This window comes from Xyrauchen texanus, chromosome 45 (assembly GCF_025860055.1).
Source record: "Xyrauchen texanus isolate HMW12.3.18 chromosome 45, RBS_HiC_50CHRs, whole genome shotgun sequence".
Classification (NCBI taxonomy): domain Eukaryota; kingdom Metazoa; phylum Chordata; class Actinopteri; order Cypriniformes; family Catostomidae; genus Xyrauchen; species Xyrauchen texanus.
The window spans coordinates 12,588,228-12,732,406 of record NC_068320.1 but is presented as its reverse complement, the minus strand read 5'-3'; the positions used below and the strand labels follow the sequence as shown (position 1 = coordinate 12,732,406).

The 144,179-nt window shown below is 38.5% G+C and overlaps 2 protein-coding genes and 1 long non-coding RNA gene across 12 annotated transcripts; all 3 read right to left on the bottom strand.

Moving 5' to 3' along the window:
- Positions 1–62,094: 62,094 nt before the first annotated feature.
- Positions 62,095–65,367, bottom strand: LOC127637614 (cyclin-dependent kinase inhibitor 1B-like). Of its 2 annotated transcripts, none has more exons than XM_052118766.1 (3): positions 64,630–65,366; positions 64,233–64,365; positions 62,095–63,595 (listed from the first exon to the last, which is right to left on the bottom strand). In XM_052118766.1, exons 1-2 carry the CDS (start codon positions 65,078–65,080, stop codon positions 64,253–64,255), a joined length of 564 nt encoding a protein of 187 aa, XP_051974726.1. In that variant the 5' UTR covers positions 65,081–65,366; the 3' UTR covers positions 62,095–63,595; positions 64,233–64,252. The 2 variants fall into 2 exon arrangements, 1 of the variants encoding a protein (XP_051974726.1); XR_007969766.1 differs by having other exon boundaries at positions 63,585–63,595; positions 64,587–65,367.
- A 1,974-nt stretch (positions 65,368–67,341) lies between these two features.
- Positions 67,342–69,477, bottom strand: LOC127637616 (uncharacterized). The gene is made up of 3 exons (XR_007969767.1): positions 69,262–69,477; positions 68,589–68,699; positions 67,342–68,405 (listed from the first exon to the last, which is right to left on the bottom strand). It is a non-coding gene; the product is annotated as an uncharacterized LOC127637616 (long non-coding RNA).
- Positions 69,478–70,453: 976 nt separating this feature from the next.
- LOC127637612 (peroxisome proliferator-activated receptor alpha-like) lies at positions 70,454–130,631 on the bottom strand. Of its 9 annotated transcripts, XM_052118756.1 has the most exons (14): positions 130,535–130,631; positions 130,068–130,128; positions 123,963–124,027; positions 122,639–122,798; positions 106,708–106,847; positions 105,142–105,220; positions 96,518–96,607; positions 87,853–87,998; positions 82,483–82,722; positions 81,780–81,937; positions 78,562–78,700; positions 77,728–77,927; positions 76,120–76,588; positions 70,454–71,581 (listed from the first exon to the last, which is right to left on the bottom strand). In XM_052118756.1, the coding sequence occupies exons 9-14, from the start codon at positions 82,682–82,684 to the stop codon at positions 71,337–71,339; spliced, it is 1,413 nt and encodes a 470-aa protein (XP_051974716.1). In that variant the 5' UTR covers positions 82,685–82,722; positions 87,853–87,998; positions 96,518–96,607; positions 105,142–105,220; positions 106,708–106,847; positions 122,639–122,798; positions 123,963–124,027; positions 130,068–130,128; positions 130,535–130,631; the 3' UTR covers positions 70,454–71,336. The 9 variants fall into 9 exon arrangements, with proteins under 9 accessions (XP_051974716.1, XP_051974715.1, XP_051974724.1 ...); XM_052118755.1 differs by lacking the exons at positions 122,639–122,798; positions 123,963–124,027; positions 130,068–130,128; positions 130,535–130,631 and adding an exon at positions 108,468–109,051; XM_052118764.1 differs by lacking the exons at positions 122,639–122,798; positions 123,963–124,027; positions 130,068–130,128; positions 130,535–130,631 and adding an exon at positions 108,468–109,051 and having other exon boundaries at positions 82,561–82,722.
- Positions 130,632–144,179: the final 13,548 nt, after the last annotated feature.

Below are 144,179 nucleotides of genomic sequence, written 5' to 3'. Positions count from 1 at the left end.
GTACCCTGATTAGATACAGTGTATTTTTATTCCCTTTTCAAATGTTTTAATACATCCTGAGAAGTGCATGTTGTGGATTAACTGTTTAAGATCTAATTCCCAAATGAACATGTAAAACATCAGTAAGGGCACCCACATTTGCTCCTAGGTAAATTAATGTTGATAAAGCAAATTCATTTAAATATTTATTCATTTGACTGATTTCAAAGAGAGATTTGCTCAGCTGATGCAATTAGTAACAATTTCAGTCATGTTCCCTCCTATATCTGTCCCTCCCCTTTCCTCTGTTCACAAGTAACTTTCATTCAGTTCATTTATATATTGCTTCAGGCTGTATTGATTCACTGTGATAAGCATGTACCTCGATTGTGATTCAAAATCTCTGCAGATTTTAAACACGTTACTGTATAATTTAACTTTTAACTAAAAAAATTTTAAAAGCCAGATAAAAAGGGTCAATTAGAAAGCTGTACTTTTCTGCCCCCCTCTCTCCCCTGTCTCTCTCTCTCTCTCTCAGTGTGTGTGTGTGTTTCACTTTCTCTCTTTTTTGCCAGTTGTTATTCTCCCTGCAATACTGTATGTGTGTGTGTATCTCTGTATCTAGCTGCAGGCTACAGTGGAGTGTTCCCGCAAACATTTCTGCCCACATATGTGGTGAATATCTTGTAATATAGAACTCAGTGGTCTCCCAACTGACTGATTACCCCTATCCAGATAAATGCTAGGTCTTAAAACCACACAATCATTTTATAAGTATAGTTGACATTCAATAATTTTGGAAAGTTGACATGTCATGCGATGTGACATGCTATACTTTATTCAGCATTTTGTTAATTCTTTTATAATTATTATGCATGCAGCTTTTATTTGCACTTTTAATTTATCACACCACAGGACCATTTAAAATGAACTTGTCAAGACAAAAAAGTGATACAAAATTGTGATTATTACACTTTCCCTTAATGCAGTCATATAAAGCTATATAACCATACTACCCATAAGCTTCCATTGTCATATTGTATTTATATGTCACATGTATTTATATGTATGATTTGGTGTGGTGTCAGGAATATGTTTTGGATGGACGTGTGTGTTGGGCAGTTGTTGGTTGAGTGCTGTTTTTTGTGTGGAGTGGCATGAGTCCCATTGGAGCGTGAATCACTCAGACTGAGTCAGCAACAGGCCTGTCCGTTGAGGAAAATAAGCAGCTCAAATTTCTGTTTAGCTTTTTCTCTCTCTTACTGTATCTCTCTCGCACACATACAAAGCTTTCCATCCTAAAAGGACATGTTGCTTTGTGAAGTCAGATTATGAATGGAAAGGGTTTAAGGCATTAAGTAAATATGAATCGTTGTGTCTTAGTGTACGAATGAGAAAATATGTCATAGTTTTTCCAGCATATTCTTTTGTTCAATTCTCGCATCTGAGTATTTGTTGGCACATCCGGAAATGGTTGTGGACACAAATGCTTTAAATATTTGGCTTTCTTTCCCTCCCTAATATTTCTAAGATTTTTCTGTCTCTCTTTTTCTCCCTCGCTCATTCCTCCACTACTGTTGAGTATCTTAACCATCAGATCCCAATACATGGAAAGATGACATACTTCCCTTTGCTGTTAGTCATTAATGTCCTTCTTTGAAGTCATCTCTGGGATGGTTCAAACGAGCATAGCACTGTCTCTAGTGTACAAGGATCAAGGCAGTTGGATCAGAGCAGCTTTTGACCATGTCCCCCGACATAAAAAACAAATGTGGCAGAGGGTGAATGAAATAAGTGGAGAGCTTAAGTGCAAACACACGCTCATGCCTCTCTGTGATGCACTGGGTGTCTGAGAGAAGGGCACATGCCAGAGCTCAGGAGGTCACTGACATGCCACTTTTTAGATCTGTTTACTACATACCTCACAGGTATGTGCTGCAGTTCCAGCTGCTCTTGAAGTCATATTATCTCTCCTCTTAAGTACAGAAACAGTCTAGTCTAGATGAAAGCATGATGGTGGAGAGCTCAGTTGGCCTTAGTCATCAAAATTTGAAAGTCTTTATTTTTCATATCATAAATCCACTTTTTTTGAGCCATCACAGTCATAATTTAGATTTTCAGTAGCATTTTTCTCCCTCACTTTGACCCTTAGTATCAAACTGGCATTTTTTTGAATCACTGTACCTTTAAGACTTTCTTATAAATGCACTCTTTGCATGTAAAATGAGTAACACAGCTGAAATGTACTGTTCAAACTGTTGTGGACAGATTGTAATGATCAGGGACATTGTTAGAAATAAACTTCTGCTGCTTGTTTCTAAAGCCAGAAACATACTTTATGCAAATACAAGATCTTGGCCAACGCATTGTCAACAGGCAGTCTGATTGGAACATGCTTAACTTGCGTTCTGGCATTAATGTGACGGTAGCAAACCTCAGTACTCAAGGGGGCGATAGAGTTACCTTCAAAAGCCTGTGCCATTAACCTGTTTATGTTGTTATTCGTGTAAGTTGCTATAAATATCTTAACTTTAACATACTTGCCAGATGAGGATTTTTATAGATATTGCTAGGGGGATTCCCATTCACAGGTATGAATCCTTGCAATCAGTTTATTAAAAATAACTATCCAGTGTTAAGTCTCCAAAGTGTTATAAAACATTCTGAGATGGAGGATTTTGTTTTCAGAGGGTCAAGCACCCCCTGCATGAATACAACTTTGTATCTTGCAAGACACAGTCAGTGGCTGACAACATGTATAATTTTGGTCTGTAGGTCTGTTTCCCACAGAAAACTTATGAATTTAGAAAATATGAAATTTATCACATGAGTCACATGTGGAGTCAATGAAGATGTCAAAGGCATCCATAGAAATGATCAGTTGTTTTTTTCATGTTGAGGAAAGCAGACTAAGTTAAAAATTGTCATTTTTCTGAAAGGGTTAATGTTTTTCTGAAACATTGACCCTAATGCTTTTTCTGAATGTTTTATATATATATATATAATATTTTTATTTTTTTTTATTTATTTTTTTTATCCCCTTTTCTCCCAATTTGGAATGTCCAATTCCCACTACTTAGTAGATCCTCGTGGTGGGGCAGTTACTCAAATCCCAAGTCTCAGGCTTATGCTACACCAACCCCAAATACTTGAATAAGGAACCTAAAGACAATATGTATGTTTATTAGTTTGTTAATAAACAGTTAATAAAAATCGGAGGCCCACGAATATCTCATTGTTGCATAATTGTTACTTTCAAGCAATAGTAGTGTAAATATTAGAAAAGATCTCATAAAAGCCTCTTGGACTTAAGGGGTGGTTTATATTTAATGCAGAGTTGGCTCAGAATATAGCGCAAACATTGTTTTATGGATGTGTTTTGAGAGAATAAATTTAGCCTTAAACATCTCAGTGAGTGAGTGAGCCAGAAGGCTCATAAGCAGAGTCACTTACTGCTTGCGAAGAATTAAAGTTAAACATTTCAAATAAATAAACATTGCACTCAGTTATGTTTGTTTAAAAGCCAAATGTTTCTATACATTTCATGAACATCTGACATATGAAGTGGATCCATTTACTTATTAAGTCATTACGTTTTTGGATCATTAAAAGCAGCCTGAGGTAATAGTGTGACTGTAGTTGATCCTGATTGGTCATTGATCTAAGCTTCTAATTGGCTCAGATACCTTTCATGCAGCTCAAGTTGAGTGAAACAGTGAAGCCAAGTGGACCACAACAGTGTCCTTCAGGTAATGAACTGACCAGAAACATTTGATTATTATATCTGGCCAGTATCGCAGCTGGCAGCACACGCGCAGTACAACAAGTCCAGCTCATACCTCCCTGCGGCACGCATTTCCACCCCAACATCAGTACTGACACAAACATAGCCTCACTTTCTCAGTACAGACTATTTAATTTGATTAAAATATTTAAACCATCTGCTGCTCTATTTTCTTCACAATTGAGAAGGACGTGCAGTCAAAACATTCCATTTCGTCTCCTGCAATGCCAAGAATCAGATCAGTCACTTTTTTCAAAAGTGGGGGACACTTCAGCTAGAATATCTCGCAAACTAATGTATCTCAAACCCTTTTCACCTCTGATCATTTTAATGCATTTAAATTTCAGGGGGTTTCGACAATTTCGGTCAAGCCTGTTCAGATCTGATTTTATCTTGATTTTCTAACTTTTTGGCTGGTTTTCCTGCCCTCGTAACCTTACTGTTTCCATGCATGTTCTACTGTCTCGTTACAATAAACACTCTCTCTAGTTTGTTTCTATTTGGAATTTGTCTTGCTATTTGTCATGCTTGTCCTCTGACACCAAACATTTTTGTCTCTGAAGGCCCAAAGAATGCGCAATAGAATTTTTATCAAATGCTTTGGTGACATCATGCCGCTTTTATCCGATGACCTCAGAAGGACACTTTTAACTCATAGTTTAGGCTAATTTATCCTTGTGAAGTCAAAGATAGACTCACAGGGCCAAATTCTTAACATGTTCAATGAGGATAACAGATTTGCGGCATATTTGAGGAATGAAAATAAGCAACTAAAAGCATTCATTCTGTGTGACAAAAGGCATATTTTAGATGACAGTAGTTCAAAGACTATTGTAGCCATTCACACCAAATACATCTGTCTGTGCTGTTTTGCAGCTTTACTGAAAATCACGTCTTAAAGTCTTATATGTCTTGAAGCCCCCAGTAAACAGTTTTTTTCAATGTAAACATGTTACATTATGGACATTTTTTTTTACCTTTGCGCAGTATTTCCTTGAGTTTTAAAGGTGCAGTCAGTAACTTTTGTCTTTTGTGTCATGTTGGACTTACACTGACACCTAGTAGCTTGGATGCAGCATATTTTTAAATCAATAGTTTTCAGTTTCAGATGCTATTGAAGAAATGTAGTATTCCATTTCAGCCATGATTTCTTTAATCAATGAGTAAATGTGTCAAATAACAGGACGGTTACTGAGATTAAGCGAGTAGTATTCGGCTGGTCATGTGATTCTAACATGTGTGGACCCTCTCCATGTAGAATAAAACAGCTTTTATATTACTTATATGACTGGAGTCTAAATTTTAATATGAGTGCGAATTATTTCCTACATATGTTGCAAAATTACAATTCATGTCTTTAAACTTTTTTAATGAGGAAACAATTACTTTATGCACCTTAAGTTAAAAGAATATAATTTTTAAAAGCATCTCAAGACACCTGCATACTGTTCCATTTGTTTTGCTGTATCTTTTTTTTAATCACAGTTAGAACAACCCCTTAGACGTTCTTTATGCAAAACTTTAATATCTGTGTGTTTTTTTGTAGGATTACAAAAGCATTAATTATTTTTAGAGGGGTGGCAGATAATTAATTACTGTGATTGTTACTTAATCCTGATTGGTCACTTATCTCAGCTACTCTTCACATTGCTAATTCTTAGTCCTGGGGTTAGATTGCAAAAACTTTAATTTGGTTATATATTACTCCCTTCAGCTATTTTATCAGAATATTAAGTCTTTGTCAGCTTTGTTGTGTTTACTGGGCATATATCTTTGCCCACATCAGACATACACTGACATTTAGCAATGTTTTTTCAGTTTCTAACCACCCCCAAAGGCCCCTTTGCTCCCCCGCATTGCCGCCTACAAATGATTCAGTGTCTGCTTGTTTTTTTTAGTGTTTAGTCACTTCAGCATGTTACACATCCACTCATTCTTTATAGTAGAATAGTAGCAGCACAAACTAATTATATAGATTGAAGAGTTGAATTTAAAACATGCTGTCCTTGGAGATGGGCACGGCAGACAGGCAGGGAGAAGCAGTGGGCCGCTAGCTGGACAGAGTCCTTCAGGAAGCGTATTGTAGTCTAGAGTGGCAGCAAACTATCATCTACATGCAATTTGATTACATCCTTCCTGGCTCAACATGGGAATGACTGAAATAAGGAGATGAAGGGAGAGAGAAAAGGAGAGAGATGTACAAACACCTCTCTTTTTAGGTCTGTCTCTCTGTGAAAGGTGGGGTGGGTGCGAGATGGGCCCTGAGGTCATTTTGTGGCTTCAAAATTCCCTTCACATGAAATTGATGTCTGCGTGCCTGTCTCGTCTCATCCGCTGGAATCCAATTTTTTCAAACAGACAATTTCTATTTTACCCAGGATTACTTTTTGGTTTGGTTTGCTTTGGTTTTGTTTGGCTTTTTGTTTGGTTTTGTTTGTTTGGGTTTGGTATGGTTTTGTTTGGTTATTGGATCTGAACCAGTGGCAGAAATTAATTTTGTTTTATTTATTTTGGAGTTTATTTATTTTATTTTTAGGGTAATTTTTAGGGTTTGTTTTTTTCTAGCATACAAATATTACATAATACATTGTCATACTTTGTCATTCAAAAAAAAACTTCAATTCATTAAAATGCATGTTCATTCTGAATAATCTGATAAGCTTTTACCTATAAATTTTAATAAAAATAATTAAATATAAAATTGTATAATATGATAATTAGTATACAAAGAATTATATCTGATGTTACAAATAAGAAATAGAGAAATTCATTCATTCATCACATTTTCATTTTCAGGGGCATTTTTGTCCATTTAAGTGCAATTTTTGTCCTGAGCCCTTGTTAATTTCTGACCCTGATCTGCTTTATACAGAGATGGATAGAATACAGAGGTGAGTCTCTTGAAGACGTGTCTCATTGAACAAAGATGCACAAAATAATGTAAATCCATATTTTTATTCTTCCAATTCATTGCATACAGTCAGTTACACTACCTACTTCTTATGCATGTGCTGTCTTTGTTTATATCGCTGGTGCTTGACTGGGAATGGACTGTATAACAGGATGAAGACTGTGCCTGAGATTAACCTCCATTGACCCTATTAGTGCCTTGCATGCAATTTCACCAAATCCAATTGCGCCTAGACTTAGCGCATGTTTACACGAAGATACCAACACTTCATGTCCATGCCCATTGACTTTGCGCTTATGAGTTAAGGTATTACGCTGTGCTTAAAATAGGGCCCTGAACCTGCAGAGGAAGAGCCTCAGTCTGTGCACAGGAAATGAGCCAATTAATCTCCAGCCAACACAAGTCTCATCTCTTAATTACTGTAGCCATACTCACACAGCACTGAAGCTCAGATGAGTAAGGTGTTGAACACAGACAAACAAAACAGCAGCCAGTTGAGCAATAGAACTGGGAAAAAGTTTACAATGTAAGCAATAGTTCTGTCTGTCTGTGTGTGTGTGTGTGTGTGTGTGTGTGTGTGTGTGTGTGTGTGTGTGTGTGTGTGTGTGTGTGTGTGTGTGTGTGTGTGTGTGTGTGTGTGTGTGTGAGCGTGTATTTATCACTTTGTGGGTACCAAATGTCCCCATAAGGATAGTAAAACCCGAAATGTTTGACCTTGTGGGGATATTTTGTCGGTCCCCATGAGGAAAACAGCTTATAAATCATACTAAATTATGTTTTTTGAAAATGTAAAAATGCAGAAAGTTTTCTGTGAGGGTTAGGTTTAGGGGTAGGGTTAGGTTTAGGGGATAGAATATAAAGTTTGTACAGTATAAAAACCATTATGTCTATGGAAAGTCCCCATAAAACATGGAAACACAACGTGTGTGTGTGTGTGTGTGTGTGTGTGTGTGTGTGTGTGTGTGTGTGTGTGTGTGTGTGTGTGTGTTTGAAGAGGAATGCACACATGAAGAGCTTATGTGTTCTTTAGCAGCATCTGTTTGTGTCTAAATGTGTGTGAGACAGACAAATAGAGACCTAGTGTTAATTTATGAGTGTGTGTGTGTGTGTGTGTGCATTAGAGAGAACATGCACTGGTTTTCTGTGACCTCATGAGTACTCCCCCTCTGTGCCTATACAGGTTCTTTTCTGGCCAAACATATTAGTTAACAATGTCGAGAAATTGCATGATTTGATAGCATATTTGATTACGCGCCAGTCGTATCTCCCTCCCACTCCTTGCTAGTGTTTGCTGGACTTGGCAAGCACTGCAAGCCACGAGAGTTACACATTAACTCCTGCGGGATCCGTGACCTAATCAGAAGACAAACTTGGCACCTGAGTAGCCACATAGCAAGTCACACTCACAGCCCAGCAGTACCGAGATGTCTGACTCAGACCCTGCATCCCCGACAATGTGTCTTTATGGGCATCATAAATAAAACCCATTGGTTTAGGCCCATGTGTTTTTTTCAAAGTCTAAATCAACTGCTCCAAGGCAAATGCATAGAGGGATTTTTGGCAGACAGAAGGCCCCATGCTTCAGCAGCTTTTATTCCAGTTCAAACCTGAATGAAAAGGTTATGATGAGTGTGAAAGCAAGGCTGGATGAGAACAGTACAGTTTTATCAAAGTTTATGTGCATTTTTCAAATGTGTTGTCACTTTACCCAAGGGGACAAAGACAAGGAGTGTGAAAATAGAGAAGAGAGGAGACTTTGTCACTGAGCCAATGGAAGCATTGAGCAAATTTACATTTGAGGCTACATAAATGATTATAATCGAGAAGGATAGTAAACCAAACAATGTACATTCTGTAATCATTTACTCACCCTCATGCAGAGGTGGGTAATAACACACTACATTTACTCCTTTACATTTACTTGAGTAACTTTTTTAAAAAAAAAATTACTTTTAGAGTAGGTTTAAAGTGGGTACTTTTTACTGAAGTAAATTTCTAATGAATTATTTTTACTTTTACTTCTTTACAAAGTGTGGCATTCCTGTCGTTACATTACTGGGTTTAATTTTAATTAATGTGTAATTTATTGAGAGATTATTGAATGGGACTTTTACGAGAGCGGCAGGTCAAACAGATGCATGTGCTGCTGACACAGACTGTAAAGTTATCAATGCAGCAGCATCAAACTCTTCAAAGTGAAACACTTTCTTCGCTCCACACAGTGAAAAAAACAATAGTTTCCTTATGCAATGCCTTCTTTTAACACCAAAACAAGCTGATATTTCAAGATTGAAATCTCAGCTACAATTTAAGGCAGCACGTCGAGGTAAATTTTGGCTCTAATCCAAATATGGGCTTTTCTGTGTAATATGATGGTCATTTTTAGGGTGAATCTGTAACTGGGCTCTTATGACATAATTTTTTAAGTGTACATTTTTAATCAGTGCAGCAATATATCAGTGTGCTTTGCCCCACGTCCCGCATGTCATGAGCAGTATTTACACATTAACTGGAAACTATTGCAGCTACTTTGGGCAGATAAACTGTATAAATCCATGTAAACATCCAAGTTAAGTGTATATGCCTTTTGCTCTGCTGTTCATGCGATTGACAACTGGAGCGCGACCAGACAGCATTTCTGCGCATTCACAATGAGGCGCATGCATGAGAGATGTGCGGGCGTGAAGCAATCGTATGGCGAAGAGAGTGGCTGTGTCTGAAATTGTTCACTCATTCACCCATTTCATATATAGTGAATGCAGTGAGTGCACTTTATCTCAGCAGTGAGTGAACGAAATGAGTGAGTGAATTCAAATGCTGATACACAGAGTGTCAAGTGTTCTGGGGCTATCACAGAAACAACATCACATCTGCACTTTTAAAATACTTGGGCCTTACTTGTTATTCTAATTAAATAATATATTTAATTAGGGGCAGTGGTAGCTTGGTGGTCAAGGCTGTGGGTTGCTGACCTGAAGGTTAGGGGTTCAAGCCCCAACACTGCTAAGATGCCACTGTTGGGCCCTTGAGCAAGGCCCTTTACCCCACCTGCTCCAGGGGCGCCGTACCATGGCTGACCCTGCGCTCTGACCCCAGCTTAGTTGGGATATGCGAAATTTGGGGCAGTGGTGGCTCAGTGGTTGCGGCTCAGGGTTACTGACCAGAAGGTCGGGGGTTCAAGCCCCAGCACCACCAATATGCCACTGTTGGGCCCTTGAGCAAGGCTCTTAACCCTATCTGCTCCAGGGGCGCAGTATCATGGCTGACCCTGCACTCTGACCCCAGCTTAGCTGGGATATGTGAAAACTAATATATTTCACTGTATATATGCAAAGAACTGTGTGTATAATGTGTGACCAAAATAAAGGATTCTATTCTATTCTATATTAATACAATAAATATTCATTCTGTTTGTCATTTTTTTATATACAATGTGTCTTAATATAAAGAGTAAACACATTTGTTGAAATACATTTTAAAATGTATCTGTATGTTTTGCCTCTCTATGTGTTATTTTGTTATTTGAATCCAGTAATGATTTGTCAAAAAGTAATTTAATACATTCAGCATGAAATAAAACATTGCAGGAGTGAAGGAAGCCGTAAACTCCCAGCTGGTATGTCTTCCCTGTGGTGGATTGTGGGCAATTAACTGTTGTCGAGTGTACATCAAATGCACTCTCGAAATTAGAGTAGATTGTGGGTAGGAATGAGTGAACCAAAGTAGGGAACGGGTAGCTCACTCAGAATTCAGTGGATAAGGAGTGGTTTCAGACACAGTGAGTGTTCCATGACCGGGGTTGGTGCCCTACGCACTAGGCTGCGTACTTTGCATTTAGAGAGTACCGGTACTGCTGTACAGAATGATCTAAATTCTTACAACACTGAAAACTGTAACTACACTGAAATAAGAATCCACACAGGACTTTAAAAGCTATGAAATAGCAAAAGTATGCATTAATAAAGAATAATCTTGCTTTGGTTTATATTTCAGCATTTTATATAATGTCCTTGTGGGACATTTTCACCATAATAATTACTAGAAATGTTTTCAAACCTCTCTTCTTATTGACAAATTCAACAAGGTCTGACAAGAGCCCTTAGTTCAGCCAAAAAATTTAATTCTCATTATTTACTCACCCTCATGCCATCCCAGATGTGTATGACTTTCTTTCATCTACTGAACTCAAATTAAGATTTTTAGAAGAATTGCTCAGCTCTTTAGAGAAAAAATGTAGACATTCTTCCCTGTAGGGAGAAGAATGTCTAGCAAAATTGAAACGCAATTCAAAATGCATTTTAACAGACTGCACAGTGCAGAAATATATGCAGGACAGAGAAAACTCTGTGACCTAATACTGTAACAAAAACACCAGAAACAGTTTGTATTTATAAATGAAACTATTCTTTCAAAAAGTTATTTTCAACTTAAGGCATAAAGTAGCCCAAAAAGTCAGTGCACTGACCTAAGTTTTGACAAATGTCCCCAGCTCATTTTCAAGGACAATCAATACATCCAGTGGGATGAAATGCAACTTTAGCTCTTCCTGCTGCAAAGCATTGATGGCATCTGCTCCTTTCTGTGCTTGGTCAAGCTCCTCTTCCTAAATGCATATACCGTAATTTCCGGACTATAAGCCGCAACTTTTTTCCCACGCTTTGAACCTCGCGGCTTATACAATGACGCGGCTAATATATGGATTTTTCCCGCTTTCAAATTTTATAAAAAAATTTAAAAAAACATTCTGTGACGTGCTCAGTTTTTTGGCGGCGTGAAGCTTTCATTAGACCAATGAAATTGCCGAACGGGTTAAGGTCAAAATAACTTTTTGTTTACTGTTCAGATTAAATCGAGCGCGCTCAAACTTCCCATCATTCTGATTACAGTAGTAATTTTGTCACCCTCACCATGGCAAAGACATGGAGAAACGCATATGATGCTGCTTTCAAATTGAAGGCGATTGATCTGGCTGTTGAAAAGGAAATAGAGCTGCTGCACGGGAGCTTGGTCTTAATGAGTCGATGATAAGACGTAAGACGAAACAGCAGCGTGAGGAATTGACTCGGTGCAAAAAGACAACTAAGCTGAGGCTATTCAATTCCGACACCGAAGGAGATGACTTCAGTGGTTTCAGTGCACAGGACGAGGAAGATAGTGACCAATGACTTTCTTGGTAGGCTACTATTTACTGCAAATGTTTTACTACAAGCCGTGTGTGGCAGCGGGGGCGTGGTCAAGCGCCCGTCCGGGAGAGAAAAGCTGTAAGGGCGCTTACACCTGCGCTAAATTATGTCTAACACCGGTGTCTAATTTCAAGTGCCCTGCTTCACGTGTCCTTCTTGGGAAAACGGTCACACGGGCACCAGTTTTCAGCAGGGCACTTGACGTTCCAGGTAAGGCTTTTAATGGCCACAGCAATGTTTAATCAATTTTATAAAGTTTCTCAATTCTTCTATGCGCCAACACTAGACTGACGTGTGTGACTCTCTCAGCTCTGTGGCTGCTGCCTTTTTATGCCGCTCTCCCCATGCTTACTGAAATTAGACACCGGTGTTAGACATAATTTAGCTCAGGTATAAGCGCCCTTACCGCTTTTCTCTCCCGGACGGGCGCTTGACCACGCCCCCGCTGCCACACCATGTTTCGTTAAAGCCTGAGTAAAGTTCATTTGTTTCAATGTACCGGTAGGCACCTGCGGCTTATAGACAGGTGCGGCTTATTTATGTTCAAAATAATATTTTATTTAAAAATCAGTGGGTGCGGCTTATATTCAGGTGCGCTCAATAGTCCGGAAATTACGGTAAATAATCTTTGTCAAAATGTATATTAACAGTTTCCATTGTATTCAATCAATAATTACAAAGTAAAAAGAAAAGTGATGCTTAAAGGGATAGTTCACCCAAAAAAATACAAAATATCTAATTTACTCACCACTCATGCCATCCCAGATGTGTATTACTTTCTTCTGTCGAAACAAAGATTTTTAGAAGAATATCTTAGCTCTGTTGGTACATTCAATGTAAGTGAATGGTGGTCAAAAAACACAATAAGGTGGCATAAAGTAATCCATATTACTCCAGTGGTTGAATCCATGTCTTTAGAAGTAATATGATAAATGTGGTTGAGAAACCGATAAATATTTAAGAACTTTTTACAATCAATCTCCACTTTCACTTTCACATTGTCTTCTCTTGTTTTTGGGATTCACATTCTTTGTGCATTTCACCACCTACTGGCCAGGGAGGAAAATTCATACTTAAAATGACATAAATATTGATCTGTTTCTCAGCCACATTTATAATTTCGCTTCTGAAGACATGGATTAAACCACTTATTCATATCTTTAATGCTACCTTTATGTGCTTTTTGTACTTTCAAAGTTCTGGTCACCATTCACTTGAATTGTAAGGACCTACAGGGCTGAAACATTCTTCTAAAAATCTTTGTTTATGTTCAGCAGAAGAAAGAAAGTCACACACATCTGTTATTGCATGAGGGTGAGTAAATGATGAGAGAATTTTCATTTGAAGCACACAGCTATTCAACCACTGTACCAAATTCATACATTTATATGAATATTAGCAAATGTGTTAAAATGGTGCTATATAAATATGAATAATGTCATCCAAATATGTTTCCTACCTTGTTCTTTTCTTTTTTTGTTTTTGCCTTGAAAGCCTCTGATGACACTTTCAGTTATAGATGTAGACCTGCCAGGACTATAATATAAATGACGCTATCCTGTTAGACAATATAAATAAATAAATAATAGTATAATTGTAACTGTTACATTAAGATTCATGATTTTCAACCGCTGTAAACCTTTAGATGTCTTGTTCTGACCTTGAAGACTACTGTAGATTTGAAAAGGAAGGTGATTTAATAGCCTAATCTGCTTCTTCAGATGACTGTGAGATGGTTGCCAATAATGTCAAAATTTTTGTTTCATTTTACTTTTTAAATCAGCAGAAAAAACATTTGCATGTGAGAGGATATTGCATTACTGTCATCGCATTGAATGAGATTCTAGTCAGTAAAACTTTGCATGTGCTGCACCTTGCCTAATAGTTTTTTATTAGCTGTTGTTGCAAAGACTCATTGAGCCCCAGCCCTTTGAAATACATGAATGACGTGAATGCATTGGGAAAAGGGGAACTCCGCAATGAGTGAGAACTTTAAAATACCAGTCATGAGTAGGAGATGGTAAAGGTGACAGACAAGGTGGTCAGTGTGTCATTGCCTGTCACACATTACATTCTGATACTGATGGGCTGAAGTGTCTTAATTGGTTATCTTCCCTTTGGCTTCTTTTCTTTTCTCACTTCTTTTTTTCACTAAAAGCAAATAATGGGCTGATTTTGAGTACATTAGAGACCCCATGAATTTAAAAGTTTAGAGTTTTTTGGTGGGCAATGTTCAAAGCTTCCATTGCCGTAGCCGCAGTGGAGAGCTGCAGCCTCAAGGTTTTAGGTGCCGCAAGGGGTGGTAACCCTTGAACGCCATGGTGAACACTGGTGATCAGGGAAGCCGTCCGACTGAAGAAAGAGGCCTTCCGGGATCTGTTGTCCCGGAGGTCTCCGGAGGCAGTTGCAAGGTACCGACAGGCCCGAAGGGCTGCGGCCTCTGCCGTTAGGGATGCAAAGCAGTGGGTGTGGGAAAAGTTCAGAGAAACCATGGAGAAGGACTTTCGGTCCACACCAAAGTGCTTCTGGAAAACCGTCCACCACTTTAGGAGGGGGAAACGCGGTGGAAGGAAAACTTTGAAGAACTCCTAAATCCCAACACGCCCTCTATGCTAGAGGCAGAGCCAGAGGCTGATGGGGGATCAGATTCAATTTCCCTGGGGGAGGTCACTGAGGTAGTCAAACAACTCTGCAGTGGCAAAGCCCCGGGGATTGATGAGATCCGACCAGAAATGCTGAAAGCTTTGGATGTGGAGGGGGTGTCATGGATGACACGCATCTTCAACATTGCGTGGAAGTCTGGGACAGTGCCTAAGGAGTGGAAGAACGGGGTGGTGGTTCCCCTCTTCAAAAAGGGGGATCAGAGAGTGTGTGCCAACTACATCAGGGTATCACACTTCTCAGCCTCCCAGGTAAAGTTTACTCCAAGGTGTTGGAGAGGAGGGTTCGGCCAATTGTCGAACCTCAGATTGAAGAGGAACAATGCGGGTTCCGTCCTGGCTGTGGAACGACGGACCAGATCTTTACTCTCGCAAGGATCCTGGAGGGGGCCTGGGAGTATACCCATCAGGTCTACATGTTTTTTGTGGATCTGGAGAAGGCGTATGACAGGGTTCCCCGGGAGAGACTGTGGGAGGTGCTGCAGGAGTACAGGGTGGGGGGGGTCCCTTCTTAGGGCGATCCAATCCCTGTACGTCCAAAGCGAGAGCTGTGTTTGGGTCCTTGGCACAAAGTCGAGTTTGTTCCATGTGGGGGTTGGTCTCCGCCAGGGCTGCGCTTTGTCACCAATCCTATTTGTTATATCCATGGACAGGATATCGAGGCGTAGTCGGGGTGGGGATGGTGTGTGGTTTGGTGGGCTGGGGATCTCATCGCTGCTTTTTGCAGATAATGTAGTCTTCATGTCATCATCTGTCCATGACCTTCAGCTCTCACTGGATTGCTTGGCAGTCGAGTGTAAAGCGGTTGGGATGAGGATTAGCACATATAAATCTCAGCAGGAAACCAATGAAGAGCGTACTCCGGGTAGGGAAGGAGGTATTTTCCCAAGTGAAGGAGTTCAAGTACCTCGGGTCTTGTTCATGAGTGAGGGGACAATGGAGTGGGAGGTTGGCAGCGGGGGCGGTATTGCACTCGCTGTATCGCACCGTTGTCATGAAAAGAGAGCTGAGCCGGAAGGCAAAACTGTCGATCTACCGTCAATTTTCGCTCCTACCTTCACCTATGGTCATGAAGGCTAGGTCATGACTAAAAGAACTCGGTTGTGAGTACAAGCGGCCGAAATGGGTTTCCTCAGAAAGGTGGCGGGCTTCTCCCTTAGAGACAGGGTGAGGAGCTCGGTCATCCGTGAGGAACTCAGAGTATAGCTGCTGCTCCTTTGCATCGAAAGGAGCCAGTTGAGGTGGTTTGGGCATCTGGTAAGGAAGCCCCCTGGGCGCCTCCCTAGGGAGGTGTTTCAGGCATGTCCAGCTGGGAGGAGGCCTCGGGGAAGACCCAGGACTAGGTGGAGAGATTACATCTCCACACTGGCCTTGGAACACCTCGGGGTCCCCCAGTCAGAGCTGGTTAATGTGGCTCGGGATAGGGAAGTTTGGGGCCCCCTGCTGCAGCTGCTGCCCCCGTGACCCGACTTCGGATAAACGGTTGAAGATGGATGGATGGATGGAGTTTTTGGCTTCTAGTCCATTTTTAGTAGATTTAAAGCATCTATATTCTAGTGTACTCATAAAAGTTGACACATTTTTAGCAGCTATATGCATTTAAAATGAAAGACTTTCTATTCTGGGAAAAGAGGCCAACAATATTGAAGACTCCTTTTGCACTGGACAGATAAAGATACTTTAAAGACACTCAATCTTTTATCTTAAAGGGAAATAAATATCCTTTAGTTTTAAACATTGCCTATTAAAACATATTTTCAGTTTACTGTATAAATACATGACACTGCACATAGCTGATGTTTACACAAATAATTATAAAGCATGATTTTCAATGACGTCTGTCAATGAAACTGTTCAATGGGGACATTAGATATTACAGCATGATTTTCAGTAAAGCTGCTTTTCGTTATACAAATAACAATGGCTTGACAGATTCTGTGCAATCAAATGTTTTCTAGAATAGGAATTTCCCTTCCCCTAATACCACCTGCAAATGACTAAGAAGTAGCAAATCATAGTTCATGCTGTGATGTAAATACAGTCTATTGACTATTTATAAAAAAGGAAAGGCCCTCAGAAATGATATGTGGCATCCAAACTTACTGTATTAATAGGAAATAAGGCAACATAGGAAGGAAAACTGATCAACAAACACTTTTGTGGGGTCTTTAAGCATATCAACTATTAAATATACTGTGTGTGTGTATATATATATATATATATATAATATACAAATTCTCAAAGGAAGCAATAACCTTCTTTTTAATGGTCCCGCAATGAGCAAAATGTTCATTTATTATTTCATTGTACTTTTAGGAACTAAAACATTAACTCACTTGGTCGTAGAAATACCGAACAAAAATTGAAAATGTAAGATTTCCTGCAGAATTCACATTGGATTTTCAGTGCTCATGGCTAGAGTGTTTCTAGATTAGGAATTAGCTTTCAGCTGGAATCATATTAATAATCTATTGCTAATGCATTAATGGACAAGAAGTTTTATATACTCCATGTAGTGCAGATATTATTTCACTCTACTCAGTGTAGAGGATCTCTTGTCAGGAAGTCATTCTGAAAGACATGCATAGGCTCATAATGTTTGAGAAATATGAAATATGAAAAATGTCAAAGAAATGCATACATGCACACACAAATGCACATTCTGTGTCATTCAAAAATCTTGAGTTCACATTGAGAATCTGAAATGGAAATGGAATATGAACCTGGAAATAAACAATGTTTTAGGATTCAAACATTTTTAAAACAAAGAAATGTTTCGAAATGAGTTAATAAGATCTTCTATTTTTGCACTATTGCTAGGCCACTAGTCAAATGTATTTTTTTGTTACATTTTTGTTACATCGGTCATGTTAACTTGTTTGAAGTGGCGTGGCAGGATCATTATTTCTAGTAGGACACAAACAACCAACTAACCCAACATGTCAGGGGTTGCGTGAACGAAAAATTCTTCATCATTTAATGATTTTTGAAACATTGACGGATAGTTCCAAATGCTGTCCGTCATTTTGACAGATTGAAAAGAAACAAGAAAATAGTTTTAACCTTCTACATAAGTTTTTACTTCACTATTTCTCTCTACAACACACTCCAGTTGTGTGTGTGTGTGTGTGTGTGTGTGTGCGCGTGTGTGTGTGTGTGTGCGCGTGTGTGTGTGTGTGTGTGTGTGTGTGTGTGTGTGCGTGCGTGCGTGCGTGCGTGCGCGTGCGTGCGTGCCCTGGTATTAAGATGCATATTAAGAGGTGCCATCGCCATTTACTCCTGGTAATATGCATCTCTTTTGACCAACTATGTTCACATTTTGAGGAGAGGGCCTCTGATTTCATTACTTCATACATCAATTATTACGTCAGTGTGTTAATGCATCATAATAAAGTGCAAAAAAGTATAATAACAAAAATAATAATTTCTGCCAATTATTCTTGCAATATAAGAGCAAACATTAAGTTTAGAGCAGAATTGTCAGTTATTTTACTGTAGAACCTCTAACTGGGTTTTAGAGATGTGTGTGCTTCTTATCTGTGGCACTTTATGTTGATATAAGGCATACTGAAAAAGTTCTGTGAACTTGTGCAAGTATGTGTGGGCTTTAACCAGCAAAGTTTAGAAAACTTGTTTTAGCGCAGCGGTTGAGTGACAGGAAGAAATTTCACCCTAGAACTCTTTCACCAGGCTCAAGCATGACGATTCAAAAATTCTATCAAATAGGCCTAGCCACTGTAATGTATATGCCATTATAATGGATGCTACACTCCTGAATGTAGCCCTATATAATGAAAAGAAGAGAAGGGTAAAAATACATAATGACGGAAATTTCTCAGCTCAAAACACCATTAAATGGCACATCCACTTAAAAAAGTGACTGTGAAAGCAAACCAGATATAGACAAATCGTCAAAGGATGTGCATATTATTATTTCACTAACTCACATGAGCAGCATTTTAAAACTAATCAAAACAAAAGACTCTCAATATTTCACTGTTAATGTAATCTAATACAAACCAATGCATCAACATCATCTCAAAGCAATGGCATATACTTCATTAAAATGATGAGCAGTGCACTTTAACTACTCCAACCAGCAACACATTAGAATAAAATTAGCTTTTAAAACTTATCAATGATGTTCACTACGCAGGTCTGCTCTCAAGAGCGGTAAATTCCAAGGACCATGCCAGCTTGACATACAGTACACATGATCCAAACATTTGATTGGCAAAGGGGCAATGGCAAATTATGCTCCTCAGGCTATCATTGAACGCTTGCTGTACATACATATTATGCTCTCCAGATTTCCATTGATTAATGGTGACATGCTGACAGGCTAGCTTCACACATTGCAAATGAGAATGATTAGATGACATTAACACAACAGACCTTAGTTATAGAATTTCTCAAAATAATTTCTACTTTTGTATAATGGATATAAAATAAGTTTTTAAAATGGAAAAAATAGTAAAATAAATATTGTATGATTATGCCACACATTTTGCTCATCTGCATCACATCTGCCCCTAATGTAGGCCCTGTTTCCACCTGGTATTATGATACTTCTCGGGTGATCCGATCACATGTGATCAGGTGAGACATTGCTGTTTACACTTGATCATTTTATGTGTCTCCTGTGACTGCTTGTGTTCTGATTTGATTATCTCGGTTTCATGACGACATGCATCAGTAATTATGTCAGTGTGTTACGTAAGGCAGTCAGCCAGTTGTTATCGTGTAATCACCCTAAAGGGGTTTATTTTGCCACAACAACCAGCTGAAGGTACATTATCCCGCTTATTACACGGCTACTAACCAAATAAGTAAGGCAGAGGCTATTTGCACTAAGTGTAAAAAGCAACAAAAAGCATCATTAAGTGCAAATAGCGTTAGATGCTCTTTAGACTCTAGTGCAAATAGTGGCAGATACTCTTACACCCCTGTTTAAATACTAGCATAGAAAATAGTGGCAACACTGCTGCATTTTTATTGTTTATTTGGAGTCCTATAGACACCCTACAGCAACCCCTAACCCTACCATACAAAAATGAACCATGGTTTACTACAATATCCATATGTGAAACAGACCAAGGAAGGGACGGAAACAGGCGTCAGCTTTATTTTTTCAAACTTAATTTATGTATATCTGTGACACACAAGTATTCTTGGCCTTGTTGTCGGGCTCTCTCTCTCGATGCTCTGTGGCTGCTGGCTTTTATCCGCTCTCCTCACGCAACTGCAATTAGACACAGGTGTTAGGCTTAATTTAGCTCAGGTGTAAGCGCCCTTACCGCTTTTCTCTCCCGGACAGGCGCTTGAGCACGCCCCCGCTGCCACATACCCCCACCGCCCGACTCAGGCCGGGGCATCATCCGGCCTGCCTACCACTCCCCCCCCATTTCTGGAGAGGAAGTCAGCGGCAGCCATCTGCACCCCCGGTCTGTGGACCACCTTGAACTTAAAAGGCTGGAGTGCCAGATACCAACGGGTGATCCGGGCGTTAGTATCTTTCATGCGGTGGAGCCACTGCAGTGGGGCATGATCCGAGCAGAGGGTGAAGGCCCGCCCCAGCAGGTAGTATCGGAGCGTGAGGACCGCCCACTTGATGGCCAGACACTCCTTCTCTACGGTGCTGTACTTGGTCTCCCTCAAGGAGAGCTTCCGGCTAATGTACAGCACTGGGCGCTCCTCTCCCTCCACCACCTGCGAAAGTACGGCCCCCAGCCCTCTGTCTGAAGCGTCCGTCTGTAATACAAAAGGGAGAGAGAAGTCAGGTGTATGCAAAAGCGGCCCCCCACAAAGTGCAGCTTTAATCTGTGTAAACGCCTGTTGGCACTGCTCCGACCATTGGACCGGATCTGGAGCCCCCTTTTTAGTGAGGTCAGTCAGCGGGCTGGTGACATCCGAATAATTAGGCACAAACCGTCTGTAATAGCCAGCCAGCCCCAGGAACTGCCTCACCCCCTTTTTGGTCTTGGGTCTAGGGCAAGTAGCAATCGCCGCGGTCTTGTCAATTTGGGGACGCACCTAGCCATGTCCCAAGTGGAACCCCAGATACGTACCTCCACACGCCCAACCACACACTTTTTCTCGGGTTTGCCGTGAGCCCCGCCTGCCGCAGCGACCTCAGGACGGCCCTCAGATTTTGCATGTGCCGCTGCCAATCATTGCTATAAATGATGATATCGTCTAGATAGGCAGCGGCGTAAGCAGTGTGCGGTCTGAGGATCCTATCCATGAGACGCTGAAACGTGGCTGGTGCCCCGAACAAACCGAAAGGAAGCGTCACGAATTGGTGTAATCCAAACGGCGTAGTGAAAGCCTTTTTTCACGGGATATTGGTGTCAAGGGGATCTGCCAATAACCCTTCGTTAGATCCAAGGTCGAATAAAATCAAGCAGTACCTAACCGATCGAGCAGTTCATCAACACGGGGCATTGGGTACGCGTCAAATTTAGACACCACGTTGACTTTTCTATAAGCCACACAGAAACGTACAGACCCGTCGCTCTTGGGAACAAGAACGACCGGGCTGGACCAATCGCTGTGGGATTCTTCTATTACTCCCATCTCAAGCATCACGTCCAATTCTTCCCGAACTATTTTCTTTTTATGTTCGGGCAAGCGATAAGGGTGGCAACGTACCACCACGCCCCGTTCGGTCTCGATGTGGTGCTGTATGATGTTTGTGCGGCCCGGTAGAGGAGAGAACATGTCTGCAAACTCATTTTGTAGCTTGGAAACCTCTGCGAGTTGGCGCGGTGAGAGGTGGTCTCCACAAGGAACCGGGGTGTTAGGATTGCAGGCTTTGTTTACCTCCGGTCCGAGCTCCGCCCCCTCCGGAACTACCGTTGCCAACGTCACAGAGGCCGCCTCTTCTCTCCACAATTTCAGGAGGTTGAGGTGATATATTTGACGCGCGCCCCCTCTATCGGTACGTTTAACTTCATAATCGAGGTCCCCTACTCGTCGTGTGACCTCAAAGGGTCCTTGCCACTTGGCGAGTAATTTCGAGCTCGATGTTGGGAGTAATACAAGCACTTTATCTCCCGGTGCAAATTCCCAGAGTTGAGCACCCCTGTCATACAGCCGGCGTTGGCGTTCTTGAGCCTGGAGCAAATTCTCCTGTGTTAATTGCCCCAGAGTGTGGAGTTTTGCTCGAAGATCAAGAACGTATTGAATTTCATTTTTACTATTAGAAGGTCCCTCCTCCCAAGCTTCACGGATGACGTCGAGGACCCCGCGTGGGCGTCGCCCGTACAGCAGCTCAAATGGGGAAAACCCCGTGGAGGCTTGCGGAACCTCTAGTACTGCGAATAACAGGGGGTCCAGCCACTTATCCCAATTCCTAGCGTCTTCGTGCACGAATTTACGAATCATATTTTTGAGTGTTTTATTAAATCGTTCCACCAGTCCATCTGTCTGAGGATGGTACACGCTAGTGCGAATCGACTTAATGCCCAATAGTTCGTAAAGTTTGCGAAGTGTTCGTGACATAAAAGTAGTGCCTTGGTCGGTGAGGATTTCTCTCGGAACCCCCACCCGGGAGATTATCTTGAAGAGTGCCCCTGCAACACTACGTGATGAGATGTTGCTCAGTGGCACTGCTTCCGGATATCGTGTTGCGTAATCCACCAGGACTAACACAAAGCGATGTCCGCGTGCTGTCCGTTCTAATGGCCCGACGAGGTCCATTCCAATTCTCTCGAAGGGAACCTCGATCAATGGAAGGGGGCGCAAAGGCGCTTTTGGGGTGGCCGGTTGGTTTACCAGCTGACATTCACGGCACGACGCACACCACCTGCGGACGTCGCCGCCAATGCCCGGCCAACAGAAACGGGCTATTAGACGGAGAAGTGTTTTACGTTCCCCTAGGTGACCGGCCATAGGATTATAGTGAGCCGCCTGGAAAACGATTTCCCGGCGGCTCCGTGGAATCAACAATTGTGTCACCTCCTCCTTTGTTTGAGCGTCCTGCGTCACTCTGTATAACCGATCTTTAATAACCGAAAAATACGGATATGAAATGGCGACACCCGGCCGGAGTTGTTGACCATCGATTACTCTCACTTGGTCAAAAGCGTGCTTAAGGGTTTCATCCCGCGACTGCTCCAAGGGGAAGTCCCCCTCAGGGAATTCCCTGAGAGGAGGGCCGACAACCTCGCCCCTTCCCTCGTCATTCGGAGCAGTCGAGGAAGGCCCCGGCTCCGCCTCCCCTGCCAAAGCATCGCACATCACACATCTCTTCACTTTCATGCAGGACCCATCCGCATACACTCCCTCCAATACATTTCTAAAATTCGGCCAATCAGTACCCAAGATTAACGGATGGGCGAGGCGGGAACTAACCGCTGCCTCCACACTATGTTTTCCTCCCCAGAATTTGATTGCCAAAGTCACCATGGGATACTTGTGAACATCCCCATGCACACACTTCACCCTCACCCGTTTAGCTGAGCCCAAAGCCCCGGGTTGAACCAAGCATTGATGGATGGTGGTCTGGTTACAGCCGGTATCCAACAATGCTTGGTATGTACCCCCTGGATCCTTACCGGAATCCGGTACGCTCCAGCCCGACCGGGGGCAGCCTGCGGGACATCGGAGACCCGCACCACCGTCCCCACCTCCATCAGCGGACATTGATCCCGGAAGTGGTCCGGGTCTCCGCACCTCCAGCAGGCCGGCCCAGGCGCCACGGCCGCACCCGCGCTGGCGGGCGCCCCCACCTGAGGAGGAGAGCGGCTGAAGGATGGGGAAGGGGTAGGCGGGTTCTCTCACGGCCGGGAGAACCGTGGAATAAATGGACAGAGTGAGAGGGAATGGGGGGGGGACAGGGGAAGACACAGGGGAAGGGAGAGAGAGAGAGAGAGGGGGAGGGCTCATCCGCCCTCGGTATCGCCGCCAAGTGGTCCTCCGCAAGCTGGATAGCTGCCTCCAGCGACGCCGGGCGGTGGCACTGGACCCACTCCGCCGTTCTCCTGGGCAGCCGTTGCGCGAATTGCTCCAGCAACACCTGATCGATGACTCCCTCGACGTCGCCGTCCCCCGCGAGCAGCCACCGCCGACAGGCGTCCCGGAGACATTGAGCAAACGCGAACGGGCGATCTGACTTCTCTAGCTTCATGCTCCGGAAGAGCTGGCGATTCTCTTCCGGGCTCCGACCGACCCGTTGCAGAATGGCCCTCTTCAGGTCAGAGTAAGCCAGGAGGTTTGTCGCCGGCAGTTGTTGTGCCGTGAGTTGGGCTTCCCCGGACAGGAGAGGAATTAGGCGGGCTGCCCACTGTTCGGGCGGCCAGCCCCAGATTTCTGCCGTCTGCTCGAACAAGTCGAGGAAGGCCTCAGGATCATCTGCTGCCCCCATCTTCTGTAACGTGGGCGGGGGTAGCGTAGCGTGGGTGTCCGGGGTCGCGGCTGGGGCCGACGCAGTCTCCTGGCTGAGGAGGCTCCGGATAGCGAGTCGGTCCTCTGCCTGAGCCCGCATGATCTCGAAAAAACGTCGATCTTGATCCTGCCGGAGCTCAAGCAGGGATTGTTGGTGGCCTTGATGGAGAGTAGCGAGGGACTGGAGGACTTCCGCCAGCTGGGAGGACTCTATGGGGCGACTCTGTTCCGTAACTTGGAAAAAAAAAGGTGTTCCTTCTATTCCCGGGTTTTGGTGCCAGTGTGAAACGGACCAAGGAAGGGACAGAAACAGGCGTCAGCTTAAGGGGTAAGCTTTATTTTTTCAAACTTAATTTATGTATATCTGTGACACACAAGTATTCTTGGCCTTGTTGTCGGGCTCTCTCTCTCGATGCTCTGTATCTGCTGGCTTTTATCTGCTCTCCCCATGCTACTGCAATTAGACACAGGTGTTAGGCTTAAGTTAGCTCAGGTGTAAGTGCCCTTACCGCTTTTCTCTTCCAGACGGGCGCTTGAGCACGCCCCCGCTGCCACACCATAGTATCACCATGGTATTTTTCTAGTAAAATCACAGTATCCACAAACCTGCCCTTCCTTTTCCCTGTCTCCCTAGAGCTGGGGAGAGGGACAAGGGGAGGGAAAAACAAAAGAAAGAGGAGAGGGAAAGGGCAAGGCGGAGCAACAGTGCGAGAGAGAAAAAAACTTGCTCGCCTGTTCCCAGACACGGCGTCGCCTGGTTCTCGATCACTCCTCTACCCTCTGGCGGATGACAGCCACTCCTCCCTGGGCGGACCGGTGCAAGTCCTCCTTGGCGGATGGAACTCCCCTCCACGTTCTGGCGGCCTGTAGGGAGCCCCTCTGCCCCATGCGGATGGCAGCCATTCCACCGCTGCAGGCGGCCAGCAGTGAGCCCCTCCTCCCCATGCAGATGGTGGCTGTTCCTCCACGTCTAGGCAGCCAGCAGCGGCGACTCTGTCCCCCGCCGGATGGCCGTGGCTGCTCCTTTTGGTGGACAGCAGTAGTGAGGACTTTATTGACAGCGCATCCCTCCTCCCACCCTGGTTTCGGCACCAATGTAATAAGGTTAAAATGGGAAAGGAGGAGCCAGCTGAAAGTAATATTTTTATACAAACTTAAACAAAAAGACACAAAACATAAATGCACACATGGCAGCTGTGTGTGGCTCTCTCTCTCTCGCTTGAACTGCCACATCCCGTTGCACTTATCCCTCTCCTCGGCTGATTAGCCCGATTGTGGCTCGGGGTGTGCATAGTCACGGCCCAGCCCCACCCTCCTCCTCGTCACGCATGGTTAATTTTATCCGGATCAAATCCTTCTCTCAACTCCCCGACCTTCACTGTGACTAAATCACTGTGAGGAATATCTTTTATTTATTACTATAAGAAGTATTATAGGAAGTATTAAGCGTAGAGACATGGGAAAAGTATGTCAAGGGGTGGGATTTGAACCCGGATCTCCAGCGTGACAACACATACACATACCTTTGTTACACCCAGAACTACTAAAGCTTAACATGGGGGCACAATTTGTTGTAAAATTCTGTTTCCACCAGACCATTGGAGACAAATAGTCACTTAGTTATCCAATCTCTTAATCCACTAAAATGTCTAACCTTTTAACCAGTTTAATGTCTCTGCCCCATCGTGAAAAATTCAAATATGCCCACCTTCATTCAATCAGCAGTTGACCACAAATAAATCTGTCGTGGCCGTCTTGAGTTTGGTCTGAGCAGAGGTGGGCAGAGTTTGTGTAAATAGCCTCTGCCAACAAGCTGGTCTATTTGCACTTAGTGTAAATAGACACTCTGAATAAATAAATGGTCATAAAATATTGATTTGCGTTGACATTATGTAATTTGTGAAGAAAGAAATTGCCGAACAGCTGAAATCAACCTCCAGTTTGCGTCAGTTCTATCGGTGTTTATTTTGCGAAAATGGACATCTGACTCCTCATTATCCAGGCTATTTCAATAAATAAATGGACATGAAACATTGATTTGAGTTAAAAATATTTTATTAGCTTACTTGAAGAGATCGCACAGTGATCAAAAAAGCAAGAAAGATGGGTTGCAATGTCCCGGATCAGTGGCCTGATACGTGGAGCTGCGGTGGTTACAGAGAAATAACAGACAGCTAGATGGCGCCATTGGCCAATCAGAATCAAGTATTCCAGGCCGCCGTGTAATAATGCATGATATTAAAACACAACAAAGTGAGAAAAGACAAAACAATCACACATTCATATGCGGTTTCTTTGATCTGATCACAAAACATTTTATACCTCTGTTTAGGGCTGACCACATGTGATTGGTGTAGAGAAGAAACTGCTCCTTTGTACAGAAAGTCAGATTTCCTTGCTTTCATTGAAGCAAACAAGATGCTTTTGGAAAATTTTAAATTTATAATATATAAATTGGATAAATTGGATCATCAGGATTTTTAATTTGCCATGCCAGCTCGAGTGCATAATGTAATTACAGATAAGGCATGTACTATCTATTAAATACTAAATGAAGGAATTCATATACATTTTTCAGTTGAACTTTCAGGCAAATTGTTATGCTGATGATAATATTTGTTATTAAAAAATATATATATAAAATTAGAATGCACAATAGAAGCATTTTCACAGTTGGATTTCAAAGACTTCTGTGTGACACTGTGCAAACACTCCTGCTCTCCTCTACAAACACCACTGTTCAGCTTTCCAAGGCTGTAGACTTTTTTGGTCTTTTTTTGGTATTGATTCAAGTAGACAAGCAGTGGGTGTGTTCAGATAGACCTGCTGTTTGCAGTGTCTAGTCATCAGGTTGCTAGTTATCATCTTATTTCCTGTTGAGTTTCTCTTTGAACTTCCTGTGTGAAGTGCATATGTGGGTTTTCTGTTTTTCTTAGCATCAGTGGGCTTTTAGTCTCCTTGAGCTTTTTGTATATTTCAGTGTGGAAACAAGCAAGCAAGTTATAATATGGTAAATGGTAAATAGTCTGCACTTATATAGCGCCTTTTTAACCTTAATGGCATTCAAAGCGCTTTACACTGTGACACGTTCACCCATTCACACACACACACATTCATACACATGCAAGGCACTAGCCTGCCATTAGGAGCAACTTGGGGTTAGTGTCTTGCCCAAGGATACTTCGGCATGTGAGGTCGTGTGGGCCAGGATTCGAACCACCAACCCTGCGATTAGTGGCCAACCCATTCTACCAACTGAATCCGCGGAGGGATGTTCCATCCGCCATACTATATATATTACTGTATATAGCCTACACTCTGTATATTCACTTTATTAGGAACACCTGTTCACCTACTTATCCATGCGATTATCTAATCAGCCAATAGTGTGGCAGATGTGCAATGCATAAAATCATGCAGATACGGGTCAGGAGCTCCAGTTAAAGTTCACATCAACCGTCAGAATGGGGAGAAAATGTAATCTCAGTGATTTCGACCGTGGCATGATTGTTGGAGCCGGACGGGCTGGTTTGAGTATTGCAACTGTTGATCTCCTGGGATTTTCAAGCACAACAGTCTCTAGAGTTCTGAGTAAAAACTAGAGTTTGAGTAATCTCAGAATGGTGCCAAAAACAAAAAACATCCAGTAAGCGGCAGTTCTTCAGATGGAAATGAGAGGTCAACAGAGAATAGCCAGATAGGCTACAATAACTCAGATAACCACTCTGTACAATTGTAGTGAGCTGAATAACATCTCAGAATGCACAACAAGTTGAACCTTGAGGCAGATAGGCTACAACAGCAGAAGACCACGATGGCCAATCAGTATCAATTATTCCAGGCCGCCTTGTAATAATGCATGATATTAAAGCACAACAAAATCAGAAAAGACCAAAAAAGTGCACTTCATTAGGACAAAGTGTTGCTAAAAAGTGCAAGAGTGTAAGTTTATGTGTTCCCTGGCAGTCAGTCCCATTACACTGGTGTTGCTAGTGCCGTTGTCTACCAGTTAAGCTACAGGAACCTTGTGTCCCTTTTAAAAGGTTGTAGTTGCAAAAAAGAAAAGAAAAAAAAGAATGAAAAAAAAAAGACAAAAAGGAACTTCTTTGACTACCCAAGATAAAATTGCATTGTTCTGACATCTAGGAACTGAGCCTTGTTGCCATGAGACTGTAGTGAGGCCCTTTCAGAGGACCATCTTTAAATAAATGGAGAAAGTCTGAAGCCAGTAGCTGTGTCTTTAAAGGACTGTGAACTGGAGCCTGCTGTCTCTGACTTCACCACAAAGCCTAACCACTGCCTGTAGAGGATGATGCTGCCTCATACTCCAACAACAATTAACTCCACTGAGCAGTGCATGAAAAAAAAGAGAAATGGCTCTATTTCTGCATTTTTGTTCACTTTATTTTCACAGATTGTATTTACAAAACTATCGCAACCTTAATGGACAAGTTACATTGACTTCTTCTGTAGAGGAAACCTGAAATGGTTCAGAGGTTACTTCGACATATTGTGCATGCATCTCAAAATATGGACATTTTGATCTTTGTAAATATCTTTCTGAACCTTACATATAACTTCCACTTGTAAATTTTGTGAATGAGTATGACATTGTAATCTAGCCTCAAAATACAGTCAAGATTAACCCTTAGCAATATTACATCACTGTTTATTTTCCCTTGATTTGTGTGGTATGGGATCCAGGATTTACTTCCTGCTTCCTTTCTCAACTTTGAAACGAATGGCGTTTGTCACAGGACGTTGACTTTCGGACCAGTTTTGCATGACTTAACTGTTTTCATTTGCTGTTTTCATTGGGTGTAAGCACAGGGATGACATCACCTATTAAACACAGATTCTGACATCTCTAACATCCCGGACACTCAAAGGATGTGGAGTTTGTACTACCACAGTATATTTAAAAGGAGATGAGTTCATTGCTTTCCCTGTAATTGTTTGCAAACTGGAGTAGCCTTGCTGTCCACTTTGTGGTTTGGTTACATTTCAGGGAGGGCCATTGTAAAGAATTTGCTGCACAGATGGATACTCCCAGTTCTGTTTGTGTTTAGGTGTGTAAAAAGTCGGCCTGCAATGGGGTGTGTAATGGGGCAAGTGTGAGAACGTTTTGGGACAGCTGACGGAATTGACACCTGTCCTATCGGGTCAATTACATGTTTTCTCTAAATCTAATATCTTATTAAAAAAATGCATGCCTTGCATCCTTAAACATTTGAATTTCTGTAATATATTGAACATTGTTGTTGCGAATTTTGATGATTGAAAATTATCAGTCAAAAGGTTCTCTCATTGTGAAATTGTGAAAATGACTAGTGACAGTCTTGGGAGCATCAAGCAAATCAGTACTGTTTTGCTTCATATAGCAGTAGATTTACAACAAAATTGTATGTGCAATATGCATGAATTTATACAAGTTACCTTGTATGTGTATAATTTACAGCTATTACTGCAAAATAAAAATAAAACATATTTTATTAAGATAATTTGATGTTAAATGAACATTTCTAAAAAACAGATTTCTCACACATACACAGAAAATAGTGTAATTTTTTTGTGCTACGGTCAGTGAAAATGTTGGCAGGGAAATACAAATCTCTACTGATCCTGATTGTTGAGCCCTGTGGTTGTGTGTGTATGCATGTTTCATGATATACTGTATGGGTTGCGTAAATGCTTTCATGAACTCAATGGAATGAGCGACTCTCTTGTTGAAAATCCAAAACACTTTCCCAGTCACACCCTGCCATATGTCACTGCCCAGACACTGAGCACCAACCCTCACCAAGGAGTGTACGCAGGCACGTCTGGCTGCCGCTGCTCACCAGGGCTAGAGTCCAATTTTTTGGATTGTTTTAGATTGTTTTATATTGTATTTGAATTGTTTTATATCAATCAAAGTTCGACCAGCTTGAAAAAGCCCTCTGTCAGTGTTTTCCACGAATTCGACTGGAGTCTTTTGGATTGTTTATACCAACCAAAGTTTGACTAACCTGAGGGGCTCTCTGTCATCAGTCTGCGGGACTCGTGTACGGGGCTTGCTGTCGGCGCTGGCACACGAGGACGGGCTATCGGCAGACAGGCTACCTTGTCGGCCAGCGGTTAGCGAGGCTGGGTGGCATCTGTCCTTGTTTGGCATGGCGTTTAGTTATTCCTCCTCACAGCTCCACAAACTCAATTCTGCATTCACTCCTGGATTTAACATCCCCATTGTAGGTGAACTCGGAGTTTCTCGTGGCTCCCGTTATGTCCACCGGAGTACACGCAGATGCTTTGTTCACCACCAGCAGGCTGAGCAGTACATTCCGTCAATCTGGACGCTCGTCGCAAAACTGACACGTCATCAGAGCGCTGCCACCAAGAGGCTATTTCATTCCAAGCAGGACATAAAGCGTGGGGTGGATTACAGTCTGCTTCGGCCCCTACAGAGACATTCTGTTATCCTCAACCCAGCACCCCCAGTCAAAATTGAATTTTTAAATGCACAATCCCTTAATAATAAGGCATCTTTTATCCACGACCACATCATCAACGAGCATATACACTTCACGTGCCTAGTTGAAACCTGGCAACAACCAGAAGTTTACTCTAGTCTAAATGAAGCCTGTCCCCCTGGTTATACTTACCTAAGCAAGTCCCGCACCACTGGCCGCGGTGGTGGCCTTGCTGTTGTGCACCGAGTAGATTTTGAGTTGTCCCCCCGTCTCTGCCTCTCCACTCTTCTTTCGAATGTCTTGCATTCAAATGCAAACTGCCACTTTCCACTACAATGCTCCTGATTTATCGGCCCCCCAAACCGAACCCAGCTTTCATTCCTGAGATACATGATCTCCTCACCACACTTTACTCAACCTCAGGGAATATCATCATACTTGGTGATTTTAATATCCATGTAAATGATCCCCAATCCTACTCGGTAGCTGAACTCACTAATCTTCTTGACAGTCTCAATTTCATTCAACACGTCGATGTCCCAACACACTCCAGAGGCCATACTCTTGATTTGTTGATAACAAATTCCACCTCTATAAGCAATCTCTCGGTGCACGATCTGGGCGTGTCCGACCATAAGGCCATTTCAATGGAGCTTCCCATCCTGTCCCCCCTCAGTAAGTCAAGCAGACAAATTAGTTTCAGGAACCTTAAAAACATCAACCCACTCACCCTGACTACCGACCTCTGTAATCTCTCCGCTGCTAGCTCCCTTTCAGTCATTGAATCTGTGGAGCTTTACAATTTATCACTTAGCACCCTCCTGGACCGTCATGCTCCTGTTAAGTCCAGAACCGTCACCTTCAAACACTCAGCACCCTGGTACACCAGGGAGCTGCGGCTGCAGAAGAGAACAGGGCGTGTCCTTGAACGGCGTCTCAAGGACTCAGGGCTTGCTGTTCACAAGCTAGCGTATCGGGAACATCAGAGGGCCTACAGCAAGTCCCTCAGTGACACCCGGTCCCGGTTCTACTCTCACATAATCAACAATAGCCCTGGTAACTCTAAGCAACTTTTTGCAACCATAAATCATCTCCTCAAACCTCAGATTCCCTCACACTCAGAGAACATGCAGGAGCGTTGCAATACCTTCATTTCCTTCTTCAAAACAAAAGTTGAAAAGATCCGTTCCCTTCTCTCCAGCCCCCCTGCCCTCCAGCCCCCCGCTGTATCTGCTACCTCGCACCCACCCCCTTTTCTCCTTAGCACCTCTGCTTCCCCAGTTATATCCATTGACCCCCAATCTGGGACTACACAGCTCCTTTGCTGTTATTTGCTGTTATAGCTGGATATTACTCAGCATGACATCGAATTCCTTCTAAGGAAGCTGAAGCCCTCCACCTGTGACCTGGACCCATTTCCCTCAGCCCTGATAAAAAGTAATTCCTCTGCAATAAGTCCCATGATCACCAAAATCATTAATCAGTCTCTCCGATCTGGCCAAGTCCCTAAGTCCCTGAAAACTGCGGTCATCAAGCCAATACTCAAAAAGCCCTGCCTTGACCCTGAAGTACCGGCCAACTACCGCCCCATCTCCAACCTCCTTTTCCTGTCAAAGGTGCTGGAAAAGGTAGTTTCTGCTCAACTCCACAATCATCTCATAACAAACAGTCTTTATGAGAAGTTCCAGTCTGGTTTTCGCTCTGGCCACAGTACGGAAACTGCCTTGGTCAGGGTCACCAATGACCTGCTGATGACGGCTGATGCTGGCTCTCCATCACTTCTCATCCTTCTCGATCTCACCGCTGCATTTGACACCGTGGACCATCATATTCTTTTACATCGCCTCCACTCCTCCATTGGACTCTCTGATATTGCTCTGGCATGGTTTACATCATATCTCATGGACAGAACTGAGTATGTAGCCCTGGGTGCTGCTAAATCGGACACACACTCTGTTACTTGTGGTGTCCCTCAAGGATCAGTCCTTGGCCCCACCCTCTTCACGCTGTACATGCTCCCCCTTGGTCATGTCATCAGCTGGCATGGAATATCTTTCCATTGCTACGCTGATGACACCCAAATTTACATCAAAACAAACCCAAACCCCTCTGCAGCCCTTTCCACACTTTCCACCTGCCTGGAGGAGATAAAGACGTGGATGGCTGCTAATTTTCTACAACTCAACAGCTCAAAAACGGAAGCCATTCTTGTTGGCACCCCGCACCAGACCCGGTCATCCACCATCACCAGCATCACCTTCTCTGGTCATGACATCCACCTCTCATCCTCAGTCACAAACCTTGGTGTTAGAATGGACCCTCACTTGACCTTTGAGGCCCACATTAAATATCTTTGTAAAACCTCCTTCTTTCATCTCAGGAACATTGCAAAACTCCGCCCAATGCTCACTTTCCCTGATGCCGAAAAACTTGTCCTTGCCTTTGTTTCCTCCAGGCTGGACTATTGCAATGCACTCCTCATCGGGATCCCATGCAAGAACATCAAGCAGCTGCAGTACATTCAGAACTGTGCGGCTAGGATCCTGATGGGCGTGCGGAAGTACCATCACATCACTCCTATCCTTAAATCGCTCCATTGGCTTCCTGTCCAGTACAGGATTGAGTTCAAAGTTTCCCTTCTGTCTCACCAGTGCCTCCATGGCAAAGCCCCCCTATATCTAAAACAACTCATCACACCCCTTTCCTCATCATGCCATATCCACTCTGGACAGGCCAACCTCCTCCAGCCTTTGAGGACAAGGCTTCGTACTATGGGTGATCGTGCCTTCTGTTCAGTTGCTCCCAGTCTGTGGAATGCTCTCCCTGTCCATCTAAGGGCCCCACAGTCTGTGGACTCTTTTAAAAAAGGCCTTAAAACTCATCTTTTTAGTAAAGCCTTTTATTGCTAATAGTGTTATCTTAATGTTTCTGTTTTTATTCTGTATTGCATTGTAGCACTTTGAGGTCACTGAATTGATGTAAAGTGCATTATAAATTACATTTATTATTATTATTATTAACCCTGGGCAAAGTCACGCTCATCTCTGACCTAGATTGTTCTCTGCACCTCTGTGGAACCTAGTTTGCATTAAGGCACCTTTCCAACTCATAATAGATGCAAGCTGTCATCTGCCTGTTGAAAATTACCCGTGAATTTATGGCCTAACTGCATCCGAAGCACACTCTTGTTTATTTTATTTTGCATAGCTGTGAATCATTCACCCACTGTGGCAGAAAATGGGATTTATGCCATGATAATGGAGTCAGATTGGATTCTTGGGTTAAGAAGTCTTCCACTTAAGTATCAACACAAAGATACATTTATCATAACAAATTATTTTACATCAGTTCCATTGAGAAGATTTTTGGTATACAAAGATTTGGATCTTCAAGTAGCCGCTCCTCTGATGTATTTTTTATTTTTATTTCAAAGTATTTTATTGGCTTGATTGTTTTACCTACAATATTGCCAAAGCATCAATTCACACAAAGTAAAATAAATTAATGATAATAAAAAATTATATTGGTTACACTTTACAATAGGGTTCTATTTGTTAACATTAGTAATTGAATTAGGTACTGTATCATGAACAATATTTTTTAACAGCATTGTAGCAACGGGTAGTGTTTGAAACAGATAAAGGAGGAAGCGGGAGCTGGTTTCTACAGTCCACGTGAGTCACGTTTATTTAAAACAAAACAGAAATCGCTTTTCAGCATAAACAAAACCAAAATACTGCTTTTCAGCATAAACACGCAGCATTGTGCTTTTCAGTGTAAACACTCTCTATGAAACAGACATGCAGTCTCTGGTGTGTGCCACTCTCCCTTTCGGTGGACTGGGCCATCTTTTATCACCCGCGACTCTCACTGTGAACATAGAAACCGCTTTCTCTCTCCCCAGACGGGTGCTCGACCACAACCTCACCTCCACAAGCATTTATTAATCTTGTTAATGTTAACTTGTAAAATAAAATTGTTCATTGTTAATGTTAAATCTCAAAAAAAGGTACAGTTTAACATTCAACAGCCGACTATTAACTATTAAACTATTAAAGGGATAGTTCACCCAAAAATGAAAATTCTCTCATGATTTAGTCACCCTCATGCCATCCCAGATGTGTCTGACTTTGGCTGTGTCTCGTTTGGAAGGATGCGTCCTCCGGAGGTGGCATTTGTGGGCCGCAAACGTCATCGAGGCTGTCTCGTTTCAGAAAAGTGAGTAGGACACTCTGAATGCAGCCTTCAAATGCGACCTTCTTTCACAGGAATTCGGGGGATGCACGAGGTGTATCTTCCGTCGGCACTAACAACCCACAATTCTTTGCTTCAACGGAAATGTCTAAAAAATTACGCCAATTTGCCCGTAAATATGATGTTCAAACGCAAGTAATGTTAATTCCCAAGTTGAAGTACTGTACCTCAGTAGATGGGTGCAGAGTATATAATATGTATAATTATATTAATACATAATTAATATAAAGTATTCATTTTTTCTTCATTATAGCTCTCCTACAATGTACCTTACACATTCCCTTCCAGAGGGACTTTGTTCTCTTCTCAATCAAAGCACTCATGCTTGTTAAAGAGTGGCGTGCTGTCATAGCAACCATGTTACGTTATGTTTCCGTTTGTCCTACGAAGGCCGTCTCGTTTAAACGAGGCTTGTTTAAAGGAGGATGCTCAGTATACTACCTAGCACACAGCCTTCCAAATGAGGCACAGCCTTTCTTCTGCTGAACACAAATAAAGATTTTTAAACCTTTCTTTATTCTGCTGAACACAAATAAAGATTTTTAAACCTTTCTTTATTCTGCTGAACACAAATAAAGATTTTTAAACCTTTCTTTCTTCTGCTGAACACAAATAAAGATTTTTAAAAGAATATTTCAGCTCTGTAGGTCCATACGATTCAAGTGAACGGTGACCAGATCTTTTAAGGTCCAAAAAGTCCATAAAAGCAGCATAAAAGGAATCTATATGACTTCAGTAGTTGAATTCATGTCTTCAGAAACTATATGATAAGTGTGGGTGAGAAGAAGATCAATATTAAAATGCTTTTTTCTGTATATCTCCACTTTCACGTTTACATTCTTTCACATTTGTAAAAAATAACTTAAATATTGATCCATTTCTCACCCAAAGTGATAGTATCGCTTTACAAGAAATGTATTTAACCACTGGAGTCATATGGATTACTTTCTATAACTGTCTGTGCTTTTTGGAGCTTAAAAGTGCTGATCACTGCATTCATTTGCATTGTATGGACCTACAGAGCTGAAATATTCTTCTGAAAATCTTTGTTCAGCAGAAGAAAGAAAGTCATACACATCTGGGATGTCATTAGGGAAACTATCCCTTCAACTAATGTAAACATATACAACTTTTATTTAGAAAAAACAATGTAGGCTATTAGTATGTGTTGAAATTAACTTTAACCAATATTGTTAGTTCATATTAACATAAAGTAAACAACCATATTGTAGTGTTACCAGCATACAATAATAAAATAAATAAAGTACAATAACACAGAAATCAACATTTCAATTTCAGTTTGTAACCAAAAGCAAGAAGTGCCAGGATTAAGGGATCACAATGGACTTGGTGCTTCTCTTTAATTCTGTGTGAAATTGTAAATAAAAAATCCTGCCCTTTAAGAGAAACCAGGTATATTATGATTATATATAGTGTTATAGTATTAGGCAGAATTCAGTTGTTCAAATACTGTACCATAAGTTGAGAGTAGTACAGCAGCAATTATTGAGCATTTATGGAATGGACACTCAGCATCTATAGAGCATGAACCTCACCCCTAACGTTTCAATTCAATCAAAGAAATGAGGAATTAAAAAGTTAAAGAAGGGTGCGGGACATACCACAGATAAAGGCATCTGAAGCAAAAGGAAAAGCCTCATTTTATCACCTCACTTGGCTGGAAAGATCAGTAGAGCAAGTTATTTAATTAACTAAGCCAAAACAGCAGAGGTGGGAAGAGTCACGCCCAGAGAGCGGACCGTGACAAGGGCACAGCCCTATCTCTCATACAGTGAGTAGTGTTATGATACAGCAGATTTATGTATGTGAAAATCTGCTAACCCAGCTTTTCTTATTTCACACAAAAAAAATTATTCTGTTATTGTTTACTCACTTCCTCCAAACCCGTATGACTTTCTGTATTCCATGGAACAAAAAAGGAAGCTTCACAGGATTTATTTGCCTTATAATGTTCCTTAAAAAAGGGACAAAAGCACCATAAAATCACAGTAGAATGTATCGATATAACTCATGCACTATATTCCAGGTCTTCTGAAGTGATACAGTCACTTTATGATGAACAGAATGAAATATAAGTTATTCACTCTCCAATCAAATCAATTATTAATCATTAATCAAATATAGCGTTCAACTGAATACATCAAACCTCATTGGTTCTCATCGCATCTTGTGACCAAAGTTGTGCCATAAACCAATTAGGATAGTTAAATACTAACAGAATTTTCATTTTGGGTGTTTAATCATAAAATGAGTCTTTGAATTGTTTTGTTTCGTTTTCTGATATATTACATTACAGCAGAACTGAAACTCATAATAACAAGGTGGAAGTTTTTGTGAGAAGCAATTAAAGATGCTTTATTGTCCTTTATCTAATCATAGGAGCTTTAGTCATAGTTAATAGCAAATCAGTGTAGATTGATTATGTACTTTCTGGTTGTATATATGTAATTAAGTTTAAGCATCCTGTGTTATCAGCTATCTGCTTTAGTTATCATAGTTCAACAGCTATTAAAGATTGTTTGCTTCTGATGTCACATGTATAACAGCATTTGTTCGGGACGGCCACATGCTCATATAGTGTCAAGGCCTTTATTGATTGAGTAATTGATTAAAAACAATCCAGGAATTTGAAAAGCCCCTGGAGGTTTTTAAATGTGTGAAAGCACTGAGTGTCTCAGGTTATTTTTGTGCATACTTTTAACCCAAAAACCTGGTGACCAGGCCCCTTTCGCAAACGAGTGTGGGGAAAGTATTTCTAAAGGCTGCCTGCTTCATCCTCTATACCAAATGAAGGGATTGCCTTCTGCGGACTCTGCCTCCACCCCCCACCCCTTTAAACAGCCATAGTGTGGTCTGTGGTTTCAGCTCAGAGTTTAAGCTTCAAAAGTATTTTGTGGAAATATAACACCCATATTTGCCAGTGCTAAATATGTCTGGAAATAACCAAGACTGACTGAAAATAGAGTGGCTAGGGTATCATTATCATTAATAAGGAATAAATCTGTCATCCGATAACATCTCAAAACCGGCGGCATTTCTAGGGGTTCCAGTGACTTCCAGTGGAGTCGTGCTTCTGGAGAAGTAGTCAGCTATTTTTGCACTTATGCTGTGTGTTGCTATTAAGGGCTCAGTGGAGCTACTTTAAGTTGCCCCCACACGTCTTGTAATTTCTTTACACATTCTTTATTTTTATTATCCTACTACCTTGGCTAACCAAATGTTTGAGTCATTTAACACATTTTAAGATGGTTAAAAAGCTTTGTGTCGCAGATTTAAAAAAAAAAAGTGATCTAGTCTGAACATTAAAGCCTGATCTAACGAAAAAAAATTATATTACGTGGCTCCTTATACACTATGTACTGTATTAATATTACTTACATTCTCTGTAACTTAAGGGAGCCTACATCCATATCCTGAACCACATGCGTATAAAAGGAACGTGTCCCATTGAACAAAGATGCACAAAATAATGTAAATCCATACAACTCATGTGCTGTCTTTGTTTATATCGCTGGTGCTTGACTGGGAATGGACTGTATAACAGGATGAAGACTGTGCCTGAGATTAACCTCCATTGACCCTATTAGTGCCTTGCATGAGATTTTGCCAAATCCAATTGCGCCTAGACGTAGCGCATGTTTACACGAAGATACCAACACTTCATGTCCATGCCCATTGACTTTGTGCTTATGAGTTAAGGCACTGAGCTCTGCTCTGTTTACTTATTAATTTATCTGTTGATCCAATATTGACTAACCATTTTCTGCATTTATTATTATTATTATTATTATTATTATTATTATTAGACTTGTCTGTAAAAAACAATAATAAAATAAAAAGTATAATAAAAGTACTGATATTAAATGAGCATAAAGTGTAGCTATAGGTTACTTTCGATTACTACTTAAGTTATGATGCTTTTGGGAAATGAGGTCCTGGAGAGAGACAGTGGATGAGGATTTGGGGAGAGAAATGCAAGAAGTGTAGTCTGGTGGAATAATTCATGGGATGTTGTTCTTTAAATTGGATGACCAAAATGCAAGACTGCAATATCTGTTGTCTTTTTGTGTTGCGAGAGCCGAGTAAAAATAAAAACCCAATAACTTGCAATACAGTGCTTTGTAAGACTACCAGAACTCTTGCCACAGAAGTGTTTGTGATTTTAGTCTCACATCATTAAGAAACAAATTCCAAATATTTTTCTGATAGAAAACAAATTGTGAAAATGTACAGCCCAGTCCATCAAAGTTACAAAAAACATTGAATTGTTCAATTTAATCTAGCAACAACAACTCAATTTTATATTCACCATTTGATTTAATCCCAGGGAGTTTATCTCTCTTTAGTGCCTTGAGTAACCGTATGAACAGGCCATCTTCTCTGTATTTCAGATCTGGAGTGGTTGCCATGGGATCCTGATGACCAGTCAACAAACATAATAGGCAATTTGACCATTCCCCTTTTCTCATCTTTTGTGTTGTGGAAAGTTCCAACCACTCTTTTCTCCACCCTCCTCTAATGCCACCCTTGAGAAGACAGACACCCTTAAAGGTCTTCCATGAGGTCAATTATCCTCATGGAAGACCTAATGAATGGGAGAGCAGTTCAGAAGATCAGTGCTTATACTGTTACTGCTTCTCAGATCATTGTGGGATGCCCTCATTTGCCACATTTGAGTAAGACGTGAACTCTACAAAACTGTGTGATGTTTACCACCACTGTCTTCATAAGACTATTATTTGGTTTGAGGGATGCAATGTTAATGACATCAAATCACTTACAACAGCATTAAATTAACCCTACCAGGGTAACTTCTGAAGAAAATGTAAGCGGTGCTTGCCGTAGCTAAACTTGCTGCTATAATGTCCCACCTAGGGCCTCAGTACACTTCTCCAAGTCAAGAGGAAGATTCCTAAACAAAGATCAGAGCTATTTTAATATTGGTGCCTTGAAAAAAAATGTGTTTGTCAAGCTCTTATATATTTACATTGCTCCTGCAGCAGTATCACTTTTTGTTTATTATATTTTTGGATGTTTTACAATTATGAAGGCTAGGGGTGCCCACAATTTTTTGTGTGATGATCTACTTTTAAATGACCAACTCAATAAGATCTACCAACTAAAAAAAACACAGTTTCATTTAAAATAAGAAAATGCTTGTTGGGACTACTGCATGTATCCCTACATGGAATTCATCTTCTAATTAATAAAAAAATATATATGTTCAATGTTGATATCATTCAGTTTTAAAACTAAACCCAAAACACCTACAGCACAATAGATTACAATAGACAGGGCATTTACCTTATTCTGATGACTTGCACTGAATGGAATCAGACATTTTTGCATAATCCGGGTAGTAGCATCGCAATTTCGCGCTCTGTTCTCAGAAATCCTTGGAAGGCGCGTATGCGCAAACCTAGTTGTCATGGCAACTGAATAAACAAAACGTCAAGTGCAAGTCAGACAGAAACTAAAAGAAGGAAAGACATTATATTTATTTTTAATTCAAATTCAACGAAAGTACATTTAAATTTTGTGCGATCTACCAGCATTGCCTTTGCGATCGACTGGTAGATCGCGATCGACATATTGGGCACCCTGATGTAGGCATTATTAAAGGGATTTTTCTCCTAGCAATGAAAATTCTCTCATCATTTACTCACCTTCATGCCATTCCAGATGTGTATGACTTTCTTTCTTCTGGAGAACACAAATTAAGATTTTTAGAAGAATATTACAGCTCTGTAGATCCATAAAGTGCAAGTGAATGGTGACCAGAACTCTGAAGCTCTAAAAAGAAGTCACATTAAGAAGTATTCCAGAATACTCCAGTAGTTTAATCCATGCCATCTGAAGTGATATGATGTGTGTGGATGAGAAACAGATCAATATTTAAATCCTTTTTACTATAAAAATACACTTTCACCAGCCCTCCTATGCACATTCATGAGAGGTCTTCTTTCATTTTATTATGCAAATATGATTTATTTATTATTTTCCTTTCCTTTAACCCCTCCCTTTTTTTCTCCTACCTGCCCAGTAGGTGGCAATATGCACGATGAATGCGAATCAGCAAAAAACAGAAGAAGAGAAACTCTCGTGCATGCGCATTGGAGGGCTGGTAAAAGTGTAGATTTGTAGTAAAAGAAGGACATAAATATGGATGTGTTTCTCACCCACTCTTATTATTTTGCTTCAGAAGACATTGATTAAACCACTTGAGTCATATGGATTACTTTTATTCTGCCTATATGTGCTTTTTAGAGCTTCAAAGTTCTGGTCACCATTCACTTGCATTTTATGGACCTACAGAGCTGAAATATTCTTCTAAAAATTTGTGTTCAGCAGAAGAAAGAAAGTCATACACATCTGGGATGGCATGAGGGAGATTAAATGATGAGAGAATTTTCATTTATGGGTGAACTATTCCTTTAAAATGTTTTTTGTATTTTTGTAACAGAAGATATACAGAACAATGTAGTCCTAGTGACAATTATTTCATTCTGATTTTTATTTCACTGAAGAATGTATCTTTTCATTATTCAGCTAAAGAAAACTGAAAGAACGGAGGTTGTTCTTGTTTCAAAGGGGGGCGTGACCAAAGAAAACTGAGAACAACTGGATTAAAGGAATAGTCTAACCAGAAATTACAATTTTCCTTATTTACTTTTATATTGTTGCAAACCTGTATGCTGTTATTTTTTCCCCATGGAACACAAAAGGATTTCATACAGCTCTTTTCCTAAAAAAAAAAAAAGGACTGTGAACACCATTAAAGCACCATAAAAGTAGACCATACAAGTCGTGTGCTGGAGTGGTGGTGGTGTAGTGGTCTAAGCACATAACTGGTAATCTGGTAATCAGAAGGTTGCTGGTTCGATCCCCACAGCCACCACCATTGTGTCCTTGAGCAAGACACTTAACTCCAGGTTGCTCCGGGGGGATTGTCCCTGTAAAAAGGGCTCTGTAAGTCGCTTTGGATAAAAGCATCTGCCAAATGCATAAATGTAAATGTAAATGTGTGCTATATTCAGGCCCACACAATGGCCAAATCCACATTAATACATTTTTGTTTGTGCATTTATTTAGCTTAATTTACCCTCTCATCCACACTAGCACAGCGTTTTCCTCCACCAAAAAGATGGTTTTGAAAATGCTTGGGAAAATGGGAAAATTATGATTTAAGTAAACTAAAAACAAGAAAAATGTGGCCAAAATCTGTGCATGCAGAGCTCTGCAGAATTGCACATTCCCCACCCTTTATGCATTCCTTTATTAGTAAATATTTTTTCTAATTTTATAATGCTATCAACTACCAATTAACCCTTTTTAGCACATTTAAATCGATTCAATTCCATAGATTGTTTCTCCAAAATAGGTGCCGAAAATGTGGAAAAAGTCAGCAAATTTCATCTAAGCCAGGCTGTATTCCAAGTTGTCTGAAGTTATACAGTAGCGTTATTTTGACCAAACATTATTCACTGAAAATCGTCTCCATTGTAGTTCTCAAATCAAATAACAGCATTATTATTGCAGTTTATTATCAATCATGAAATCCAAAAACCATAACTCCCAACGTGAACAAAATACAAAAACATGAACTTGACTTAACTTGACTTGACTAAACTTGACATGACATGAACAATCCAACAAAGTTACATTCACAATACCTGACAATGGACATTTGCTAACATGAGGCTTAAATTCATGGACAAGGGAGAAACATGACAATGATAACCAATGACAAGACAGAACTGATAACAAGGTAACAAGACAATAAACCAACGAAAACAAGACACATGAACGTGGAGGGAAACATGAAATCACATGACCTGGGGACCACATGTCAAGGAAACATGGAACAAACACGGCATGGAACAAAACACACCTTCTGATGTTCCATACAAAAACTCAAAAAGCATAAATATTTTCACTTGACCTTGTGCAGGCCAAGCTATTTACAGTTTTTATATGGAACTATATATGGTTCAGTGGTGAAACAGCAGATAAAGCCAGTACAAGACGTATGGTTTGCCTCACAAAATTTGGCTCTGAGTGGAGACTTGCCCCGTTTGCCCTGCACCACTTAATGTACAAGAAGAATAATCTTATCTGGGCCTCTGGTCTCCTGTGTGCTTGCAGGCAGAGTAAGCGTGTATCTGCTAATACACTTGCCCTAGCTCAGGAAAAAGTCAGACTCCTCCAGTCAGCATTGCATGACTCCTATGGTTTACTGTCTGTGTTATTTGCTTGGTTTAATGCAGGTGTATGCTCCAAGTGTAATCATAAAATCATATAGAGTCTCCTCTCTGTCTGCAACCTTGGCCCAGACACAAGTCTGTAACGATAACAGCCAGCAAATATTTTATGTCTGTTATAAACTGGGACCATTTAGATGATATGCAGCTTTTCCGTTAATGGGTGCTAACCCCATCTTTAATTATGATAATAAAGACTGTTTTTGTTTTATTGGGCTGTAGTTTTTGCTGGAGTTAGTAAAGCCGACCTGTTGGCCAAATTCGTTCCCTCTCTGATTAACTCCTGCGTGTCTATGTGTGTGTGCACATGGACTAATTCTGGTTTTATCACAGGCACCCTCTGTCAGTGAACGGGAACACGGCCAGTGTTTTACACATATATATGCCATTAATGTAATAGGTGAATGATAAGCATTTTATGGCTACCCTCTGCAGGAACATCCTGATCTTTTGCCCAGTTTCTGTTCCAGTAACCACATGCCAGCATAATAAGCATTATTTGCTTCTAGATATGATGAGATCTCAGTCACGTATTATGCATCTGAGTAAGCGTGTTTTGTAAAAAAAAAATGTATCCTTCATAACATGTGGTGAAACAACTGAATAGCGATACTCAACTCTTTCACCACTAAATCTAGAGTCCAGTAAATGGTCTGATGTGAGTTAAATAGATCCTGTATCTAGTTAATTACGATAGTAATAACAACAACAACATGTAATTCCAATAGCTTCACAAAATTATTAAACAGTAGGTAATATTATAAAAGTGTGACCCTTTGTCCTTCCTTTATGTGTTTATTACACTGTTACGATCAACCTGTTTTAGGATGCTAATGCTGTACACTTCTTGCGTAAGATTTGGTCTGTGTTCCTCACAGCTGCTTCCAAAGCTTAGTAAGGCTATTTATTTATTTTGGATAGTATGGGTTGCTGGTGACGGAGTTATAGATTTTCATGCATATTACATTCAAATTATAGTATGTTGGTTTTAATTGGCGCAAGGGGACTTCCAGAGTGAAATGGATTTGAATAAATCAAAGGTTTCTTCTGAAGCATGATGGAGGAGGTTTAGTTAGAATGGAACACTGGAATCAAAAAGCACTACCTGAGGCTTTGTACCCAAATCACTTTACTGGCTCAGTGACGTGCTGCACCAAACTCAGTGAAAGTACAGTGTACTTTGAGCACACCTACACTTTTTCTCATGCACCAACTGCAGCTTGATTTCTTTCTTCTTTTTCCTGCAAGCTAGGGTCTTATGTCAAGTCAATTTTATTTGTATAGCACTTTACACAGTGCATATTGTTTCAAAGCATCCCAAGTGAGCAAGCCAATGGCAGTTGTTGCAAACAAAAAAATCATAAGATGTGTTAAATAAACTGCTTGGCAATACATTTTTGCTTGTGACCCTGTAATTTAGAAAATATGTGAAAATATAGTTTTTTTTTGTGGGGGGGGGGGGGGGGGGCTGCATATTTACAGTAGGAAAACAAAGTAAATGTATGTATATGTATATGTACAGTACATTTTAAGTTTTAGGCAAAAGTTTCACAAAGTTTCACAAAAACATTTGTCTTCATATGGTTATACATATTTACAGCTTTAGTGTGTCAATAGGAAAAATACATACTAGACTCCCAAACATTACTTTTGCAAATAGAAAAGATTAGAATAGAAGAACAGGGAGCCCTGCAACAGATGTCATGGCCCCCACTGAACATCATGTCAGTCTGAGATTACATAAAGAGACAGAAGCAATTGGGACAGCCTAAATAGATAGAAGAACTGGCAAATTCTCCAAGAAGCTTGGAACATCCTAGACAACCAAGACAAACTGTGTCCAGGTGTACCTATGAGAATTGGGGCTGATTTAAAGGCAAAGGTGGTCACACCAAATCAACAAAAAAATTATTTAGATTTTTTATGTTTACTGGACTTTGTATGACATTAAGTGATAAATTAAAACTATTTTTGAAGACATCCTTACTATGCAACATTTTTCACAGGTACCTAAAGCTTTTGCACAGTACTGTGTGTGTATATATATATATATATATATATATATATATAAGAATATTACTTTAAGTTAGGTATTTTCATTGTGATGTTGTAAAAATTACACGGCGGAAAGAGTTTGTTCATGAACAAGAGCAATTCATTTATTTGTGGTCAATAAAAGAGAGCCAGATTTCTAAATCTAACAGCACCAATTATATAACTAAAACTGAACAATACAAACTCATTTTAAAATTGTCAGCCACTGAGGAAGTAATGAAGAAAATCTTAACAGAGAAATGAAAGTATTGGTGTTTCTGAAAAACAGGATGTCACGCTTTACCACATCACTTCTAAAGCACCAATTACTATTTATATGATAAAGGTTTTATTTATAGTATATTGTGTTTATCTGTACTGTATACTGTTTACTGTAAGCCCAGGCAAGTTCATTTAACTTAAGCATTTTATGGAAACTTATGTATATTACAGCATTTGCATCTTTCTGCTTTGAGTCAAGTCACATTAGCAAACTTGACGCAAATGTGGCACTTATTATTTTCACATGCAAATGAGCACGTGATTTGCCTCAAATGTTTGCTAGAAGTTTGCAGCTCTTCAATAGTGGTAGTGGTGAACTGCAGCAATCCTTCGGCAACAATCGACAATTTTATTGACTTGCATTGACAATTGCTGCAAGTTTACCGCAAAGCTAATTTGCATGTGAAAATAATCAGTGACGAATTTGTGACAAGTTTGCAGCAAATTTGCCATGAACTCTCGATTTTTGTAAGAGCAGAGATCAAAATGCTGTCACTAGCGTTTGAAGATAGAGACGCCATCTGCGGCTGAAAAGCACAGTAATGTGTACATATAAAGCTACAAAGAAGTAGGCAGGTGAGTTTACCGTACGTAACGGAATCACTTACTTTTCCTTTAAACTGTTGGAAAATCCACTCGGATGAAGAGGGGTGCTCTAGTTTATTATCTGACCAAATTATTGACATTTTAAATCATTTTAAACGGACTAAATCCATTGGCAACGGACTAAACCAAGCTAAGGTAAATTGATTGAACTAACAAATATTCAATTAGAATTACAGAAATAATGAAAATCATCCACCTCAAAACTCTTACTAGTTACCGGAGGTAATATGTTAGAATTGCTGTTTATTGCACTCAATTTATTTGGGTTAAAACAACATCAGGTGTAACAGCGCAATTAGACATAAAAGCTTTATGAAATCCCTTAAAGCATGGCTTTTTAACTCATTCATGGCTTGGCGTTTAGCTATGGAAAGTTTCCTTAGTCATAGAGTCATATCACATGACTATTGCCAGTGAACTTACATCCTGTATTGTACCTATAACCAGCCAGAGTGGATAAATAAAGAGAAATGTAATGTAGAAATGAAAAAGAAGAAATAGTAAATAAAAAATAAGCATAAAAATACCACCTTTTTACTTTCTTCTTTACGTGAGGTTCCAGTCATCCTGCTGTAACCCTGCTTAATTGAATTAGTGGCAGTTTATAAGCTGTGCTTGAGTCCTCTGAAAGAGACCCTCCATAAACTGGAATGCTGCCCTTTCATCTGACGGCTTTCTGGAATATTCTTGTCCCCCATATATCGCCCCGGGCTTTGGCCAGACCCTCAACACAGAGTCTGCTGCCTGTCTCTAATTTAGGACTCCAAAAACCAGGGATAAATCCAAGGGCAGTCAGAGTCAGCTGTACAGGGTATGCAAAATTCCTCTGTTCAACCTCACACTATCCAGATATTGACAAGGTTTGGTTTCGATGATTTGGTTTAGAAAGCCCTGCGGCTCACATCTTGATTTGTTTGTCACCAAGGGACTGCATCCCTACTGACACGGACAAAAATCAAAGCAGAAAATCAGGCGTTTCTTTTGTCTTGTTGTGAATTGTTTTGTGATTTTTTTTTTTTTTTTAAGCAAGACCTTTTTACTCCCCTCTTGTCTTTCACCCCATCTATGTCGCACCACTTCAGTTTGTTTGCTTTGCACCCTCCCTATGAAGTCTTTTCAGCTGGTGTATTTTTGGTTTTTATTTTCAGAGGGAAAATGGGACATTTTTAGCTCCTCCTGCTTGAAGAGTTTTTTCCATGCCTGTAAATGTATTTTGGACAGAACGAGGAGTCAAGAGTGAAATAGTATCCCGTCACTAACTGTAGTACTGTAGTAAACACCACTGTGCTTTGACTGCACAAGTACTGTATGTTTCAGCTTGATTTGCGATGTTGTGCTACATAGTAAAAGACAGTTTAATTAGATTTACCCTGTAGGTAACATCAACCTTTATCTCTATTCTCTGCCAGGCAACTCGTATTAGTATAGTAAGGGACCACAAGCTTTCAGCAGTATTTTTACCATCATTAAAAGGCGGGTCTTAGTTCTTGGACCCTTTCTGTATTTTTCCACTCTACAGTATATCCTTAAATGAACCCCCTTAAGTGAAAAGTGTTTGCAGTTGTCACTTACTTAAATAGCAGAACTGTGAGTGTATAGAATGTGATTAAGCAGGAGTGACAACCGTATTGAGCTGTAGTTTGTATGTGGTCACTATTGCACTGACACAACAGTTTTCACTTTGCGGAATCCCCGCTCGACAGTAAAAGCAGGGAATTTCACTCTGTCATGAAGATCTAAGATAAAATGTATAGTTCCCAATTTAGTGTTTCTGAAATATGACAGCACTCTTTCATTTTAGGGTCAGTTTGCAAGGAGAGCTCTTAAAGCTATTTTGTCTTTGTCTTTTTTTTTAAAGACAATTGTCTTTGGTGGGAAACTATGGAAGCAATGGCATCTCCAGGAGGCACCACATTGTGTGACAGGATAAGAGGCTGAAGGTAAATGGCCGTGGATCGCCCGGCCTTTCCGCCACAGTCTCGCTGAACAAGTGCAAACATGTCCATAAACAAAGGCAACAAAGCTCAGGCTTGTTATATGCAGTGATCCTGGAGTGCAGATTGATTGGCTTACTGTTGGTTGTGTTGTTTGTGTTAGACAGAGGAATTTTTATGTTGTGTTTATAATTATTAGTATCACTGTTTCAAGTGTCACTGTTTGTGGTTACAAATGATAATGATATTTCATCCATTTCCATAATAGCAGAGATTAGACATAGCAGAGAAACCTATTTGTGGCTAGAAAGAAAGAAAGGGATAGTTCACCAAATATGAAAATTCTGTCCTTTACCCACCCTCATGTATCACCATTGTAACTTTCTTTATTTCTGTGGGACACAAAAGGAGATGTTAGCTAGAATATTAGGGATTGACAGCCTCAGTAACCATTCACTCTCACTGCATTTTTTCTAGAGCTGTCAGAATGAACGCATGCAATAGATTTATAACGTTATAACGTTAATCTGTAATACAGCATAAACACTAGTGTGAAGGGTGGAACCTTTGTAATGACATTGATACAATTATGGAGAAAGGAGCGCTTTGCCCAGATGAGACTTGTGAAAGAAATAAAGTATTTTTCAGCATATCTAAGGTGTATTTTATTTACCACAGAAGCACACCAAATCTTAACTATCAATAAAAACACAGAATGAGACTGTTTGTCTGCAAGCGCTTTTCATGTGGAGTTAAAGCGGCGCTTTACGCTGGTGCTGATGCCGTGATGCAAATCATGAATGCAGCTTCACAATTGCGGTAACAAAAATCGTGAAGTCCCTGCTGGATAGTATGCAGTCAGTGAGGACTGCTGCTGCTCTCTTCTGAGTTCCATGAGTGCCTGGTGTTGGCCTTGATGGATGCAGGCGAGGGACCGGAATACTTCTTCCAGTGGTGATGACTCCATGACAGCATATCCTCTAAATCCTGGGTTTCGGCACCAGTGTAACAAGGTCCGTTCGTGGAGGAGGGAAAGGAGGAAGTGGGAGGTGACGGATCCAATTTATTTTTAAAATTCTAGAAAATGTCACACTCGACACTGCGGGCTGCACGGACACACACACACACACACACACACACACACACACACATGCAGGCTCGGCTCTCTTTCCCTCTCTGGGGTTTTGGGCAGCCTTTTATCTCCCCGCCTCTCACTGTAAACATACAAATAACAATTAACAGCAATTCATCTCAGGTGAAAACTCTTACTGCTTCCTCTCTCCCCAGATGAACGCTCTGCCATGCCCTCGCCTCCACAATTGCTATATATTATTTTGTTTTCTTTCCTAAAATAAAAAAAATATATATGAATTTTGAGAACAAAAGTAGTATATATTGTGTGAAATTTAAGCTCTTTTAAAATCTGCGATTAATTGCAATTAACTACAAAAACATTATGCAAATAATCGCAATTACTGTGAAAGCGAATGGTGACTGTTAGACTTTAAAATTCAAACTAACTTCTCATTTTGGAGCTACTGTATGTCAACATTTTTGATTTTGGTGAACTAATCGTTTAAGGCTGAAGGTATTTCTGAGTAATGTTTTGATACTGCCATAGTTTTTATACTTTTTTTGGGGGGGGGTCAACCTACAGATGGCGTAAAGGAATATTCCGGGTTCAATCTTGCAGTAAAATATGACAATTTTCCACCGTCTCTCTGGCCTTCTGACTGAAACTCTCGGTTTTGGCCGTGAAGTTACGGTGAGGCACTTACAATGGAAGTGAATGGGGCCAATTTTTTGAGGGTTTAAAGACATAAAGCATATAATTTTATAAAAGCACTTACATTAATTCTTCTGTTAAAACTCATGTATTATTTGAGCTGTAAATTTGTTTAAATCATATTTTACAGTCCTTTTAGGGTTTATTGACATTACGTCATCATGGCAACAAAGTTGTTAAATTGGCTATAACTTTACACAGACTAGATAAGAGATTTTTTCACACTAAAATCATGTTAACACGCATAATGTTTATATCTTTGTAAAAGGTGAGTATTTTAATGTTCAAAAATCGGCCCCATTCACTTCCATTGTAAGTGCCTCACTTTACCTGGATTTCTGTTTTTTTTTTTTAAGAAGAAAATTTATTTATGTGGTAATCAATATTATGCCACAAATTCTGTGGATTGAGCTTAACTTGTATTGAACCCGGAATATTCCTTTAATTAAATTCCTTTTAATATTGAATAAAATGACACCAGCCTTATGTTACAATTCTGTTTAGTCAAAGAGAAACAAGAAATGGAGAGTTCTAGAGAAGGAACAATTCATAATGAGAGGAATGGAGTGGGTCAAAATAGAGAAATAGAAAATATTGATTCGGCTGATGAGTAGCGAAGTGAACTTGAGATTCATGTCTTCCACAAGATATGCTCAAGGTTTCTCTTGTACTGGAGTATGATTTGAGGCTGTTGGCATTCGCCTGAGGGAATTTGTTTTCCTCTTCCTCTCTTTCTCTCTCATCCTCTCTCTCTTTCAGAATGAGTTTGCTTCTCTATTTGCCAATGCCAAGACATTCCACAAGCTGGTAGTATTTTTGTTCCTTTGGCAGCTAACCCCATGTTCTTCCACGCAATGAAAAGGGAGACTGGGGTTTCATATATCTACTCTCTATTCAGGGACATTCATCTATTTACTCAGTCAGGCCGCAAAGAGAAACAACCACCACTATTTGCTCTGTGAATCCTGCAATGAAGCCTTGAATGACATTAGCTGCACCACCCTGGGCTGAACCATAATTGCAACTTGTTATCACCCCAGCCCGCAGATAAGGTAGATTTCAGAGAAGAATGCCTTCGTTATTCTGACACACGCGATGGTTGTGGATCCCGTCTTACACATCTGATATTCCAGAGGCATTCACAAAAATACAGTTCCCTTCACCTCCAAAGGAGGGCAGCACTCGGAATTGCCGATCTGTCAGAGCAACTGCTCAAGTCAAGAAATGTAGGTGACCCATGTAAACACCTCTGATTTAAGAAATTCTCTGGAGTGATTCAATGTGTTTAAAATCAGAATAAATGGCAGGATATTATAACAACATATATTCCATACTGTGTACAGCTGAAAGTACATTCATTCATTGTTAGCAGGATTGCGCCCCATAACTGCAGTAGGACTAGCAGTCACTTGAGAAGTTAATTTTCATTGTCAGTTTGTGTATTAATTATAACATCCCTTGTTTGAATTTTAGTAGTGAGATTAAATGAAATCAGGATAGTTTTAGTTTCTAAGATCACAAATATCTCTGTGAACTTGCTATTAGGTGCCTTCTTCACATTTAAGTGTATAGCTGTTAAACACACCACACCTGTGGGTCTGTTGTCATGTAAATATTGGGTTGTTAGCATCTTTACACAGTTCATTTTATTTTAAATGGATTTCAGTAGGTTCCCTTATACCTGAAAACACACGTTCAAATGCACACTAAAACATTAGGTTTAAAATTAGTTTACTTGGAAATATGGACGAACAGGTCTAGTCGGTTATTCTGTTCCAAAGGACATTCTGTGAGTGTTGTACAGTACACAAACTGTGTCTACTCCTAACACTGTTTTTAATGCCCTCTAAACATTCTCCTCCAAATCAAAGGAGAAATGACCATAGAAATTACAAAGGTATATATATATTATTATTATTATTTTTTTTTACTGAAATATCTTGCTTGCATAAGTATTCAACCCCTGAACTGTGGAGGATGCCTGGTTACAACAATGAAATATATTGCCTAATGAGGACACAATTACTTTACCATTGGCATCCACCTGTGAATCATTAAAGTTGCAATCACATTTTATGGATAAAAAACCCCATTGTTGAAGGATCCTTGGTTAGGATGTGAATCTGAAGGAAAATTAAGACCAAAGAGTGTTTCACAGAAGTTAGAGATAAAGTAATAAAAATGCATAGATTAGGGAAATAAAATGCATAGATTACCAAATAATATCCAAATGTTTGGATATCCCAGTGAGCACAGCTAGATCAATAATCAGGAAGTGGAAGCAGCACTGCCAGGAAAAGGCCATCCCTCTAAACTCAGCACTCTAACAAAAAGGAGACTTGTGAGAGAAGCCACAGAGAGGCCAACAATCACTTTGAAGGAGCTACAGAGTTCAGTGGCTAGTATGGTGGTAGCAGCATCATGATGTGGGGATGCTTCTCATCAGCAGGAACTTGGCATCTTGTTTGAATTGAAGGAAGAATGCAGGGAGCAAAATATAGGAAAATACTCCAAGAGAACCTGCTTCAGTCCGCTAAAACGTTTGGGGGGAAATTCACCTTTCAGCATGACAATGATTCCAAGCACAAGGCCAAGCAACATTGGGGTGGCTCAAGAACAAAAACATAAATGTCCTACAGAGGCCCAGTCAAAGTCCTGATCTCAATCCTATTGGGAATCTGTGGCACTATTTGAAAATTGGAGTTTTCCACAATCATCACCCAAACAGACTGAACAACCTTGAGAAAATATTTCCCCCCAAAAATTAAAAAATGTCACCTTAACTGATTTTCAGTGTTTTAAAATACAATATCAGAATGCAATTTCAGTGTACAACTTGTAATTCAGTAATATGTGAGAATTGGTCAGGGGTCTAAATATTTTTGCAAGGCACTGTGTATATATAATTTGTTAAAATCTGTAGTTGCAAGGAAATACTTTAGGGAAGTTGATGTCCTGCGGTGTGACCTGCTGTACTCTATATACTATTTAAGTGACATTTTGCTAATCCTTTTATCATTATTATGCATGCAGCTTTTGTGGTGTAATATTAGTTGAGAAATTAAATGGAATTTTTGTACATTTTAAAAAATAATTTGTCACACCACAGAACCATTTAAAGACAAAAAGTTGATTAAAAATGTTGAGGAAGGGTGACCTGCCACAGCTGCTAAAATACACACTTTCCCTTATACATTCATTTAAATTTAAACCTAAAATGTTGATTTTCAAGTATATACAGTAAACTCATAGGATGGTGATCATTACACAGACTATTTATCCTTCAGCAGTGACAGGCTGCTATCCGCTGTAGACTGTCTTGGGTGTGACGACTGAGTTGTGGTGAGACAGACATCGATGGTTTCTGTTAGATGTAGGTGTTTGGCAGGCTTTGCAAGTCTTTGTCTGTGGCCACCGTAGGCGAAGTGCTTCTCTGTGATGGTGGGAGATGTCTGTGCATTTTAAAAGACTCCTGTGTGTTTGTGCAGCAGGCAGAGTAATCAGATAACCCAAGGCAAAGTTGCTCTTTTTATGCCAATCAGGATTCAAATTGTCCTACCCTTTCTGCAATCCAACATTGTGTTTAACCATATAAAAAGGGCCAGTTATCTTCAAACAAGAATAAGGAGAGCCTTTTGGGATGGGGTTCAATGTTAAACTAGTAGTTTTGAAGTATACGGCACACAATTTTAACTGTTATTCTACATCTAATGTATCTTTACTCCTACGTGTGGCATTTTACAGGGCTGGCATTTAGTTTCAGTTAACCCATGCGTAGGAGGCTGCAGTAAAGTGTAAACTGAATTAGCACATGTGCAACTCAAACTAGAATGTGAATCCCAAGTTATCCCAAGATAGTTTACACAAAAAGAGTCATCATTTACTCTCCCTCTTGGTATTTCAAACCTGTATTTATTTATTTCTTCTGTGGAACACAAAATGAGATGGTATGTGGAATGATGAAAGAAAGTCAATTGGGTTTGGAACAACATGGGTGAGTAAATGATGACAGAATTTTCATTTTTGGTGAACTATTGCATAAGAGGAGTGAAAGACATCAAGCTTGGCTAATGACTTCTAAATTGAGCACTGCATCTAATTTGAGGGTCAGTGTAAAACATAGAGTGGCTACACTAGATTTTACACTAGAGTACGATCACTATAATGATAAGAGTGTCTTCAGGCACTCACATTGGTTTGTGACCTCTGGTTAGGGTCTATAGATCTGAGATATCCAGATAGTGGGTGTAAAAATAAAAACTATTTGACCCCTACACCCTTTCCCTTGAATCAGGTGATACAAATTCTTATAAACTCGTAAATTTACAGTAGTATTCTAAATGCTTACACAGTCATCCTGAAATAGCTTACCTCTAAAATCCCTGTTACAAATGAGCTGACCCGACCTCTCACCCGAGGGCATTCTGCTGGTTTCACCACCGCTAACTGGATTTGTGAGATCCAATGTTAAATCAGTTTATTGACAGGCCAGATCAGCTTGAGGGCCTTGAGGTGTTAAGAGCCCCCCACCCCCAAAAGGGCCCTAAAAAAAAGGCTAAGCTTGCTTTTATTTTCCCCCTGTAGCTGTGGAATTCAAAGTGAGAGGGTATGTAGGCCTATTATGGAAGTATTGCACTCTTTTTTGCCTTTACCAAAAATGCAACATTAATACAACATTACGAAGCTTACATTTATAAGCTGTATGAAAACTGAATAAGTGTAATATCTACACTTGCTGAGCACTATACACTTAATTATTCATGCAATTATCTAATCAGCCAATCATGTGGCAGCAATGCAATGCATAAAATCATGCAGATTTGGGATAACATTTTTGCTCATATCTAAGGGCTGATCTCAGAGAGAGGGACATTTTGGTCGAGCTCTGTAATTACTTGCGAGGGAGCAAATAGGACAGGGATGAATAAAGGATGGATGAATAGAAGCATGAATGAACCACCATATCCTAAGTGACGTCATCTCTTGCATGTATTTGTTCTGTGCTGTGATATCATCCTCCTCTTTATTAGGTGCAGGGAGATATGTGACTCAAGGTCAAACGTTGAGTAGTTTACCCTCCCTGCTAGCTGTATAGTGAGATGTCTTGGCCACAGTGCCACCCTACAAAGGCAAAATACAGTAACTGAACTAAACTTATTCATTATTTCTTTAGTCAGAGCGTCCTGATATTTGTTAGTAGTAAAATTAAAGGATTCAGCCACAGCTTTTGATGTTACTTTGGTGGTACACCTAACACACACCTAGAGCCTGTCCAGAAAAGATGATTGTTGAACAAAACATTTGTCCTCAAGGATAAGGCACAAATAAATCCCCATAAATGCATCAGCTGAGATAGATGAATTTGAATCTTTGAATTCACATAAGAATCGTTTTATCTTCTGAAATCTTTCTGACTGTTTATTACAGTTAAAGGAATATTCCGGGTTCAATATAAGTTTAGCTCAATCGACAGCATTTGTGCCATAATGTTGAATACCACAAAAATTATAAAATGAGCTGACAGAAAGGCTACAGTAACTCAGATAACCACTCTGTACAATTGTAGTGTGTATAATAGTATCTCAGAATGCACAACACGTTGAAACTTGAGGCGGATGGGCTAAAAACAGCAGAAGATCACATTAGGCACTTTGTTAGGACCAAAGTGTCCCTAATAAAATGCTCATGTAGTGTAGTTGCCTCTTTAAAATGCATTCAAGTACTGGAGAAGCCTTGGTGAATTGGTAAATGTTTGAATGTGTGCATGTTTTGTTTTGTTGTCTCATCTTCCAAGATCTAAAACCTTAAAAGACTAGTTCATCCACATTAATGAGCGCTATAAGAGCTAAAATGTTCTCGCATGAACACACCGGCCTCAGTCATAGTGCTCATAATTGTGCAAAGGACGTCGAGATTTTCACTGATTAATGAATTAAATTGCAGGTTGTTTCTCAGCAAACCCTAATGTGTAACTTGGAAAATGCACACAAATCATGTAGACTACTTTTAAAGCTTTAAAGTGAGTCACTACCAACTGCCATTGTATTGAAAAGACAGCCTGCAATGCTTATGTAAAAAACATTTTATGCATAAAATGATGCATAAGCAAGTCAAATGGGTTTGGAACAAAATCAGGTTGAGTAAATTAAAACAAAGTTTTCATTATTTTGTGAACTATTCCTATAAAAATAACTCAAATGTAAAGTCTGTAGACATTTAAACCTCTAAACTTCTCTTCAGAGCTCTGATGGCTCTGAGTGAACATGACAAGAAAACATTTTTCCTCTGGTTATTCAAACTGGCCAGATATACTCTGACCTTCAGGCGCTTTTCCCTCTGTAAGCGCTAACAGTTTGTCACCTCAAAGAGTGTCTGTTAATTCCAAAAAAGAGAGGCAGCTTGACCTTTTAAAGGTCTTTGACCTTTAAGATTTCCCTGAGCCACACGTCAGTCCGCTGGAACAGTTTCTAATTTGCTGCGATTGTTGGAGGGTTTGACAACTGGGAAGTAAAGTCAAACCGAGCAAACTATAAACAGAATTAATTTTTGATTTTTAACATTAATCTGTATTCATGAATTGTAGCCAGAGTAACAAAGTGACCTGAACAGAGTAAAATAATTTGCCGTATACTACTTTAATTCAAATAATATTTCTTCTCTATCTCTTACACACTTTTGCTTTAAAAAAGATGGAATGAGATTAAAAGAAATCAAAGCCATGTGATCAAAACAGATAAAGAGGAGAAAAAAAGTTTCTGGTTGACCCCACCAGCACAACAAAGAGTGCAAACCAAAAACACCCATGCATGTGAAGTTCACAGCACGACGTTGAGCTCTGAGAGCCAGAGTACAAAAAAAAAAGCCTGCTGGCAAAGGTGACTGTTTACATCCTTCTTTTGGACACATTTTGGGCCAACTCAGACCGACTAACCGCCAGAGGTTGTTGCTCCCCCTGGCCGACACAGGTCTGTAGTTAAACAGAGGACAGCCAAAACACATGACTGCTGGGCAAAACATATTCAGGCTCATAAAACTCACTCAAATTAATAACAATGCAAAACAGATGGCAAGTTGTATTTCCAAAATAAGATTGAGATTCACAAAGGTTCCAATCCCAATGGGAAGGCCAAAAATGAGGTCATGTGTGTAGTGCTCTGCAAAACAGTCTATTAATAGGGCCAACTGTAAACATTTTATGATTTTTACGATCCCTCATTTCTCATTATCTGCAAGGTTGTTAAATTAGCCTTCAGCTAATTTTGTCCTGGAAATGTGGTGTTAGTTTGACAGGGTTGCAAGGAAGTTTGGCTGGCTTGCACCTTATTGTTGTGAGTGTTGAGATTTGGGATAACAATTTTGCTCATATCTAAGGGCTGATCTCAGGGAGAGGGACATTTTGGTCGAGCTCTGTAATTACTTGCGAGGGAGCAAATAGGACAGGGTAAATAAAGGATGAGAAAGACATGAATGAACCACCATATCCTAAGTGACGTCATCTCTTGCATGTATTTGTTCTGTGCTGTGATATCATCCTCCTCTTTATTAGGTGCAGGGAGATATGTGACTCAAGGTCAAAAGTTGAGTAGCTTACCCTCTCTGCTAGCTGTATAGTGAGATGTCTTGTCCACAGTGCCACCCCACAAAGGCAAAAAAACAAAAACAGCAGCCATATCAACCTGTAGCTCAAGACCAGTTGTCCACTGAAGCTAAGCGGAGTTGAGCCTGGTTAGTACCTGGATGGGAGACCTCTTGGGTTAAACTAAGTTTGCTCCTGGAAGTGGTATTAGGAGGCCAGCAGGGGCTGCTCTGTCTGTGTGGGTCCTAATGCTACAGTATAGTGATGGGGACACTATACTGTAAAAAGGCACTGTCCTTCAGATGAGATGTTAAACCTTGGACCTGACTCTGTGATCATTAAAAATCCTAGAGCACTTCTCGTAAAGATTAGGGGTGTAACCCCGGTGTCCTGGCCAAACCCCCCATTGGACCTTCTCAATCATGGCCTCCTAATAATCCCCATCCATTAATTGGCTCTATAACTCTACTCTCTCCTCTCCACCAATAGCTGGTGTGTGGTGAGCGTACTGGTGGACTATGGCTGCCATCACATCATCTCTGTGGATGCTGCACACTGCTGGTGTTTGAGGAGATGTCCTCGGTTCACTGTATAAAGCGCTTTATAAATGTAACCTTCATTCAAAATACAGTAACTGAACTTATTCATTATTTCTTTAGTCAGAGCTTCCTGATATTTGTTAGTAGTAAAATTAAAGGATTCAGCCACAGCTTTTGATGTTACTTTGGTGGTACACCTAACACACACCTAGAGCCTGTCCAGAAAAGATGATTGTTGAACAAAACATTTGTCCTCAAGGATAAGGCACAAATAAATCCCCATAAATGCATCAGCTGAGATAGATGAATATGAATCTTTGAATTCACATAAGAATCGTTTTATCTTCTGAAATCTTTCTGACTGTTTATTACAGTTAAAGGAATATTCCGGGTTCAATATAAGTTTAGCTCAATCGACAGCATTTGTGCCATAATGTTGATTACCACAAAAAAATATTTTGACTCAAGAAGTGGAATCACCTGATTCAAGGGAAAGGGTGTAGGGGTCAAATAGTTTTTTTTTTTACACCCACTATCTGGATATCTCAGATCTATAGACCCACTTCAATGGAAGTGAATGGGACCCATTTTTGTAGGGTTTAAAGGCAGAAATGTGAAGCTAAAAAAAACATTCATTAATTGTTTTGTATTTTATGATCTGTTAAGTTGTTTTAATCATCATGTTTAGGGTTTTGTGGACATTTCATCATCATGGCAATGAAGTTATATATCCAGTAATGGATATAACTTTACACAGAAAAGTTTAGTAAGTGACTTTATCACAGTAAAGTAAAATTCATTCTTTTTTGTGGTAATCAATATTATGCCACAAATGCTGTCGATTGAGGTGAACTTTTATTGAACACGAAATACAATATTCCTTTAAGAAAAATACACTACACTACATATTTACATATGCATAGGCACTGATGTGTGTGTGTGCTTGCGTGCGCGCGTGCGTGTATTTATCAATTTGTGGGGACCAAATGGATCTTCTAAATCAGACTAAATTATGTTTTTTTTAAATGTAAAAATGCAGAAAGTTTTCTGTGAGGTTTAGGGTTAGGGGATAGAATACAAATTTTGTACAGTATAAAAACCATTATGTCTATGGAGAGTCCCCATAAAACGTGGAAACCCAATGTGTGTGTGTGTGTGTGTGTGTGTGTGTGTGTGTGTGTGTGTGTGTGTGTGTGTGTGTGTGTGTGTGAGCGTGTATTTATCACTTTGTGGGGACCAAATGTCCCCATAAGGATAGTAAAACCCGAAATGTTTGACCTTGTGGGGACATTTTGTCGGTCCCCATGAGGAAAACAGCTTATAAATCATACTAAATTATGTTTTTTGAAAATGTAAAAATGCAGAAAGTTTTCTGTGAGGGTTAGGTTTAGGGGTAGGGTTAGGTTTAGGGGATAGAATATAAAGTTTGTACAGTATAAAAACCATTATGTCTATGGAAAGTCCCCATAAAACATGGAAACACTATGTGTGTGTGTGTGTGTGTGTGTGTGTGTGTGTGTGTGTGTGTGTGTGTGTGTGTGTGTGTGTAATAAAAGTTTATATTATAAATGAAGTTAGGCTTTGTTGTTTTTTCTGTTGGGTTAAACTAAGATATGGTAAACTAGTTAGTTTGACAATCTTTCAGGTTCTAAAACCCTATTTTCTTTACTAGGCAAACATTTACATTTGTCACCTCTTTTTGTCTGAGCAAACAAAAATTCTTGCTTTCAGTCTGTGACATCTCAAATGACACCTTATTTATAATTTATTTTTATTTATTGAATTATTATTATTATTATTATTTGGTGTATTAAAAAAGTGTTTTCAAAAAATCCTCTTCTCTTCCATAGAACACTTTTGTGCAATAAAGTCCTTTCAAGAGATTTCAGAGAAGTTGGATATCTTTGGGCATTAACTGGACCAAGAAAGGGCGTTGTCACTGGTGTTTTACATGTCCACAAATGTGAATCCCTCTCCTCTTTCTAAATTCTATAATTGCTGATTTCATCAGTCTGCTATAGTGTTTACCAAGGCTCATGGCATGCTGCCAATTTAACTTTAAAATTTGCTTCATCTCTCAGTGACCACTTCCACCAGAGATACAGTTGTTCTTCTCAGAAAGGTTTTTAGCATACTGATTCCTCTGACCATGTTTTATGTGACAGCCAGAAACAGTGTTGTCTCACTGTTTTGACCACAAGTTTTTTTAAGGGAAAGATGTTTGGGAGAAAATTACCACTGATGATATGAGAGCGTTGTTTTTATTAATGCAAGAATTTTTATTTTTATTTTTGCATATTTCTCATCATTTGTATATTTATATAATAATATATAATTGACTAAAACGTATAAAGTGCCCATCATAGTCTTCTGCTGTTGTAGCTCATCCGCCTCAAGGTTTGACGTGTTGTGCATTTGGAGATGCTATTCTGCTCACTACAGTTGTACAGAGTGGTTATCTGAGTTCCTGTAGCCTTTCTGTCAGCTCTAACCAGTCTGGCTATTCTCCGTTCACCTCTCTCATCAACAAGGAGTTTAAATCCTCAGAACTGCTGCTCACTGGGATTAACTGAAGCTCCTGACCTGTATCTGCATGATTATATTCACTGCACTTCTGCCACACTATTGGCAGATTAGATAATCACTAGTAGGCGTGCAGGTGTAACTAATCAAGTGCTCAATCAGTGTATGCAAGTTCATTTGCATACAAATGAAAAAAAACTCTTCATTGAACACGTTCATCACTTTTTGTGACAACATGCCCCAATAGACAGGGGTAAGTTGTCACAATAGACAGCCATTAAACTACATTTGAACAGTAAATCAATTATGAAGCAAAAAACTATTTATGAAACATTGAAAATGTACAGAAATATCAAACCAATGTTTTGGCCAACACATATTATTAATAAATGTATAACATTTAAAACATGTCACAGCATGACCAAAATGATGTAATTTCATTTCTGAAATGTTTTCCTGTTGCCTATACTACCTATCTCCTGAGATTACATAGGCTGGTTGTCCCTTTTCCTAAATGTATAATGTGTTTTATTGCGTTCACTTGTTTACCCAAGAGCTATTACAAAAATATGTAATTGGAGGATTTAGTTTAAAGAATGAAGTGAAATGCGGTGTGCAACTCGGACATGTATTTCGTCATCTTGTAGGCAGCACTGATTTTTGAGTGGAAGAAGGACGGTGTGTAGAAAAAGCCATGCAATGTAACCCTCGGGACAAACTCACCTCTCCCTTCCCTTTCGCAAACATCAGCAAAAATATCACTCTGACCAATGGCTCTTATTCAGGGCTGTGCTTTCCGAACAGAACACTCTGTACAAACACAAGCTTACTCAAATGCGCTGCAAAGCACTCTCAGTGGCTACAGTAAGTGGTGTGTTTTTCTTAATAGTTGTCTGATTGGACAAACCGTATGTCAGTATCTTAGTGCCCCCCCGCCTCCCCTCTTCGTGGGACGTGTCCTTGTTTTTTTGAATAGGAGTAGGGAGAGCTACGCAGGTTGTGTCTGAAAATGCTAACTTTACGCACAAATTGTTACGCATAATACAACATAACAAAGTGGTGCGCGAGCATATAAACTGACTTGAAAGATGGTGGAACGTCCTGCAATTGTCATACAAATATTATATGTGTAATGTCAGAGGCGAATAACTTTATAGTTGCCATATACGTTATCTTTTATCGTGATAAATATTTCAGGGTGTGGGATTTTACAAACCTACGCGCGCGACCAGGCACACAGCAGCGTTTCCATTGGATACAATTTGTAAAGCTCGTGAATATATTATGGATACACATGTAATGCGATCCAAGCCTGTTTATTGAATATCATCTTAGAGGCTGCGAGCAGTTTACAACTCTTAATGAAAACATAGTGGGGGGCAGTTGTATTTTTTTATTTGTTTTTATTTTATAACTTGCAGTCACAGATTAAAATTCAACCTTGAGCTTCTTTGCAATTTGAGAGAAGTATTATTTATTTATATAAACAAACATTTGAAAAGGGAAAATAATTCAGGAAAACAAAATGCAGGAGATCACTAATAGCAGGAAATCATGGTATTTCACATGGCAAATGTTCCTTTCTTACTTAAATAGTAATTAATAAAAAATGCATGGTGCAGTTTAATTTAAATAATCTTTGTGACTTTTTGTGTATCTTTTCATTTGCGTGTGTATGTGTGCAGGTGCTTGTTTAGTGTGACAAAATAGTTTTTTGCATAGGTTGTTTGATGCAAAACAATGGCACGTAACATATGTATTAGGTATAACATTTTTATACATTTATTTTAGACATAAGCATATATTAAAGTCTATTTGGTGCATATTCTAATGCAGGGTGTAAGCAGTGTATTTAAGGTCCCACTGAGAGCATATTTTCCTTCAGATTTTTTTTGTTCTATATGGTATAATGTAAAAGACTCAGATCAAGGTGTAAATCTCATGTTTTAATCATCTCATTTAAAAAGCAGTACACAATCCACATCAAAATTTTAATAGGCTCAGTTTGCAACCTTGCACAAATTTCAAAATGTGAAAAAAAAATTAAACTTGTAAAAAGAAGTACATACAGAAACTGCACAAATGCCACTTTGGATAGTCATAAACAACAAAAAGCTTGACATAAATAAGTTAGTATAATTTTCTCAGTGTTTTTTTTCCTTTGTTTTTTTTTTTTCTTAACAAAGCTGTATGCACAGATACACTTCAAAGTTTTACACACATGCGGTGTAACGTCTTATTTCTTTAAATTTTTTACTGTCATTGGTTTATGCATATTTTTGTCTTAGTGCCATGTCATGTTCAACATGAAAGCCAAATATATTGTGGCAAAGGACTGGCTTCGTGGACTTGTTCTTAATTATATGGCCCAGTTAAAGAAAAAAAAAAAAAAATACACATATATACATATACATATATATATATATATATATATATATATATATAATAAAATAAACATTATGCTACACAGCAATTAATAGAAATATAAAAACAGACAAAAAAGGGAATTCATTGTTCATTACATTTGCAATTTTTTATGTCTGTGTACAAAGTATGATTTGTAGTTCATGAGAATTTATAAGATTATTCCAAAAGAACAAAATGGAAAAATAAAATAAAAATAGTGGAATAACCCAGGGATATAATAATACTGTTAAGAACCATGAAAACTTTAAACTATTTTATAAACCTTAATACACACTTGGAGTCACAACCCCTTCATAGAGGAACACACCACCACAAATGTGCTGATAGATAAATTCATATTAAGGTCCAATAAATATCTTCAATGGTTTTAATGCAAATATCAAAACTATCATTTTATTTTTTTTAATTTAGCCAGATCACACGAGGTGACCAAAAATAATCGAATGCTTTTCAGACAGTGACAAATTTGTGCAACTTAAAAATGACCAAGATTGAGCTGCTGTTCAGAACTTGACTGATACACAATAAGGTGTATTTTTGACTGTTAACATCCTGAGCCAGCCAAAACTGAGATAATGGGACCGTGAAACTTAATTAAAGGAAATTGTGTGTGTGTGTGTGTGTGTGTGTGTGTGTGTGTGTAAGAGGGATCATTTTGGGGTGAGACATTTTGAAACTGCACAGCAATTCTTCAAGTCAAACACACTCCATTATAAATGATTGTGTTTTTTAAATCTTAATATTACTTTTAAATGTGCTACATATAAAATGAAAATATATACATAGGTAGTAAAACAACAAATGAAGCAACTCCAATTGCACACTGCTACATTGTCTGCTTTTGAGGCAAATATATTCTGTCGAGTGCCAAAACTTTAGTGTAAATTTCAGTGCTTATACAGCCTCTCCTAGGCTTTTTTTTTTTTTTTTTAATTGCTGTCCCTGTTTACTTCATAAAGCTCTTGAAGTATTTGATGGAGAAAATAGGCTTCTTCATCTCTGTAGGAAGGAAACATATTTTAATTAGCAAATAAAATAACATGGTAATAGTTTGTGCAAATATATATAAATAAATAATAAAAAAAAAATAGGATCACGATATATTGTAATACCTAGAAAACTAATAGTAAAAAAAAAAAAAAAAAAAAAAGGAGAACATGTTTCTGCTAATTTCAACAATGTCTTATCAGGATTAAAAGGGCAAGCACAGAATTGCGAATTAGACATGAGGAATTTTCCGCGCAAGTATATGCCTGCATTATGAACCCGGACCCTCGCCTCCTCCCACGCGCAATCCCGCACGCGCCAGTACGCCCTACAAGAGACCTGCTGACGTGTTACTACAATGTTGTGCATTTGAAAGACGTTTGACTCCACTGTCACTTTTGCAGTGGCATAATGTCTGAACACGTCTTAGTTTTAAAACACCAAGCCAAACACTTTACTTGAACGGGAGACATGAGGAGAACACGGCCATGCACGCGATTCATGCCGCACAGTTTACTTTAAAATAATAATAGCAACATTTCACCTTTTTCCTTTCATGCCAGACTGCGTGTTATTTCACACAAAAACATATGTTACAATGCATAATAATTCCAGGTTTTATCAAATAGTAGCTACATATGAAACCCACCTTTGCGTAAAAGTCCTTGTTTACGTTTTGGGGTCTGATTTGCTAGGCGCCTGCTCGACCGAATGTGTCGTTTCTGGACAGTGCTTCGCTTCGGTCGGATGGACGTTTGGTCTTTTACTTTGGCAAGGAACATCTGTTGAAACAATGAAAATGCTGTTAGAAATTATTTTCAGCTACAGTGGAAAAAAAGCATATTTTGCGTATTTTGCATATTTTGCTGTCCAGAGCAGCTGTAACAGTTGCAAGTCAGACAGTGAAAGTAACCACAGTGTGTATACTTCATATCTGACGCCACAATAGAACGTTCGAACGTAAGTGTTTTTTTGTTTGTTTGTTTTTTAAAAGGCAGCTTACGTAATTCGTAATGCCCGGTTGTCACGAGCTTGCAAACATTTACCCTCATCCTCCGTCGACGGTCTTTTCCTCGGTGTGGTCAGTGCTGTTCGGCAATCAGACTGACTTCCAGTCTCTGTGTTTCCAGAGTCCCCCCCTCCGCTCTCAAGCGATGGATTTGTCAACAAATAATCGTGATTCCCGTTATGATCCACAGTCCCGGTAGCCCGTTTGACATGATGTGCTCTGGTGTAAAATTCCGGCACGTCTTTACTGTCCACCTCCTGCCACTCGTACTTGCCCGGCGAGAGCGGCTCGTTTTTACCAAAGTCGTAATTCCATTTGTGCATGGACGCTTTCTCGAGCTCCTGCAGTTGCTCCTTAACATCCTTCTCGAGCTCTTCGCGATTCACAGATCCGAACAGATTTCTGCACACGTGAGGCCTGTGGTCCGCCTGCCTCGCGTCGACCCGTTCCAGCGTCGGACTTCCATTAGAGACGCGCACTTTTGACATTTTTCACATGAAACTTTGTCCAAGAATCGTAGGCGCAATCGAACCAAACGCACTAACTAAACGCAATCGCTCCAAAGCAAGCCTAAGAAATCGCAAAGTGAACCAGGCGCATTCATAACAAACGCGTAAATGTGATGCGGAACGAAAACAACAACAATCGCGAGCGCTCATCAAAAATGCGCGCGGCTCCGATCCCGTCTCGTAGTAATTCTAAAGAAAAACAGACAAGACATTAGAGAAGGCGAGTACCCAATATGGCGATTGAAAGTAAACTGGAAGGAAAAAAAGATTGACAGCCAAGGATATTTAAGCAGAGAATGGTTTTCATTGGCTGGAGGAGCACAGGGCCCGCCCACCACTGACCTGATTGACAGCAGAGGCCATTTAAACAGAGGCTTTTTTTCATTGGCTGGAGGAGCACAGGACCCGCCCACCACTGACCTGATTGACAGCAGAGGCCATTTAAACAGAGGCTTTTTTTCATTGGCTGGAGGAGCACAGGACCCGCCCACCACTGACTTGATTGACAGCAGAGGCCATTTAACAGAGACTTTTTTTATTGGCTGTAAGAGCACAGGACCCGCCCAAAAGTGAAAATTGATACGAGTTCTCGAGACGCGCGGTCTGCTGGCTGAAACGCTGCGTTTGAGAACCATCTTTAATTACAGACACTTACCTGGCTCTTCAAGGTATTGAAAGCGCAAAACTTGACAGTTAATAATGTACTGGCCGTGTTTACAGAAATGTCATAAATCTTTAATGGAATATCATGGGAACATTCAGACACTCTTGCCCTGCAGCTGTGTGTACTCGTGAAGCATACTGCCTCTCGTAAAACCCTGGTGTGGTTTGCTATCTCTCTGCCAAGTCTGAGGTCATAGTTCACAACCAGCTTATCTCTGGAAGACTTTGGCATTACTTTTCTACTGAACCATTCTCCTACTACACTTCCTTTACAAGAGATGGTGTGTGTTGAATTCGGGATTTAAAAAGTTCAAATCTTACACACGCTATTTACAAAAAAGAAAGAAGTGTGCTTATTTTATTATAAGATACTTATTTAATCCAATAGTGTACCTTTCAGTGGATCGAATAGTAATTATATTAATGACACTGTAAGAACAAAATGCTTTTGCTCCAGATGATAAAATTACCACCTTTGCCACCACTCAAACTAATTAAAACAAGTTTTGCTGTCATAATTACAAATAATAATGTCAGTTCCCATTTCCCCTTTTTAGTGAATCATTATCTTATCTGTAATACAATTTTCAGTTCAGGAATCTCAATCGACAGCATTTGTGGCATAATATTGATTAACGCAAAAATGTATTTAGAGTCGTCCCAAAAATCAAGGTTACATTGAGAAGTGAATGGGGCCAATGTTTTAATGCAGAAACGTGAAGCTCATAATTTTATAATTAATCATTTAATCACACTAAAATCATGTTAGTACATGTTTTTTTCTTGCATCTATACTTTTGAAACAGTGGATATTTTAACAACGTTTTAACGCCTTACTGAAACCCAGATTTTTATTTGTTATTTATTTTTGTGAGAAAAGGGGAAAAGCTAAATTTATTTAATCCGCATTATTCCACAACTTCTGTTGATTAATCTTAACTTGTTTCGAACCCGAAATATTCCTTTAATGTTGAATTCTAGTTCTATTCTTTGCATCTATCTCACCATTGAATGCTTCAAGGAAAATAGGCAATAATGTTAAAAACACACATGACTGTTGTGCCATCTAGTGGGTGAAATGTAGTAGTAATAATCAGTGGGGGGGGGGGTGAAAGAATCCTTGCATGACAGTGGTACATGTGGAATTGGCTGGTATTGTGAAACAGCAGTGGTCACACTCCGTCTGTTCCTGACACTTCCTGTTGGCAGCAACTGGTCAGATCAAACTGTCACATACGAATGACATTCTCATTTGGAAGGCTGTGCACTGAACTGATCTAAACTCAGACACAAAGGAAACATGTTTTGTTTTGTTCATACCTGCTAATCCGAACATATACAACGAGTAAAATAAAAGTAAAAAAAAAAGTGGGTGTGTGGGTGGGTCTTATAACAGTTCATTGTTTCTCAGTGCATTCATGGAGGACCACTGTAGCAGAGATGTTCAGTTTCACTTCCTGACTGAATTAATAAATAAATGTGCATCAAAACCTAAATATTCTTCAGATACTAATGAGGTTAATTTTGAAAGTCAACTGTTATGTCATTATAAAGTCTTGCTTTGAGCAAGGATTGAACTCACAATCTTTCTGTCAAAAGAACACATAGCAGCTGTGCTGCCCACTACACTATTGGGGGACTGTAGTCAGTAGTATTGGAGAAAACATTGCATCTGTAGTGGATAGCATGTTTGTCAAGAATTAAGCACATTCAAGTAATCTGTTTTAAAGACACTTAAAATAAAGTGTCTTGTTTCATAACCACTGCTGTTCATCACTCCAGGAGCCGGGGGGGGACCAACTAACAGTCCCCCCCCTTCTTTGGGTGCACCCTTCACCACACAACTCCACTCATCACAGCACTTTTATTTCTGAGATCCAGCTGGGATTTGAACCAGCAACCTCTGACACATGAGGCAATGCTCATACCAGTGAGCCATAGATCTCTTACCTCTGAATGTGAAGGAACTTATTTTTGACATACAAATTTGAATTTAAGCAAACGCAGTTTAATGCATGCCAAAACTTTATAGCAGAGCTAGCCAGACACAGTCTGCCTTGTGGTATAGTGATAGTGCACAGACTTCAGACACGTCAAAGTTTAATGCTCCTTTGAGAGCATGGGTTCAAGTCTTGCCTGCATCATGTCGTGATCTCATTTCTCTTGTTCTTTTTTCAATTAAAGTTAAACATGTATTATACATTTGGGAAATGCAAGAAAGGTAGTTACACAGTTCCTGCCTGCTTAAGTCTTAATGAAAACTGTTTCTATAGCTCAACTGGTAGAGCATGGCACTAACAATGCAAAGATCATTCTTCAAGTCCCAGGGAACACATTTATTGTAGATCTGAAACTTGACTGCAATGTAAGTCACTTTGGATAAAAGTTTCAGACAAAGTCTAACAGAAACACTCTATCAGATTAGAAGAATGACATGCAAATCCCAACGATGGATGTGATGTGACTTTGCTGCCTCTGGTTGTAGATGTGTGTGCAGTTAAATCTACTTGAACATTATGAAGAGGATGTCTTATGGATATTCTTTTTCTTTGCCAGCTCATTTTAAATCAGTTCTGGAAACTGTTGGAGGTGATCCTGCACACGGCAAACAAAAGCATTTGGTGTAGAACAGACTGCAGTCCTGTAATTAAACGACATGAAATATTATTCATAATAATAAATAATAATTTTATGAGCAAAGTACAAGCAATATATTATAGACAGGAGCATTAATGTGACATAAAATGAAAATGAGTTGCAGCTGAAAGAATAAGGAGGTAGGAAAACAGATCATTTACTATAATAGGAACTACTGTATACATACCGTGCCAACACACACCATCTGACCTACTTTGAGCACTTTGATCCTAAAACGAGGAATGTTTCTCTCTCTGGGCTAAATGGATCTTTCATGCTATAACATTCTTCTAAAAGCCTGTGGGTCAAAGCGTGAATCATATTTAAACAGTTATGACTCTTCACACTGTCACTCCCATAAAGATATGATATAATGCAACATATGAACACATACAATTATTGCTACATATTTCTAATATGTTTTAGTAACATTATTGTCCAATTCTTCTATTTGTGACACATATAAAGTACTTGTTCAAACATGTAAATCACCTATAAAACAAATACCTGTACATTGATATGTAGAAATATGTCATATTTATGCATGTCATGTATGTGTTAAATATATGAAAATGACCATTTCTGTAGTACTTTGAAATGTATGTTGCATATACAGTATGTACAAATATGTAACTTTTGCCATGATTTCTGTAGGGGACTTTTAATTCGGGCAGAATTTAATTATTATTATGTTGTTGTTTTTCAGTATAAAACATCATTGATATCTTTCCAAGCTTGAACATTCTATACAGGTATGTCATATGAGCACACAATCATACTGTATATATCTATTTTTCTCTTTAGTATGTAAAGCAGTAGATTTCCACAACCCACTGGACAGATACTTCTGTTGTACTTACACTATTGCTCTTGTGTTGGGAGGTTTCTGTAGAATGAGTAAAGACTTGACACAGTAAAGACTTGTTCTCATGTGAACATGGATCCTTCGTTCAAGTCCATTCGCTCTACTTATCTGTTCTTTTAACATCTGCATAGTAATGCGTATATTTAGTACCGTTTAAACATCCTAACGGCATGTTTTGAAAGTTGCATGTTGTTTTGGTGCGCCATGTCGCTGAAACGTCATTATCATACGGGCAATTCCGGTACTTCCGGTTTATATTGCCGTTGCAACACGCAAATCTCACCAGAAGATGGCGCTGTCGAAGCGGACAAAATACACAGTATACAAACCTAAACAACGTCCTATAACATATTTTTCATTTTCATTTCACGCCTTTTATCGACCTTAATTCTTAAAGGGATAGTTCACCTAAAAATTAAAATCATTTGCTCACCCTCATCCCATCTCAAATGTGTGTAACTTTCTTCGTTTGCCGAACAAAAATATTTTTAGAAGAATATTTCAGCTCTGTAGATCCATACAATGCAAGTGAATGGTGACCAGAACTTTGAAGCTCCAAAAAGCACATAAATGCAGCATAAAAGTAATCCATAAAACTCCAGTGGTTAAATCCATGTCTTCAGAAGCAATCCAATCGATTTGTGGTGAGAACAGACCAAAATGTACTGTAATTCCTTTGTTACTATAAATCTTGACCTCAGCAGTCTCCTTGGTGGTCATTATTCCAAGCTCAATTACACTTCCTAGTGCCATCTAGCGCTTTGCGCATGCGTCAAGCTCTAGAAAGTGTAATCCATCTTGAAATAATGATCATGCATAGAGACTGCAATGGCGAGATGCACAGTAAGGAGTAACATTTTGGTCTGTTCTCACAAAATCGATTGGATTACTTCAGAAGATATTAATTAAACCACTGGAGTTTTATGGATTACTTTTATGCTGACTTTATGTGCCTTTTGGTGCTTCAAAGTTATGGCCACTATTCAGTTGCATTGTATGTACCTACGGAGCTGAAATATTCTTCTAAAAATGTTTGTGTTCAGCAGAAGAAAGAAAGTCATACACATCTGGGATGGCATAAGGGTGAGAAAATTAGACAATTTAAATTTTTGGGTTAACCATCCCTTTTTCATTAATCAGCCCTTTCACAATTAAAGATTAAATATTTAATGAAGTTGCAACAAAAACAATCTACAACAAAATTTCAGATAATTAAGTGCATTGTGGTTTTGTCGGTAAATTGATTTTGCATTCAATATTATGATTTTACAGTAAATTTTCCCTGACATTCCTGCAAAACTCCACATTCAACGAACACAATATTTTACAAATCAAGTACTTAGAACAGTTTCTTAAAAGTGATCTGATGTTCAGTATATGGTCAAATCTGAAAGTGTCCTATACAAAATATCACATTAGTCTCCTTAATATTGTCTTAATCTCTGTTCAATATTTCAAAGTACATCAACAATCCTTGATTGTACAAAAAAATAAAATAAAAAAAAATACAGTTGGAGTGCTGTACACTGTACAGTAATGTTTTTTTTATATAATTTTTAGAATTATACAGGTATTTTATTATATTAATTATACAGGTGAGGTAAAAAGAAGTCTGAATTCTATTGCTCTGTATGTCTTACATTCTATCATTAGAACATTATAATCACACAGTTTCCAGTATAGAGTCACTGTTATTCCAGGTAGCTTTAAACTTGAGAGTTTATTTGGCAGAGGCAGTGATACGCATACGTTTATGAAGAGCTACTTTTTGAAGGGGGCAGCCCAGAGAATGTGAGCGGACAGCATCAACTGCAATTTCCTAGTGTATTCTGGACAGTGTCCTAGGCTAGTGCCATGACCATTTAGTGAGTTTGCATGATCTAAAGCATCTGTGCATCCCATCTGTCTTCCTATAGCTCAATCATCTCAGAACAGGTCTGTCAGATTGAGCAGGCTCTACTTAAATACTTTATTTTCTTTCCTTAAGATAAAGGGGTCACTCATGTATTAGCACTTCCTGAGAACATCTATGGAGTCTTCATCACCATAGTGAGGGGAGAGATTGTGTGTTCAGTACATGTCTCTGTAGATCTCCTGCAGAAGTGGATGGAGTGAAGCATCGTTTGTCTTCTTGATCTCCTGGATAAGCTCTGCATGCTCTGTCACAAGCTGTCGCAGGTCGGCCAGTTTCTGGAGCAGCTTGGCAAAGAGTAAATTGTTTTCAGGATGGTTGGCCAACAGGTGGAGCCGTAGAGCATCAATTATGCTCTCCTGGATGCACTCGATCTGGGACACATTGCTCAGTCCCGGACGATCTGTGATTCAGAGAAAATAGAGAGAAATTATGTAAGTTACAAATATTTAGCTGTGTTATTATGTCCAAAAATATTGAATATTAATTTTTAAGGAAGCATTTTACTAATGGCATTGCAGATAGGTTAAAGGAAAGAGAGACAGAGTGCAATTCTCCAGGAGCTGTGGTTTGAGGAACCATCGGAGTTTCAGGTTGCACAGCCGCAGTTCCAAGGGCTGCGTCAGGACCCAGCAGGGAAGGAAACTGTGGTTATTTTCGCTCGCCCTCAAGAGGAAAAATCCCCAACTCACTCTGACCATTATTATGTAATACCTTTCAAAAGCTGCTGGAAGTGGGACTTCAGGGGTGACATAAAAATAATCTGAACTGCAACCAGAGCCGGATTATCCATAAGGGCACTTGGGCCAGTGCCCAGGGGCACCAACCATTCACAACCACTAGGGGGCACCACATGACACAAGCTTTAAAAATATTTTTCGTAAATTGTTATATTATTAACTTGAAATTCTTGAAAGACTGTACATAACTTGTTTATGAACACTAATTTAACAATAATAATAATAATAATAATAAATTATAAATAAATGAAGATTACATGACCACTATCACTCCCCCCCTCCCCAATCTGTCACAGTTGAGTTGGTCCACAACAATTACGCGCAAATGTGTCATTTAACGGCTACTACAGAAAATGAATCAAAATCCAAAATGGACAGACGGCAATTGAGTGGTTTCGCAAAAGAAGATTAAAGAAAGAGAAGGATGCTAGACGTTTAGCTACAATAAAAAATGTTCCAGGGATCGACAAATTTTTTGTTAAATCACTAGTTTTTTGGGAGAACACGGGAATTGCAGACACCAGCAGCACTAAGTCTGACACCGCTGGCGCTGCTAGCGGGGGAGATGCAGCAGCTGCTAATGTTAGTCAGGGCGTCGGCGATGACCGCCAGGCAAATGAGGATATTCTCCTTGTCCTTGGGGGAGACAGGAGCGAGGAAGACTCGGGTGAGGACGAGGAATAAATATTAGGGGTGGGACGGTACATGCAAGTTATTCGTATTGAACCGAAACGGTACGGGCGTCACGTCTCGGTGCACGAATTTACACGGAGAATACACGGTATAAAAATAAATAAAACTAATTAGCGATACATATCGCTCTATTTCGCATAATGAACAGTCTGATCAAGATTGCAATGCTGGAGTGTGTGTGTGTTTGTGTGTGTGTGTGTGTGTGTGTGTGTGTGTGTGTGTGCGATCAAACTTTTTTTTTGGGGGGGGGGGGGCCTTTTGAGGTATAGTGCCCAGGGGCACCACACTGTCTTGATACGGCCCTGACTGCAACTAACCTACTTACAGTTTAGAAGAGACATTTACATGAAGCAGTATGTTCTCGAAGCATTGAGCGAGAGGAACTTTCAAAAGGCGGTACTGATGGTTGAAGTGTTAGCCTGTTTAAAAATGAAAATTCCATCAGAATTTACTCACCCTCATGTCATTCCAAACTCATATAACTTTCTTCAGGGGAATCAAGGAAATGTTTAGCAGAATGTTCCAAGGGCTATTTTCCAAATAATGACACCGATTAGGGCAGACACGTCTTGCTCCAAAAATGACAAATAAGCACCTGTGGCAGGGCGTAGGGCAGGGCCGGGTTGTGATTCCGCACACCCAGCCCCTAATCTGGCTAATCAAGCCTCAGAGAGGGATAAAGGATGAATGGAAGCTGCAGTGCGAGGGAGAGTGTTACGGGCAGCTGTCCGACACCTGTGTGTGTTTGCCTTTTTAAGTTGCTTATTAAACTATTATTTATATTTGTCAAGCCAGTTCTTGCCTCCTCATTCCATTAATCCCTTTACAGCACCATAAAAGTAGCCTATGCAGCTCGTGTGCTATATTCCAAGTCTTCAGAAGCCACACAAGCTTTGTGTGAGAAACAGACCTAAATGGAGATAATTTTTCACTTAAAATCTTCCTCTCCGTCGCATATGTCAAATCTCATTGGTGTCCACCTATACTGTATTTTCCAAAATATAAATCACTGTTTTTTCCCATCATCTGAAAGGTCCTAATGCTGCCTTTATGTGGTATTTGAATTATCCTACTTCCCACTTCTGAAGTCATAGTACTTCAGAAGCACATCACATTCAAGTGCTTTGTTGTCAGAGACATGGAGGACGCCAGGTTCACTTGTGTATATTTCTTGGGGAACTTTTATTTTGACACTGTAACATACTAGTCAAATGGCTGAAGATGATGCAATTTTGATCCAATGCATGCTATTTTCTCATAAAATAGTATAGCATCAAATAGTTACTGATATACGTAAATGTACAGTATATGACTGAAACTCATGGCAGCTGCGTGATTGAAACTGTACGCTTATCCTCCATGTTGAATGTTTTTTTTTCTCCCTAATTTGGAATGCCCAATTCCCAATGTGCTCGAAGTCCTCATGGTAGCATAGTGACTATTCACGACTATTCTCCACGGTATCCACGCACAACTCACCATGCGCCCCACAGAGAGCTAGAACCACATTATAGCGACCATGAGGAGGTTAACCCAACATGATTATACTCACCCCAGCAACCAGGCCAATTGGTTGCTTAGAAGACCTGGCTGGAGTCACTCAGCATGCCCTGGATTTGAACTCAGGTGTGGTAGTCAGCATCTTTACTTGCTGAGCTACTCAGGCCCCCCTCCATGTTGAAGTCTTCTCCCAAATTAGAAACTCAGGTTCAAAATAACCTCAGAGTTTTCCAGTCGTAATTACAACTTGAGGGGGTGTTCATGTGCAACTTCCACGAATGAAACTCGTATTTGTCATCGAAAAGTAATTAAGTTTCAGCACCAAAAAGTTACGCTTAAACTAACTGTTCATCTTTTCGCAAAAATTTAAAAGAGTATGTTTAACGTTTGCTTCCGAATGACTACAGCCATTGGTTTTGCTTAGATTACGTTAGGATATTGCTGCAAGAACATAAACGAACTAACAGTCATGAAGCATGTTTTTGTTACATTCTATTATATTATTTTCCTTGGAAATAATTGACTTCTGGTCTATCATCGGATGTTTGTTGGATGCAGTGAAAAGGCGGCTTAATGCCTGACTTATGCAGAGATACAACTTATCAGGTGTTGTTTTTTCTCTCAACATCGCAATTTGACCAGGTGTGATTTTATTTCCAATTTGGTATAAAAAAAATGGTGCAAAGACATGTTGCATGAGGTTTTAAATTCAAATGAGATTTTGGAACAACAGCAGAGAAGATTTTTGTTGAATAACAAAAACAATTTCAGTCTGATCCTCACATAAATCAATCGAATGTCTGGAAAATACTTAAATCATAGCGCATGAGTTGTTTGAACTATTCTTTATGGTGCTTTTGTCATTTTTGTAGCTCAACATTTACTGTCACTGCATGGAAAAGAGCACCTGGGACACAAGAATGGATTATGAACCGGGCCAATGGGGCAAGTGCCCAGGGGCCTCTGACTACCTGGGGCCTCAGGCTGAGAGGCCTGTGGTGGTGCGATACTAAGAAACAAGGCACCGCAAATGCAAAATTGATTGAAATAGACAGACAGTGCTTGAATGTGTGACAGCCATGTTATCTCTCCCTGGGCCCTGAATCAGAGGTCCTAAAAAATTGACAAAATAAATAATTACATTTTATATAATACTATCACATATTTGACAAACATTTCTGTATTTTAGCATATCTGCACTTGGCATTCTTACATTTACGACACTTGCACATTTACATGCATGTAAGGAAGCCAAGTGCAAATATGCTAGATATGTGTGTTTTGGTCTCGTACCCTGTAGCTTTGTGATTTTTTTTATTTTTTATTATTATTATTTTATTTATGATTACTTTAAATAAAAGTCCCCTAAAAAGTTGTGCATGGAATGAAAAATGAAAAATGAATAGTGGCCATTTACTAAAAGTTTTAATTTTTTGTTATCAGCTTCAGCTGAGTCACCTGGTCGTTAAAGTCTAGGGCAGCAAAGCCAGGTACAGCAGTTCCTTGCACAGTTTATAGTAAATATAATAAATAGAACATAAAAACTGAATTAGTGGTGCATTCAGAAGGAAAGCAAAAAAAGCTGTCAAAGGCACTTTTTTGTTTTAACGAAACATTATGGAAATTTAGACTTTTGTTTTTACATTTTGAAGTGTCACATAATGCAAGAAAACCAGCAACACAAAAAGCAGAATTCATGGGATTTCTAAATTCGATTAAATTCTGTTCATATGCTGAAGCATTGGAGGAAGAGGGGCCTCCAGGACCATAACCCATCACTGCTGGCAATGCTGACATTTTCTTTACTTTTCAAAACTTCTGTTTTATTCCATGTAATAAAGAAAATCTAATGGGTCTGAAACAACATGAAGATGAGTAAATAATGACAGAATTTAAATTTTGGGTGAATCTCTTCACTAGTGTTAGGTGGAAGTGTTTTGTTATGACATTTACATTGCCTCTTTTTCTCTAAACTACATTAATTCTAATTTCTCTTCCTGTGTCTCACCTCCACAGCAGATAATGGCTGCCACAAAAAGTGCCAGGTCACTGTCGTTGAGCTCTAGAGCATTGAACCTCATGGCAAACTGAAATTTTGGTTCCATCATGTCACTGAAGGGCTTGCGCAGGCTTTTCAAAAACTCGCGAGTGATGAAGCCAGCACCATGAGCCACCAGCAGTCCATCTTTATTCATGCAGGAGGCAAGCAGCGCAAACAGTGCCTCATACACACCATACTTCAGCAGAGTCACCTGGTCGTTAAGGTCTAGGGCAGCAAAGCCAGGTACAGCTTTTGCGAACTCTGTCAGTTCGGTGACCGTCTCCACTGAAGCGTATTGACAGCAGAGAAAGAGCCGGGCTTCGACTTCTCTCTCCTGTAGAGAAGAGGCATTGCTGGTTTCCATGTTACCATGTAGTTGGGTAACCAGTGTATGCTCAGCGTGCTGGAGAGTGTCCAGGTCATGGATGACAAAGGGCTAAAATGAAGGAAAGAGGGAACTGGGTCAGAGAACAGTTGTGCGTTGAGACCATTTCACTCTTTTCCCATGAACTCCTGGCGCATCAGTGTAACAGTTTAATGAATAGCATGTGCACCCTTACAAAAATCAAGAGTTCTGATGAACTTGCTGCAAATTCGCCACTCATTAATGCAAATGAGATTTGCGGCAAAGTCTTTATTGTCGCCAAAGTTATGCTGCAGGTTCATCACTTCCGTTGAAGAGTTGCAAACTTCTAGCAAACATTTGCGGCAAAACGCAAGCTCATTTGCATGTGACAATAATGAGTGGAAAATTTGTGGCCAGTTTTTACTTAATTACCTACTGACCTGTGGCAAATTCTTAGGGCCAGCAAAGCCTTCTCTGCTGGCCTAACATGACAATTAAATGAATAAAAAATTTGTTTTTAATCACTTGCCACTAAACCAAACAGTCATGCTGCAGTTAAAATTAGGCTTGCTTGAGCATTAAGTGTAATTTCCAGTTCTGGATTTCATGTGTGGACATGTTTTTAAATTGTCAATTGGTATTATTAGTTAGTTGCGACATATATGATGCCCAAATGCATAGGGTGTCTTATTCATTGTGAAACTGTGTTTTCTTAAATGGCATGAATCATACGGAAGGCCTAGATTTTAAAAGCACGGACCGCCACTGCTACTGACACACTTTCACTTAATAGCTGGGTTTCCATTCATGTATTTTCATGTGAATTTTAGGATATTGCATAAAAATGCTGGATAGAAACACCAAGAAACGTCTAAAATCTCCAAAATGAATGTTCTGTATTTAAACGCTCCTAAAATTGGCCCCATTCACTTCCATTGCAAGTGCCTCACTACAACCTCGATTTAAAAATTATTTTAAAGAAAAGGAGGGACGAGTCGAAGTTCTTTTTTGTGCAAATCAACATCATGCCACAAATGTTGTTGATTGAGCACAACTTGTATTGAACCCGGAATATTCCTTTAAAGTGAGGCACTATCAACTGCCACTGTATTGAAAAGACGGATAGGGACATTCATTAAAAACGTCCTTTTTGTTTTGCAGTAAAAAGTTATCATTTTTGGTGAGTCGCTTCATTTAGTTAGCTATCCCCCAACACTGCTCTCACTCACCGGAGTGCAAGTCTTGCCAGTGAGAAAGACACGTGCTTTGGCTTTGTTTATGTGGAAATGTTTGAGGTAGGCTTCATGGATCAGCCGGGCCAGACTCTTGGTGTCAGGCTGCTGGGACTCATGCGCTTCTTTCTCCCATATCTCCTGCTCTGCTCTCAGCCTGTGCTTTTCAGACAGAGGCATTCGCCCAAATCGAATGGCTGTGAGACAAGCACACAAATACATACAGTATCACTAAGACCAGGACACAATTCACGTACACTTTCACAAAAAAATACAGTGTAAAAATACAACATACTGCAAATACATATGTGCTCATCAGTGTGTTCATACACAAATCATAAGCGGTAGAACTTTTGGACATCACACTGCCACACCATCACCACCAGGACAAAGGGCAGGCAATGGTGTGGTGGTGTGATATGATGTAAATCTTTGAGGGAATTGCATTAGGTTATGCTAACACCAACACAACACATGACATAAGCTCACACTACTAGAGAAGATTAGACTTGGCCTGGTCAAAGTCCTGTGTGAACAGGACTGTGTATCTCCATGTCATCAAGTTCATCTGCATTTCTTAAAAATCCCTCTTCTAATCCATCATAAATTTGTGTAGTAACAATAGTAGATCAGCAAAACGATGACTGTCAGGGATTCTAAGTTTGTTGACCCTGATAGTGCCTATTAAACTACATGTTGCACAATGTTATTGTATTAATCATAGCATAAACTTGACAACCAATAAAACCATTACGGATATCTTGAATCATCAAACTATAAATCTAGTTTGTATCAAATATCCAAAGTGAAGTTTTGCTTGAAGAGTCTTACCATTGTGGGACATGCCCACTGCAAGGCACCTGTGGAAACGGCAGTACTGACACTTGTTTCGGTTCTTCTTCTGGATCTTACAGTTGCGTTCACACTTGTCATAATCCAGTTTTAGTTGAACGGTTCTCCTGAAGAACCCCTGTGGAATATTCAAATACAGAAACAGTCAAAATAATGCATGCTGAGAAAATATTACTTCATTTGTACTTCTGGTTGGTTGCCAGGGCATTGCTATGCAGTTGGTAAGGTGTTCTAAATGGTTTCTAGGGCATTGTTACGTTGTTTCTAGGGTTTTCTGGGTGGCTGTTAGGTAGTTTCTTGGTAGTGACACATTGTAGTAAAGAGGCCTTGATAAACATTTGGGCTAATTGCATGTGTGATAAGACCATTGATTCAGCTACAAAACTCGGTGCAATACTGACTTGTAAACAGGTTGGGCTGTGTGGATGGAGTAGGATAATAATGTTTATTTCCCAAGAAGCTGCATATCTGCCAACAAATACAGTGGCAGAGCCAATCTAAGCTTAATGTAGCATGCCTAGTCTGTTAATAAACATAAGTGTTCATATGGGAGAGTATGTGCATGGTGCAAAACCATGACAAATGTGCAAACCATGCAGTAGTTTCAGATATAATGGTTTGTATTTTTGAAACCTACTCTGTAATTAGGAATGATTTATTTTGGGGGACAGTCTACAGATGTTTCATAGTCTTAAATGCAGAGCTTCAAGCACAACCTAATGCTAAATGTTTCATCAAAAATCTGTAATTGTGTCATTTTCAATAGGCCATACAGTATTTCAGTATCCAGACTGCTGAAAGCTCTTGGAATATTACTATTTACAGCTCAAATGAGAAAGCAAGAATGACAATGGAGAGTATAGTATAGAGTATAGGGTTGTCACGATACCAAGATTTCAGTAGTTATTACCAATACCAGTAAAATGGCACAATAACAATTGTTAAAATGTTTTTTATTTAGAAATTAAAAATAAATATATAACATTTTTCAATTAAGTAAACACTGCTTCAAGTCTTCAATTCTTCAAGCTTTCTGTCTATTAATAAAGTCTCCAACACTTCTAATTTTAAACTATGCCCTGTCTAGAACTCTCTGGACGGGTCTTGTTTCCCTGTCATTGCAGCCTGGTATGTGTGGTAAGGGTCACAGTTACAGCACAGACAGTATTTACACGTGCCATCTGGCACCATGACGTTAGCAGCAGATGGGGCCTCCATGGATCTGACTTGTTGGTCCAGCACATCCCATAGATGCTCAGTCGGATTGAGAGCTGGGGAATTTGGAGGCCAAGTCAACACCTTGAACTCTTCATCATGTTCCGCTAACCATTCCTGAAAAATTGTGCTGTGTGGCAGGGCACATTAACCTGCTGAATGAGGCCACTGCTATCAGGGAATACAGTTGCCATGAAGGGGTGCACATGGTCTGCAACAATGTTTAGGTAGGTGGCATGTGTCAAAATAACATCAGCATGAATGCCAAGACCCAAGGTTCCCCAGCAGAACATTGCCCAGAGCATCACACTGCCTCCACCGGCCTGCTTTCTTCCCATGGTGCATCTTACTGCCATGTCTTGCCCAGGTAAACAATGCACATGCACTCGCCCGTCCACATGATCGAAAAGAAAAGGTGATTCATTAGACCAGGCCACCTTCTTCCATTGCTCCATGGTCAGGGGTTTGCATTGGCACTCTGCGGCTAAGCAGCCCCATACGCAGCAAGCAATGATGCTCTGTGTGTTCTGACACCAATCTATCATGGCCAGCATTAAGTTTTTCAGCAATTTGTGCTACAGTAGCTCATCTGTGGGATCGGACCAGACGGGCTAGCCTTCGCTACCCAAGCGCATCAATGAGCCTTGGGCGCCCATGACCCTGTAGCCAGTTCACGGTTGTCCATCTTTGGACCAATTTTGGAAGATTCTAACCACTGCATACCAGAAACACACCAAAAGACCAGCCATTTTGGAGATGCTCTGACCCCGTTGTTCAGCCATCACAATTTGGCCCTTGTCAAAGTCGCTCAGATACTTATGCTTGCCCATTTTTCATACTTCCAACACATGAAATTCAAGAACTGACTGTTTATTTGCTGCTTAATATATCCCATCCCTTGACAGATGCCATTGTAACGAGATGATAAATGTTATTCACTTCAACTGTCAGTGGTTTTAATGTTGTGGTTGATCAGTGTATATTCCATGCAAATTATCCAACATGGACAAGCACAACACATCCAGATAATGGAAATATGTATAAAATAAGGGCTCAGCCATATGACATACTGTCACAGAGTGGTCACTGTGCTAAAAACAGAACCAATGACGCACCTCTACACACCGACCATACCAGATGATAAAACTGGACTACAGTAACAGGGACCAAACTACTATTGCTTGTGCTTGGTTAGGGCATGGTGTAAATCTTAAACTATAATTAACTAACATGAAAATTGGTTAAAGCAGGAGCACATAAAGCTTGAACCGGTTACCTGAACTTATTCAGTTCACAGCTGTGATAGTTTCTGTTTATTTGACTTGAATTTCGAAAGTAATTTAACGAAAATGACCATGATTCTTTAAGACTAAATGTATTTTAATAGTCTCACCAAAGTGCAACGTGTAGGAGTGGTAAACCAAATGGGCAATAAACCTTTAGCTGTAATCGTCCTGTTTTAATTGCACCCTCAGGGGTGCCAATGGTCAAAGTCTGTTTCTACTAGAGAAAAACACATGGAAAAAATTGGTCTTGTAGTATTTAGCTTTATAGTAAGGAGAACAACCATGAGCAAGGATCAAGTAAGCGAGGTGTGTTGTGCATATAAACTCTATAAATGCTCTAGGTTTGAAATGTACCACTGACAAATATGACACAGAGTGCATGAAGCAACAGCCTTTGTACATGCTTCAGCTAACATGTATGAGGGGGAAAAGAAGCCGTGGGGGAGCTCTAAGTCTTTTTTGCAAAAGCGAGCAACCTAATGAAAACAGCACTATATTTACTTTCAGGAAGTGTGTGTGCTTTCTATTCCAACCATATTTGCCTTTATGAAAGTGTAACTGGCAGTCTTATGTTTACATAACTGTCTGCAATAATGCCAAACACAGAAAAGGTGAGGGAAGATTGCTCTTGACTTGTGGAACGCAACAAAGAATTTTCCACTGTATGTGCGTGTTTGTTAGCGTGTATGTGCTTGCCTTGCAGCCTTCGCAGGCATGCACTCCGTAGTGGAAACCTGAGGCACGGTCGGTACAGACGCGGCACTCCAGGGTAAGTGAACTAGAGGAGTTCTCATCCTGACCAGTGTTGGCTGCAAATACTCCTGAGGATGGACTAGAAGCTGGTGTTATGACATCTGCAAGACAAACATACACACGCACTCTCAATAAACCAATAATTTTAATGAAATAAAGACCAAATAGTTTTGCAACAATATACTTCAACCGCCCGTGTATGCACGCACTGTCAAATGAAGTATACTTTGAAAGGATGCATGCTCAACTGTACACAGATGCTAAGTGTCTGTCAAAGTTAAGTATAATTTGGGCTTAATGCAGCAGCCTAACCATCAAGAAATCTCATTAGGGAGTGATTTGGCACACTACAAAGGCATCGACTCCATGCGTCATACAAATAGCGCTCAACTTACATATATATTTTAAATTACACTTAAATATTATAAGTCAATACTTTGCAGTATTAAATAAAATTTACATTTATCTATATTTAACATGTCTCTCTGCCTAAAACAAAGTATCGAAGGAGGCAGCGTAATTAAGCTGCCTATCTTTAGAATAGCCTTCGCATTAGTAGTGCTATGATGCCTTAAAATGTTGTACGCACCGGCAGCTCACTATCTTTTGAAATTGAGAATGTGTGGCTTCATATACTGTTATATACCTAGGACAGTGGAGCTGTCTAATGCTGTGTTGCACCTCTGGTAGTCCAGTATGGGTTGAGAGCTAAAGGTATCATCACCTAGAGACTTAGAGATGTCCTCTAGCTCCTCCATGTCACCAATTAGCTCTCCACACAGAGACCTGTCCAGCATTGGATCGCCCAGCAGGGACGAGGGACTGTACAGACTCGGCATGTCTACCATGGTGCTGGACCACGGCAAGCTGTGAATCAATCATCAGTCTGCAAAGGAAAAAAGAAAGAAAGTGTAATGTAAAAGCCTTACTCACCAAACGTGAATTTTCGTCGCAATTAACATTTTGAATAGAAACAATGGATTCCTATGAAACTGTTCACACCTGGAGCAAACATTTGGGTGCTGCCAAAGCAAGGATTATTTTTTTTTTTGGGTGGTGTGTCTATTTTCGTTTTCATGAACCAGCAGTGAGGCAAGCATTTTTTTTGTTGCTGCAACAAATGCCAAAAAAATAAAACAAAATTCTCATATGGGTTCTATGTAAATGATATCACTGCATCGCTGCCTTGCATCCCCTTTAAAGAAAAGCTGTCTGATCTTACATGAATTACCTTCATAAATGTATTCCATATACCTGCATTTTTGACATTGCATTTAATCTTATGTGAGTTCTACAGTATATCTCGAATATAATTTATATTGCAGCATTTTTGCCTTTGTAATACTTTTTTCACAACTTTACTGATCTTAAGTGTTTTTCTTCACCAAATGTTAAAAACGTGATAGTTATTCCACAAAATTATGATATCATTATTGCTGTGCTATTGTTAAGAATTAATAATAGCTGTGCTGTCGTTAGCAGTTTTAAACTATGTAATAATGGGTCAGACTGAAGATGGGTTTTGTTGGTTGGAATTGGTATTTTATTTCTTGCATTACACAGACTCTTGGAGCGTTTATATGTCGTCACATTTAATTCGTAACATGCAGGGTTTTAAAGGAAATGTCTAACAGAAGTAGACATACATGGCAATAAGATACAGATTGTATAAGTATGGTTCCAATTGACAACATTTGTTTTAACAGTCATTATGTGTGTGCATTACACAATTAAGATTGTGAACAAATGTGAATAACACAAGAAAATGTGCGTGGCATATAATCATTTTCGATCCAATTGATAACATGTTTTAAACGTTAATATACTTTTAAAAACACGATTCTTTCTAATCACCCAATAGACTGTGTATACAAAATAATACTGTCAGTCAACTTGCCAGCAGGTGGATTGAAATAGTTTGTGAAAATGTCTCAAATGTTTTCTTTATCATTGAGCAAATCAACAACAAACTGGCCAGGCCAATTAATCGGATGCTATTTGACCATTTTGAGATTATCGACCGACAACTGTGCCTAAATTGGTTTATTCACAAATTTGGTAATTCCACCTTGTGACACTTTTAAAATTCACAAATGGTTTACTATACAGTAGTTCACTCTGCATATTAAGATGGGATAGGAGTATGTGCATCAAAAAACATCTAAAGAAATACTTAAGTAATGTGTTATGGGGTGTTTTCAGGGAAACCCCAGGCCCAGTTATCACAGTATGTTATTCAAACACGAGGGAACTGTTTCAGGTTGCATCATGAGAACGTGGAGTGAGCTACTATCAATTTATCTCATACAGTGGCCAAAGATCAAGTGCTCCATCAATTGGAGGATCAGTGGCAGTTCTACTTTGTATGGGCGAACCCCCTCCATTTGTAGGGGGTCCATACTGCCACGTCGGGGAGCTTCCCATGTCACCCATTCTTGAATCCACCAATGGGAAGGATTTAAAGAGTGTGTCTAGGTCAAAAGTAGATATTATGGGCTATAAGTATATAAATATATTTAAATCCCCCAAAAAATATTTACTTTCTATGAAATATGAATTGTGCTTGCCCAATCAAACATCATCTCCATGATTCTAGGGTGTTTTGGGTGGTTGCCACAGCATTGCTTTGCAGTTGCGAAGGTGTACTTGATGGTTTCTTACTGGCACCTTACTGGTTTCCAAAGTCTCTATTTTGGTCTTTTTTAACCTGTTATACAATCCGTCAGATAAAAATCATTAGTCCAATATCTTAGATAATTACCAGCATAACTCAGTTACCTCAGCAAGTCACAAGATTTGGTGTATGTTCAAATCTCTAACCCCAAGTATGAGCAAGCATAATAGTTCAAATAATAGCTTGCTTTATTCAGTACCACTAATTACAAAAACTACTTAAACATCAGTGTAACAAAAAAGGTCAAATTAAACTACAGATAATTTACATGTTTATTTTTAGTGTATAATATTTTAGACACCTCTGCTGTTACTTTCATAGAATCATTACACACATGTTGATTATGGTCTATGGGGAGCATTCTTACAACAAACACTGACTCATATTCCTGAATGATGGACACAGTGCTTCTAAAAAATGAGGCCGAGGAGAAAGTGAAGGTAAGCAAACCAGTAACTTAACTCTCTATCTGCTATTAACTGATTTTCTTGATATTATCATTCACTCACACACACTGTAGCCAGACGTTTCTTCCTGGATCATTGCTGAGCAGGAGATAACATCCCCTACAAAGGAATTAACTACTCTAAAGCTACTCTAAAGGGGTTTTGTGGGCAACGGTTCCACTCAACCCCCTAATTTCTTACAGCAGTGACAGGCTAACCAATGCCAGACACAGCATTCAAGCCCTTCTGCAAGGGATCACTGATTTTTGGAAGTAACAATACACTTTTTAAATTCAAGCAACAAACACATCCAATCTTTCTAGACAATTCAGAAAAAAGTTTTCCTCCACTCACAGTACCGCTAAATCACTAACAGACAATCAAACTTTGCGACGCCACAATAGGTGGACCAGAGACAAAGTTTGATAGAAGATCTAAAATGCTGAAAACATTCACAATAACAGCAAATGAAGGTAGACAAGCAAGCAGCTCCTGCAGAATCCTGACATAAATCAGCACTTGGCACAAAATCCCAGTTTCCAGCTCTGTCTGCAAAGGGAAACTGTCCAGCTTTCAAAATGTATACCTGATCTCTCCACGCAGTAGATTCGCCCGAAGCAGAATGCCACAAATCTTACCCAGCTGTTCACATCTGTTTGTCTCCAGCTGTTGAGGCTATCTGAAACCTGAGCTGAGGTGATTCTTCACTCAACACACAGTCGTCTTCCTGTCAACAACATTTCGACATGTACAACACTCACACAGATTCTCCTAGTGACAAAACATGCACAGACAAGTGCAGCAACAAGCGTTCCTAATGGAGAAAGATTTAGGGTGTTGTGTTGACTGGATATTAGTCAGAAAGAAGCCATTATGTGATGCATGATAAACAAGTTTCTTTACTTTCCAGTAGCTCAACAGGTAGAGAATTGTGCAAGCAACGGCATGTGTTCATGTGTTCGATTCTCAGGAAACAGACATACTGTTAAATGCATATCTTGAATGCACTGTAAACAGCTGTTTTTCAATTGTTTTACATGTAAACATGCACTAGATGGACATATTTACAATTGTGCCATGTCTCTTGCAGGAGCACCATGTTTTTTAGACACTTTGTGAAGTTAAAAAGAACTTCAACTGTTAAAAATGTGTTCCGAGACCCCCGTGTCAAACTTTTACATGAGATTGCATTTGTGTGTGGTTGTGAGCAGTATTGGGTAAGTTTCTTAAAAAAGTAATCCGCTACAAATAACTAATTGCTTCTATCAAATGTAATCAGATTATTTTACTGATTAGTTAATCGAAAAAGTAATCCCATTAATAATTGCCGAAGTTCTAAAATCACTCTAAAGCCCTTTTAACAGAAAAGAAAATGAATGTCTATATTTCCTTGTTCATTGTTGCACTAAAGTGATGTATATATGAACATAATTCATGTTTTAAATTCTACATAAACAACATTTATTTTAGAAATGTTAGTAACTGTAATCTGATACAACAATTTAAAATGTAATGTATTACACAAATTTTTGACCAAAAAATTTAAGTAGATTACAGTAACTAATTACTTTGTAATCAGATTACACACAACACTGCTTGTGAGACAGATACAGAGAGCGACAAGATGAAGCTACTCAATGTATTCAGTATAAACACACACGACCCCACGCAGGGGGCCAAATGAAGTGCAGAAGAGAAGCCAGTTTCCCCTGTAATGGAAATATGCCCATGGAGACTAGCTGAGCCATTAACCAGAAAAACTTCATAAACGCTTCCACTCCACTTTGACAACACAGATATCTCAATGGATATATCTCTTTACAGCAGATGTTATTTCCATTTTTCTAGTGCATATAACAACGGGAGAACCAACAGAGTACATCAACATATGAATGCATGAAAGGAATCTGCAAGGAGTCCTATTAAACAAACAGAACATGTAATGTTCAACGAGATTGAATATGTTCGGGACAACCTTTATACGTGCTTCTCATTCTGGCCAGAGATGGACAAACACAGAGAGACAAACACACACAGCCTACATGATTAAGAGGCAGCCAGTTTTAGAGGGTCAGAACTGATGGACTGGGAAACTAATACAGGCTGATTTTTACACCTCTTCTAACTTGTTGTTTTATACCAGCCATCCAAACTGATTGTGCAGGAACAATACAGCTTTCCCTGGGGGTATTTCAGAACCACGGGAACACAATTAATGTCAATGTACTTCAGATTTAGCTTGTTCCAGTTCATGGTAATGTGTTTTACAAAAGATCATCTCCCAGCTGAATGATCCCAGACAAACCATTTTGATCATGTGTTCCCCATAATGAATTTCACACTGTGTCTGAACTAAACAGAACCAGCCTTAAACTTACTGCAGCACTGAATAAGACATCAGAGGTAAAACACACATTTCAGATTTCCACTCCCTCCGCCAGAAATTAATGACAGCAGAATCTCGACACTCCCCATAGAGACAACAGATACTACTGCATAAAGATTAACGTAGCCATATGCAAGCTGTTTTTGAACAAGGTTTGAAAGACATATTGATTCCCAGCATGATAGAACTTGTCTTCCTTCAAACTTCAAGTGCACATCTGATAGATCTTGCCAGTTTGAATATGGGGCAAAATAACGACAAGTCAATTCGCTCAACGATGGTCATGTGATCAAGTGATGGAAAAACAGGCACAATAAAGCAGTGCAAAGCCAGTTTAAGAATAAAGTGATAAAACTCTTAAAAAATGTGCAAAAGAGAATAACTTCACCTTTACCAATGGCCATGATCGCACTATAGGCTTTCACTCACTTTAAGCAGACAAAACAAAGGCACATCGTGTTCAAACCATCTCCCAATCACAGAACAAAGCAGAATGAAATCAGTGCTTACCAGATCACGATTCACAGTTCTGCTCTGCCAGCTGCCAATAAATACATGCACCAAATCCAGGGACAAAGTCCAAATCCACACACGCCCTGCATGCCTGCTTCTCTCTGTCGAGGACTTTTTCTGCCGTTGAACCATCAAATGGACACCTAAATGAACAGAACACATCAGATAAGAGAGCCTTAATCTCGGGATGCATGCAATTATAAACAAGACACCTGGGATTTCAACAATAGAGGAGGAATGTCCTTGTACCACAAGCCCAGGAAACATCATGTCTGTTTAGTACATTCAGCAAATAGAGAAATAACTTGAAGCTTGAACACATCCATATTCTGGGTTTTCTGAAATGCATTGGGACTGAATATGAAGCTTGGAAGCAGGTGTTTCCGTGTAGGCCATGTGTTTCTCTATCTACTCTAGTTCTAGTTCCCTTTCAGCTTGGAGATAAATTCATGGCCAAACATTTGCTGTGCTAAATAAAATGTATAAAATATAATAATATCTAATACATGCACTCACTGCACTTCCGCGCACGAGGCATTTATTATTAATAGTATGCCCTTACTAAAACCCCTTATCTAAATCTAACCAATCAGTAGAGTGTGTAAATATGATAGGAAGCTGTTGAGTCTGACAGAAGCAAGTAATTGTCACGTATTAGATGGAAACGATGTCCAGCAACGTCATTGGCTGTAGTGAAGTTCGTACGAATGCAGTTGTACGATATCATACCAATTAGCCAAATTTAGAAAGGTTGTATGAATCCTTATGATTTTGCCATGAGAGTGTGTTGTCTGCTGTTGTAGCCCATCTGCCTCAAGGTTCAACATGTTGTGCATTCGGAGATGCTATTCTTCTCACTACAATTATACAGAGTGGTTATCTGAGTTACTGTAGCCTTTCTGTCAGCTCAAACCAGTTTGCTATTCTCCGTTGACCTCTCTCATTTTTTGGTTTTTGGCAACATTCTGAGTAAATTCTAGAGACTTTTGAGCACGAAAATACCAGAAGATAAGCAGTTACACAAATTCTCAAACCAGCCCGTCTGGCACCAATCAAGCCACAGCCGAAATCACAGAGATCACATTTTTTTCCCATTCTGATGGTTAATGTGAACCTTAGCTAAAGCTCCTGACCCGTATATACATGATTTTATGCACTGCTGCCTCATGATTGGCTGATAAGGTAATCGCATGAAGAAGTAGGTGTACAGGTGTTCCTAATAAATTACTCAGTGTATGTATGTAATAATAGATAATATACACTCACCTAAAGGATTATTAGGAACACCATACTAATACTGTGTTTGACCCCCTTTCGCCTTCAGAACTGCCTTAATTCTACGTGGCATTGATTCAACAAGGTGCTGAAAGCATTCTTTAGAAATGTTGGCCCATATTGATAGGATAGCATCTTGCAGTTGATGGAGATTTGTGGGATGCACATCCAGGGCACGAAGCTCCCATTCCACCACATCCCAAAGATGCTCTATTGGGTTGAGATCTGGTGACTGTGGGGGCCATTTTAGTACAGTGAACTCATTGTCATGTTCAAGAAAACAATTTGAAATGATTCGAGCTTTGTGACATGGTGCATTATCCTGCTGGAAGTTGCCATCAGAGGATGGGTACATGGTGGCCATAAAGGGATGGACATGGTCAGAAACAATGCTCAGGTAGGCCGTGGCATTTAAACGATGCCCAATTGGCACTAAGGGGCCTAAAGTGTGCCAAGAAAACATCCCCCACACCATTACACCACCACCACCAGCCTGCACATTGGTAACAAGGCATGATGGATCCATGTTCTCATTCTGTTTACGCCAAATTCGGACTCTACCATCTAAATGTCTCAACAGAAATCGAGACTCATCAGACCAGGCAACATTTTTCCAGTCTTCAACTGTCCAATTTTGGTGAGCTCTTGCAAATTGTAGCCTCTTTTTCCTATTTGTAGTGGAGATGAGTGGTACCCGGTGGGGTCTTCTGCTGTTGTAGCCCATCCGCCTCAAGGTTGTGCGTGTTGTGGCTTCACAAATGCTTTGCTGCATACCTCGGTTGTGACGAGTGGTTATTTCAGTCAAAGTTGCTCTTCTATCAGCTTGAATCAGTCGGCCCATTCTCCTCTGACCTCTAGCATCAACAAGGCATTTTCGCCCACAGGACTGCCGCATACTGGATGTTTTTCCCTTTTCACACCATTCTTTGTAAACCCTAGAAATGGTTGTGTGTGAAAATCCCAGTAACTGAGCAGATTGTGAAATACTCAGACTGGCCTGTCTGGCACCAACAACCATGCCACGCTCAAAATTGCTTAAATCACCTTTCTTTCCCATTCTGACATTCAGTTTGGAGTTCAGGAGATTGTCTTGACCAGGACCGCACCCCTAAATGCATTGAAGCAACTGCCATGTGATTGGTTGATTAGATAATTGCATTAATGAGAAATTGAACAGGTGTTCCTAATAATCCTTTAGGTGAGTGTATAATAATCAAATGTGTATGACAAAGAATAGGGTGAGAGAAAATTGCCAGTCACTTTGAGATTGTGCAAAAAGGATGTAAAATTACTTCATTTTAAGGGAACATATTTTAACGTCTTGCCTTAAAAGCTATGGAGGTTCAGAAGAATTGCTTAAATTCAAATAGCTTTTCTAAAAAAAGAATAATAATAAAAAAAAAAAAAACAATCGTCAGACCAAAAGATAATGTGATTTATTTGCAATGTAATTAGTTACTGTAATCTAATTACTTTCAGTCACAAAAAGTAGTGTAACACATTACATTTTAAATTATTGTAATCAGATTACAGTTACTGACTTCCAATGGAAGTAATTACTTTTAAGTACATTACTTGGGTTACAAATATTTCTAAAAACATATTGTGTGTAATACAATAACAATGCGAGTTCATATGAACATTTTGTTGCATTTCCGTGACAACTGAAGGGTGTGCGACAATGAACAAGGAGAAAATAGACATTATTTTGAATTTGAGGAGCGAAGAAAAAAATATTGTTTGTGACACGTGTTTTAGAAAGTAACTTAAAAGTAAAGTAATTAGTAATGATTACTTTTCCAATTAAGTGATCAGCAAAGTAATCTGATTATACATTTTGAGAAGTAGTTAGTAGTAATTTGTAGTGAATTACTTTTTTTTATTTTTTATTTACCCAACAGTGCTTATGTGTGGTTTCAAATAGAACAATACAAGTGGTGGTGGTGTAGTGGTCTAAACCACATAACTGGTAAACTGGTAATCAGGACGCTGGTTCAATCCCCACAGCCACCACCATTGTGTCTTTGCGCAAGGAACTTAACTCCAGGTTGCACTGGGGGGGGGGATTGTCCCTCTAAGAAGTGCACTGTAAGTCGCTTTGGATAAAAGCATCTGCCAAATGCATAAATGTAAATGTAATACAATCTGATAATCTATTAATTGATTTGATATAGCTCAAGCCTGGTATTGAATGAGCCTCTTAAGAGTACCAACACAATGGCGTCAAACACTGGGAAGATGACACAAAGGTACATGTGATCAGTTACATATCTGTACACAATCAACAAATCCAAGAGGCACTCTTGTTATAGCTATGTGGGCTACAAAAAAAGCTGTGTCAAAACCACTTTCACTGTCAAATTTGTAGCACTACATCACATCCAGAGCAGGACAATGTACTGGAAAAAATGTATACTTATTAAATATTCAGGTTATCATTTTAAATGAACTTTACATGAGCAACTCAGTAACTTATGTCTGTGTGTCATGTTGGACAGTTTTAGATGACTTTAATCAATAACAGTGGAAGAGTCAAATAACAGGACGGTTAGTGAGATTAAGCGAGTAGTATTCGGCTGATCATGTGATTCTGACCCTCTCCATGTAGAATAAAACAGCTTTTATAAGGTTACTGATATGACTGGAGTCTTCATTTTAATGTGAGTGCTCATGATGTCCTACATACATTGCAAATATTTCCATTAACGTCTTAAGGAGCTCAACGTTTTTTAATTTTTAATTAAATTTAACGTTTTTCAACCTTTAAGGAAACATTTTGGAAGGGAAAGTATAAGATTCATTCTATATTCATTTTAACAAAGGAATTTAGAACTCTAAATTTCTAAATAATAGGATTTGAATTTAAATTCTAAATAAGTGAAACTGTAACACTTTTATAATTATAGAGCTATTAAATTATCCTAACTGATATAGGAGTTCATGATCGACATGATTATTATATGCATATATTAACATTAACCAAGATGAAAAAGTGCTGTAAAAGCGAGGTTCAATGTTTGTTCATGTCAACTTTTGCATAAACTAATATTAGCTAATGTATACTGCATAATTGTAAGAATTGTATCACAGCATGCACAGGAAAAACTCTCCTAGAAACACCTGCACAACTTCTTCAGGTTACATGAGCTTCATTACATCTGATTATATCACATGGCAGAAGACTCTCAGAATGAGTTCGTCTGTGCCCTAGAATAACAACCAAACAAGAAAAATAACCAAAGAATGAACTAAGTAAACTTAAAAGACCAACCTATTTTCATGCCAGTGCAACACAGAAAGTTCCATATAGTTCAATACAATGCGTCTGTGATTTATCACATCGTGACACGAGTCTTATACATTTAAGTACAAGCAGTATGAAGCTAGCTGTTCAACTGAAAGTAGCACATGTATATATGTTATTATGTGAATATTTGCTTTGCCTTAGTTAAAAGCGTACAATTACAGTCATTACGGCCATAAAACCTGATAAAACATGATCATAAAGTTGCACAAGCGCATTGTTTACAAGAGCGGTGCGTCTACCTCTCAATCCCAGACCGCCATGCATGCAGAAATAAAACACACGGGATTTGACACGGCTGAGACTCGGACATGTGGCGCGAGGGAGGCTGCAGTGCTCCTTCAATGTGCTATTTATAATTCACCGCAACCGCTGCTGTCAAAACGCTCTGACACGAGTCAACCTCACCCGTTCCGGATGCGACAGTACACACCTCCTGACACTCCTATGGATTCAGCCAATCGTCGAAGGATTTATGAGGCGAAGCCACGCCCACCATCAATTTACGGTTGAGTTGCTGGGCAACAGACCTCATTGTGTGGAGCTATGCAGATTAAATTATTTTAGAATGTTGAAACCATCTCAACATTCAAGAACCAGCTGAAAACAGATCTATAGACCTTTTTCACAGACCGCGATGACGCGTTTCCGCTTTATTTAGCAGCGTCAATCTAGCAATTTTTTTATATGATAATTTTTTTTTAAATATTGAGTGTACGTTTATACAATTTTTCTTTCTGTTATATTACCCAGTTTATATTAGTTTTAAAAAACGAATTACCACAGCTGCGAGGGTTTTCGATCACAGTGTGAAAGAGGTCTATTCCGTGAACAATTAACCAGTCCACAATAACTGCACTTACTATTTAATAATTACATTTAAAGGGATAGTTCACCCAAAAATAAAAATTCTCTCATCATTTACTCACCCTCACGCCATCCCAGATGTGTATGACTTTCTTTCTTCTGCTGAACACAAAGATTTTTAGAAGAATATTTCATCTCTGTAGGTCCTTACAATGCAAGTGAATGGTGGCCACACATGTGAAGCTCCAAAAATGACATAAAGGTTGTCCATTGGTTAAATCCATATCTACAGAAGTGATATGATAAATTTGGGTCTGAAACAGATCAATACTTAAGTCCTTTTTTTACTCTAAATCTCCACTTTCACATCTGAAAGTCACATTTGGTTTAGATTCACTTTCACATCTGAAAGTGAAAGTGGAGATTTAGAGTAAAAAAAGGACTTACATATTTATCTGTTTCTCACCCACACCTATTATATCCCTTCTGAAGATGTGGATTTTTTAATGTGATTTTTGGAGCTTCAAAGTTCTGATCACCAAAGGCTTGCATTGTATGGACCTACAGAGCTGAGATATTATTCTAAAAAGATTAATTTGTGTTGAGGAGAAGAAGAAAGTTATACACATCTGGGATGGCATGAGGGTGTGCAAATGATGAGAGAATTTTCATTTTTGGGTGAACTATCCTTTAAAAAAAAAAAAAGCTTTCCTTGTCTGTCTCTGTCTTCTGTGGTAGCTACTCTGAGAACTTGGCAGTTTGCTTGCTATGTTCCTAATTTGTATATCGCTTTGGATTAAAACGTCTTCTAAATGACTAAATGTAAATTTAAACGTAGAGACAAAAAGTTCACATACTCGTAGAAATCAATGGTTTATAATTTTGCATCATATCCATAATAATAATATGGCAACCCATTTAAAAGAGTTAATAAAATCAGAATTTAAAATGACAAATATTGACATAGTAATACATTAACTTTAGTTTGAAGAGAAGAAACTTTACCTTTGAATAATCAAAATTACTGATAAATGAGCCTTTCACAACTGCCACTTCTGCCACCTACTGGTGATATTCTGAAATTACCACATGATCATCGCAGCAACTGAATTCACAAAAAGAAAAAGAAAAAATTATATGTATATATATATATATATATATATATATATATATATATATATATATATATATATATATATATATATGTATGTGTGTGTGTGTGTGTGTGTGTGTGTGTGTGTGTGTTCCTGTTATAGCTGATTTTATTAATATATATAATAATATATTGATTTTAATAATATATAAATATATTCTTTCTGAAATAACTGGTTTTAATTGCCAAAGTCACGTTGAGATCAAGTTGCCAGATCCTGTCATGTATTTATTCATTTATGCACATTTCATTTATTCCATTCTTAGACCTTATTTTTCATGCATTTTAAATTAAGCACAAAAGGACTGAAATTAAGTTTTTTTTATAGACATAGTGGTCTATTATAATTCGACTTGCTTGTTTAGTAGCATCGTTTTGAAAAAAAGGAAAAGCTCTTGAGAACTAAAAGGGCCAAACCGAGGTCACAAGGGAGTAATATTAAATCCTTATCCTCTGTGGATTATTGTAATGTGCATAACAAGCAAAGCCATTTACTGCACAATGGTTAATTCCTCACTCCCTCCGGTAATACTGACATAATCAACATTCATAACACCTGTTTCCAATGAAATCAAACTTTTGCAAGGTGACCTGGCCAGTGTTTTAGATTCATCACATTCTGTCCTTCTCCCAGGCTGATATTCCTCTTGTGTGAGTGCCAGTCTAGGGGCGCTCGGGAGGATATCTGCCAGCCAGTGCCCAAACATTGTGCAGTAGTGAAAGGCCAGTCTGTCTTAAACCCTGTAACAGTTAACATTGGCTAACGGAGTCTGGGGCCATGACATGTTTTATTTACAGTACAAGCAACACTGGCAGAAGTATGGGAAGCTCAACACTGCATCTTTAATAGGAGTAAAAGAAAACACAGCCATATCTCTTGGTCCAGCTTCGTCCTTATATTCAGGAGACAAGAGACATCTTTATTCATGCTGATATGTAACAAGGTACTACACATATTCATTATAGCATTATTTAAATGCAACATGCATGTGGAAGAAATAAAGAAAAGTGAAAACAGGCAGATTTAGAATTTTCAAACTCTTTTTATTCAAGCTTATAGTATCAGAGAACTGTGCTGTATGTGATGATCAATGCATGAGATGTAAGTGATGAAATCAAGGTATGTGCTGTATGAAATAGCAAGCTCAAAATCACAAGTGGAAGATTGGGATACTTAAGTCACTTTTTTCTTAAGAAAATCACTCACTGAACCGAGGATGTCTCGCGGTGTTTTGCTGCCCTTCAGGGAAGGCAGTAGGTTGTATAGTTATCTCCTGATGGGGCAAAATCACAACCCTGAAACCACACAACCTACTACCTCACCCTGTACGAACATCACTGTTGAATATCCACTATAAAAACAAACTTGAATTCTTATTAACCTTTACAATAATGTCATTTTTAGAAAACAGAACCTCTTGCAATCTATCATGTTAGACTCAGTGGGGATTTTATCAAATAAAATAAAGCAATAATTTTAGAATTACATTTTATTAGCCCACAGTATTTGATCCAGGTCACATTTAAAATGTATAGACTTTATATTTATAACACTGACTCTATTGCTCTAAAAGAAGAATTTAATGTAATTACTGACAATTTGTTGGGAAAACATTTTTATGGTATTTGTGAGATGAAAATGTGATTTTGTAAATGTAACATTTATGCATGTATCAAGACAAAAAGCACATCTTAATAAACAACACCTTAACATTGGAGTCAGTGTTGTCCTCCATGGTCGATATTGTCTCGAGCCAAGCGATGACATTACGGTCACTTCGGGAAAGACAGTAAGTTGTATAGTTATCTGACAGCAAGGGTTAAACCCTCAAACTATACAACCTACTACCTCACCCCAAACGACAGTCTCTCTCTTTCCTCTTCCCACAAAGATGGCTTTGATTTCCTTCACCTTATTGTTTTCTGACAGAATGCCTAATGCCTAATATGACAATCAGTGCACAACATTTTACAAATCCCCATGTAACTGACAGGATTAAGTGATATTGTGTATCAAGAGCTGAGGAAAGACATTAACTGTAATATAACTTCTGTGACGTCAGTACTAGAAAGCACGATTTTCATAAAACACTCTCTGCTGTGCACCAAACTCCAACAATCACCTCTGACTCCAAAGCTTCAGTCTGGGATCTTTCATAACCATCAATGTCACCAACATGAGAAGGTAGACAGTCACCTCCTGAGTTTGCCATCTGTGAGAGAGAGGACGAGAGGGAGAGAGAGGATTATTCACATATTTAAGTCACTAAAGTATCTCCATGCCCTGTTTGACTTCCTGTCATCTGCTGTGTGTTGTCTGGTGTAGTGTGCACTCTAGTGCTGGCCCTCATAGAAGACAGGTGTGTATGGGAGGATTAGGATGGGGGTGTTTTAGAACAAGTGTGTGTGTGTGTGTGGTCAGAGCAGAGAGGGAGCAGTGTGAATGAGTAAGTCTGTGGCCAGCAGTGTGGTTTACCTCAAGCAAGGGGGAGGCACACAAACACTGCTGACTCACACAGGCCACGAACCTCACAGAGGGTTAGTGGTCACACACACACACACACACACACACACACACACACACACACATATTGTGTGTGTGTGTGTGTGTGTGTGTATATATATATATATAAAACATTGAATCTAACATGATTTTCAATTTTTTGATGCATCGCAATCTTCATTTGAATGATCTCGATATCTATTCTTAAATCCCAAGATCAAACTTTTACTATATGCTCAACTCTCCACAAAATCACTTGCAAATGAGACCACATTTCACACTATTCGACTATAAATGTCTGTGATTAGCCACTGGCTGGTAAATGACTCACCAGTGATTGAGAAGTATAATTGCAAAGAAGTTCAGCATACTTACTCACTGCGTATTGAGAGTTAAAATTGGATTTGACTCGTTCCATTTAATGTGTGTCCAAAGACGAGATCCAAGCAATCTATTTGTCACTGAAATAATGTCTCATTTAATATCCTATCTGTTATTTAATGTCAGTTGTTGTTTAAAAATAACGAAACGTTAACATTTAATACTAATCACGAATAGTATGGACCTCTCTCATTAATATGCGCTCTTTACAGGACTGCTGGTTTTCTTAAAGAGACAGTACGGGTTTAAGCACATGTTCTACAAACCAATGTAAATATTTGTAAATTATACAATAAAGAAACAATAAAGATGTAAAAATATATAATATATGCAATATAAAATTATATTTATTGATGGAATAAATAGACTTGTACATTTTAAAAAGCTAAAATGTTTCTAAAATTATGAAAAACGAATAAAATATAATTTGTAAAATTAATATTATGATAATGTACTGAGTTAGAAGTTCTCCTGTATAATTATCAGCATTAGCTGGGAAATAATTTCTTTCATATGCAATAAAAATGGACATTGTAAATGAAAAACACTCGAATCGAATCGAGAGCTTGTGAATCAGAATCGAATAACAAACATTATGATATTAAAATAAAATAATAATAAAAAATATAGCAACAAGCAGCAATTACCAGGGCCGAGCACTTAAGCAGCAGAATTAGCAGCTTAGCAAGCATTGCCGGCTCATACAAAGAGGCCAAAATCATAATTTTAGATCAAGCAGTATAAAGGCAATTTGGACAAAGAACCATTTATGATAATGGCTGACCACTAGATGACACCATCCTGAAACTTCATATGGAATTAGTGTATCATATTAGTGTAAATTTTGCCTGAAGTACTGAAAAGAAATGGTCAAAAAAACAATTTTCTGCACCACTAGGTGGCACTGTGCCCAAAATGCTAAGGTACCCTCAAGGCATGGTAGTGAGGACATATACCAAGTTTCGTTTCAATATGAAAAAATGTTGCCGAGATACATCCTAAGGTCATTATTGCTGTCTCTAGGTCGAATCTGTAGATGTGTTATTCAATAAACGTCTTGTCTATCAAAAAGCTTTTTGTCAGGAGGGTCCCTAGATAATACAGGCAAAATGTTATGTGAATCGGACATACGGCCTAGAAGAAGTTCGAAAAAGTAGGTTTTCAATTCAATTCAAAACAGTGGACAGGAAGTACTGTGGACCATGGCAAATCTGATATCAAATAAAAAAAATCCCATAAAAATAGGCCAAAGTAATCCAAAGTTATAAGCATTTTACCATATCTTTTGACTACTGGGTGTTGCCCAAAATGGCAACATAGGAAAATTGGGTATCATTCGATTCATTATGCCCAAAGGAATCCAAAGCGACCAGCCTCCTAGGACTTGAACTACCTTCAAAAGTTATAAGCAAAATTAGAAATGCATATGATTTCTGCCACCTATAATGACCTCATGATCATGATGGATCATGAAGCGTTGCGAAGACACAGCCTCATGTACATTTTGGAGTGCTCGCCATCAAATTAGTTGAAACGGTATTCAAAAACGGTTTGGTCTATCAAAAAACTTTATAAAACTTTTTTCTTCCCAGATAACACATGACAAATTTAATGCAAATCAGACATGCGGTCAAAGAGGATTTTGAAAAAGTAGTTTTTTTGGAAAATTGTACATTGCGGGAAAATAAAAGGGAAGACCAAATGTTTATGGTATTCCAAAAGATTTATCATGACACAAGGAATCAAAAGGAATTTTGATTTTAGGTCTTATGGTTCAGAAGTTCTAAACATAAACGTAAGTGAAATTTTGAACAGTTGGTGGTGCTAGAGTATTGGATTTAGAGACCCCAAATTTGGGTCAGTTATTGTTGAGAATATCCTTTACCAGTGTGGCTCACATCTTTCCTATATACGGTTCTATGAGCTGCCATAGACTCCATGCCAGAAGAAGAAGAAAACTAATGGATACAATAATTGCCTATGCACCTTTGGTGCTCAGCCCCCAAATATAAAATAAATTCATAATCTGTACTATTTCTAGGTCAGTTATCAATTATAAGCAAGTTTTTGACATTAACTATGTTAACTACTTTGCGCAATAGATTTCCTTGCTTCCAATAAAGCACATAAGATGATCTTTAGAACATTTTCTAGTCTTGCTGGATAACATCGATTAGGTTTTCAGCTCATTTGACATGAATTTTGACATTATGAAATATAAAGGAATATTCCGAGTTAAGTTAAGCTCAATCGACAGCATGGTTATAATGTTGATTACCAAAAAAAATTACTTCAACTCGCTCCTCTTGTTGCCAATTTTGGAGGGTTTAAAGGCAGAAATGTGAAACGTAGAATTTTATAAAAGCCCTTCCATTATTTATTCTGTTAAAACCTATGTATTATTTGATCTGTAAAGTGGTTTAAAAAGTCATATTTGCAGTGTACATCTAAATATGGCATTGAATAATGTATATTTTGCTTGTATAATGACAATTAAGTTTTAGAACCGAATATAACTTCATACATAAAAGTTAGTAAGCAATTCTATCACACTAAAATCAAGTTTACACGCATATTGTTTATGTCTTGTGTCTATACTTCTGAAACAGTGAGTGTTTTAACATTTACAGATTGGCTCCACTGACTTCCATTGTAAGTGTGTTACTGGAGCACAGATTTTAAAATCTTTTTATGAAAAGGAGGAACAAGTCGAAATAATGTTTTTGTGGAAATCAATAATACAGCACTAATATTGTCGACTGAGCATAACTTGTATTGAACCTGCAACATTCCTTTAATCTAGGCTTCATTTTCTTTATGCAAAATATAATTTCATGTTTGTTTTTTATTGATTTGGGCTTGAATAAAAACAGGACATTTTCTTGACAGGTTTCATGAGAATCCCCCAGTCAGACTGTAGCGTGGCTGCAGCGTGTGTACACCTGCAAATGTGTGTGTGTGCATAAATACAAGAGATGATCTTGAAGTCCTTGTGGCATTTTATAATAAAATCAGTTATCATAGAGAGAAAATGTAATTTGATCATTTGTAATAATTGTCTAGTGTCTCTGCTTGGATATCTTCCCCTAAAGCTGGTTCGTTTAACAGTTTATAGTATAACCATTCTTTGAAAGAGAAAAAGCTACAAATGTATGAATTATATCCCAGAAAACAAGGCACCAACATTTTGCTGGGAGATAGATAATGATGAACAAATGATAAGTCCATTAAACTCATTGTATATCGAAAGTCAATAGTCCATGTTTGTGGACCAAGACTTAAAAGCTTCCTGGAAAGCAAACCAAAACCTCCAAACCAGTTTAAACTTCAACTACTAACGTCTTTAGAACATTGAGGGGGCATTAGAAACAACACTATTGAGAAAAGCAACACACATTTGACATATTGTATTTTACATTAGTGGTAAAGCGATTTAAACCATAGATCACTTTTTCACAAACCTTAGAAAGCTGGTGAAGTGACCAACAGCCATAGGGTGGCGCTGTACACCAGACACTAGTGCCATGGTCCATTCACTAACAATAGGGCCATTATGAGGGTGCTAAACATAGTCTCTTTGATTTTTATTTCTCTAAATCAATATTTGACTTCAAGGTATATGGCCCACTTATGCTTTGTTTACATCCCTATTTGCTTAGCATCAGCATTACAGGTACAAACAAGCGAACAACAAAGAAACCTGTCGCATGATCTCCAACGCAAGACATTTAATCTGTCGGATGCTTAAAGAACTATTGACTGACAGAATTACACTTTGGCTGTTTTATTGCTCCTCAGGCAAAGCACTGGTTTGTATGTTTATTACATTTGTGTACTTAATCACTGAAAGGGAAAAAAAGGCCTCATGTGAATTGCTCGAGGGGAAAGATATCCCAGACTGGTTCTGACAGACTGTGAATGGAATGGATGCAATGGACTTTGAGCATGAACTTTAAAACAAAGATTACGAGAGTGATAAATATCAAAATATGAATCTGCTTCATCTGGGCCCACCATGTCTACTACTTTGTATTTATTTTATTGTGCTTATAAAAAACTGTTTTGACCAACCCCCTGAACATTCGCTCATTCTCTATTGAAGTCATAAAGCATACACAAACGAATCACAAAAAATCTAAATCACACCAACATTAGCGATTACTAAAACTGCAAACAGCTCTTGGTCTTAAAGGAGAGTTGTTCATGACATCATCTTAGCATTCAACAATTACTGAGCTCCACCCTGCCTTTTGTCACCTGTCAATCATGTCTGAATCCCATTGTTCCCATGGGAAACAAGTTAGTTTAGAACTGCTATCCTTGATTGACCCCACAATCCTCCAGTCCTTTCCCTTTCACTCGTCTATAGTATCTATTTATTATCTAAAGGGATCTCGATTGTAATGAAATGCATGATTTCTGCCACCTATAATGACCTACAATTACTAAAATAATTGCTACATAATTGGTAAGTTTTCAGAAGTTTAGAAAACTTCATTAAAATCAAATAGAAATTAAACAGGTTAATTTAAATAATAATGTTTTATCTATTAGTTGTTTTTCAAACTGAGTAAATTATATATGGACACCACACACTTACTGTGTTACAGATATGTAATAATTAATAAAGCGTAAATTTACAAATATGAACAACACTCAGAAAGGATGCATTTATAATTTACATATTGTCTACCTTCAGTTTAAAATCAATTAGACCTAACATTATTACCTTTACACTAAAGAAACATCAATATTGCAAATGCACGCACACATACACACAATACAAGTTGTTTTTTTTTTTTCAAAAAAGAAAGAAACAAAGAAAGACACTCAGGATAGTAAGGTCTGCAGAAAAAAAGAAGAATTATAATTGATATACATGTTACTCAAATACTCCGAACTCGAATTTAGAGCTTTTGGACAATATCATTATTTTTTTATTTAAAATTGTATTTTTAGATCGAAATCCATAAAAAAAAGAAACCAAAAAAAAAAAAAAACTGTTAAACAGTGTTAAATTTAAAACACTAATATTTTCTGGAGAAAAAGACAAAAACAATACTGAAACAGTATTGAGGACACACACACACACACACACACACACACACACACACACACTGTTATACAAGAGTCCGGCAGTTTTTCTGCTGTTAGTCGAGGTATTGAAAATGATTAACATGAAACGTTAGACCTCTCCACAAACTTTTGAATAGAAAAATCTATAGCTTCTTACAACAAAAGTTTTAGCTTCCACAGCATTAAATATAGCAAACAAGTGCACACACTTTTTATCTCACTCTCGCCCTTTCTTTCTTGTTTTGTCTTATTTTAAAAACATAAAAATTCGAGCATGGAATTCACATATACTTACACAAATTTTGATAATTAAATAAATTTATATATTTAAAAAAAACACTATAATTTTCAACAGTGAACTTAACTTGTCTTGAGATAGCTCACACACATTTTTTTTTTTTTTTTAACAATTCATAAATTCATTGTTTTGAACATTCGTGTATTTTTCCCCGGGAATGAACAGAAAATTGAAAGTAGCTTTATTTAGAAAAATGAAAGTGTGTATTCATATAGTATTTTTTTGTATCTATGAGGCTGTTTCGATTGTATTAAATCGCTTTAAGAAGTTCTCATGTCCTGCATAAAATTTTGTTCGCTTGGAACTTTGTCTAAAATCCACTGATAATCAATTCACAGTGTGTAGCTGCAAAAAACACACCTCTGAACAGAATGAAGGAGAAATCTTTAGTCTAGACTGGTGTGTCTGTGTGTGTGAGTACACAAGTATCTTTTGAAAAGGCTGGGGAGGGGGTCTACACCCTTAACTATTACACACACACACACACACACACACACACACACACACACACACACTGAGGCGTGGGAACTCTATTCATGGATGAATCAGAGGTCTATTATGGAGCACATGGCAGCAAGTGTGTGTGTGTGTGTGTGTGTGTGTGTGTGTGTGTGTGTGTGTGTGTGTGTGTGTGTGTGTGTGTGTGCATCTATGTGACAGCAAGGGTGGGTGTCTCAGTTAGTGCACACATGCTCGCTGCTCTATCGCATGTCTGGGACTGTTTCACCTTGACTTACATGCATTTCTATTTTGATTAAATATATTTTTTAAATAGTTAAATATTACCCACGCATTCGAAATCCAATTCCTTACAATGACATTTTTTTGTTTGCTTTCAAGATTAAATGTTGTAACTAAAGATAAGTAAACTTTCTGTTGAAAACATATACATTTTCATGCACCCAAACTCTTCTGTACAATTGACTAAAAGAGGCAAGTTTCACCTCAAAATTAATTCCCCGTTCCTGCACCAACCCCCCTCCTCATTCTTTAGATGATGCCACCTGCTCTGTTCTTTATACTATACATCATCTCTGGAACAATCCATTCACAACCAAAAAAGGGGTGGGGGAGGGTACTGCCAACCCAACATGCAATTTCTATGCCAACACACTTCATCAGCACTGCCTCTGGTGTTCCCACTCTCACTACTCAACAGCCAAAATCATTATTTTTAAATAAGAAACAAATGACCACTATATCTGTAAATCCTACCAGCATAACCAGAGACATATTATGTATTGATCATACATTATGTAAAACTTTATATAAATAATATAAATATATATAAAATGATCCTTAATTTTCACCTGCGTTTAGCTGTAAAAGTTTAAATTCTATTACTTATTAAACAAGATTTTGTCAATTTTAAAAGGTCCTTAAAGGGGTGTGTGTTTGTGTGTGTGTGTGTGTGTGTGTGAAAGAGAGAGAGTGTGTGTTTTCGACAGAGAAAGGGGTACTGTGATGGCAATTTCAAGAAAAAATCTTGGACAAAAATTAGGACAAAATCTTGACGAAACGTGTTTTTAAAAGCCTGACAAATAATACATAAATTATAACACAAATCAGCAAATGCTTTCTTTTAGATGACAACTATAATTTCAACACGTTAAAAAAAAAAACTTATGAATTTAATAAAAATGTTCTTTGCCAAATTAAAATGAAATATGTGCAAAGCTGACCTCTTTAAATGTGTGCAAAGTTAAACAATGACATATTTCAGTTCATTTAAGAAGAATTTGAATGGATTTTTGAATGCCAGTATATTTACACAGAGACCACTGGAAATAACGGCATTAAATAATTGTAAAAACACAAAATTAAATAAAAATAAAAAAAGAGTAAAATATCTACTCTCATACAAACATTTATAAAACAAAATAAAAATAAAATGACATTTCTTCTCATTTTTACGCATTATTTGCGCAAACTCACGTTTGACTTTGCATATACGATGCTTCTATCCATTAGCACCTATGTTCTATACATTTCTATAATAATGTTAAAACAACCAATAGTATTTATCGTCATGGACAGTTCATTAGATGAACATCAGTATAGGATGATAATCAAAGACACAATATTTACAGTGCAAAATCTCCTTTCATTGCTGAGCTCCACTCAATGTTAAAGCACACCACCGAAGGCACCTCCAAAAAACTCGTAAAAACCTTTTGGCGATGGCACTGCTAAAAAGTGTACCTCCTCTCAGTCTAGTAGGAGCCACTGAAAACATTAACCCCAAAACTATGCACTACACTGGCATATTTACTTTTAGACATATAGGAGCTAATATGAATTCCCGGAGTGTGTCCCTAAACGCCATTTGCCTTTTTCTAAACCCGCTTTTTTTAAACAAAATTTCCTAAAGAGACATTTTCTTCGTAAATCCCAGCCAAACAAAAAATTTCGCGCAAACTATATACAAATGAAAACATACACTGCATAACCAAAAATATGTACAAATACCACACGAATTACCAACTTACCCGATAATTTTGCCAGGCGCCAGCAGATAGAATCATTCCAGGCAAGTGCTGAAGGCCTTTTCTGCTCACTTCACCAGCCCTGTGTTGAGGAAGAGAGAGAGAAGGGGAAAAAGAGAGAGACAGAGAGCAGGCAGTGAGCTGTCCACAGCAGGAATAAGGAGGTAGGCCAGGGGACCAAGCCAATCCTCCCACCCCAGCTGCCTGTCCCCAGTACTGGGCTATACGTCTGCACACCATGCCCTGATCTGGGACGAGGAGGCCTATGCCACAAAAACGTGAGAGAGACGCATATGTCGGCCCGTCTTGCAGTTAACAAGTCTTTGAATGAGGAATGTTAGCAAACAGCCAAACAGAATGTCCGCTGCATGTGAATGTCCCAGCCAGTCCGATCGCAGCGTTGGCCCAGGCATATGAATAATTCAGCAGCCTGAAAACCGAGCCCCCTCCCCTTTCCTCCCCCCCTCCACGACTAAAATGCCTTCAGTGGATGAAGAGCGCTAGAGGAGAGGAGAGTGTATGAGAGCGCGAGAGACGTACAGATGAAAAGTATTTAAAATCTTAGCTTCCTCACTCATTCGCTCCACGCACAATCGCACACATGGCCACCACAAACTCGCTCTTTCGTATCATCGTGCATATTTCTTTCTTTCGTTCGAGGCATCTCTCACTCATTGCCTTTTTATGTCTTTTGTTTGGAATTGGCACCTGTCCCAGAAAAAGCTCCAACACCGCACCGCCCTCCTGCTCTCCTTACAGAGCGAGGGAAAGAGAGAAAGAGGCACTGAATGTGTGTGTATTAGCGAGAGAAAGAGAGAGAGAGAGGGAGAGACAGAGAAAGAGGGTGGTGCTAAAGTGATAGAACTGTTGGCGCCTCCCTTCTCTGAACACGCAACAAGCAGGGAGAACACAGCCATTTTCAAAGCTCAGGATTCATTAACCCCACGAACGACAAGGAATACCAGTGCACCACTGTAAATGCTCCAGTTGAAAGCGTCTCGAGGTGACAAAACAGCACAAGGACATGCCGACAGTTTAGAGAAGGGAGGAAAAGACTAGGGAAAACACTGGACAAAACTGAAGTGGCACAGAAAAAAGAGAAGAGAGAAGCAGCTTCAGCCAATCGCTCGGGCTAGAGGGTTAAAATCCAGAGAGTAGTAGAGATCCCTCCTTCTCTTGGCACAGACTGGGTGAAGGGGAGGAGACTGTACTGTGGAAACAGCAGTAGAGGCTTTTTTCCCCCCTCTTCTATCTGCGAGAGTGAGTGAAAGAGAGAGAGGGGGGAGGGAATTCGAGGAGAGAGGGGAAACTGAAGTGGAGGGAAAGGAGTTGATGATAAAACCGAGAGGCAGTGGAGTACGTGAGCAAATCTTTTTTAACTTATCGAGGAGGGAGGGCTTTAGAGAGGAGGAAAGCGTGACACAGACTCGGGTTCACCCACAAACATTTGCTCACACCCTTTACTTACCATTCAAACATTTGCTCTACATCACTGATATAAACTCAATCTTCTAAGCTTTAATCAAGTAAACTAAACAAGTTAGTTAAACTCGAAAATAAAGTCCTTACCAGCAAAAACACGACTTGAGGGCCGACCTTCGAGAATGAGGGATTCTGGGAAAATGAAGTGCGCAGAGGTGGGGTGTCTTTTTGCCTACTTCACGGAGCTCCTACATCTACAAACATTAGTGGAACCTCCTCCCACTGGCCTGAATAGGAGTCAAGAACAGACAGGCATATGTGTGAGACAGTCTCGGCTGTACTGGAGGTGAAACATCTGTCGCAATTTGCAGGGAGATTTCATCTGCATTGACCGCATACATACACGCACACATTCGCAGGTGTACAAACACTGCAGCCTAACTGTGTGATTCTCACGAAACATGTCAAGAAAATGTCCTGGTCTCATTTAACCCCCAACTCAATTAACAAAACATGAAATTATATTTTGCATAAAGACAATGAAGCCTATATTTAGGATTATCAAAGGAATATTGAAGGTTCAATACAAATTAAGGTCAATCGACAGCATTTGTGGAATAATGTTAATTACGACAAAACTTATTTTTGAAACCAAAAAAACAACAACAAAAAAAAAAAAGAAAACATCCGGGTTCCAGTGAGACTTACAATGGAAGTCAGTGGGGCCAATCTGTAAATGTTAAAACACCCACTGTTTCAAAAGTATAGATACAAGACATAAACAACATGATTTTACTGGGATAAAATTGATTACTAACCTTTTGTGTAAAGTTATTGCAACTTTTACAACTTTGTTGCCATGCTGTAAACACTAAAACCCTAAAACATCGGTAAAACAATAAGTAAAACAACTTTACAGCTCAAATTATACATCATTTTTAACAGAAGAAATTAATGCAAGTGCATTTATAAAATAAATGCTTCACATTTTTCCCTTAAAACCCTTCCTAAATTCATTTTCCTTGTAAGTGCCGCACTGTAACTTCGATTTCTGCTTTTTTTTTTTGAAGTAATGACGAGTTGAATTTATTTTTTGTGTTCAACATTGTGTTATGCCACAATTGCTGTCGATTGAACTTTAAGATTTTTTGGCAATTCTCATTACCGTATCGCATCCGGCCGTTTGACTTTTTAGTATTCCTGTTGTTTATATTAATGATTCTCATTACCTTATATTGGAGGCATATTTTTGGTGTATAACAGTAAAAACAAAACGCTGTTGTACAATGATTTGTAAATTAAAAACAGCGGAAATGAAAAGCAGTGAAGGGAGTAATACTATGACGTATAAATACTTTACAATTAAAATAATACATCATTTTTGTCAAGTTACATTTTTTTCTAATTAAAGAGAACTGGGGGGTAAAATTTGTAAAATTTGCAGAAATGTCATGAAAATGTCTCATTGTAAAAAATCATAATGGCCTTAAAATAGGGTTAATTTTTTATATGCATAATATGATATCTTATTTGTTACTTTTGATTTTGGAGTACAAAAGGAAACGATCATTTTCCTGACAGGTTTTATGAGAATCACCCACCTGAGCATCTGAAGTTTGGAGGAGAGAAGTGGCATTTTGAGGGAGAAATAATTAGCCAAGCACGGCCAATCATATACAGTATTTCAATCTTAAAGGGTATCCCTCCCTCCCTTTGTCTCAAACTGATTCAGGTTTTGCGCATGCCTCAGCGAACACTGCATTTAGATTTAAAAGCACTTGTGATATTTCATTTGAACTGCTTAAGACCTGTCTAGCTTTTTTTGTGGTAAATCTATACAATGATAAAACACAAGTTCAAACAGATAATACTGCAAAAGCGGCCATAGAGAATGCAAAAACACATACCAACATGTGCAAGAGTGAGGCCTGCGTTCTCCCTCTGTTCCCTGGCTGCTGGTGCTGTATCACAAACTGCTCGTTTTTAAAGCTTTTCTGCGTTTAGCAAACTAAAGAGTTGATAAAAACATGCTCGATGTCCAGCGTCCATGACTGCGGAGGGTGTTGCTGCTCATTAGGCTCTCACAGAGATACACACACACACACACACACACATACAGAGAATCTGACATGGAGGAGGGACCGAAAGAACCCGGTCCGCCCTGATCTCCCTGCCTCATTCTCGGCCTCCTCTTTCTGGTCTCTTCACTCATGGCACTGACCTCTCATTACAAACACATACACACACACATACTTGGTTTGTACAAACCACACACCACACCCTCAATTCAACACCAAATCTGGGCTGAGTCACACCCGTATAAAATTGTTACAGCTACATCAAACCCCAAGCATTCACTCCTTTACTTTTCCGAGTCTGATTCCCTAGTGATAACAGGTCGTACTCTGGCACAAGGTACAACGCCATGTCCACGTCACATTGCGCCACGTCTCCCAGCCAATCACAGAAGCCAATTGCGAATACGGTGCGTTTTACACGAGGAAGGCTGCAGGGAACTCAAGCACATTGGGAAATGTGCATTGAAATCTGTGCTTCTCATTAAAATACATTCTTTTCTTACAGCACATTAGATCTGTTCTATTTCACATTCTCTATCTCTACTTCTCATACAGTGTTAATTGTCCTGCTTGTTTACTATAGATCATGTAAGTGAGGGAGTCGGGACTTGGCACGCGTGTTGTGTTGTACATTGCATTAAAGTTCATTTGAGGATACAATTTTGGTTTTGGGGTGGCTGCCAACTCCCAAACAGTGAGCTGTTCTGTAAGGACTCATCCTTCACAAGGCTCAGAGACTATGATCAAACGACAATCAAAACAAACTCTTTATGGTACTTTTTAGGGCTCAACCTCAGAGCACTTTAATGCACCATCGCTGAGATCATTTTTAAAAGACTCTCATGTGATTTGAAAAGCTTGCATGTGTTCTGAGGATAAAGTTACAAAAGAGAGATAACATCTTCGGTGAGTTTTTGGTTGCTGTTAAAAAGCCAGAAACACAAATACAGGGTATTTGTATTCAGCGGCTGGTCTCTTTTTATTTTTAAATGTCTCTTTTTAATAATTATATAAATTAGCTACATTGTTAACATTGCACATCTGCCTTTGTTTATAGCTACTCAACAAAAACCTGTGGAGCATTATATTAATTCTACAAATATCTTAGTTGAACCTTCTAAAATCCCAAATAATGTTGTTAATAATGCACATCTACCATGCACAGTTTATAGATATTTAGCAAAAAAAATGTATGGAGCTTTATAGTATTCTAACAAATATCTGATGTACTTCCCAAAATCTAAATTATGTTCATCTAGCTATTCAGCAAAAACTTTAAATGGAGCATTATATGAATCTAACAAATATCATAATTACTGTATAGCTTTTGAAATCCAAATGATGTTGTTAATACTGCACATCTACCATAGTTTGTATATATTAAACAAAAACTTTTGAGGAGCATTATGTTAATCTAACAAATATTAGTACTGCAGCGTTTGTAACTAAATGTATGGCGCAACAGCATACATACTTCATGCATTTTTCCACTAAATCATTGTGGAAACACATAATAAAATCAACAAATGCACATTAACCCTTTCAGACCTAAACATGAGGTGTGTCGTTTAAATTCTTGTGAGATCAATAACTAAAAAAAATTAAGTAAACTACCGTAATACTAATCTTGTGCATTTGGAGGGGCTGAAAATGTAAAGCTAGTTCATCAAAGATCTTAAGTAGAACATAAAACATACGTTTTCTCTTTTCCTCACAATGAACATCAGGGTCTCAAGCACAATCAACTAGAACAACTTAAAAAAGCATCAGAAAGAATATGCAGCCATGTGTTGCACATGCACATCACCAAACCACAATTTTCCACCCATTGTTATGCTTTTGTGGAGCGGGGAATGAGTACAATTTTATAACATGAGCTCTTTAACCTACAGATTTTCATCAGTGTTATCAGAGGACAGCAGAAAATAAAAACAACAACATCAACATAACTCTACCATTAAGCACAATTTAAGTTATGACACAATAAGACTTCATATGCACTTTTCAGAGTTTAAGATCTTAAGAGCTGAATTGTCCATCAAGCCATATATATTAACTTGAACACAGATGTGTTAAACAGTATTGGGTTTATATAAAAAATTATATTGAAGAAATAAATGTACCCTCAAATACACACATACAAATGAATGACAGGAATTACAATGAATTTCCTTGTAGTTGTGTTTCCATGACTTTTCCAGTAGCGTGTGATTAATGAATATACTTTTTCTTTATTTAATTTTTTGTGAGATTGCGCTCATAATGAGCTATTTTTAGCCCATGAAATAATTTAGAAAAATGCATATTCACTCATTACATTTCCATGTGTTTTTCATGACCTTTTAAGATTGAATTAATTTTCATGACTTTTCCAGGCCTGGAAAACATCATTTTCAAACTCCCTGATATTTTCAGCTATTCATAATCATGGGAATCCTGAGATTACATCCTACAGATTTGTGAATGAACATCCCAGCATTTCTTATTTGCTTGAGTTGAAAAATTCCCAAGATGGCATACAAAATGACTGGAAAATTGAGTTGTAAACCGTGATAAGATCTGATCAACCAAACTGTTTTCTTGGTACCCATAGGAAACATAGGATATTTTCAGACACCTTTTTTTCCGCCGCGCAGAGGTAACAGTGAGCTCGCAGTGGTGGTGGTCTCTCCTGGGCCCCCACAGGCACGTGTCTACAGGACTCCTCAATTACAGAGGTGAAATCTGAGGTCAGCCTCTGTAGAGAGAGGAACAAAGGGCACGACCAACGGGTCAAAAGTGCTAAACTGGGAGCAGGCTGGTCCCCATTGAGAGGGAGTGTGCTGTTTGCTTTGTGAAGGTAAAGAGTGCTAAAACACATACAAACAGAGATTAAGAGGTGAGCCCCTTAAGACTGTCACTCAGAGGGCCCCTCCATCAACTCTGATTAACTCCTCTGACCTCTGCCTGCCATTAGAAGACGCTCAATGACCCTAACGTCTCGCCGCGGCCCTGACCGAAACAAGAGTGCCGCTCTGGAGACTGACTGACTAACTGCGCACACAAATAATTATATAATTATCTGTGATATAACTGTATAATAATAATAACAACACAATTACTTTAAAATAATACATCATCAAATTATTATTAAATAATACATTTCCTACAAAAACATTTAGATCTTACACTTATCTATATTTTTTGTCTTTAAAAAACTTAATTAATTTACATGAATTACATAAAATATATAGATATAAAAAAAAGCTATGTGGAAGAGTCAATTTATTAATCATCTACAGTGCAAGCTAAAGAATTCCAGATATCAGCCTATGCTTTAAAATAATGCAGCTGTACAGAACGTACAATTCTCCGTAAAAATTATTCATGCTTCAAATGAGTCAAACGGCAATTTGTAACCAAGCGGCAATGAAGTATCAACCTGTGATGAAGTATCGGCAATTTCTCACAGGTAACCAGTTATTGATGTCTTTTTCCATGAGGAAAAGTTCAAGAGTTTAAAATTTGCCAGATGAAAAAGGTTAGGATTAACATCAATGTCATTTCGGATCCATCAGGATACGCCTGCATAATTTCGCATGGGTGGGGCAGCTGAGCTGCTGTAAAGGTCTGAAATCACAAAATGGAGGACAGTTAGACAACATGGCAGTCACCTCTGATAAGAGCATGCGTCTATGTCCAAGCACGCAGGATGAGGCTCACTGCATTCAGTTATGCAGATATCAGAAATATTAAAAAACGTAGTATATTTTAGTCTATGAATACTTCACTTTTGTAAAGAAATATCAAGAGCAGTATAATAGCTTTGGCTCGGTAACAGAGCAGGCATGACCTTGAACTTGTGTGCCAGACCATCATAATTAACGGTCATCTTTAGCATTGATTCCAGAAACAAAAAAATGCAACAATCAATTAGTAAATAAATAAAAACTGCAAAAACAAATAATCATGTTGATCAAAGTAATTGGGTCATAAATAGAAAAAAAAAAAAAGTCAAAGTTATTTTCTACATGCTGTGATTTTCTATCTGAGCAACAGATTTCCTGAGCAGTATTGTAAAGATTATACAAATCATTACAAGCTCACAACTGTCCGTAAATATCTAATTTAAATAAGTAAAATATTAAAATGAAATGTTTTGCAAATAAGCCTTCAACAAACTATTTGAAGAAACTATATGAAAAATAAAGTCTTTGTGTTGTGCATGTTCACAGAAATGATTTTTTTCCCGATTGCTGTGATTTTATTATCTTTCATTCTATTATTAATATCTCTGTAATAGTACAATATTATAGATCTGTTTGTTTGATTATTTATTCCACACTGTAAAAAGTGGTAAATTAACAGTGATGTTAAACAAACATTTACATGTTATGAAGCACATTTTTTAGGTTAACATTTATTTCAGTGTACATTTAATTGATGTCAAATCTTTGTGCCTGTTATTTATTTAAGAAAGACTAAATTACTAATATAAGTGAGAGGCACGTTCAGCAGAGCAAACAGAAACATAAACCAAACAAAATATGTTGAGGGCTGAATGACGTTCAAATGTTCATGCTGAAAAATGCTATTTGTATTTATTATTTTGACCAAAAAAAAAAAAAAGAAAAAGGAATCAATTTCAGTCCAAATCACAAAGAAACTATTAAGCTATAAAAAAGGCCAATGCCACATGCAATATTATTTCCTTGTTGATAAAAACCTGAGGAAAAAAGGGAGGCTATTATAGGTTTTTCAGTAGTTGTTTTCCCATTTGACTGAACAAAATCAAATTGTACAATTTATGCTTTTCTTAAATAGATTTAAAAAAAAGAACTGACAAGATTTGTCCTCGTCTTTCTTTCCTCAACAACATGCCGAGACTAAGCAAAGCCAGAAGCATGTTCCTATTAGTGTTTACAGAAAGAAGAAGAAGAAGAGAAAAAAAAGATTACAAATTTGCAAGATTCTAATTATCTTAAGAATTAAAATATTCCTAATAAATGTCTGAATCGGAAAAGATTTGTCTCTGGAGGAATACTGGATTTATTACAGTGAAGGATAGGACAGTTATGTCTACATGTATCACACATGACTCGTCTGTCTGTGAAATACTAAAGCAGAGAGACAGTTCAGTGTGCAGTGTATATTTGATTTGAAATCAATGTTTATTCCGGTTGTGGGTGCCCTGTTTCTTCTATACAATTAAACTAACAACGAAATTCAAGTTTGAGAGGAATAATCTATTTAAATGCCCACTTTATTTGAAACATACAAACTTTACTTATTTATTTGATTTGATCAAGAGTTGTTTTCCATCATTAAATATGCAAATGTTAATATTTAAATATTGAAAATCACCTTTAATGAATAAAAATGAAAATGAAATGAAAGGATTTCTCAATAACAGAAATGAAATTTGGCTGAAACTCAAACTACATGTTTTCTTTTTCTTTAAATGAGCTTCGATATGAGGATTTGACAGGTTTATCTTGAAATGTAACTTCGAGCTTTTCTAGTCTGTGTGCTAAAATGTTATTAAAATCCTGTCCTTTATATAGTTTAAGAATGACAGTTATATTAAATATATAAGATATTTTGCACATTATGAAAGTTTTTTATACTGTTCATGAACACCGGGCACCAGTGCTCCAGTAACATTAATTTGGAACAAGTTTAACATGGTGGTCTTACTTTGAAGGGTAAAAAAAAAAGAGAGATTTATTAGCCAGAAGGTTATGTTTGACATTATGAGCCTAATTTGTCTGTATTTGACAGCTGGAAAAACACAGAAATGTTCTAAAAGCTAGTAACTCACCTTAAAATATTCAGTCTTGTGGAAAAGGGACAAAGATAAAGATAGACCGATAGAACAGACTTTCTCTATGTCCACTTCAGCAGAGCTCACTCGCACGGCTGCTAACTGCCACAAGCTCAAATCTCCAGAACGTTCTGCTGAGCACTTTGTGTTTGGAGAGAGGAGCAGGATTCTGTGGCATTATCCCACACTTTGACTAACTCTGAAACTTTCAAACACTCCCGGACAAATGGAGGATCGTTTAATAATAAAAATGAAATACAAGCAATAAAAAATGAACAGGGGGATTCTCGAGGGACATGTGCAGCTCACAGAACCAAATAGATAATTTAAAGCTGCAGGGGAAAGGGCACGAACACAAAACCAAATAAGTAATTATTCTAACAAATAACTGGCAAACATTTAACCACAAATGAACTCCAGCCCATGGTTACACTGAAACGTGAGCTTCTAAATAAGTTTTTAATAGTGTTAAATTATTAATTACTTTAAGGAAGGTCCGACACATTTTACTCTAAGCATGATGGACTATACAAAACAAAACTTTAACCTCTAAAACTGCACGCAGGCAGCACAAATGAATCCCACGTCTGTATCCAAATATTTCCCAAACACACTGCATGGACATCTTTTAATGCTGTTTACTCCCTCCTAAATTACCTTCGATGCATGTTAAGTTTCTTTCGTCACTTCAAACTGCCAGTCCATTCTGGTTCAGGTCTTGCATTTTAACAAACCAGTTATTCTTTATTTCCCTGAATGCTGGTATGAGACAGGGGAATATAGGGATGGCCCAGTTGCAAGAAACCCCTTACGTTAAGAAAACCCTTTGTTATAATAGTGTTTATTGTCACTAAGGGTTTTCGTTACTTGAGGAGATCATTGCAACTGGGCCTTGGCACTTAAAAGGTTCCTTTTGCATGTGCCACGTCACTTTGTCTCCGAATGGACAAGACCTCCAGGATTTGCCCCAGCTGAGCCTTCTACACCCAGTCAACCATCTGTCCTACAACCAACAACACTGGAGAAAGGGGTGTGCCGGACATGGTCCCTGTGGTGCACACGGAGCGCTCTGATATCCACACTCTCTGGATTAATTGTCAAATCTGCCCATTTCCTCTCAATATTCTGAGAAGAAATATGGTTTTAGTGATGAAATCACAGACCATGAAATAAACTTTTCAGTGTAATTTCCTGTGCACAAACTGAGCTCAGCTTTGGACTAAATTTAGAAACTATTTAATGGTCAATGGCCTTGGTTACAAATAATTTGCACCAGACTAGCATCTGCCAATGGTCTTGGTTACATATACTTTGCAGTAGTTTTAATTAATACAGTAAGCCATGAAAAATGTGCCTCTCTGCAAATTCCGTGCTACTACATCATCTTAAAAATTGTTTCTCAATTATTTGAGAAGGAAACAATGGCCTAGAGGTCAACTTATATATTTTGGGTACTCAAATCTCTGCCTGTGTAATCACCACAACAGCAAACGATCCAAAGGTCTCCTCTCAAATCTATAATAACATCCAATTTTTAAAAGAACTGCATGGGATGTGGCACTTGTCATTGCTGTCGTTCAAGGACATTATTCTGGTTAAAATTGATTTTAAAAAGGATGATTATAGGTCAGTGGATGATCATCACAAACGTATTATCTTACCGTGGCTTTTCTACTTATTATCTACTGTGCATGAGTGTTTTCCCAATGGGAATCCCAACCTTTAATAGGTGAACATTGTGCAATATCGGCCTGGTGGCTGCAAGGCTGTCGTTGCTCTAGTTATTAGGCCTGAGTCTACTGAGACCCAACAGATTTGCACACTAAAGTGTCACGTGCACTGCTTTTCACCTACCAGTATTAAGAGTCATTTAGAATTTCTGCTTTTACTAAGAACGATTATTGCACTGTAAATGGTGAATAGAGTTATGCTGCAACACAAATGTGCACAACTTATTTGATTTACCTACAGCTAAAAATTGAGTTATCCTACAGTAATGAATCTCCAGCAAAGATAAATTCACTTAAATTTGATCCAGAATGGAATAAAATAGGACGTTATTGATCCCCAGAAGGAAACCGAAGAGGTTAATTTATTTATGTTGCTATCAACTTTTATGGGTGTCAGCTTATAAGATTGGAAGTGACTGTCTACTGGGGGGGGGGGGGGTTCTCTAATCAGCCCGGTGCAGTTTGGTGATGTTGGGGGTGGGGGGCTATAGATGCCGGCAGTCATGAGCGTGCAGGCCATAACAAAAGCAGTCTTTATGTAGCATGCATGCTGATCCAGCAGCCTACGTTTTGTGCTCCGTTTCACACGTCCAGCTCTGAGGGGACAAGAACAAGCCACAAGAGAGATGCAGAGGTTGACTACTGCCTTCCGGCGGCCATGCTAAAAGCACATCCTTAAAAATGCAATTGCATTAAATGTAACAATGTCAGGCAGCCTACATGAAATGTGCCATGAAATCTAATATAATTTTTTTTTTTTTATAAAATGATTTTATATTATCAAAAATATTATTTATTGTCTAAATCAACCAGACTACATTAGATAACACCAACAAATGCATTTTAAGTAGATCAGGCAGACATATACAGTAATGTTACCATTCTTTAATTTAACGAGGATTTGTTTTTCTAAATGTGTAAACTTTTGGATCTCAGCAATATAAGCATGTGTAGCACTTTTGAACTACACATGCTTGTAACAACATTATTTTATATAGTGTAATTTGGTGTAATATTCCATATAATACTGCAAAACTTGTACATAAATATACATTTGAATGAAATTAAATCCTATTCAATAGTAAAATAATAATACTATAACACAATTTAAAATATGACTTAATTATACATTTACATTTATTGCAAAGTGATTTAGCTTTTAAGTGATTTTGGCAATTAAGAACATGATAAAGTTTCTCAGTCTGGGGTAACTGTCCGACCCTGTACGTGTACATGTATGCATGAATGTGACAGAGGACATATGGAAAGTACGGAGTTAAAGCTCTGAGGATTGTCCATGAGCTCACTCTGGGATTAATTACGAAGACCCGGTGCTTCTGGTTCTGTCTATGTGTGCGCGTCTAAGAAGCTATGTGTCAGCACTGCAGCCATTCAAACCGCTCACAAACAACGGTCTTGAATGGGCTCCATTTAATCAGGTATGCTGTGTCTTCTTATTCTCCCTCAGTGTGCTGTCCAAAAACACATATATGCACGACCATGCACAGGCTAAATAAGCATGTTCAAGTGTGATAATCAAATTATTGTTGGTGTTTGCTTGAGGGTTACCAGGGGCCTCTCTTCAGTCTTATTCCCCGCTTAGAATTAATCACTCACCAGACATCTGAGGTGTTGCTACACACACACACATACGCATGCACAAACACATTCCCAGGGAGACGGGCGGAGTTTATCATGACAACCAAGGAAGGGCAAAAGAAGGTTGAGAGACAGGGGAGAAAAGGAAAATAAGAGGAGAGAGGGTTCCTCTGTACGTTAGCTTGGTCTCTATTGACCTGTAAACCTTTGTGACTGGAACAAATGCAAATGGCGCTGACTTGCTCACACAAAATACTAAAGGGCTATTCAAATGAGCCACTGCCAACAATGCAACAGTGGCCTACCCATGGAGCAGCCCTCGTCTGGAGTTGAGAGACGCAGTCCAGAGCATAGGCCTTCAAACCCAACACTATAACAACGAACGAACGACGAATGAAAAACAATACTGGTCCATATGGTTTGTTTTTTAGTTCTAAAAAATTTTTCATTTTGTCTTAAATGACTGTCTACATGTAAGGTACACCTGACTGACTGAATCAATCTCTCTAAAGAATTTAACAACCAAACTTTCAGACTACTCTTTGTAATATTACATGACATGGGCATTTCTAAACTATTTGTCTTCAATGCTTTCTTGAGTAAACTTATATGGCAATCCATCACAGGATAACAAGGGGAACTGCTGTAGGCTGACAAAATGGCCACTTGAATGTGGGAAGGGAGATTCTTCATCAATACAGCACTTGAAAGATCTTCATTTCACTGTATAGGCAGACCGTTCTAGTCAAAAGACGTGACAATTAGAGTTTTAAAGTGATACAACACATAGTTCTACTGCAATATGTTCAGTTATATTACTATGCAACAACAGCAACTCATCATCTTTGCTCTTAAAAGTGAAACCTATGATCAAAACATGTGTGCTATGCATGCATTACATCAATTGACACTAATTTGTCAATTAGTGGGAAGGTGGATGGAGATGCATGAAAGTTCTAGTGGTCATTTAATGTCAATCAAAGATAAAAACATTAGTCTGACATAGAGCTGATGTTGAATTATTTCAAAACATCATAATTAATGACAAGCAGCTTACTTTCTGATAAAACGCTTTGCCTGTTCTACTGTAAGGGCTTTCATATTCTGTCTCTCGGATCACCATTTAAAGCCATTTAAAAGAAGAAAATAAAAAAAAACAGTAACAGTTTGAATGGCAAGTGATAATAACATCACTGAATCAACCTGAATACATAATAAAACAATAAAACACATTTTAAGGGTTAGATCATGTAGAAATAGTTATTTAAGGTAACAATTGCAGGTTAACACTTTTACAGTGTATGATATGTTATGGGTTTCAAGTTTACATATTTTAATCAAATTGAAAGTTTTTTTATTTTTTTGCATTCATGACTGGCTGGCTGTTCATTGTGTGCTTATTACACACATATTTTAAAAAATGAAATTGCATGTTATCCAGCCAATGGGGGTTTTTGAGTCCCGGATACATAAAAACACATGTAAGACCAATAACATCCCCCAAAATGTTGTTCCAACTAGATGAAATTAGTTATCTGAATGAACAATTTAATGTTTAACAACAAAAAAGTTCCCAGCATGCATTGCAACATGAATAAATTATACAATTATGATAAGTTCAGACCAGAGGCGTCGAGAGCATCAAATCGACTGGAAGTCATTCATTCAATTTCTATGGCAGCCAGCGTCTCTCTATTGTGCGTCTTGGGCGTTGTGGATGTCAAAGGAAAGTTTGAGTGTGGGCAACATTATGGTAATGACCTTTTGACACCAGTTGGCATGTCTGGATGTTTTGCATCCCCTTTAAATACAGTTCACAAATCCAAGCATTCCGAACGAACGTTGCCGCCTATTTCAACTACGTCAGAACGTCCACGAATCTTCGATAACGTTGTTGGCAGGGCAGCCACAGTGAATTTTGATGCTCTCACCTCCTCTGGTCTGAACGCACGGTTAAAAATACAGGTTTATTTTTTGCTGTTTATTGACTTTATTCATGCTGTTATTCTTGTTTTTTGTTGCCACTGTTAGTCAGTTATTGTGTGGTGATGTTAGGAGCTCAACTTTTAACTTAATAAGGTTTGTTTATTGTCACCGTTATTGAGGTTTGTGTGTTAAGCTAATACAAGTTAAGCTCAATCGACAGCATTTGTGGCATAATGTTAATTGCAACAAAAAGTAATTTCATCTCATTCCTCCTTTTCTTAAAAAAAATATAGGTTACAGTGAGGCACTTACAATGGAAGTGAATGGGGCAATTTTTGGAGGGTTTACTGGCAGAAATGTGAAGCTTATAGTTTTATAAAAATCACTTAAATGAATTATTCTGTTAAAATTAATGTATTATTTGAACTGGGAAGTTGTTTAAATCGTAATGTTTAGGTTTAAAAATGTTAGGGTTTGTTGACATAACATCGTCATGGCAATGAAGATGTAAAATTGGATATATCTTCACAAAGAAAAGGTTGCTAAGTGATTTTATCACACTTAAATCATATTAACACGTATATTGTATATGTCTTGTGTCTATACTTTTGAAACATTGAGTATTTTAATGTTTAAAAATGGGCCCCCATTCACTTCCATTGTAAGTGCCTCACTTTAACCTGGATTTTTACTTTATTAAAGAAAAGGAAGGGCAAGTAAAAAATAAATGTATGTGGTTATGAATATTATGCCACAAATGTTGTCGATTGAGCTTAACTTGTATTCAACCTGGAATATTCTTTTAAGACATGTGTTGAGAGACTCTTACTGCATCTTTTTGCCTTGTTTTTTTTAAGTTTGCTCAACAATTTCTTTTCTTTTTTTTACATTGCAGCTACTTTTCAAATAAATAAATGGATGAAATATTAATGAACTGAGTTCAAATTATTTTGTTATGTGAGAAAAAAAGAGAGAATGTGGAGTGATCCGAGAGACATGAAACCAGCCCAGCTTTGTAGAAAATTAAACTGCCAATAATACCGTTTAGTGGTCATTACACAAAAATATTTGATGTTACATGCTGTGATTTACCAATCAGAATCAAATATTCCCAAGAGCTGATTTATAAATATCTATATGTAATATTTAAATAGGCATATTGCATGCCACCTTGTGGGATGCCATTTGTCACTTTTAATCCTGCTAAAGGACTGCAGAGATTGGGAACAAAGTGTTTTTTTTAAGTCTTTGTGAGTACGGTGTTCCTTGCTTGACAGAAGGAACATTTCTGTTCCGCTATCTGCAAAAAGGATATTAAGTGCTAACAAAGAGAGCATCGAAACATGCAAGAAAACATCTGGATAACACCTGCAAATGGCGCATGACCTGAGAGTACATCCACACTGCAGGAGACAGGAACATGGGTATAATGTGTGAAAGAGACTGTTAGATGATAGAGTAATAAAGATGAGTGCATCTCAGCTGTTCAAAGTCGCACTCCTCTTTCTTTTCCTCCGCTAAACAATCGATGTAATTCGTAATGAGATATGCTAAAGATTAGGGTTGGGTAACACCAACAACCTAAAAGTTACAATACACATCGCGATTCTTGCGCTACATACAGTATGTCACTATTCAATGGTTTGTGATGTATCACAATATCATAAATGCATTGTGACTGAAACAGAGAGATCCTCCGTATCCGTGATAGTCAGAGTTCAGCTTGAAGCTTTGTTGCATATTTAGGATGTTTTGAACTGCCAAATAAATAAATAAAAATATATTGCAATATACCATAAGATATGATAAGCACAGTTTTTTTGACAGTCGGGATATTGCAAACCTTTTATACTAAATCTGCCTCTGTTTGCAGTAAAGCTGATGCAATGGGAGACTAACAGGTTGATCCTCATCATTCTTCTGCTCGGCCCACCATAGAAACAAGCTCTCAAAGACGTGCTCTTTGAACAACCCCACTGTCTGATGAAAGATTTAATCTATTGTCTGATGTTCTGATCATGTGATCATATTTCAGAGCATCTGGGATTATGTAATACATATCATTTTCATTCTAATTTGCAAAGAACATGTCAATAACACCAGAGATATGACTTTATTTACAATAAAATCAACACAAATAAAACATTTAAAGAAGATGAAATCAGAAGCTCCAAACAGAATACAAATTTCTAAGCAACACAAAATTTAAGCCTGAAGACAGCGTGCAAGATGTTCTTAAAGGAATATTCCAGGGCCGATAAAAGTTAAGATCAATCAGCAGCATTTGTGGCATAATATTGATTGCAACAAATATTCATTTCGACTTGTCTTTCCTTTTCTTTAATAAAAAAGCTCAAGTCTGGGTTACAGTGAGGCACTTACAATGGAAGTGAATGTGTCAATCTGTAAACGTACACACTGTTTCAAAAGTACAGACAGAAGACGTAAACAATATGTGTGTTAACTTAATTTTAGTACTGCGTTTACTAACCTTTTGTGTGTAAAATTATATCCAACTTTACAACTTGTTGCCATGACGACGACCCTAAAACCCTAAAACAACTGTAAAAATAACATTTTAAACAAATGTACAGCTCAAATAATACATGAGTTTAACAGAAGATTTAATTGAACTGCTTTCATTAAATTATAAGTTTCATATTTCATATTTAGCTTAACTTGTATTGAACCTCAAAATATTCCTCTAAGATTGTTTAGAGAAGAACGTATCAATTACATATTCTAAAACATTGTGTATATTCTGGAAGAGACCAACGACACTAGGAGTGGGTAAAAATAATGATTTCCCGATGCATCACGATCTTCATTTAAGCATCTCGAAATTCATGTGGAATTTCAACCATTTGCAACCAAATTTTGTGCTATGCGACTAAAATGAACATATTTGGCAACTGGCTTGTAAATGTTAAGATTTCACTCACCAGTAATCGTGCAGTATAGTGGTATTCAGCAGCAAGTATTCAGCAGCAAGATCCTTTCACTACATGTAGTAAAAGTTGTTCCGTATAATGTGTGTCCAAAGACAAGAGCCAAGTGCCCCATTTGTCATTGAATAATGCCTCTTTTAATATCCTTTCTGTTCTTTACAGTCAGTTGTTGATGAAAAACAAAAACAAAAATGATATTTAATTCTAATCACGCATAGCACAGATGAGATAAAGCCATTCAAGTCTTTCTCGTTAACATGCGCTCGTCTACAGACGCTCTTTACAGAAATGCTGGTTTTGTTAAAGAGACAGCACCGGTTTTAGCACGTGTTCAACAAATCAGTGTAAATACTTGTAAATAGTAAATATTATGCAATTAAACAATAAACATGTAAAAAAATATATTTGATATATAATATATTATTTATTGATTGAATACATGGATTTGTTCATTTTTAAAAAGCCAAAATGAAATGTAATTAAATGAATTTAAACAAATGAAATTAGCCCAAACAATGGACCAATCAACTGTAAGCATAAGGCTAGACTTCAGTAAGAGTAAAATTACAGTACATTCAAATCTATCCTTTAGTATAAAAATACTTTGAATAGGTTATTTTAGAAGATCAAATAAGTTTATAATATTGCTACTATATCCGTGAACACATGGTTAGAAACAAAAGATTAAAACAAAAACACCACGAGCCAGCTTTGATGTGGTCAGAAGATGATTTTGCACATATGATTTTTGTAAAAACAAAAATCAATACAAATTGTTTCTGACGGACTAGGACAATAAGGTAAATCTGTGTAAAGTAAATCAATAAAATAAACCTGTGCAAAGCATTAAAAATAGAAACGAGACGTCCATCAACTATAGGTGTGTTGCATCTGGCTATTCCAGTACAGGCAGCTATATTGATTATAATGGAAGCAATCTCGTTTTGTCATGTCGCACTGTAGTGCCCAGGTCTGGTGTATAGACAGTCAAATAAAATTATTATTTTAAAAGAAACAGAATTTTCCATTAAAAAATTGCCAACACCAAGAAGAATAGATACAGGTGCATAAGTAGTTTTTACAGTTGAAATACTTGCACATCCAAAATAACTACAATGTAACAATATAGTTACTTCATTAAAATGTAATTTATTCTTGATAAAATTTGGATACTTTGGATAAAAGCATTTGTTAAATTATAAATGTAAAAACCATATCTTGAAGAGTTCAAATATTCATTTATTTACAGAATAAAACTTGCTTATTATGACATGAAGTCATAATAATGATGGATTTAGTTTGTCACATTGTCTCTCACCTGCACATCCAGCCACAGGCAAGTCTCTTGGTGTCACCCAAAGTTTCTGCGAGTCCTCCCCGAGCCTGTGCATGACAAATAACAGCAATGATAAACATTCAGTGAAACTCACAGAAAAAGCATTGCTTAAATTCATCATAACAGTACAATCAGTTTGATTAATTTCAGTAACTGATGAGTTATATCTAATTCATCTGTGTTACAAACATTAATTTAATCCATGCTTTTTCTGAGGTCATAACCTGGGTCAGATAAGACTGGAATGTAAAACCGAACCAGGGGGAGGAGAAAAGAACCCTGTTGAGGATTGTTTCATTTGCTCAGAGGATTCATTAACTCATTTTTGACCTGGGATCTCAGCTCCTGCTCACTGTAGCCCAAAAAAATAGATGTTTTCTTGGCATTGCAAAAAAACAAAAACTTTAAGTTTAGCCAAAATAGACAACGGTATAAGAAGCTAAAACATGTGCCAGATTGGAGAAGGCTGATTCAGAGCTTAGGCCCTGGCTTTCTCCCCCTCTCTAGAACGATCCACAGTGGAAAGAAAAGCTTTTTCCCTGTCCTCAGATGAACTCAAACATGAGCTTCCTGTTAGACTCTGGGAGGAAACACCCAGCACAGCAACCTCACACTAACAGAGGAAGGCCTTCACTGCTGAATTCTTCTCTGCCTGCAAAATTAGGTCAAGCACTTAAGAGCTCCTAGCTCATACCCACAAGATCTCTCACACACACAGACACAAAATAAAAACACACACAATGTCATCTCTCCCATACATTCGCACTCAAAAGAGACGTACACAGAATGTGTCACCTGATGTTTTAACGCATCACAGGTAACCCGCAGCGCCGAAACTGCAGAATATGTGCCAGTCTGGCTGTCCTCTGGAGCACCCAGAATCTGAGCAGCTTAAGCACATCCTCTGCTCTAATGCTCTGTAATGCTCCTGTCTGACATGTATTCCTCTAACAGCTCTTGCTCACATCTGTGCAACCATTTAGTGCCAGTTTTCAGATAGGCTAGGGGCTAAATGCCTGGGACACGCCCCTGACCTCAGCTGATACTACAGGCTACTCAAATCATTAGGCTGCTTGTATCTTAGAGAGGCGTGACAATTGATTGTGTGAATGTGTCAGGATAGAGGCGCCTTCCCTCCATGTGGTGATTTAATTTAAAATTTCAAATGATGTGTGCTGAGGGTTAGCTGAGGTGAACCAGCTTGGATATGGGCCAACGATGAGGCAGATGTATTTCTGAATTTGTTTCTTTAAAGTGTGTGCAGGATTGTTCACCTCATTGTAATCATGGAGGGCTCGGTTAGATTGGCTCATTGATCTTGTGCTTTTCAAAGTGTTTTAGCAAAAGATGGCTGTAAGCAAGCTCCTCTCATCAGTACCACATCATTTCAAAAGACCAAGAGAAATGCTCAGATTGCAGTATCGAGGCCAGGTCATGTTGACACATTACATGCTTGGCCTTCTGTGTTTGCAGGAGAAAAGAAAGAGCACACGGAAAATTCAAGAGCAGAGGAGGGATAAAGTAAATCGCAGAGAAGGAATATGACAATACCAAACGCCAAATTTCTGTCATCTGTTGCAGAGAGTTTGGGGAGGCATTCCTGTTGGATTGACAGTTTGGCGTGGCTAGAGCACCAGGGGCCAGTCATGGAAAAACACTTCCAGCTTGCACACACTCCATACAAACTCAGCCAGATCTGGCCTTGGTCAGAGACTCTCTGCATCGGCCTGGCCTGTTTGTTACTGCTTTGGGTTATGTAGCGGTTCAATGGCAGTTTAGCTATTTTCCAAGACAGAAAATGTAAATTGTAAGATATTTTTGGCAAGACAAGTCGAGTGTTGAGTGACATTAAAGTTGGCATGAAATGAAAATTCACCCTATCTATTTTCTAAATGCTTGTTATTGATTTTATTGCGAACGATTCATCATGCTTATGTTTTATTTTTAAGTGTTTTATTGACCTAGTAATCTTTAATCAAAATGTCATAACTCGATCTTCTGGTGAAACGACAGACTTCTCTCTGGTGACGTATGCAGGACTTCTCCAATCATTTAGTCCACTTAAAACACTGCCCCTTTCTTATAAATACCACAACCTTGTGTAAAGCTGAACGAAGCGCCAATCGCATTTTGGTGAAGATGGCAAGGTGCATTTTTATTTGTTTTCCTTCAAAACTATTGTTCCTTAACCCAAACTTCCTTGGTTACAGGTCTGCTGGCTTGAATTTACAGTTTGAATGAAACGGGGAATATTGTTGAATTCGCAGTTGTAATTCACGGAAGTAAAGTCAGTTGCAACTCCTGTTTCATGCTGACTTTAACACAAGGGGAAACAGCCTGCTGAAATGACTGATGTGATTTGTTTTTTCTCAGTTGTTTAGAAATGCTGACATCACTGGTGTTGTGAATGTCTCCTCCGTCAGAAGGTATACATCTTGAAAACTGTGTAAAAAAGAAAAATATACAGGCAACATTGTTTGCCGTTGTGTACGATGAGTGCTGAATGATAAACACTGACATTAAAGGGATAGTTCACCCAAAAATGAATTTACTCACCCTCATGCCATCCAGATGTGTATGACTTTTTCTTCTGCCAAACACAAATAAAGATTTTTATAAGAATATTTCAGCTCTGTTGGTCAATACAATGCAAGTGAATGGTGACCATACCTTTCAAGCTCCAAAAGAACAATAAGGCAGCAAAAACGTAATCCATATAACTCCATTGTTAAATCCATGTCTTCAGAAGTGATATGATAGGTGAGGGTGTAAAACAGATCAATATTTAAGCCTTTTTAGCTATAAATCTCTACATGCACGTTCACATTCTGAAAGTGAAAGGGGAGATTTATAGTATAAAAAAAATATGTTTCTCACCCAAAGTGCTTGAATTGCTTCAGAAGACATATATTAAATCACTGGAGTAGAAATTATTAATTTTATGCTGTCTTTATGTGCTTTTTGTTGCTTCAAAGTTCTGGTTACCATTTACTGGCATTGTATGGACCCACATAGCTGAGATATTATTCTAAAAATCTTGTGTTCAGCAGAAGAAAAAGTCATACACATCTGGGAGGTTATGAAAGAGTAAATGATGAGAGAATTTTCATTTGTGGGTTACCAACCCCTTTAATAAATAACTATCCTCAACAATCCACCATTACTGGCAAACTTACTAACAAACAGACTGACAAACAATTCAAAACACATACTTTTCAAATAACTATGGCTCAATAAATCCAGCAATGTTAAAATAGTGTTTAAAAACTTTCAAACTAAGTTTGAAAAGACTGTTTATGTTCCTTTTAGGCATAAGAGTTAAAAAGAGATTGTTTTATAACATTAGCAGGTCATCAGAATGTGACGTGATAATTGCACATTCAGCATAACAAATCGGTTAACATGTTAAAGCATGTGTGTGTGTGTGTGTGTGTGTGTGTGTGCATATCGCACAGAAATGTTCACAATGAAGCCTTACGGATAAATAATGAGATGCACAAATCCATGCACTAAAATCCATCAATAATACATGACAAAAGAATGCCTTTATCCAGTAAAGTGCAGTTTATGTTCTTCAGAAGATTTCATTACATTTACTCATTTGGCAGTTGCTTTTATCCAAAGCAACTTACAAAAGAGGAATAAAACATCATAAGCGATTCATCTTAAGCAGAAAAGTGTTGCATTTCATTTGATGTACAACAGAAGCATAAAATCTAACTTCTATCATATATTTACCATGCAAACTTGGAATGAGATAATGTTCATTTAAGGGCAAAATCCTACATGATGAAAAAGTGGACGAACAATCCATCTCTGGTCTAATTCCGAAATACATTTTCGCCATTTCAAACATCACTGCAACACACACACACACACACACACACACACACACACACACACACACACAAACACACACACAATCTAACATTTCTGAATAAGCTCTATTCTCACTTACTATATGAATTACCACAATAGCAGAATGCATTTAGAAAAGAGACTCAAGAGTTTTATTTTTTAATTGCATGTATTTAAATAACTTTAAAAATTATAATCAGTGTCATGAAAACACTGTCTGACTAAAAGGGCCATATTTTCTGAGGTCCAATGATACAATTCAAGCAAGCTATAAACTTATTAGAACATGATTTTTTCTTTTTCTTTTTACACAAAAAGGAATACAATATATTATGCTCTATTAGTTGATAATTCAGCTAAATTCATCAAGTTGGAACAACCCCAGTTCAGTTTGATCTAGATCAGCAGGAAAAAATAAGAAGTGTGTCTTGCACATAAAAAAAAATGCATTTTAATGTCTAGCAAAAATAATGTAGTTACTTATCCCAGTTATCAAACACACATACTGGATTTATTTCTCATTAAGATCTACAGATAAATCCTAAGTCTCGTGGTGCCTTCAGTCAGACAGTAAAAGAGAATATAGGCTATAAAAACCACAACAGAGAGGGTCGATTATTAGAAACGCTTAAACAAATATGTCTGGGCTCGAGAAACTGCCCTCTTTTATGCGTATTTTACTCTCTTTCTATTCGACCCGCACTAATCATATGCGCTAGTCCTCGTTTAAAATACATGGACCTCGAGTACGAGCTCGACACTTATTTTACATCCGATGCCAGGAAAATCAGCCGTGAAAAACTAGAGATATCAGGCGGTTCAATAATGTCCCATATGCCAGCTTCGTATGTTCGTCGCATTTCATTTCAAGCTTCCGTGCAGTTTAATAGCGAAATAAGCCAAACAATGGAAACATCCGACCGAGGTGACCCAATTACATACGGTGACGCCAAACTTACATTACAGTTTCCCTTTTCCTCCACGTCTTCGCTTCATCCGGATCATTCGTGCTCCTTTAGTTCTCGTTATAAACGTCAAAGAGAAACACACAAACCAAAGCAATTTATCGGGAGTCGGTAAGAAAGCCAGGACGACCTATTGTGTTTTTTCTCAAGTTGAGGTTGAAGTGGAAAGATGTCATTCTTCACGGTGGATTCCTGTCGCGCGGTTAAAACACACGCGCTCGTACGTGCCGTTCCCTCCGGTTCACACACTCAGACGAGCAAACTATCACAACCTTCCCGTCTACACAAAAACATGACGACAGACTGCGTCTATTAAGAGCATTTTAGTTTTAATATTGGTCAAAATAGCTGTTCTTCCCCCCCGACAGCCGCACACTACCGTAAACTGGATCACAGAAGTTCAGCTGAGGTGAACTGTGATTCACACAGACACACGGCGATCGTTACACAAGAGCCAGACAGCAGCCGCTGACCTCTCTCATATCAGCACCAATAAATTACACGGGTACAGTTAGACACGTTACATATATTATGGTGGTCGCTTTAGGGCTTTTATTTTTTTGTTCGGGAGATTTAACCTCAGACATGAACGGGAGTCGATTCAATAGCTCGACGAGTTTTCTTTGCGTTTTCAAAATGACGCAAATAAAACGGCGCAGTCCGGAGATTGACAGAATGCTGATATCAAAGCGACTTTAAAATAATAAAAAAACACAAGTGTCAAATTTAAGGAATTTGTTGTGATTCAGCAAAGCCGTCTGTAAAGCCAAAGCCACTGTAAATTGTTGGGTGTTTTGGGGATACTCATCATGTTTGATATTAATATTTTTCTATAATGAAGATGAAGGGATTATATTTGGTCAAGACATAAACAACAATGTAAAACAGACTACCTGTTGCCTTGGAGGTAGTTTAAACTGAATTAAAATAACATCTTTTGCATTTACAGTCATTTACATATCTAATATTTAAAGACATTGAAACATTTATAGCTTGTCATATATGTTTGTGAGTGTTAAACTTGCCATTTTTATGTAATTTTGAACAGCATTTGCTGTTAAAGGACATTTTCATTAGTTTTTGGATGAATGTGCTTTTACATTTTCATGCAGAATTTGCATTTCCACTAAAATCGTGACAGAAAGTTCAAGTTTTAGTGTTACATTTCAATAAGAAAATAACTGTAACTTAGATTTCAGAGTAAAGTCTGTGTTTGGGTCGGTTATTTCTTATTATTTAGTTACAAGTCAATATTATCACTGACCATGATAGTTGGCAAAGACCATCCATGTGAATATCTTCCGCTCCAGGCTATGAGTCCACGACTTCAAAGAAAAATCATAAAAACATACCAGTATAAACCGACTTATAATAGGCAAAATTGATTTTTTTATCTCAATGTTGATTGTAACAAGAATATACACTTTAAAGAAAAGGCTATCTAAAAATTCCACACAGCCCAAAATTTAAACCAAATATTTGTTTTGTTTAAATATTTCAATCACATCAATATCTATAGTTTTGAGCACACCCTCACGGTTGACATTGACACTGTAACTAATACATAATATTAATGCATTAACATATATATATATATATATATATATATATATATATATATATATATATATATATATATATATATATTGATATATGACAGTGTTGACAGATATAGCTATACCTGCTAAATTGTATTTCAGAAATTAACGAATGAAATAAAAAACGAATTACCTTGTTGTTTTCACTCTGGATTGTGACAAGCAAGTATCAGTTTACTTTCCTAGTCAGTTTAAATGCTAGAGTCATTCTCTCAGCACTCAGAAATACCGGTGGGTGATGTGTTGAAGAAGAGGAATATACCCAATGAACCCATAGGTTCATCTATACAGACACAGCTAATCAGATTAAAGGGCCAAATTGTGTCCTATGTGTGAATGCACGTGTGTTTATGTGTCCTACACAAAGCAGCCTCATGGGCATTAACAGGAGTTTGTGTCAAGCAGATTATGAAGAAAGGGTTGTTGAGTTCACATGGCTACACATGGCATCACATGTTTACATTAAGCTTACTTTGAAACATTTTTATCTCCAGCATTACATGCCTCTCAAATTTAAAAACATTAAAATGCATGTTCCCACATTTATAGAAGATTTTTTTGCATGACAGTTAATGCATACAGCCTTGCACTGTATATTAAGTCATTTCTTTCCCAAGGCAACAATTTACCTTGAAGAATAAAGTTGGCCAGAGCAGATTTAGGTCAAACGGTCTCATTATTACACTTGCATTTAAAACAGAAAGACAGCAAATTCTCACGCCAAAGAGAGCCATCATGTAACAGTCTGCATGCGATCTTCTGACATGTGTCAATCACCCTAAAACGCAGCTAGAGGCCCACTGGATGCAGAGACGTCGCTCCTGCCGTGCACCGGCTGCACCCTTTGTCTTTCAGCTAATCACAAATTCAGACTCATCACTTGCATACTAAACAACTCCAAATGCCTTGGTCATATACAAGTCAGCTCAGGAGAAGTCCACTGCTAATTATTTTCTCTGCCCCTTTGATTGAAATGTGGCACTATTCAATAGAACTAAAGGGCGTAATGATCTTCAGCGGTGTTTAATGCAGAACTTTCTCCATGCCTCACTCCGCCAGAGTGAGAGTGTGTGAGTGTGTATGAGTATACGAAGCATTGAGCTCTGGGCTGTGCTAATTTGCAATCAGACACTCTCTTTGAGTTCCATGTCTATGCCCCCAGACAGTGTAAATGGCAGCTGAGACAAAGCTCCCATTCTCTCTGTGCAGGCCCTCGTAGTTTTATTTCAGGCCAGTGCTCTCAGACAGAGGGAATTCTGGGAAAGCCAAGAGATGGCAGTGGCAAAGGGGGCGGGACACAGAGAGAGAGTGGGAGAGAGAAAGACATGCTGCAACAGCCCCCTGCCTCTACGACCAGCGTCCATGGGCACGCTGCAGTGCCACACCCACAAGACTTGCACTCTGCCTGTGTCTTACCATTATGAGAACAAACCGCAATTTGATTTAATAGTTCTTGAATCATATTGCATTTTCTTTAAAGATAGGTTTATGAAAAGGAAAAGGAGTATGGTTATATCATATAAATTCATACCATTGACTTGAATACAACTCAAGTTTTCACACTAAAGCTCTTACAAACATGCAGTGACTTTATCACTTGATGTCTCTAGTCTCTGTGCTATAAAGTTGTCTGTCTGTCTGTCTGTCTGTCTGTCTATCTATCTATAGTGGCAAGAAAAATTATGTGAACCCTTTGGAATTATCTGCATAAATTAAATGTGTCTTAAAATCTGGTTTGATTTTCATCTAAGTTACAATAATGAACAAACACAATCTGTTTTAACTAATGACACACAAATTATTGTATTGTTCTTATATTGAATATATTATTCAAACATTCACAGTGTAGGTTGGAAAAGGTATGTGAACCCCTATGTTAATGACGTCAACACAAGCTGATTAGAGTCAGGATTTGGCAAACCTGGCATCCAATTAATTAAATGAGATTGGAGGTGTGGGTTAGAGCTACTTTGACCTATAAAAATCACTCAAACATTTTGAGTTTGCTTTTCACAAGAAACATCTGCTGACATGGACCATGCCTAAAAAAAAAAAGAGATCTCAGAAGACATATGATTAAGAATTGTTTCTTTACATAAAGCTGGAAAGGATCACAAAGTTATCTCAAATAGCTCAGATATTAATCTGTCCACAGTTAGATAAACTGTCTATAAATGGAGATGTTTTAGTACTGTGGCTACTCTCCTTAGAAGTGGCCTTTCAGCCAAGATGACTTAAAGGACACACCACAGAATGCTCAATGAGGTAAAAAAAAAATAAATTAAAGTGGTTTTTATTGTCGTTCAACCATATAGAGTTAGTACAGTACACAGCAAAACGAGACAACGTTCCTCCAGGACCATGGTGCTACATAAATCAACATAGAACAAACACAGAACTACATGAGACTACACAGAATAAATAACATTTCTACATAAAGGACACGTGCAAACGTATGCAAAACGTGCGGGACAGTACAATAAATTACTAAAAGGAACAGGACAATAGGCAATGTAAGAGACAGATCCTTGAAAAATCCTTGAGTGACAGCTAAAACTTGAAGGAATCATTGGAACTGGTTAACATCTCTGTTCATGAGTGTACTATATGGAAAACATTAAACAGACATGGTGTCTATGGCAGGACACCACGAAGGAAGCTGCTGCTCTCCAACAAAAACATTGCTGTGCTCCTGAAGTTTGCCAAAGACCACCATGACACTCCACAATGCTACTGGGGAAATATATTTGTGGCTTGATGAAACTAAGGTTGAATTGCTTGGGAAGAACATGCAGCAATATGTATAAAGGGCACCGCATACCAACATGAAAACATCATCCCAACAGTGAAGTACAGTGGAGGGAGCATCATGATTTGGGGCTGCTTTGCTGCTTTGGGGGCCTGGACTGCTTGCCATCAGAGGGAAACATTAATTCCCAAGTTTATCAAGACATCCTACAGGATAATGTTAAGGTAGCTGTGTGCCAGCTGAAGCTCAGTAGAAGTTGGTTGATGCAGAAGGACAATGACCTCAACATCGAAGTAAATCCACTTCAGAATGGCTTCAAAAAAGTAAATCCCCTTTTAGAGTGGCCCAATCAGAGCCCACACCATAACCCAATAGAGATGCTGTAAAATGACCTCAAGAGAGCTGTTCACAACAGAATATCCTAAGAATATTTCTGAGCTGAAGCAGTTCTGTAAGGACGAATGGTCCAAAATTCCTTGTGAACATTGTGCAGTTCTAATCTGCAGATACCGGAAATGCTTGGTTGAGGTTATAGCTGCCAAAGGAGGATCAACAAGTAATTAAATCCAAGGGTTCGCTTCCTTTTTTTCCCACAGTGAATGTTTAATGGGATGTGTTCTATTAAGCCATAAAATATCATAATTTTCACATATTATTCTTGCCACTATCTATCTATCTATCTATCTATCTATCTATCTATCTATCTATCTATCTATCTATCTATCTATCTATCTATCATTTCATACCAAGAATTAAAATGTTGCAGAGTCATTCGTTTTCAAACAAAGTGCATGCACATGCTTGGGGTTTCAGTAATCCAGGCCTATTACATTAGATTTCATTACTTTGTTTTCAAGAGTTGAGACAATACCTGTCGCAGCTCTGCAGCCCAAGGCTACAAGTGAATGATTACAGAGAAACAAGCCATGTCCTCAGACTGGGGTCACAGACTCAAGGCAACGAGAAAACAATAAAACCCGGAGCACAGCTGAAGGTTCACCTACTGTATGACTTTATCACAAAGCCAGATAACATCCATGAAATGTTCTCAATGGTGACGCCTATTTCTTCAAAGTAAATCAATAAAAAAACGTCCTATTGGCTCCGTATCGCTCCTTTGTCTGAGGTGAGGTAAAAAAAAATAGCGAGCCCAACTAAGCTGGACAGCTGTGTATCACTTTACATTAAGAGTGATTTCTCTTGGTTCTGGTGGTTTGATGTGCTTTATGTTCAGCTATTAAAATATATGGGATTCCTGAATCTCTCTTTGATTTGACAAGCAGTGCAAAGACGTCTCTTTTCCAACTGCTTGTTCTGCACACCAAGTAATATGATAACATGAAAGCTAAGAATTTGATCATATTTGCATCATCTTGGTCTGGTTCCCAGAAACAGATTAACCTTAGTCCTGTACTAAACTGCATTATCAACAGCGATTCTCCATAGAAAATCCCTTTTATTCTGCGATTAATCTTAATCTGTGCCCAAGGAATCACACGTTTTAGACATGTAAATGTCACTAAATGGTAAGCTTTGAGGCTGTAAAACCAAGACATTCATGCTCTTTTTTAAAGGATTTATGTACATGTGCATGACTGCCATAGAGAGCATTGCTTCAAACCCACAAAAAATCTAAAGACTATAAAGTAAAGAAAATTTACATATATATTTATACAGATCAGCCACAACATTAAAACCACCTGCCTAATATTATGTAGGTCCCCCTCGCGCCAACAAAACAGCACCAACCTTTATCTCAGAGTAGCATTCTGGGATGATGTTCTTCTCACCACAATTGTACAGAGTGGTTATCTGAGTTACTGTAGACTTTGTCTGTTCGAACAAGTTGACTTCTCTGTTGAACTCTCTCATCAACAAGGAATCTCCATCAACAGAACTGCCACTCACTGCATGTTTTTTGTTTTAAGCACCATTTTTGGCAAATTATAGAAACTGTTGTGCATGAAAATCCCACGAGCTCAACAGTTACAGAAATACTCAAACCAGCCATCTTGCACCAATAATCATGCCATGGTCCAAATCAATGAGATCAAATTTTTTCCCTGTTCTGATGGTTCATGTGAACATTAATTGAAGCTCCTGACTCATATCTGCATGATTTTATGAAGTGTACTACTGCCACATGATTGGCTGATTAGATAATCACATGGATGATTGTTGGTGCCAGATGGGCTGGTTTAAGTATTTGCAGTTAGGCGCTGTTTTGGCAGCATGTGTCGGACCTACACAATATTAGGCAGATGGTTTTAATGTTGTGGCTGATCAGTGTGTATATATAAATATAAAATCACAGAGTTACAGAAAAAATCATTTTAACTCATATAATATATATGTGGAGATTTCTGCAAGTTCTACAGATGGCCACCTCTCTTTGTCTTCAACCTTAATACAATGCAATTCTTGGAATTCATTAAATAAATTAGGTAGAAACATTCAGGTTCTTGCTTTCCTCATGCCAGCAAAAATCACTTGAAATTATCAAATGGGAGGAAGTGACTGTGTGTCTCTTTGGGTTTTCTCTAAGTTGAATTTTTTAACAAGAAAAAAGGTTATTTTATTGCCATAATTGGCACATACTCAAAAGGAGAGACAAGGGAATACATGGTGTGACAGAAAGTATTTTGACCTTGATGTGACCCTGCTAGGAGAGCCAAGTTCTGGCAGTGGTGTAGCGCAGTTACTCTGTGTGCTGCCCTGTCTCTCTCTGGCTCCACATGATGACAAACAGCTATTGTCACAGCATACTGCAGAACAATTGACTTCTTATGCCCCTCAGACAGAGTCAGAGGACAGAGGCAAAAGTTTAACATTGCAACCACAAAATTAAATCAGAAACCTTTACGCTTGGTGGCCTGTTATTGATAAATTGGGGTTTGTGTAGAGGCTGATCAGTGATATAAGTGTGCAGAAAAGTATAACACTTGTTTAAGCACTTGGTCTCAAAGTTAAGACCTTCAGAGGCACAAGCAATATTATTAATTCTTATTTCATTATCAAAGTCTTGCACAATTAATGCATATGCCTGAGACTTGAAAAAGATAACACCCCTTGCTTTAAAATAAAGAAAACAACATGCGACCTACAAAAGGGGCATAAAACGGCTGTGAGATATTATATTAGAGACCAGAGAAGTTGATAAATGGAGAACAGGCCTGTCGGACTTCCTTCACCTATACTGGTCATCTTCTCTCTCATTGCTGAAATGAGTGCACTTTTCTAATGCTCCTCCCCATACATTCACACGCACACTAAATGGCAGTATCACACATCTGTTGTCCCAACAGGCATTCATCACATGGGCAACAAAATTACAAGCCTCTCTTTTTTCAACCCATCTCACAGTCTCTAGCTTTTTATCTTTCCTTATTTTTCAAGCTCTCTGCACTGACCCGTGACTTCACCATGATATAATCCTAACTGTCTTTGTAGCCTTAGTGCATAATTTTGTCTTATTTCGGTCTCATCCTGCATGCACGTGTATTGTGGAAATAGGAAAGAACCTTCATTAGAAGAAAATTAGCCATTTAGGTGACCTTACGCTCCACCCGTGTGATTACACACAGCCCTGATCAACCCGGTCAGCACTAATAAAGCAAGGCTGTTGAAAATAAATAAATAAAATTGTCTCATTGGAACATGCAAGTGCTCAGCCTTAATCGGTCTTTCTCATTCTTTCAGCATGTAGGCATTTTCTGTCCAAGTTAAATAAAAAATATTTGACTAATTTCACACATTTTATACTTTGTAGCGAAAAGCAAATTATGATGTCATGCAATCTAAGGTCCGACTTGCCCTTTGACCTGCTAGAGGTGCTTTTAATCATTTAGAACATAACATTCATGCATTACAACATTTAGTTTTATACATTATTTGATTTTTAACAAATATGTAATCACTCTATCAAACTTGTCACATTTGTCAACACTGAATGCTGTTTGAACACCTCATGCAGTGTGATTTCCGTGACCTTGTATTATAATAAATGGCGAGCTTTGGGTCCGAACCAGGCAGTCCTGATTCAGCTTTACTCAACAGTGGATATATTTATTCTACGGAGGGCGGGAAACAAGATGGCAGGAGCAGCGAGGTGCAGTTCCCATTCAAGTCAGTCATCTTCTGCATTTAGGCTGTCAAGTAGAGCCCCCTTGTGGACGTTACGGATAACTGCTCAGACCAGAGGGCATATGGGGATCTGGGAGGGTTTCGGACATGCTAAACCTGACATAGTGGGTGTGCTTTGATGGAGGGACAGATAGAGTGGATATCCTTACACCAGTGAGGGGTGAAAGCTTGGTCAGACAACTGGTAGTACAGTGCATCACTTTGTTTAGCTTTGCCTCCCTCTACTGAAATGTTTGAATATTGCACTTTTGAAACGGTAGTGAATGCTTATCTTATCTTCTTAGAATTACTGTTGTTTTTTCACAATTACATTTTTTAAAAGTTATGAATTAACTAAAGTTCAATCATCTGGGCTGATGTTAGCAGTACATGTGCATTTTCTGTTTTAAAAAGGTGAAATGAACATAATATAATATAGTATTTAGAGCAATTGGGACAGCTTTGAGACTATTACCATGTGGGCAAGTAAAAAATAGATAAAATTTTTTATTTTTTTATTATGACATCAATGTAACAGTAAAGTAACAAAATATGCTGCCAGTGGGTCGTTTTAAATATGAAACTATACTGTGACTGTTTGCATGTCCACGGCTGTTTCTGCATCTGTTTGTGGGTAGACGTGACAACATCTGTTTTATGTTTTGAGAGAGAGAAAAAGAGAGAGCAATAATAAAAAAATAATTCTGGAATAATTTTACACAGACATTTATGAGCAACATATTAATGAAAGTATGCCATTTAATTTTTGCTTGCATCTATTTGCAAGAGTAAAACAATACCCACAGAATGTACATTCATTGGTGAGATGTGGCTCTAAAACATATCCCTGTACATGTGGTTACAATTTTCTTTTGTCATCTCTGGAGATTTAGCCGAGCATTATAATCATGTGATCAAATTCAACTGTGACTGAGCATCATAACCATGTGGTCAAAATCAACTGTGATTTACCAACTTGTTGATCGTGCACGCACTTGGACTCGGAGATGTCACAGGGTGCAAAGGGGGAGAAAACCTATTCAGAAAGTAATTGCAAATGAAGAACAGAAACCATCAGCGTTAAAGAGTGGTGGGGGGTATTTATGTCCACTTTCCATTCCACGAACTACAGAACAAGAATGCTAAACAAGCCTTCTCAGCCTGTCTATTTTCTGCTGGCTTTTTAAAGGGGCTCTCGAGCAAATGGGTCATTGACAAAATGTAATGAGACAATAATACATTCCCCCAAGACTCCAAAGAAAATTGCCCTCTTTTTCTCTACAATCTTGAAGACGTAATATGAAGAGAAACAGATACATTTGTGTAAAATATACTAACAAAGGCATTTGATGGGATTTTTTCCCCCTCTTTTGCTTCCTCCCCTCTCTCACTGGCCTACCATGATTATCATCCAGAGCTTTCTCCTGACTGCAAAGTTTAATAGTGTCATGGACCTAAAATCAGACATTAACTGCTAGCGGCCTGGCACAGAGCCAAAACCTCTAGATTTCTGAGAGGGAGTCTGCAATGGGTTTTATGCTGCCTTCATGTGTTATCTGAATTATCCTACTTCCCACTTCTGTAATTATGAGTGCAGTACATCACGTTCAAGTGCTTTGTGGTCGAATAAGAACAGGATACATGGAAGATGCCAGATTCATTCTTAGATATTTTTTTTGAAGAACTTTTATTTTGACACCATAATACATATTACTCGGTTTAATAAAAATAACACATCTATTTTCACAGCAAAATTTGCAACATGCATCAAATTGTTGCTGATATACTGTACATAAATGTATATGACCGTTATAACGAAAAGTGCTAACATTTTAGCTATATTTAGAAGAATTAATTAAATGTGTCATTCTCTACAGAAATCGTCCTCTCCTCCACACTTTTGAAAGTTTACGTCTCCTCCAAACCCGGTAACTCTGTGTTTTCCATTCATAATTAAGATTTGAGGGGTTGTTCATTTGCAGCTTCTAAGTGGTGAGCTTGTATTTATGACAATTCTGATACGTGAAGGTAGAATTAATCACCAAGAAGGGACAAGCCCTTCACTGTAAAAGATCATGTTGTTTTTACAACAAAAAAAAAAGAAGAAAAAAAACTGGCAGCTGTGGTTGCCAGAATAATTATGTAAACAAATACAGTTAAAATGTAAACTTTGCAGAACAACCTAAAAAATTTACAGTTTAAGATTGTTGTAAATTACATGACCACGCTGACACTGTTAAAAAACTATCTGTTAAATTTACAGTAAAAAACGTCATAAACTTGCTATTCAACTTATGAAACTGTACAAATCTGCTTTTCACTTTATAATGTATTGTTAATCACCGTTAAAATCAAAGAAGGGCACATGATGACATGAAGTTCACCAATAGTGTCTCTTCCAGGAGAAATGACCAATAAATATAGAGACAGTGCTCAATGTCACTCACACAAACACTAAACACCATCAGGGTAACACATGCGAAATGTAAATAATGCAGTAAACATGAACTAAACTACATCAAATATAACACAGAACACCCCAATGTATGTAACTGATATATAAAATAAGACGAAACATAACTATTCCCATAAAATATAATGAAATATGATGGGTCATGCAGGGAATTGTGGGAATGCCCGATTATTGTTTTTTACTGTAATTTTAACAATAATTTACTGTACTCTCTTGTTAAACATAATTTCAATTTTTATCAATTATACAGGAAAATCATACTTTTTACATCTAACAATTGAACTCTATTGTCTTTTAAAATATATTCGTTTTTACAGTTAATAGCATTTTTACAGTCTTTCGCCATTAAAATTACAGACATTTTTTATAGTGTTCCTTATAGGGGAGGAAAGAGGATGTATTAAGTACAAATCTGCTTGCTAATGGTGAATCCCCAATATGATCACAGAGGAAATCAGCATGTTACTTCAAGATGTTTTCCCATCCAAATTCAGACCGCGCTAGGGAAATATCTACCACTAGGGGAAATTCTGAAAGCATAGACTGATTTTAGCTGTCAAGTCTCCTATTGCTGATTTTTAGTGAGATCCAAAGGGAGGTTACCTCTCATTTAGTGTCTCCACCATCTGTTTTCCCAAATATACACAGATGAGCAAAAATTCAGGTGACATGAATAACATTGATCATCTAACAAGGCCACATGTCAAGGTCTGGGTAGATTAGATGGTAAGTGGACAATCAGTCCTCGTTCTTAATATGTGGAATGCAGGAGAAATGTGCAAGAGTAAAGACCTGAGCAACTTTGACAAGGGCCAATTGTAATGGCCAGACGACGGTTTGTTGGGTGCTCCTGGTCAGCAGTGGTGAGTACCTACCAACAGGGTGCCCAAGGCTCATGGATGCACGAGGGCAACGGAGGCTATCCCATCTGGTCAGAACCGACAGAAGTTCAAATGTGACTTGTGCACAGAACATTTTAACGATGGTTATGGAGGAATGTGTCACAACACACAGTGTATCAGCAGACCGGTCAGAGTGCCCATGATGACCCCTGTCCACAGTCAAAAGCACCTATAATAGGCACACGGGCGTCACAACTGGACCCTGGAGCAGTGGAAGAAAGATGATGGACGGTCGTGTACATTTGCGCTGTTTACCTGGGGAAGTGATGGAACCATGATCCACTGTGGGAAGACGACAAGCCGGTGGAGGGAGTGTGATGCTCTGAGCCATGTTCTGCTGGGAAACCCTCAGTCCGGCCATTCGTTTTTCTATCAACCCTAAACATCGTTGCAGACCAGGTTCACCCCTTCATGGCAATAATAATCCCTGATGGCAGTTGCCTCTTTCAGCAGGATAATGCGCCCTGCCACACATAGTTCGGGAATGGTTTGAGGAACATGATGAAGAGTTCAAGGTGTTGCCCTGGCCTCCGAATTCTCCAGATCTCAATCCGATTGAGCATCTGTGGGATGTGCTGAAACAACAAGTCCAATCCATGGTGGCTCCACCTTGCAACCTACAGAACTTTAAAGATCTTCTGGTAATGTCTTGGTGCCAGATACCACAGGACACCTTCAGGGGTCTTGTAGAGTCCATACTTTGGTGGGTTGGTGCTGTTTTGGCAGCACGCTGAGGACCAACAGCATATTTGGCAGGTGGTTATAATGTTTTAGCTCATTAGGGCAGACAGTTTTGCCTCATCAACCTCCTTGTCAAACTCAAAAGTTCGGCTAACCTGTTAGCTGGAGGTTACACCTTAAGAAACAGATACAACAAGGTCTTCATCTCCACAAGTATTCAATACTTTTTCAGGATTTATAATAAAAATAATATGTCAACTACAATCAATCAGATTCCTCGCAGGCCGTAATGAACGGTTTATTTCAGGACTGATCACAGTGGAATCCATAATGGTAACCATTCTGAAAGACGGAAACCTTTTTTAAGCCATTTGCCTAGTTTCTGGGGTTCAATGCAACCATCAAATACAAACGCTGGCAGAAACTCTGAATAGGCCATGCACTTTGATCTTTTCACTAGCAAAAGACACAGGCTCATAAACATGTTCACCCTTTGAAGCTTTATGATATTGCACAGCTAAGTCTCAGACCTTCTACCATGTCCAAGTTTCCCTGCCTTATGGCAAACATACTGCTATTTGCAGAGAACATCTTTATAAGAGACAGTAAATTTGTTTGCTTTCCTTAACCAACCAGCCCCCATCACCCAACAGGCAATTGTTTTTTGACTACATTTGCTGATGCATTCCATCATGAGAGCACATCTGTTTTTACACGCCTTTCCTTTTGTTTTTCAGAACCAAGTGCGGGTACATTTCTGAGCTGCCAAACACTCATTGGGCTTTGCATGAAAGAACAGCACCTTTTGCCACTAGAGGGAGTATGCTTTTATTCAGAATGGTGTGGATGCAAGCCTCTTTTTTTTCTTAGCGTGAATGAATGGACAACATCAGAATGTTTGGTTGTACATTGGACTGTATGCCAAAGAAAATGTGTGCTCTATGGAGTATACAGTACATATAATAAAATATGGAATGGCACTACTTTGTGAACAACGTGCTTGGTAATGATGTTATTAATGTCTCAAACTTGTCAGAGCATTGCTTTGTTGCATAGTTTCATTGGTGACCCATGCCTGTCTTCTACAGTGATGAGAGAAACCGCATGCATCATTTACTGAGAGGAATTGCAGTTTGCCCCACACAACATTATATTTATCCTGAGCGTGTACTTTTTTGCCTACAAACTATAAGATATTTGGTGCACCTGATCTGTAATCCCGAACAATACTTTTTCCATTATCTAGCCAGAAAGAAGCGAAGTGAAATGTTACAATGTGCCCAATAGGCTGAGTACGTTGTAACAGGTAAGGGGCATGTTGTAACATGAACATATGACAGCTTAAAACACTAAAACTGTATCTAATCGAATAAAAATAGATAGAAGATAAACTAAAATATGATATCAATAAAAGCCATTTATTAACATTGTCATAAAAACATGGCAATCATTTTGACACTTGACAATGAACACACTACAAAGCTACAGCACGATCCAATATAAAGCAAGCAAATAGATGAAGACACAACACACACACTTTATGTGAATGACTGCATGCTTTGCATTCATTAATTAATAATATACTAATCCACATCTGATTTTTTAGGCTCTTCTCTGACCGCACACAATTTATGGACGTACCGTCCACTACCGCCTTCAACTTGGAAATGTAATGCTCGGTTATATACCCTATTTCTTGACACATTTGTAGAGTGCTAGATGGAGCTAGAAAGTGTAATTGTGCTTGAAATCATGACCGCCAAGAAGACTGCAGATGTCAAGATTTATAGTCATAAAGATTTATATTTTAATCTGTTCTCACCCAAAACTGATTTGATCGCTTCAGAAGACTATATTAAATCCGGAGTTTTATGGATTATCTTTATGCTGCCTTTATGCGCTTTTTGGAGCTAAAATATTTGGTCACCATTTGCTTGCATTGTATCGACAAAAAGACATCATATCTCCATTAAAATCTCTTTGTTTGTGTTTTGAGGAAGTAAGGAAGTCATACGAGTTTGAGATGAAATAAGGGTGGTTATAAATGATGAGAGAATGATCATGTTTGTGTGAACTATTCCTTTAAACCTGGCTGGTCACTTCTACTGGCTAGCTAAAAGTATTATCAATCAGCGACTATGATAACGATCAGATTGGAGATTAAAATTATAAAAAATTTTGCCTCGTTTTATATAAACACTAAAAACAGAGATGAAAATGAACTGCCATTTGAATTTTTACTTTTGCTACTGATAAATGAGCTTTTGGCCATATTGAATTTTGGTGCAATTTTTTTTCTACTCAGTTTTGATAAAGCAACTAGTAAACGAATGAAGATTCGTCAGTGTAAAATTTTTAAACCATGTGTGCTACAACCAACTGTACAACCGTCCCGTAAAATATAAAATGATGTGGCCAATGTAACATTGATAACATTTGGAAAATGTACCAATGGTGGGAAAGTGACCATCTGAAAAGTCCATACACTGTGCTAAATCGTGCTAATACTGTGGAGGGTGTGGTAAGGGACCGTCTGAAAAGTCCACAAATGGTGGTAAAACTGTAGAGTTTTTTTCTATATAAATGTTCAATAAGATCAAACAATGTATGAATACAATCACAAAGACAAGTACAGGTGAATGAAAAAAATTAACAAATAACATAAATAAAAATTATTAATAACTAAATATGTATAACCCATCCCAAATGTTTACATAAATAAGGTAAAGAGGAAATTTAAAATTCTAAATATATTTTTAACAAATAAATTATGTATTTTTTTTTCTATATCGTGGGTCAGGAAAATTCTCATTTGAGCATAAAAGAAAGGATATACAATTTTATTAATAAT

Excerpts from the sequence above, each read along its gene's own strand:
- LOC127637614 (XM_052118766.1), bottom strand. The coding sequence starts at position 65,080 with ATGTCAAAAGTGCGCGTCTCTAATGGAAGTCCGACGCTGGAACGGGTC. Across the intron at positions 64,366-64,629 it reads ACCGTCGACGGAGGATGAGG|ATGTTCCTTGCCAAAGTAAA; the intron begins GTAAATGTTTGC and ends TTGTTTCAACAG.
- LOC127637612 (XM_052118756.1), bottom strand. The coding sequence starts at position 82,684 with ATGGTAGACATGCCGAGTCTGTACAGTCCCTCGTCCCTGCTGGGCGAT. Across the intron at positions 78,701-81,779 it reads ATGCCTGCGAAGGCTGCAAG|GGGTTCTTCAGGAGAACCGT; the intron begins GCAAGCACATAC and ends AATATTCCACAG. Across the intron at positions 77,928-78,561 it reads AGTGGGCATGTCCCACAATG|CCATTCGATTTGGGCGAATG; the intron begins GTAAGACTCTTC and ends CTTGTCTCACAG.